The sequence below is a fragment of the Panthera leo genome, chromosome A3 (genome assembly GCF_018350215.1).
Source record: "Panthera leo isolate Ple1 chromosome A3, P.leo_Ple1_pat1.1, whole genome shotgun sequence".
NCBI lineage: Eukaryota > Metazoa > Chordata > Mammalia > Carnivora > Felidae > Panthera > Panthera leo.
Window position 1 is genome coordinate 96,018,046 of NC_056681.1, and position 144,179 is coordinate 96,162,224.

A 144,179-nucleotide genomic window follows, 5' to 3' on the forward strand; every position below is an offset into this window, starting at 1 on the left:
TAGAGTTGACCATAGTAGATAGAAAAGCAGAAGTAAGGTCTGAGATGCAAAATATTTGGAAGGCAGAGATGGCAGGCTGGCAGGCTTTTACCTGCTTCAAAATTTACGTAAGAACTTATTTATGAACTTCTTGAGGGTTTGAATACATTTATTTTTCCTGTCAAACATGGTGGATCTAAAGAGACTAAATTTGATTAACATTTTATGACCATCAAAACACTTAGAGGGTTAATTTCTCTTTAGGAGATTAGTATTTAAATCCTCTGAATTGTTCATTACTTCCAGTTTTAAAGAGGTTCACTGGAGCCTGTGGTGGTAAAACTGTGGTAACAGTACTTCCTTATCTTTGACAGTGGATGTTCCATTGGAAAAGGAACTGATCCATTTCTGCATTAAATTTTTATGGGAGTTTATCTCCTTGCATATAGTTTTTACATTTTTTTAAATGTTCTTTTGACATAGTCACAACTGTATCTTACTGCTGTCAGAATGAATTGCTTCTGCAGATGTCCTTCAGGAGCACTTCACACACATACACACACACACACACGGACACAAGCACACACGGCTGCCCATGTCAGCTTGTGAAATAGGCATGTCTGGGTGTTTGCTAGATTATATTCTCCACTAGAGAAGGGGGTATTTTTCTTCACACTGTTGGTATCTACCACAGTTAAAACCATATTGTATGCTAAATCAATGGCAATAGGGAACTCAGGGCTTACTATCACCTACCTATGTACAAAGCAATATTTACTAAGGAGTGAATTGTCGCAGATCAAAAAACTAATTGGTGGCTGACCTAGAAGTAGTCTTCTTTTTCTTAGACCGAGGCTATTAATAATAATAAAATAATTACTTTTTTTGGGAATGTCAACATTATTACCACCAAACAATAGCTACTTGTATTGAGCCTCTACAGTATGATCAATTCATTTGAGTTATTTCTGTATATGATACATATATTTTATACATATATGGGGAATATATATATCAAATTAGTATATGCACATATATAAATATAGAAGTAAAATTTATGTAAATATATGTGTAAGTGTATACTAATTTAGTTTTTACAATAACTTTGTCAGCTTGACATTAATATTATCCTCATTTTATAAGTGCAGAAACTGGTCACAGAGAACTAACTTGCTCAAGGTTTTAATCAGAGCTGGGCTTAGTTCATATCTTATCTCTTTTGATTATCACAACAGGCTTCAGAAAAGGATGTTAAACTCCCTTTTGTAAATGAGGAACCATGGATGAGTGCAATTAAGTAAATCACTTAATGTCACCAATTAGCATGAGGTCAGGACTTGTTTGTTCTGGCTCTAAAACCAGTGTACTTAACCACATCTCAACAGACCCAAAAAAGCTGCTGGGAAATGCATCAGCCATCCTTAATATTGACTTATTGTGGACACAGGTACTCGGATAACGTATATTCTGGAATAAAAATCAGGACAAATGACCTGAAATAATTCACATAAACCTGTGAAAAACTGAGGATCCTGTTGGCATATTCAGGACCTCTTTTGGTCATGTTTGCTAAGCATTTCTTCACTGGGCTGGTTTTGTAGAAATGGGGTGCAGAGTTCGCTAGAAGGCCAAATGTCACTTCTAATTAATAACTTAAAATAGATTTCACAGCTATTTCCTGCCGACAGACAGTTCCTCCCTTGTGAACTCCTACACTCCTGGCCTGGGAAAAAAGAGACTCATGATGAGTGTGAGCTTCTAACAGGTGAACCTTGTTGCAAGTAAACATTCCATCACTTATAACACAGCAGAAATGCTGATTGCAAATAGTAAAGATACATAATTTCTACAATGATTATGTCTATGGCCTCTGGTTTAATACAAAAGTTAGGTACATTTGTCTTGCAGCTAAATTAAAAAAAATAAATAAAATATGTCTATTCTCATCAAAACAAAGGCTTAAGTCAGCTAAATATGACCAAATATTATGTTGACTTAAAATAACTAGATAATTGAGAGCCAAAAAAGTATTTGAAAGGTACTTGAATGATCTAGTTAACAACTTCAATTTTCCATTTCTCTTTTCTCATGTAGACATGATTCCACTATATAAGTTTACTGACCATAATAAATGGAATCCTATTTAACTTTTTTCTCTTTTAATAAAAAGCATCAGACTAGGAATTTCAATTTTTATCTGCCACTTTAGTTTGCCTGCTTTTATAGCAAACAGAAGAGCATTAACTCCTAGGGATTTAGTAGTAAGATTAAAATAAGGAGAAATGAATACAAAGATCATTCAGACCAAAGCCCTGTCTGCAGGCAGCTCCACATATAAACCATCCCAGGAAATGAGTATTTCTGTATTATCTTTAATAACCTCTAGAGAAGGAGACTTTGTCACCTTTTTAAAATAGCTTTGCACAGCATTTGGCTAAAATGATACATTAAAAGCCCCAAGTTTTAATGCTGCAGAATTTGAAAACATGTCTGTAAAGCCAGAGCTGAAATTAATGTGAGGCATCTTGAGCCCTATTGTGTAGAACCCCCTCCTACCACTGAAGCCATCACTTGCTGATAGCTTGCCTAAAAGGGGTTCAGAGATAGCTTCAGAACTGCTATGCAACTGACAGGGATTTAACTTTGTTGGCAAATTTTCATTTCTTAAATTGGATGGTGGATACAGATATTCCTTGTATTATTCCTAAAGAATTTTTGCATGTTTTAAATATTGAAAATTTTATAAAGCCTTCTCCCCTTTCCCCCAATGATGATTCTGGCTCCCTGTGATGTTCTGGAGTTTTCCTAAAGTCTGACCACTCCTGTTCTCCATGAGGCATATTTCCAGCACTCTTCAAAGTTCAATTCAATATTCTTCAACAAAAAAATCAAGGTCTTTCAGAGCCTAATCTACTTAGGTGAGCTAACAGATACAAAGCTCTTGATAGAGCACTTGGCACATAGTAGGACATTAGGACATGTTGGTTTCTTTATTTCCTCCTTTCCCTTTTCATGCCCCACTCCCCCCCCCCCCAATACTCTTTGTTCCCAGATATATTTACTGTATCAATGCTTCATTGACAGTAGGTTATGGTGGATGCGTCTGTTTGGCTTTCTTCCCCCATCCTCTCCTACCCCCAACTGCAAATAATGAACTTTTTTTAATGTTTATTTATTTTTGAGAGAAAGAGAGAGAGAGAGAGAGAGAGAGAGAGAGAGAGAATGTGAGTAGGGGAAGAGCAGAGAGAGAGAGAGAGAGAGAGAGAGAGAATCCCAAGCAGGCTCCATGCTCAGCACAGAGCCCGACATGGGACTCAATCTCCTGAGTCTGGAGAATGACCTGAGCCGAATCAAGAATCAGATGCTTAACCCACTGAGCCACCCAGACATCCGGCAAACAGTGAACTTTTGAGAGTAGGGATGGTGCTTTCCATCTGTGTAATTCCAGCACCTGGCATAGTGCATGATTTACACTTGCCCGAATAGAAAAATGAAAACATGAATGAGGACCAGACCTGAAGCAAACTGTGAAAGTTCTTCATTAGGGGCAAGGACTTGATGTGGGTTGGGGGGGAGGGAGGAAGGAGTGATAGATAATTTTAACACATTAACTACTTGTTTAGGGGATAGAAGTTAGCTAGGTAGTTTATATAGGTCATATCATTAATCTCCCCACAAGTCTAGTGAAGTAGATAGTACTACTATTTCCATCTTTCAGATTGGATAATGGAGGTCAGAAAGGGTAATTACCTTGTACACAATCATACAATAATTTGTAGAACTGGAATGTTCACCCAGATCCAGCATCATGTTTTCCTCTATATTACATTATTTCTTGGTGTATCATGAGAACCTTTGATAGAATGTAGAGAAGCCTCTTTTGGCTCCTTACTCAAGACAACCTAAATAACTTTGGCAATAATTAGGAACAGTTGAGACAACATGTCACCCCAGCAACTACAATACCCATCTATTGAGCACAATACTATGAAATGGTGCATCTCCCTGCCTCTCAGTCCAGTAGTGAATCCCAAAGATGGAGAAGATGAGGCAATGTGAATCTGACTTATTTTCATTGCAGTATCCCCGAGAATAGGAGAAATGATAGATATGCTCAGAACATAGACATACTCAAGCATGCAGTCTTGAAAATATGCATTTATAGAATAAAACACCTTCCTTTTGTTCTCTTTCTTTATAGCATTCACATTCATGCCTGGCATCATTTTAATTTTTCAGATTGGCCTACTCAATGGCTATATTTAATCTAGTTTATCTACTTCTTTTTTAGGTCTAAATCAGGAACCTACTAATAATAGCCTGCAAGCTTAGAATGATTTTTTGCCTTTTAAATGGTTGGGGAAAAAAATCTAAAGAAAAATATTTTATGGCACAACCAAATTACATGAAATTAAAATTTCAGTGTCCATGATTAGTTTTATAGGAACACAGCCATGCCCATTTATTTGTGTATTGCATGTAGCTGTCTCTGTGCTTCAGTGGCAGAGATTAGGAGTTGCAACAGAGACCTTATGGTGGGTCAGAGGCAAAGGACAAAGGATTTTATTAGTCACAGCAAAAGCAGTAGCTAGAGATTAATGTAGGTTTGTACACGTTTGGGCAGCTTCACTACACCTTCTATGGGGGTCACACAAAGATCTTAAGCATGCATGCACCTGCCGTGAGCTGTGTTGCAGGAAAGCTTGAGGGATTCACCACGTTTATAGTACATGAAAGTAAGCCCGCTATTTGTCCAAGGGGAGACATTACCTCATCCTTCAAGTTTCCTCACTCTAAACACAACCCTGAGAAATGGTCCAGATAAAGAGTTGCCAAGGTTTGCATTCTTACTGTACCCAGTGTGAACATGCAAAGATGATCAGGGCTCCTGGAAGATTGCTTCTCCCCACAAGAGACTGCACAATTTCTGGGCATTTCAGATTTTCATGTGCAATGGCTCATCTTAAACACTCTTTTAATTGATAATGCTCATTAACCCATGTGTCACCCATGTCCTCATTATGGTGGTTTATTCTTAGTCTCATGTTCTGTGAGTGTGTCAAATCAGCAGACAATTCATATTTTTCTAATGTGTTCCTATGATTAAAAATTCTTCATCAATTAGAAAACAAAAATCCAACAGTGTATTATTATTTCTATTCAAAATAGAATACCTCTTAAAGAAATACTGCTCCAGTATGCTCTGAAGAATATGTTTGTTACAATTCATTTTTTGTCAGAATGATTTATATTGACTTTATCAATCTTATTTACAACTTCTGTTTCATACATATTCCATTATTTTTACCTGATTTTTTTCTCAGTTAAAAAAATTGATGGAAACATGACAAAAGAGAGTACTCATCTTAGTTTGGTGTGTCCTAGAAGCAGATCTGAAATAAGGATTTCAGTGTAAGTAGTTTAATTTGGGCACCAATTCCTGGAAGTATCAGTAAGAAGTGGAGAAAAGCCATAGGGAAGAAAAGAAAGAGAATGAAAGGCAATGCTATCAAGCAAGTAACCATTGTGGGTTACTGAGCTTAAACCAGTTTGAAAACCTGGGGACCCAGTATAAGTAGGTGCTTCAGATGTATCCAATCTGAGTGATTAAGTGTGTGGGAGCTGAAGGACTGATATGTCAGCATCCTCAGTCATTTTGAGATTAGTTACCCCAGACTAATATTGATATTCTTTGGCTACCAATAAAAGATCCCAGGGGAAAAAAAGCAAATAATGGCAGTTGGACATCAGCTTTAGGCACTACAATATGAAGACCCGGGGGTACATGGATGGGGTCCCACAGCATCTGCTACAATACCTTTAAAATGTTTCTAATTTATTGTTTTGTTAAAACATTTCATAATGTTTTTCATAATGCATTTTCATGATGCAGTAATATTCTGAAATTTCTCTTAACAATATCCTAAAGATTCCATCCTGCTCCCATTTTACTGTACAAGACAGTGAGTAGAATGGGGGTGTGAAATCAAAGTGGGAGGACAGGGGCCTTAGCCAAACCTAGTTAAAATCTCATACAAGTTTTACCCAAGTGTATGACCATGTGGATACATTGCTTGGAGCCCTTAAATCTACCCTTAAAGGACTGACAATCTTTAAAACACTCCTGTAATGAAGACTTTGAAGCACTTTTACATATGTAAACTGAGTTTCTCTAAATTGCCCCACCTGCTGAGAATACCCTTTGCCTTAACTCCATGCTGTGAATTCAGGATGTTCAGTTTCCTCTCTGGGTATAAGCCTCCCAGACTCAGCGAATGTGCACGCGTCTATGCTGGTGGAAACCCTACAAGGTTCTAGTCTCCTACAGACTCAAGTCCTCTCCATGCTGCTGAAGTCTCTCCATAAATATTTGCCACTAAGGTAGCACTACTGATACAAACTTCTAGTGTCTTATAAATTTTACTGAAGTCTTGGCAGCAACAGATGCATTTACTAATGGAGAAAGAATGAAAAAAAATTAACTCAAGCCACAGTACTGGGCTGAATTGCTACTAGAGTTCATTAGACAAAAAAATCTATCCTCACAGGGACTTCCTAAGGACTTGTTTTTCTGCTAAGGCCCTTGTAGCATATTATCCATCTAATTCTCTTTAGTCTCTGCTTTTATATCTTCTTTCACCTTTGGATATAAAGTGAGAAAAGAGAAAAAAATGATAAAAAAATAAATTTAAAAAAAAAGGAAAAAGAAAGTAGAAAAACAAAATCTCCTTTCTCTAGGTCCCACTGAAGAAAGGTAATTAATGGCTTACCCTCTCCCAAGTAAAGGCAACATGTTATGTTTTATGCAGCATTAATCAGGCCTCTCTCTTCTAGTCCAGGCTCTAGACCTTACCTCTGGGTAACCAAATAACCTGGATCCTCAAGTAAGAGAAGAATTACACCTCCCCACAAGTGAATTGTTTCTCTTGTTAGCAGAACTAGACAAAATTGGTATATTTTAAAATAGTCATTTTTCTTGTTTTGGATCCACCAAAAGTTTTGAAATCTTGGAGTAGAACTCTTCTGATCTCTCAGACTCACATGTGAATGTGACACAGAGACATGGCAGCCTGGTGAAAAAAAGGCAAGGATCATAATTTTACATTAGAGAATACAACTATGGGGATCAGAAAGTTTAGATGAGGTCAGCTACTTTACGAACCCTAGGGCCACTGGTACCATCTAATCAGCTGTGGGAAAGGGAGCACTATCTTGTGTGACAGAATATGAATAAGAAATCTAGCACTTCTGCAGTGGTGGACATGCTGAGTGTTTCTCTCAGATGGAAACTGGGGGTATATATGTGCAATATATCCATAATATGTCCAATGTATGGTTGGAAACCATATCAGAGAAAATGATATTACCCCAAGATTATTTCCAGTTTCTTAAGAAAACAAAAGGCAATTTTCTGAATGAGCCCTGGGCTACTTCATGTAAGGTGCCAAATGTTGATTTCTCAGGCCAGTGAAGAATAGGCTCAACTAAATAAATGCTTCATGTGGCAAGGGGAAGGAAGCAGACAAATCTGAATCTTGTAATTCCAAGTATCTTTAAAACAGCATTGAGGATGTCAACCATTAGTGCTTCCACTTTAATGGAAATAATAAGCTAAGGGCCATCACAGGAGCAGAAGGAAAAGTTTTAAAACATGTGAAGAAATCCATTCTCAGAAAAATAGCTTTAAGAATATATTTCCCATTTGTCTATAAAAATAGATCAAAGGAACAAAATTCTCTAGTGGTCTTTTGTCCTAGGGGGCATAAAAAAAAAGACCTATTTGTTACTCTGCTCCCTCATTAGGCATTGTGATGGGTCTCTGTTTTTGTTTTTCTTGAAATCGTATTAAAACTTTTGCTATCAAGTTTTCTGTATAGTTAATGCAAGTCTTCACAACTTAACTATAAGCAAACCAGGGGCATGGATCATTTCTAATGCTTCTAATAATTCATTTTTTGATCTAGGTATTTTGAGCAACTGAATACAAGGCAATATGAGAACTCAATGGTGAGACAGATTTTACAATATTCTAGACCCTAAAGATAAGGCAGTAAACAAATTGGACAATATCTCTGTTCAAATGATGTTTCCCTTCTAGTGTGATCAGAGAGAGACAGGCAATGGACAAAGAAATACTCAGAATAAAATTAGAGAATGATAAGTACTATGGGGAAGGTAAGAGAGGATAATAGTCTAAGAGAGTGCATGTGTGTGTAGGTGTTATTTTAGAAGAGTGGATCAGATAGGATCCTCTTAAAAGGGGAGATCAAAGTGCAGACTTGAACAATGGGGACAAGATAGTTACATGAAAATTTGGAAACAGAACATTCCAGGCTAAGTGTTCTGGCAAGAACAAAAATACTGCGTTTGGAAGGATCTTGACGATATCAAGGAACAGAAACAAGGCTGCTCTATCAATGGTAAGCCTGTTGGGGGTTGGTGGAGAAGGAGTAAGATGATAGAGGAAGTCATGTATGTGTAGTCTTCTGGGCTTGTAAGAGGTATAAGTCACCACTTAGGTCTGATGCCAGACTTCTTCTAAACCCTCTACCCTGCATCCTTAACTCTACCTGTCCATCATCTCAAACTCCTTTCTATTGAGAAATAAGGCAAGGAAACAAGGAGGGATACAATAAATGGGATGATCAAGTTGTTTGGTGTTGCTAACCCATATAAGGGCAATAGGAGCATTCTCCTGTTTGTATTATGTCCTTCCAGTTAAGAGCATACATAGATTAAGGAATCCTTTGGACTGGACTTGTGACTCAGGTCTTCCAATGCCGAATCCAATGATCTTTCTGCTGCACCTCTGGGAACAACATGGTATGTGTATTTAGATAAAATAGGAGAGCACAAAGGGACCTCTAAGGACCTTGGCATTGGTCCTAGAAGGATATCAATCTGAAATGGTAGTCTTTCTGAAAAATTTGGCTTGATAGGATCTAAAACCAGTTTAACTATATTCATGAGAGTGTATGAAGACAAAATCAGCCAGAGAACCAGTCTAAGTCCAAAAGAGATTAAGTAAAAAGTTAATAATCCATCATCCTCCTTTTCTGCCTCTCATGTGTTCACTTGGCACAAGCTGGTGTCCTCACATGGCCTTTGAAACAGAGAATGGAGGTATTCTTTTGAGTGTTTGGCTTCATTTGCATGTTTGAACTCTCAGCTAACACAATTTCAAGAGTGTGGGAAAATGAAGTTGCATTTCATTAAGAATAATGAAAAGGGCATTTGGAGTCAGAATCTCTATTGTGGTTTGAGGTAGTTGTGCAGCTTTTAATCATGGTAGCTGCCTTTCAGATCTGTGTATTCTCTGCAAAGTGAAAAAAAAAAAGAATCCATTCTTTCTAGGTATATTAGAATGTGAGATTTTTTTTGCCCTTTTCACAACTTTTTTTTAAAAAAAAAGTTTTTTTTTTATATTATTACTATAATAAAAAAGGAAGAAAAAAAGAAGAGCATTTCCTTTTCTTATCAGATTCACATTGTTACAATCCTCAAACCTTTTGCCAGTAGCCTTTCAAGGCACTTGCTTCTAATTCGATTTTTATTAATGTTTGGTAAAAATGAGAGTTGGAGGCTTATATCTTTTTATTACAAATATCCTTCAATTTAGGATATGCCCTGGGAACTTTGATGCTGCGGGTAGGAGATTGCTAAATAATCATCAAAATTGGATCCGACAAAACCATTTAGCAGTGTTCAGTCTACCAGGGCTCAGTGGTGCATTTTTTCCCCCTCAACAAGTTCTTTGTGTGTCTGGTCTGCTTTTCCTTGATGTGAGTAATTATGCTCCTGTAGCTAAGTTAGGGAGCTAATTTCAGCGAACAATTCATGACTGTATTTTTGCAGTACTGAAAGTTGCTTTTCGGAAGCAATTTGAAACACATGCTATGGGCGTCATGCAAACCACGTAAATGACTTAAAATTATATTTTGGACTCTAATTTCCATTGCTTTTAGAATCTGCTAAAGTCAGGAAGCATGAAGGAGAATCCATAGGCAAGTGAACTGTGGATTTACAGTTCCCCACAAAGTTTACCATATACTTGGGGTCTCTTACAATGTTTATTATTGCTACAACCACAGTGGCCCCCAAGATGTGTTCTTCTTTTTCCTGAAAACTATGCAAATATTTATACCAAGTCCATTTCTTGTTTTCTCTTAACAACTAGAGGAGGCTAAGATTTCACTAAAGGCTGAGGGAGATCACCAACAAGGAACAAAAGGAATAAAAAGGAAAATGCATGAAGCATAATGCTATCCAGCTCACCACATAAAGAACTCTGAATTTACCTGGAATTGTTAGGACCCCACTTTACCTGCTGTTTGCAGTAAAAGTATCCTCAAATGATAGCTTAGTCTTTCAATCCCTTTCTTTCAACCACACCCCTTTGAGGATCATTTTACATACACGCTCACTTTTTTTTTTTTTTTCACACTTCGGAAAATGCAGGTGTCAAAATGGATTTACCACTTTCTACTACCCACACTGTCTCCAACCCAAAACAATCCTTATTCTAGTACTCATCAAAATAGGAGGATACTTTCTAACCATAGGTGTGACCTATGTCTACTTACAGAGGAAAGGTAAGATATTATCTTCTTACATTTGGGGAAATGGGCTTTTCTTGGAAGACTGTTGGATGAGGTTGAGGTCCAGACTGTGGGGATAATTGATGCGAGCCTGTAAACTTTTTATGAAGATAGATGGATTATATATATGGAAAATTAAAAGTCAATTGTGTGGTCCCTGAGTGAATGTGTGTGTGTAGTTAATGTTGATGAGAGTGTGGTGGAATGAGGTAAATGGGAGTGTAGGGTATGTCTAACTTGAAGGGAAAAGGGAAAAGATAAGCCAAGGTCCAAGTAACAGTAACACAGGCAGAGAGGTCAGATTATGAAGGTTACTGTGAAAATATGATTTAGGCCAGTTGTTCCCAAGCTTGGGGACAGAGTTGTATCAGAATTCTCTGGAAGGCTTGTTCAAACACAGGTTGTTGCCCCCCATCTCAGAATCTCTGATTCAGGATTTCTGGAGTAGGGCCCAAGACTTTGCACATCTAACAAGATAATGCTGTTGCTGCTGGTCAGAGTACCATGCTTCAAGAACCACTGGTTTAAGCCACACTTCTATATATACTCTGTATGTAGTAGTGGCTCTCAGCAAAAATGTGATGAACTGTATTTGTGTCCATTTCTTCTAGCTGCCATATCTTATTCTTCCACCTAGATCTCTCCACTAACAGGAACCTACTTTTTCAGCTGTAGGTTTTGTTATTATCCATGATCCTCCTTATGGCTTAGAGAATAGTAATTTGCTGTTTACAGACAGTTTCACTAGAGTGCTCTGGGTTCTTAATATGTGTGGTATACTGCTTCCAGTCATACATTTTCTCAAATACTTTGGGAGAATACTTTTGATTATAAGCACATCAATAGATATATTCAAAATGAAAGATGTTCTTGAATGGAATTGGGCTGCTGGCCTCACATAACCCAGTAAATAAAAGGTAGAATGCTATAAGGTAGAAGCGAAGATATACTTGGAGGAGTTAGTTTGGGACAGCGCCCCCCGCCCCCACCCCCGCCACCTTCTTGGTCTTTCCCCATCCTCCCTGGTATCTGGCTTCATCTTCCACCTTCAAGTAATGTTGGTCTTGCTTGCATAGATTGACAGAGAGGGCTGTTTTGGCATTTAGTTCTGTTTGCACAAGGGTGGCCATTAAGAGCTTCCCTTATGGTCATTTTCTATTTATTTATACAAAGAGAACACACTTTATGTCTCCACAGTAATGCCCACCCATTTCCTTTCTACCTTATTCCTTCCTCTGAGGACCCTCTCTCTGAAGCATGATGGAGGCAGCCATGAAGTGCCTGCTCTGATCCCCTTCCAGAGAGAATCTGCTGTGAGCAGTATGGTTTGCTGAGAGCCCCTGGGGTTCAACCTCTAGATTTGCTTCAGCATTCATGCCTAGGCTGCCTCCAGCAATGTCTGAGTAAAGTTATTTCTGCCTCACAGGAAACTCTGACAGGCAACTGTCTAGGCCCATCTCTTGCCTGACTGAGACTTTCTCAAAACTGCTCTGTAGTCAAGCCTCTTCTTATTCAATCCTCTTGATTCCATCTCTCCCTTCACATGAGTTGAGATCTGGAACCACGTCTGAAGACTTTCCCTGCCTGTCCTTTCTGCTCTACCTTCATAGGCATTTCCCTAACAAATCCCTTGCATTCTATTTCTGTCTTGGTATCTTGGACCCAAACTGACACCATAAATGAACCCTGCCCTGCTGCCCAGAACCACACTCGAACTCCTTACCCAGGACAATGACCCTGTGCAGAACTTTCTTTCTCTTCCTACTCCACTCATTTCCTACAACGGCCAACCCCTAAATGGTGTTGCTCATTCATACCCACACAATGCAAGTTCTGACTCTAGACTAGGTCCCAACTCTTTCAGCGTGACAAAGCCAGCAATCCTGTCTATGCCAATGCAAGAAAGTCAAGAAAACTTCTCAGCAGATATGGGCAAAGAGAGCTCTGTGTCAGCAAATGCAGTCTGCAGTCCCAATCCTCAGACAGAGGTGGTGTGTACGCCCCTCTTCCCATACCTATGCTAATGGATGGCATGTGAAAACATGTGGAGACTTCTAGTTGTCAGGTTGATTGGGGAGTACAATGCTGCTTTGCATGCAGGGCCGTCAGACACCCAACATGTACAGCAATGTTCAGGGCAGTCCCATACATCAAAGACCTATCCTGTCCACAAAACCCAAAAATGTCCACCTTAAGAGCTCCTGTAGCTGGCCATTTAGCTTTACTAGATCTTGACTTTCTCATCTATAAAAATGGGAATATAAAAATACTTGCCCCTAACACAGAGCCTGATACATATCTCAATTAACACTACTTCCTTTCTTTTCCCTTCATTTCTCCTATTTCCCAGGTTGTTGTGAGGAGTACCTGTGAAACCACTGGGTAAATAAGAAGAGCTTCACCCATGTGTATCATAGATAAAATATGGATAGAGGCTATTTAGTATAATCTTATTTTAGTGAAAATTTCTTCAGATAAGCACAGAGTTCTGGCACTTTTCTTCCAACTAGAAACTTAACTTTTAAATACTCTTTTTAAAATAAGTCTTTTCATTTATGCACCATACTGTAGGTTCTTCCAGCCTTATCTGGACAAATTTTTGCATTTGCTGGATATCATAGTAGCTTCCTTTAGAGCCTAGCTTTGGAATTCAAAGGCATGCCAAGGCTGTTCTGATGGATGTATTGTAAACAAGAAAGGTTAATGTATTCATGTTCCTGTTTAATTGAAAATCCCCAAGGAACACATAATCTTTTGTAGGAGAAAGGGAGGGAAACAGAGGAAGCAGGAAGAGAAGCAGCAGGGTGAGGTGACTTAGTCCTTCTATTCTCCCCTGCACTCACCTTCTTCTATATGCTTAGCAATCTGCTCTTCATTATTTTCTTTCTCAGAATCACCTGGTGTGTCTTATGCCTCATATGGACACACACATACGTCGTGACCATCATCTTTTTTCAAACCTGATTAACTTCTACAGTATTAGGGTTATAGTGCCCTGAGTGGTGAAAATAAGGCTGTGTTTGAGCTAGGGTATCAAGAGAACACTCCTTGGAGTATACTGAATGCTCAGTAAATTTTGGAAGACCATAACTGAAATTCAGTGCACTTTTGGGGGATAATTTGTCTTTGCAAATTTCTTTATTCCCTTTGTTACTACCCTGTCAGTTATCAAGAAGTGTGTGTGTGTGTGTGTGTGTGTGTGTGAGAGAGAGAGAGAGAGAGAGACAGAGAGAGAGAGAGAGAGAGAGAGAGAGAGAAGAAATATGTTTACACAGTAAGGCAAGAATAAGTCTTTTTTAAGATATCACTATGTATGAATTACAGATTATAAATTTTTCCCACTACAGACAACAATATAATACTTTATGGTCAAAATTTATCTGCTCATTTGTTACAATCCCAGATAAAGTCTCATTTATAGGAGCTTTATACTGTCAATGAAAAAATTACTTGAGAGTAACTGAACTCACCCCATAGAATAAGAATAATAAACTATATATTTAAATTGGTTATAACTACATAACACCAACAAACGACTCACCTGAACAGTGTTCATCTTCATGGGCAATTGGTGAAACTATAACCAAGGACAGCTAAAGAAAATGCCTCTGCTTTGGCTTATTTGAATGTTCTTTTGTGTTCAAGGCCATTGATTTTACCTTTGCCCTGTGCTGTTCTTATTGCATGAACAAAGGATGGAATGGTCACTGGTACAACCACATTTTAAGTAGAGAATCTTCACCAATGGTTTGGGGTGCTGGATCTGGAGCCTGATGTCTCTGCTCAAATACTAGCTTTGCCATTAACAATCCTCACTTTGCCTAGGACCTTAGGCAAGTTGTTTTATCTATTTATGCCTCAGTCTCCTCATCTGCAAAAAGAGAAAAATAATAGGACCTACCCAGGAATGTTGTAAATATGAAAAGGAGTTACAAATTACAAAGTGGGAATAGTGTCTCCCAAGCTGTGCTCTCTGTTATGTACCCCCTCAGTTCTGATTCTCTCCCTCCCCTCCTTCCCTCCTTCTCTCTTGTTTGATCTATGATATAATAGTAGGAAGAATATTATATTATCCTCTTCTCAAAGATTCTAGAGATTGGGAAAATAAAGCATTTCTAAGTTTAGTCCAACCTTGAAATACACCTTTTCCCTACCCTCTTCAAAATATAAAAAACAAAAATATACAATAGACATTTCATATTCACCATCCTTTCTAACTAGAGCAACTGAAGGATTGCTGCCTGGTCACTTCATGACCAACTAAGTCAAGTTATATAAGTATACACAGAATATCAAACCTCCTATGGTAGCAGTCTATGAGCCAATTATGTTTCATATAAGGTTGTGTTAGGCAGTTTCTCATATGGTCCCCAGTGATACACCGCCCCCCCCCCCCCACCATTCTCACACGATTTAATCTCCTCACCTTGAGGGAGGGCTAGACTGAATGACTTACTTCAGAGGAATAGAATTTGACCACAGTGAAGGGATATCAACTCTGAGATTAGGCTATGACAGATTCAGGCTTCTAGAGCTCATCCTCACTTGCTCTCTGTTTGCTCAGATGGAAGCCAGCTGCCATGTTATGAGGGGTCTAATGGAGAGGCCCGTGATCTTCAGCCAACAACCAGTGAAGAGCTAAGGCTCACAGTCCTACAGCCTTCAGAGAACTGAATCCTACTAACAACCACTGAGTGAGCTTTGAAGCAAATCCTGTGCCAATTGAACCTTGAAATGTCTGTGAACCTGGGTAACAACGTGATTGCAGTGTTTTGGGACACTCTGAGCAGGACATACTTAAGCCATACCCAAATTCCTGACCTATAGAAATTATGAAATAATAAATGTATTTTTATAAGATGCTAAATTTTGCTTTTAAACGTTTTTAATATTTATTTATTATTAGAGAGAGAGAGAGAGAACAAGCCGGGGAGGGGCAGAGAGAGAGGGAGACACAGAATCCAAAGCAGGCTCCAAGCTCTGAGCTGTCAGCACAGAGCCTGATGTAAGGCTTGAACTCAGGAACTGTGAGATCATGATCCAAGTGGAAATCAAGAGACTGATGCTTAATCGACTGAGTCACCCAGATGCCCCTAAGATGCTAAGATTTGGGTTAATCTTTTACATAGCAATAGATATCTAATATACTTTCATTAGCTGACTTTTTGGGGCTGTGAGGAGGTAGAAGAGCTTTTAGTAACTTATTTTTAACTAAAGGCTCACTGAGATATATTTGTTTTTGTGGTTCTTATTTTAATCTTGCCATAAATATCTAAGTCTATTATTTTGTCTCAGTAATCTCAGCCTAGTAAGTGTAATTACATTTGTATTTATTATGGGACATCTTTCAGGTAACCATCTCAAAGGTAATTCTCACTTTACCATCATCATTGTGATTGTCATAATCATCAGCATCATCCCATCTGGAACATATGAGGTGTCAAGACCTATTTTAAGGATTTTACCTCATTAATGCTCACAATAACTCTATAAGGTAGACACATTATTAGAAACACCACTTTACAACATAGAAAACTGAGGCACAGAGAAAGAATGTAACTTGCCCCAGGTCACACTGCTAGTCAATGACAGAACCAGGATTCAAACTTAGGTCATTAGGCTCCAGAATATAAAATCCTAACCACTCTGTGATTCTGCCTTTCTCGAGGACTAAGGACTACTCAAGATCAGAGAGAGAGGTAAGGTGGGGAGGCTACACTGACATTAGCCTCAGAACATTAAACAAAGTAGAGCTTGTTTGTTTGTTTTTTGTTGTTGTTACCATTAATATCAATGGTTTTCTTGTGACTCATGTCCTGTCTTAAAGGTAAAGAGTAGCAAAACATTAAAATTATCTAAAATAAATGTATTAATATTACAATTCTTTTATTCAGAATGAATAGATTAATATTCTCTCTCTCCAGTGCCCAGAATTGTGTGTACTTTATGGAAAGAGATCAATAAAAACTGTGAAATGACAGAACACCTGAGGAAGAAAATAATGAAGATGATGATGATGATAGCTGCTTCTCAATAACTATGTCCTTTCCTTATGTTATATTGTTTAATCTTTCTACAATGGGGGGATAGATAGATGCCTCTTTTTATCCAAGTTTTTTATTGAGTCAGAATGGGCAATAGAGTACTTTCATTGAGGTCAGATCTTGGAGGATTTTGATTACCAGATATAAGAATTGAAATCATATTTTAAGGATGATAGAAAAATGGGAGTTACTGTTTTGGGAAATGCCATAGTAATCTATCACAATCTGAAGTTAAATTGGGGTAAAATTAGAAGACATTTAGTCCATCTATTCACCTACTCTGAGTCTCTTCTTAATTAAAACAAAATCAAAACTAAAACCAAACAAACCTGCTATTCACATACTTTCAACCTCCAAGGCTTTTACCATGGCTTTCTCCAGAGTAAAGCTGATCAATTCTTTTCCATTCATAGGAAGTTACCTTAGCTCAGTGATAGTCATCTCAATCTGTGTATTCATGTGTTTGCTGATCTGCTGCATGCATGGTTTACTTGTGTTCATGTTTAAAATTTTTGGAATATTTTATGAACATTATTAGCCCCATCCCATCTGACAACCTCAAAAGCAACAAGAAAGCAGAAACATGAAGAAGCATTTTAGATGGACACATGTTGGCTGAATCTGTACTGTGTACTGATAAACCAATGTATTTTCTTCAGCTCAATCTGAATCTAACGTACTTTATATGGAGGACTCCCTCCGGGGGCTTATGTGACAGAGTTGCCAAGATGACTTCAAAGCCTTTCAAGGCAAACTCTTCCCTCCTACCACTACTCTGGTGGAAGGAATGTATCACCAATAGTTAACAGATTTCTTATTATATGTTTTTTAGATTCAAACTTAATATTCTAAATATGGTCTAATCAGTACAGAGTATGGTGAAAGCACTACTTCTGATGTATACATTTGACTCTCATTTATACTAATTTTTAAGAGTTAGACATACTTGTATTCACACTAACTTACTATTAACACCTAGCTCTGTGATTTTTACATAGGAATGGTTGCTGATCTAAGTTATTCTAGTTCTCTTTTCTTAATTAATTTTCAATTGCATTCCACCGACTTCTAAAACATTGAGGACAATTATAACAAAACATGTGGAAGTATAAAATAAAGAAAAAAATTAAATTGTATTTTAAGTTAAATATAAAACTTAAAATGATACAAGACAAGACAAAAACATTCAGAGGGATAATTTAATAATGGTACCTGGGGAAGTGACTACACAAGTTATTCTGAGCTGCCCAGTAGTCAAGAGAGAGAGAAAAGGGGATTCTAGAAGTGTGACATCATCTCCTTTGATATTTGCTGTCTGAACTTAGAACTTTATATTTATTTCTGTTGAACATCAGTTTGCTGGTTCAGCTCAGAATTCAAAAATAATTGGATCTATGACAGTGTGTTCACTGTTCCTAGTCAGTTTTGTCAAAATATGAGAAATTTATTGCAATATTACTAAAAATTACTTCTTGACACTTTTAAAAAGAAGACAGATCCTGTCAGGTGACATAGAACAGGGGAGTTTAGTTTTGATATTGGACAATGGCAAGGCAGTCTGGAAGGCCAGGCCCTGAAAGGAAGAGGAGGTTGCTACATATCACTTGCTTGGACAGATAGCAGTTGAATAGAGATATCTAAAAAAGCAATGAGGAGTGATGGGTTATGAAGAAAAAAATTTAATATTCAGACAGCCATTGTTACATTCTGACTTTTCACTTGGTCTATACCACTGGTGGAGAAAACAAGAGATTGGTCGAATATGTTGATTTGGATGGTTCATGAATATTTCCCTCACTGTATCCACCTTAGGAGATGAATTACCTCATTCCATTAATGTTATGGAGAATTAGATCAAATACTATCTCATGTTTTATCTTTAAAGCTTCTGAGATATGTTCTTAACCCTGCTATGTCACCACTCACTCTCAATCACCAGACATTAGGAAGTTGATATAAATTTGATCTTATAATTCATTCATTACTCATGTGGCTGATGGTGACAGATGTCATTGGTTTAATGATCGTAGTTATCCATTGTCATAATTAAGGTGATCACTTAATGAGGCTGGATGTATCATTACTTAATACATCAAATTAGAAAAAGATGTCATGGCTGGGCACACAACATCACCCATCATTTTTGAAGATGAGTCAATACATTAAATGTTTCTCAATAAAGTGACAGTGTGGGCCTTCAGAACCTTTAATTTTCAGAGGGATCCTAAATGGCAGTATGAGCTAAGGCCCTCCCAAGCTCGAATGTTGGCTCTTATGGACAAATGAAAGCTCCCTTGTCATCCATCATGTCTTGGCATGGAGGCAGCTTCACAACTGTGGTGCTTTATGTATGTGACTACAGGATATGGAATCATTTCCAGGCCCAGCCCAACTGCTATCCATTTACTCTCTAGAATAAAGAGTATTTATTTCCACTGGCCTGTTGAAACTTTTCCCCTGTAACACTCTGAACATTTTTTTTTTTCAACTGATGGTGTTTTTAAATTTATAAAGCCCTTTTTTACATGTATTTTCTTTAATGTTTATTTATTTTTGAGACAGAGGGAGACAGAGCGCAAGTGGGGGAGAGGCAGAGAGAGAGGGAGACACAGAATCTGAAACAGGCTCCAGGCTCCGAGCTGTCCGCACAGAGCCCGATGAGGGGCCGAACCCACAAACCGTGAGATCATGACCTGAGCCGAAGTCGGATGCTCAACCGACTGAGCCAGCCGGGTGCGCCTATAAAACCCTTTTAACAATTCTACCTCATAAAAACATCAGAAGGTAGTTATTCCTATCTTCTTCTTTAGCTTTCTTGGGACATGTGTCAGGCATGTTCTGACTTGATTGTTGCTAACTGGATGCTTTCTGGTTGTTTTCTATGAGAATAATAGCTCTTGGATGCCACTATCCTTGTTATATGTATATTATATCCTTACTATACCTAGCACTAATTTTTCTCATTATCATTTAGTTTTTCAATTCTCAGGGTCAATCACAGGATGTTTCTACTCAACATGTGTTGATAAGAAGTTGAAATAAGATGGGCTATTTTGCTTGTTTATCAAAATACCCCAAGGATGATTGTAAAGCATGTATTGGTACCATCTTCATTATCCAAATAGATTCAATGCCCAAACTTGATAAAATTATGTTACTGTCTCAGAATTTTCACCGGAATTCAATGTCCCTTCTTTACATTCCATTTAACCAATCACTGACTTACTGAAGCACTTGTATATTAATTAATTAATCATTTAACAAGGATTTATTGAGTTTTTCTATATGCCAGATACTGTAGAGGAAGTATAGAGTTAAATAAAATTGGTTCATGTTTTAGAAAATTTGAGTTCCTCTGGGTTGATCACTGTCTGGCAGGGGAAGCAGCCATATGGACTGATAACCATAATATATTGTGATATGCACTGTGTAGAGATTAGTCAGTGACTGTAAATACATAGACCACCAAAAAAGATTAATTATTCATAGGAAGTTGAAGAAAGATTTCAAAGAAGCACTGTCATGTATTTTGAATGTTGGTGAATCAGTGAGAGTTTTCTAGAGAAAGGGGGTTGCCAAGAATTTACCATGCTCAGAAAAATAGGTGGAATGTGGGAAAAGTTTAGCTACATGGTGCATCTAGAAGAGAGGAAAGGCTCCCAAATGTGGCTTAGGAAGGAGGCTGTGACCAGACAAATGAGAGTTTACAAAGTTAATGGAGACATGTTGGATGTGGTCCTGTAGGCCCTTCACCTGCAAAGCACAGCACTTGGCTTAAAAAATCCTGGGGCGCCTGGGTGGCTCAGTCGGTTAAGCGGCTGACTTCGGCTCAGGTCACGATCTCGTGGTCCATGAGTTCGAGCCCCGCGTCAGGCTCTGTGCTGACAGCTCAGAGCCTGGAGCCTGCTTCAGATTCTGTGTCTCCCTCTCTCTCTGCCCCTCCCCTGTTCATGCTCTGTCTCTCTCTGTCTCATAAATAAATAAATGTTAAAAAAAAATTAAAAAAAAACAAAATCCTTTATTCCACACATGAGTTTACTAGTTATCTTGGGACAAAGTTCTATAGAGTTGCTGAGCTTAAAAGCTCAAAGAAATTAAAAAAAAAAAAAATAAGGAATGTACCAACTTTGCTGTATTTTTATGTGATAGGTATTTTTAACATCCATCTAGTTGTATTTTTTTAAAGAGAAGCCAAAATATACCCTTTGAAGGTAAAGAAGATGTAAAATTACAAGTAAAACTAACTTTTCAACATAGAAAACATAAAAGTGATTGGGAATATTCTCTGTTTTGTGATTTTTATCTCTGAAAATTACACACATACACACACACACACACACACACACACACACACACACACCCTAACTATAAATTTTTTTCAAACTTGCCCTCTCAAAGAACTTGGGAGTAGAATTTTCAACCTGTGTCAAAATAAAAAATGGGTCAGGGACTGGGGTGCAGAACCTGGGTGGCTCAGTTAGTTAAGCATCTGATTTTTGGTTTTGGCTCAGGTCATGATCTCATAATTCATGAGATTGAGCCCCACATTAAGCTCCATACTGACAGCATGAAGCCTGCTTGGGATCCTCTCTCGCTCTGTCTCTGTCCCTCCCCTTGCTTACATGCTCTTTCTCTCTCTCTTTCTCAAAAAATAAATAAATAAAACTTAAAAAAGAGTATATAAAAAATAAAAGATCAAAGCTTTTGGGGTACCTGGGTGGCTCAGTTGGTTGGGTGTCCAACTCTTGATTCTGGCTCAGGTCATAATCTATTGGTTTGTGAGACTGAGCCCCTCCTTGGTCTCTGCACTGACAGTGAAGAGCCTGCTTGGGACTCTCTCTCTCCCTCTCTCTTTCTCTGCTTCCTCTCCCTCTCTCATGTACATACGTGTGCATGTGTGTGCACTCTCTCAAAATACATAAATAAGCATTAAAAAATAAAAGATGGAAGCTTTTCATTTTTTTTCAAGAACAACTCAGTATAATAAAGTTTACATATTGAATTTCAAAAGCAATTACAAGCCTTTGTATAGTTGGTGGACAAGTTTGTAAAATGTGGTTCATAACATGAACCAATGAACAAATTTTTCTATTTGATTCTTCATTTTCATCATGAGGCATATTTTCAGGTACATAGCCATCAAGATCAAGTATCACAATACTTTGGGCTTAGAACCATATGTTCATTTTGAAGTAATTTAACAAGTTAGATGAATTTTTTCAAAACTTATTATTCAAAATAATAAACCATTTTTAATCATATAGTTTTACCTTCATATGTATTTATATAATTTATGCCTGGGTGCCTGTGTGGCTCAGTAGTTAAGCATCTCACACTTGATTTCGGCTCAGGTCATCATCTCACAGTTTCATGGGTTCAAGCCCCATGTCGGGCTCTGCATTGACCCTACAGAGCCTGCTTGGGACTCTCTCTCTCTCTCTCTCTTTCTCTGCCCCTCTTCGGCTCATGCTCTGTCTCTCTCAGAATAAATAAACTCAAAATTTGTATATAATTTATGCACTGTTTCTAACACATTTTTAGTATTAAGAATATTTAATATACTTATCTTTTAATTCTTTTAAAGTATCTATTTTGAAGTATATATAATATATAAAATACTAAAGTGAGATAATTTTATAGCACATAAATAATTCTAATATACAAATAATTTAAAATTTATAAATCGATAGGTATAAGAATATGTATATAAGTTTTAAGGTTATCATGTGTATGAATTTTGAGTGGGCATGGAAATAATATTTCATAAATAGGCCTATATAAATAAACATTTAGATTCTGCTGCTTTGGAGAACATGAGTCCTTTGTTTTCTACAAAGGACCTTGAACTGACTTGGATAAATCATAATCTTTGATCCATGACAACTTCTATCCATTGTTCCATGAGTAACCTCCTCCCTTTAAGTTTTTAAGATAGATAGTTATATATTAAAATATGTAATATTTACCCATGAACCCACTATCCCAAACAGAAAATCAAGGACCTAAACAGTTACCTGCATTGAATCACATCACTTCTACCAATATATCCTCTGGCTCTCCACAGTCACAGGGCTCACATCTTAAATCCTGTGTTCATCGTGCTTTTGTTTTTAAATGTGATTTTTTATTTATTTATTTTTATTTTTTTAAAGTTTATTTATTTTTGACAGAGAGAGAGAGAGAGAGAGAGAGAGAGAGAGAGAGAGAGAGAGAATGAGTGGGGGAGGGGCAGAGAGAGGGAGACACAGAATCTGAAGCAGGCTCCAGGCTCTGAGCTGTCAGCACAGAGCCCGATGCGGGGCTCAAACTCATGGGCTGCGAGATCATGACCTGGGCCGAAGTCGGACTCTCAACCGAATGAGCCACCCAGGCACCTCTAAATGTGATTTTTTAAATTATATTTTCACTTCAGTATTCAGAAGCTTACTTATCTGTTTATAACTTTAGAAGAAAAGTATCACACTTATGGGTTATTTTGGGATTTACTTTTCTCCCTTAACACTGTACTACTAAGTCTACATCATTGCATGCTGCTGTAGTTTATTGGTTTTGACTGCTAGAAAATATTATATTGTTTGACATGCCATATTTTTTCATCCACTCACACTAACAGGCATTTATGCAACTTCAGGTTTTTGCTATTGTGATCAGAGGCTCTAAAAACATTTGTGTACCTGCTTTCTGAATAAGTAAGCATTTCTCTAGAATATACAAGGCTGGATCACAGGATATATGAAAAATTCATTTTATGAGGTGTTTACCAAAATGTTTTCCATGGTAGTTTTCCCACAAGTGATTTCATACAGGATTTCTGTGTTTGGGGCAAAATACTCTGGTAGTGATGTTGGGGGTGATATGAAGTGAGGAGAGACAATTTGGGAGCTTCTGATGGGACCAAGCCTCATATCATTTCAGTTGTCTTATATGCTTCTTAGAAACTTGTGCTATTTTTATTAATTATAAAATATATTTCAAAAACCATATTGAGTTTCAAAAACATTTCAAGAAAAGTCCCTTTGTCATCACATCCAATAAGACCACAGACCCCCCCCCAAAAAAAAAAAAAAACAGTTTCTGGAGACACCACTCTACTGAAGTGAGGCAAAACAAAGGATGGCACAGCCTTATGATCTCTGGTCCCGTCTCCACACTTCCTCCTCAAGGCATATACAGCCACACCTATATGGGCATAGATGCCTTAATATTTAACATTTCTCCAATGATCCACTTCCATATGGATATCGCATGGCAACATGTAGAAGAATTTCCAAATGTTCTCTGTTCCCAAACTTTCCTTGCAATAATCCTGTAGAAAATGAGCTGTGACTTTTCCACCACCACTGCTTGGTTCTCTTTTGTACAGGCTTTAAATTCTGGAGATATCCTTGAGCTCAAATCCAATCTGTCTGCAAATCTGTTGGTTCTTCCTTCAAAATAGGTCTCACATCATGTCACTCCATAGCTCTCCATTGTGATCACACTGATCCAAATCAACTCCTGTCTTCTATACTCCTGCTTCTATTTTGTGTTCTAAAGACTCTTCTCAAACAGGCCATTAATCCTCCAAAAGCATGAGTCTGATCATACCACTTCTCACTTCCCTCAATGGGGTTTTATCTCATTCAGCATAAAATTTTAACCCCTTACTATAACTTATAGAGACCCTACCTGGTATAGCCTTTAGCTCTGATTGCATTTCATGTCACTTATCCCTGGCTTCCTTCTCTCCTGCCAGGTTAGTGTCCTTGCTTTTTCTCAAATAGGTCAACAATAATTCTGCCTTAGCACAGGTGAGTTGTCCTTTTATTTTGAATATTCTTTCTCCATATATTGACAGTGTTCTTCTTTCACATATGAACATAAATCCCTCAAGTTAAGAATGTTTCTGTTCAAATGTTACCTCCTTTCTGAGGTACTTTACCTTACCATCCTTTCAGAAATAAATCTCTTCATTCTCTAGCACATCACTTCATTTTTATTCCCATCAAAGAACCTACTATTCCCAGATAGGTATCATAAATACATTTATCTGTCAACTGCCATTTGCCCTACTAGAATGTAAAATCCCTGGGGGGGGGGGGGTGAATTTTTCTGCCCCATTTATCACTGTACCCCCAGCATACATTACAATGTCAAACAAAAGGTGTGGCATTCATCAGAAGTATCTTGAGTGAATAGAGTCTGGCTCATCTAGAAACTTCCACAACTTCCAAATAAACGTACCCTGTGTTCTCTTTCTTAAATATTTTAATAAATGATTCAACAACATTAAATTTTTGCTAAATACTTAATTTTTTAATATCTGTTTTTAATGTTAGGCTTCTACATGTAAGTTCTATGCATAATTTCATTTTTAGAGAGTATTCTGCTGAGAAGAAAAATTTTAAAACCACTCATATATAATCTTCTTAACACAAGTAGGATTGCACTATATTCCTATTTTATGGATGATATTAGACTTCAGAAGGTTTAAGTAATTTGTTCAAAGTCACATGGATCTTAAGTGCTATGATATGGCTCAGATGGGAGCCATTCCTGCTTCACTGTAAAGCTTGTGATCTTACCAATTATCCTGGTATCTTTAGGTCCTCAATGTATCGAAATGACTGCATTGAATATAAGATGTGATGACTCAGGACCAAAAAATAAATTAAGTATGTTAATAAACAGAGATGATATAATCACTATTTTCTGTGAATTCCTTGAAGAGCTGTGGTTAAGTTGTCTGTTGCGGTGGAGGGTCATGCGATGTGCATTGGTGAATGTCCTGTGATAGGCTGTTGTACATCAACCAGCATCATGTAGGATAGACTAGGAATGAGTGTAGAATGGTCAGTGGGTATGTGGAATCCTTTTCTGAAATGGCAGCACTATGGATACATTGTGCTGCATTCCAAATCAAGAACATTTCTCTATAAGTGCCTGGGAGAATGGGATATCCATGTCCATCTTCTGGAGACATTCTACCCGCACCCAGTGATGTTGGCTACTCATCACTCAAACCTACTGGCAGAAAAGATGGGGGAAGGGAAGAATGATACATGACAAGAAGAGCTCTGTCATATTAAACTAGGTGTTGCCATATGTTACCTTAAACAATAAATGTGGGGAGACTTGTAGTCAGTGAAAAACAGCAGCAAAAACAAATACCCATAAAACAAAATTCAAATCCCTTAATGTAAAAGTCATGTATAAAATTAAACTGTAGGCAACAGATAAAAGCCAACAATACTACTGTGTATTATTACAAACTACTTAACTGCAGGAAAATAAAATCAGGGAAAATAAATTTGAGAAAGTGCAATTAAGACTAACTTTGAACAAATGGAATTTTATTTCTTTGTTCTAATTAAAAACAAACAAATAAAAAATAAACAGCTGCTGAGATTACTTGGCTTCGATTAAAAACAATATTTGGGGCTCTTCTCACTCGTGTACACCTGACATATTTACCTTACAAGGGAACCTGACCAAATGTGGAGAGTTGGCTTCCTTCTGGAGAGGCTCAGCAAAGTGCACTAATAATTAAGACACCAACTGCAAATTAGTAAACCTCTTGAAACTCAGCCAAGACTTGAATAAGAGATAAAATGCAATTAAAAAATAAAACTATGAAACTTTATTGTGAAATATAAATGTTTTAACTCCCATTAAGAGTCTTAAGAATAAAAAGAAGTCTCCAAAGAAGCTGTTCTGAAATTCTTTTGAGATTCCTAAAGTATTATTTCTGTTTTTCATATATATATATATATATATATATATATATATATATATATATAATTGATATATTGATATATATATTGATATATATATATTTGTGTATATATATATATACATATAAATTCATATATATATATATATATATATATATATATATATATATAAATTTTCCTTCTGTGTGATAGGATATGAGAGCTTTACACAACTTAAATTATAGTAGTGAGTGTCCCAATATAATCTTGCAGGAATAGGTTGATAGTAAGGACTTGGTCCTCCCTGAATTGTGCCAGACTGGGAACTTAAGATTAGACCCACTTGCAGGTGAATGACTATGTTGGCAGAAACATCCAGCAACAGGCAGTTAAAGGAAATGAAGTAAAGCAGATTAAGTACAATATCTGAAGATATTGTAGCAATATGTTCTTAGCAATAGCTTTTGGTCTAATAGGCATACCAGTAAGACGGCACAAGTGGGCACTTAATATAAGTGGTCACTGTCAAGTATATATGGTGGTGGTAGTCTAATCCTTGACAGAATCATCCTAGAGATTCAATATAGCAGTCATCATATGGCATTAGAGAAATGGTTTAACCTATGAAGAGAAGAGATTTGGGCCAGGATAAGCCCTAGTATTAACTGGGAATCAGAAATAGAACGGGGAATAACCCTATTAAATATTTAGCAGTAGGTATGCTATAATGTTTCAATAATTAACTCTGGGAGGTTTTAGTCATGAAGAGATAAACATCAATAGAAAAAATAAAGTCCAGACAGGGGTCTCTCTATATATGGAAATTTAGCATCTAATATAGGAGGTATCACAAAGCAGTGCTACAATGAGAATACTCATGAAATGGGGTTGGGACTATCAAGCCATTAGGGAGGGTCACAGTTTCAGTGACTAGAAGAGCCTCGACTTCCAGTAAAGCCCAGAGTGTAGCCAGCTACAACTGCTAATGGCATACAGCATGGGGTTGAGGTGGAAAGACTCTTGTATCTGAAGCCTATGGTAAATGCATGGCCACCATGGGTCATCTAGAGATTCCAGGACATATGAAAATTGGTATGCCTTCTAAAGTGAAGGAGCTTATAGGAGACAACAGTGGGAATGCATACTGTATTGCAATTTGGACAGATTCTAGAGCCTTCTGTTGGAGGAGCCCCCTTCGAGGTAGTACAATTTGCAAATAACATACTAAACAGATTTGTAAAGTCCATTTAAAAATTTTTGAATTTTACTTACAACCCCCAAAAAGTTGAAAAGACGTTGATCTTGTTTTAACAATATGGAAGCTGAAAGAGTTGATAGCTGTACCTTAACATTACCAGGAATTGAGTGGCCCTGGTTTACCAAGTAATTTTCCAAAATTAAACTGATGTGGCAGAACCTTTCACTCTGTTATGGGGCAATAGCTTACCCACCCCTCCCCCCTTTTTTGTAAGATCCTTATTTGTATGTTCTGAATGAGTGTGTCAAATGGATATCCTCAGAGGAGGCTATCATTAGTGTGATGTCATACTTGTGCTCCTAAAGAAAGCTGCATGTGGTTCAGATCTTATCTGGAAAGACTGTATCTGATGGCAGAGCTGATGAGGTACCTCATAGGAAGGGGCACTGTATCACATTGAAAGGTAAATTGCTTGAGATGCTGTTGAAATTGGCATTGAACAGAACATTTTGGCCAAATCTACAGCCGCAAAATATTTACCCATTGCTGTTTGGATGAACTGAATCATTATAATAATATCGATGGGACCACAGCATTAAGGTTGCAATAATCCACCATTCGTTCTTTTCAAGTTTAAGAACAGACCAAATTGGCAGTTAAATGGAAAAATAGTGGAGATAAACATCCCTTCACCAAATCATTATTGTATAAATGGGTTTCAATCTAGAAAATCTGCTTTGATTTATATTGATCTATGTTAACTATTTTACTTGAGAAAGGGGGGTTGGTCTTCCAGTTATGTGGTCAAGCTAATGCCTAAATTCCAAAGCCTTCATTTAATTTTAAAATTTTTAATGTTTATTTATTTTTGAGACAGAAGCAGAGCATGAGTGGGGGAGGGGCAGAGAGAGAGGGAGACACAGAATCCGAAACAGGCTCCAGGCTCTGAGCTGTCAACACAGAGCCCGACGCGGGGTTTGAACTCACAAACTGTGAGATCATGACCTGAGCCGAAGTAGGTCGCTCAAACGACTGAGCCACCCAGGTGCCCCTTCATTTAATTTTAAATTAAAATATATATTATTACTCATTGGGTCAGAGCCACCGTGCTTACTCTGAGGTATTTTAGGGTACTGGGTTCTATGACCATGGGAAATTTAGGCAAGGCAATCGTTCTGATGGTTAATGTAAAGCATAACTATTTGTCCTTTATTTTATATTCAGTAACTCCCCTAAGATGTCTTGTTTAAATTTAGTGGGATACCCAGGTGTAACTCTAATTTGAGCTCCACTATTGATTAAGGCCATGAATGTTTGCCAATTGATGCATTTTTTAGGAAATGTTAAAGTTAATTCAAATTCTACAATGTGGAGGCATAAAAACCAATGATACTTTTTTATCTTTTTGGTGTATAAAATTTTTTGGGATTTCTAAATAGGTCAATTATGAACATTTGTTTCAGCTTTTTTTCTTAATCTGTATCCAGGTTTCCTTCCTTCCTTCTTTTTTGTGGTTACTAGATATATTTGGGGGGATCCTTTCTACCCTGATCATATTTATTGGATTATTCCTCCAGAGAGTCTCAAATCAGTTTCATCAGAGTTAAAGCCTCCCCCCAACACAACTGATGATTAACCCCTTGGCTCTGCCCGAGGCATATCATACATATTTCCCCAGAGTTCTGGGGATGGGGATTTTTTGTGTGTGTTAGAAGCATAGGCAACAGCAGCAACAACAGCAAACAATAGAGTCCTAGTGAATCATCTGCTTTGAGGAGTATAGACCTCAGCATGTTACATAGTAACAACTTTTTCTCTAAGCAAGTGGGTCTACATATGGTGCAGGTTATGAGACTTGCCTCTGAGTCCTGTATCTAACAGAGGCCAATGCTGGGTTGAGACATGCAACCAAGGGTCATCGGGTGAAAGTCATTCTAGTGAACCTAGCGTCTGTCACGGCTTATGCTGGAATCAAAATACACAGTCATTCAGCTGAGACACACAATTCAGGGGCACTTTAAGGAGGGCTTCATTCCCATAGTACTGTGTAACAGAGGCTTTGTAGAACTCAGTAAATGCAGCACAAAGCCACCCAGCTCAAAGCACACATTTACCAGCAGGCAGCAATACAGCTCAAAGAGCATGCTAGCTAGCAAGCAGCAGCTCAAAATTATTGCTCACCTGCAGGCAGCAGAGCTGATTAGTAAACCAAAGCAAAAGAAAGATCCCTGCATGTGGTGGTCATTGGCTAGACATCCTGCCCACAGCACCAAAGTTCTAAACATTCCACAAAAAGAAGATAGAGCCCCACCCCAAATTTGGTTTGTATGCCAGGACCAATGACACTACACACCAAGAGGTTATGAAAAGACTTTTTACTTACAGAAGGGACTCCTCGAGAGTGTAGGAAGGCATAAACAGGTTCTAGCTGACTTGAGCAAGGCAGAAGGAAAGGATTGGGCTTTTATAGTGGCTAGCACATGTGCATTGGCTGGGATTTAATCAGGTTTGAATTTTTCACAGGCACCAAAGGAGGGAAAATGAGCAAACTTTCTCCATATCCTATCCAGATATGGAAATGGGAAGAAGAGGATAAGGCTTAAAAGCCATAATCATACATCGAAAAGGGGGGGCGGGGGAAGGGAAGACCCTTAATTATACACCCTTTAATAAATTTTGAATTTACCTTGTGAAATATTATACATCCAAAACTAAATAAAACCTCACCCCATCCTCTTTCCAACTGCAAAGCAATAAAGAATCACTATAGATGCTTGAAGCCATTATTTTCTATTTATAATTCCCTTTATATCTCAATTATTTCCCTATGAATTATTTCCCTAGGAGTCTCTTCTCTTTTTAAAAATAGAATTCGGAGGAACATAAACAGAATCATTCATAGCAGGAGGAAATCTTAGAGATTGTTTCTTTCAATACGTTCTCTGAAACAGGTGTTGGAACTAAATCCAGAGATTTAGCTCAAATGCCCCAAACGGGAATTTGAATTAATCTTGTCATAAATAATTATTTTGTTTGTCAGTTCATTTGTTTTGGGAATATCTGGAATTAGTCTTTGACATATGCATCCCCATAAAGGCATAACCTTCTTTTAACCCCTCCTTGCTTTGCTAACATGGGCTTCTTTCTCTAATACTCTTTTCTTCTGGGAGAGAAGTACTTCTGTGAATTTCAGTTCATTTGGATAGAGCTTTGATTCCTTATCTAAATCTTGATAGCAAAATAAGAGCTTAACTTCTGTCTCTATCAAGTCGTGCGTGGCTGGGACCTGCTCCAAAGATACCACAGACACTACCTCACACCACACTTCAATGATCACTGTTGTTGGGAGATGTTTATTGTCTATAACCTGTGTTGGCTTAGACAACAAGACTCATTTTGCCACACCTCTTTGATGCTAGTTCTGTACCCCAGATTAAGTACTGCTTTTCTCATTGGTTTCATCTAGATTGTCAACATTCCTCAGAGTCAAAGCCTATCTGAATTATAACAAATCTTAGTAAGTGATTTTCTCCAATTTATCCTTCTTTGGCAAGAGAGGTAATTTAGATATAGAGAAGTACCTGAGAAAAAGGGAACACAAACTAGAGAATATATGACCTCTTATCTTCTCTGTCTCTAATGATATAACTGAATAATGCTCAACCCTAATTATTCTATATTTTTAGAAAAAGCTAGTTCAATGTAGTATAATTTTTGAGTACCTATGATACACACAAACTTCCATGTAAAGATGGTCTTTTAGCTCTCTTTCCCCATCGCTTTCTACAGTGCACGTAGCTGCACCACAGTGAATGGTGTGAAACAGCCAAAAAATTAGTATAGTGGGTTAAAAGGTGGTCCTGACCAGTAACAACTTGTTTATCCCCTAGTTTTATATGCTCAATGGTTCTCAGATCTAGTGTGTATAGGAACCAGTTGGGAAGCTTGAAAGAAAACAGGTTTCTATGCCTCTAAGAGATTCTCATTCAGTAGGTGGCAATGGGGACTCTGCATTTGCATTTCTAACAAGCTCAAGGTTAATCCTGTTGCTGTGGTTCCAAGGACTGCTTTTTGAATATCCCTTTGTTATATACTAGTATTTCTTCATTGTGTTCTTGGATCACTCACATCCAAATCACCTGTAATCCTCCACACCAGACTCAAATGCTCCCAAATCAGACTATTTGGGAGAGGAGGCCAGAAATTTAATTATAACATATGAGATGATTTCTACCTATCTGTACTCTATGATAATTCTAAAACAGTGGTTCTTAAACTTTACTGTACATTATATTCACCTAGGAATCTTTAACTATTTCTGATGATTTGCTCTCACTTACAGATTCTCTGATTTAATTGGTATGAGGTACAATCAGGGCATCAGGAGTTACAAAATCTCCCCAGGTGATACTAATGTAAGCACAATTGGGAACCACTGTTCTAAACAATATTTAAATCAATGTCTGAGAAAATTAGAACTTTGCTAAAGGGACTTGTTAGTTATAATAGCAAGTTAAGAAATATAGCAAGTTAAGAAATTCTTCTCAGGATTCAGGTTTGGAATGAGTTAAGTCTATTCCATGCCTAAAATTGCCTTGTTTATTCAGTTAAAAAAAAAAAAAAGTTCTCTTCATGGAGTCCAAAAGCCTTGTTCTTAAAAGAAATACATATTTAATGCTGGCATTTAATGAAGTCAGCCTTTTGTACAGAACTTTATTACACTTCGTTTTAATTGGAATTTTAGTTGATCTTGTGCCTTTCTGACACAAATCTAAAAGTCACCAGGGACGATTACAACATTGTCATGATAGCCCCAGGATTTTATATTAATTCCCTTAACTTACTGATAGGGACATTCAAATATTCCACTGATTCAGAGCATTGCCAAAAGGGTAAAATGCTGGGTGATATATTTTTTAAAGTGTGTGCGTGTGTGTGTGTGTGTGTGTGTGTGTGTGTGTGTGCGTGCGTGTGTGTGTGGTGAGAGAGTAATAGATTTTGGGAGGAATTTTCTGTCTCCAAACATTAAGAAACATTTAAACTAGTTACCAAAGTATATGCCAAATCTTTTTGTGTGGAATTCCTTTTAAATTATTATTTCATTTAATTATCTTTTAAAGAGAGATTTTCATGTTTTCTGTTTGGAAGTAGAATGGAACAAATAACTTTTGGATCCAGGTGATTCTAAAAATTCCATATTTCTGTAAATGCTACCTTCTCCCTTTTGGGTATACCAAAGTTCTTTTTACCTCTTTCTACATTCACCCAAGCAGTTGCATTGCTTTTAGAAATGCTGCTTATTTCTATGTTTCAGTAATTCCTTATACTTCAGAGTTCAGAAACTTTTGCTCATATAGATGTAGGATAATATTGATAGATAAGGAAACATACAGATACATTTTTATTTGTTTCTTTGTCTTTAGTTGCTTAATGATTTAAAGTGATATAATGGAATCCTAATGATTGTCACAAACTATATCTAGCATCTTAGAGAAAAACTAATTTCTGAACTAAAATCAGGAAAATCAAGAGACATAATGTGTAGCATTAAAATAGCTAAGGAAATATAGATTCTCATTATAAATTGCCTTTTGGTGGTAGGCTCATGCAAAATCTTCCACTTTTCTCATAAGATAGTTTTGAACACACAGGAAAAGGAACCAGCTCTTAAAATTGGAAAGAAAAAGACTGAAAGAGAAATGTAACAATGCGCTCTTCAAAATTTTTTTTACTAACTATAATGAGAATATATTTGCAGTAAGAGAAATCTACCTTGTTAAAAAACAAGGACTGGTCTTATATATGGCACAAACATAAGAGAAGGGCCTAGGAAATAGCTAATGATTGGTCTTATGTGGAATCTATGAGTCATTATATGTAGCAGAAGGGAGAAATATGAGAGTGGAAAAGTTTGAAGATGAAATACATAATATTTGAATGAAAACCCACTAAAAGGAGTAAATACAAGATTTAAAGTAAAAGGGAAAAAAAGTCATTATTTAGCTTGAGCAAATCTCCTAGAACTCAGAAAAAAAGGTTTAAAAAAGAGATTAATATGAAGAGCAAAAACTGATGTGTGAAAAATGACATCACCTAAAATAGGCAAATTAGATAACTCTAGGAGGCTTGTCCTCTCACAGAAACTTGGATTAATCAAGGAAAAATGATTATAGTCAACTCAGAACTCAGGAAAACAGTCACACAAAGGTTTAATGTAACCCACTGAATGCTGAATAAAGAAAAAACTGAAAATGGTAGGGAAACTTTGTGGCTTTTTTATTTGCCTGACCCTACCCCTTCCCTGGTTCAATGGGTTGTTTTGATGACTATTCCCACAATCCCTGTGTGGACCTCTGGTCCCTCCTTCCAGAGAGAGGAGAACAGACCTTATTTATAAAAAAAGAAATTGTGTTTGTGTGTTCTAACTGCCTGAAGGGGGCTACCTCAAGAGAGCTGAGACAAGTGCATGCTTCTTTGTTTTTCCTCAAACTACAGACATGACTCCTGGCAGAAAAGCAGAAGACACTCTTCCAAAATATTGTAAGTCAAACACCCAACCCACAACCACCTGGGGGAAAAGGATTATAATTGAGGCAAACAGTAGAGTGTCTAATACCTGGGAGAAAGTGTTGGGGTGGGGTCTTTGGTAAATTAGGACATTCAAAGGGTTCATGTACACGGGAGGATTTAGAAAGTCACATGCATGCCTGTGGCAGGATGTGTGCTTTAAAAAAGTCCTGAGAAGACCCCAAACCTTCACTCCTAGTGATCCTGATCCTTAGACTCAGTGAAAACAAGAAGGGAAGATTAAGAAAGAGTTACAAAATGCCTGGCCAAGTTGAAGAGTGCTCTAGTCCAGTGCCGATGTGTGAAGAATTGGGAAGCTCTTTCTCTTTCTCTCTCTCTAAACACTAGCTGAGCATAAGCTAAAGAAAAAGAGACTACAGAGACTATACATAGCAAAATATAGAGATTTAACAAAACAAGTTTAGAAAAATTATGAAACAACAAAGAGCTACAACCCACAGCAAGCAACAAAAACAAACCCTGAGTGGGGGAGGGGGGGAGCAAGAATCTGATTTTCAGAGTCACTACATTATAATACGCAAAATGTCCAATTTTCAACAATAATAAAATACAAAGCATATATAAAAATAAGAAAGCATGGACTAGTTACAGTAGAAATCAACAAAACTTGTTCCTGAGGAAGTCTAGACACTGCAATTTTTAGATACCTTAAATCTACTATCTTAAATATGCTCAAAGAACTAAAGAAAACCACACGAATGGTGTATGAACAAATAAAGAATATCAATAAAATGTCCATTTATAAAAAGGACCCAAAAAGAAATGATGGAGCTTAAAAGGATAACTGAAATGAAAAATTCATTTTAATAGCAGACTTGAGCAGACTAAAGGAGAATCAGTAAATTTGAATATAGAACTTATATTAAATTGGGGATATCTGAGGAGCAAAAAGAGAAAAGAATGGAGAAAATGAGACCGGTGGGACATCATAAACCTACCAAAATATGGGTTACAGGTATCCTGAATGAGTGGAGAGAGGAAGAGGGCAAAAAGAATATTTAAAGAAATAAAACTTCCTGATATTGACAAACAAAAAACAAAAAACAAAACATGAATCTTCACATTCAGGAAACTCAATGTATTCCAAGAAGGATAAACTCAGAGATCCACATGCAAACACATTATAATTAAATTGTTGAAGGCTAAAGACAAAGTAAATTTTGAAAGCAGCAAAAGAGAAGTGATAATTATGTAGAAATGATCCTCAATTAAATTAACAGCAATATTCTAGAAATCAAGGAGGCCAGAAAGGAGAAGGATAGTATTTTTTAAATGCTAAGTGAAAACACTGTCAACCAAAAAGTCCATGTCTGGCAAAACTCTGCTTATTTTAAAAGTGAGGGAGTGGCATCTGGGTAGCTCAGTTGGTTAAGTGACCTATTTTGGCTCAGACTCAGGTCATGACCTCCTGGCTTGTAAGTTCCACACCTCTGCTGAGGGCTTGGAGCCTGCTTCAGATTCTGTGTCTCCCTCTCTCTCTGCCCCTCCCCTGTTCATGCTCTGTCTCTCTCTCTCAAAAATAAATAATAAAAACATTTAAAAATTAAAAAAAAAGTAGGGGAGAAATTAAGACATTCTCAGATACACAAAAGTTGAAGGAGCTGGTCACTAGCAGACATACGTTATGAAACATGCTGAAGGGAATTTGCAAGCTGAGATGAAATGTCACAAGATAGCAACCTGAAGGCGTGCAAAACAAACCACTTATAAAATGAACTACATAGGTCAATTAAAAAACAGTGTTATTGTATTTTTTATTTCTAACTCCTTTTTATCCTATGTGATAAAAGACAAATACATAAAACAATTATATATCTATACTAATGGGCATATAATGTATAAATATGTAATTTGTGACAATAACAACATCAAGGGAGAAATAATAGAGCTGTATAAAAGCAGGGTGTTTGCATGTTATTAAAACTTAGTTAATATAAATTCAAACCAGATTTTTATAAATTTAAGATGTTATCTTTGATCATCATGATAATGACTATGAACATACCTAAAAATGTACATTAAAGAATTAGAAGCGAATCAAAATAGCACACTACAAACAATCAGTTAAACACAGAAGATTACAGTAGTGGAAGAAATGAGGAACAAAAAATCTATGAGACAGAAAATATATAGCAAAGGGCAGGAGTATGTCCTTCCTTAATCAAAAAAATACTTTAAAAGTAAATGGAATAAACTCTTCAAACAAAGGGCAAAAATAGAATGGATTTAAAAACATAATTCGGCTATACACTTTCTACAAGAAACTCATGTTAGATCAAAAGACAAAATGGGTTGAGAGTAAAAAAAGTGGAAAATGATATTTCATGCAAATAGTAACCAAAAAGGAACTGGAGTGGTTATGCTAATATTGCTCAAAACAGGTTTTAAGTCAAAAGCTATATTACTAGAGACAAAAGAGGATTCCTGTTTTCTGGTTCATCATGTAAGGTGCTTAGAAGTTACCACTCTGCCTTTAAACAAAAATAAAAAGCTGAACAAATTGAAAAATCAACAACTCTTCTAAGATCCATCAGAGAAGTGAGCTCCCAGGACAAACCTCTGCCTCCCAAGTTGGAGAGATAGGTGAATACAGAGTTTCAAAAGTTACTGGAACAGAAACCCTGAGCAGAAACCTCTGGAAGAACCAGTACTGGGGTAGTAAAACCTGAACTGTAACTGATTAATTGTTAGAGGCTCAGAGTGGACAAAACTAAGTTATTAAAATGCAAGGAGGACCCAGTCATAAAGAGACTCTTACACTTTTGTGAGTTTTATGTCCAGAAGCTCACTCAACCAGGTTTTCACAAAGAATATTAGAAAAAAATCCCCTTGGGCTTCCAGCAGGAGTGGGGGAGAAGGAGCCATTTTGAAATGTGCCTGAATATTCTAATCTTACAAAAGATTGCCTCAGAGAGCCTAAACTATTTTTTACCAGAGCCTAAACTATTTGGCCTTTAACAGAGCCTAGCTGACCCAGAAAAAGGGAAATGCTCAACTCCAATGACTCTAGCCATTCTGCCCTACCTACAGCGGGGGGAAAAAACTGAGAGGCACTTCTGAAGTTTATAGTATAGATGCATAGTTTCTCTAAATGACTAAGACCTAATCAGAGGACTACAGAACAATACCTCACCTTATGATCACATTACTAACATTACTAAATGCCTGTTTACTGCAGTTAATTTTACCTGGTGCCTGATGTCTGGCTATCAAGAAAAAATTTGTAAACCACACTCAGAAGTAAAAAGCACAGTTTGGAGACAGAACAAGCATCAGAACCAGTCTCAACCGTGGTAGGGATGTTAGAATTAGACTGGGGACTTGAAACAACCATCATTAATAAGTTAAGGACTCTAATAAAGGAGACAAAGTACACATGAAACATTATCCAGGATAGATCATATATCAACAAAAAAGTATCTATGGTTAAAAAGATTGAAATCATACAAAGTATCTTCTCTGAGCACAAAGGAATGAAGCTGGAAATCAATAACAGAAATAAAACTGTAAAATTCACCAATATGTGGAAATTAACATGTTTTAAAACTATCAACAGGTCAAAGAAAAAATCCTAAGTGAAATTGGAAATACTTTGAAACAAACAAACAAACAAAAACTCTCACAACATATCAAAACAATGGGATGCAGTGAAAGCAGTATGCATAGGGAAATTAATGCCTACATTAAAAAAGAAAAAAGTTCTTAAATCAATAACTAACTTAGCATTTAAAGAACTAGAAAAAAAGGAAACTAAACCAAAGCTAGCAAAAGGAAGGAAATAAAAATTAGACCAGACATTTATGAAATAGAAAAACAAGGATAATTAATGAAATCAGTTTGGTTCTTTTAAAATATCAAGAGAATTGAAAAACCTTTAGCTGATAGCTAAAGATTAAAAGCAAAATGCAGAAGACACAAATAACTACAATCAGAAATAGAAGTGGAGACATTGCTATTGATCTCATGGAAATAGAAATAGACATTACTATTGATCTTATAGGATTATAAGAGAATGTTATGAATGATTGCATAACAATAAATTAGATAATCTAGATGAAATAGATAAATTCTTAGGAGCACACAAATTACCTAAAATAGCCAAATTAAAAAAAAGAAAAGAAAATCTCAACAGACCTATTTCAAGTAAAGGGATTAAATCAGTAATCACAACAGAGAAAAGTCCAGGACCAGATGGCTTCACTGATGAATTCCACCCAACTTTTAAAGAAGGATTAATCCTTCTAAACCTTTTCCAAACAATCAAAGGGGAAACACTTTCTGATACATTCTGTTAGACCAGAAGTACCCTGATACCTAAGACTCCTCCACAAGAAAAAAAACCAAAAACCAAAAACCAAAAAACATTGTTAAAGACCAAAATCCTTTAAAAATATAGATGTGTCCTAGGAATGAAGGGGTCGTTCAACATAAACCAATCAGTGTAGTACCTCACCTAGATCATAGAATAAAGAAAAAAATCCACATAACCATCTCTCTTAACTCAAAAAGCATTTGACAAAATCTAACACCCTCTCATGATTAAACACTCAGAAAATTGTTAATAAATGGCAACTTCAACATTAAAAAAGGCTTTTATTAAAAACCCATAACTACCATCATTGTCAATGGTGAAATACTAAAACTTTCCTCCTAAGATCGGGAACAAGGCAAGGATGCACTTTTTTTTTTCTTTTCTCTTTCTTTTCTTTCTTTCTTTCTTTCTTTTTCTTTTTTTTTTTTTTACCACTGCTATTCAATATTTTATCAGAAATACTAGCAAGAGCAATTAGGTAAGAAAAATAAATAAAAAGCACACAGACTGGAAAGAATTAGCAAAACTTTCTCTATTTGAAGATGATATAATTCTATATACAAAAAATCCATAAGAATCCACAAGAAAGCTACTAGAGCTAATGAACAAATTCAGCAAATATTCAGTATACAACATCAACACACAAAAATCAGTTGTGTTTGTATACATCAGCAATATACAATCCTAAAGGGAAATTAAGAAAATTATTCCACTGAAAATAACATACAAAGAGAAAAAAATACTTAAGTGTAACTTAACTGAGAAGGTAAAAACATGTATATTAAAACTTAAAAATATTGCTAAAAAAATTAAAGAAGACCTAAATAAATGAAAAGATAGCCCATGCTCATGGATTGGAAGACTTTATATTGTCAAAATATCAATACTACTCCAAAGAAATCTACAGAATCAATGAAACTCCTATCAATATTCCAATGGCCCTTTTTATAGAAATGGAAAAATCAATCTTCAAATTCATATGGAATTGCCAAAACTATATTGAAACACACACACACACACACACACACACACACACACTTTACTTTCTAATTTCAAAATATACTAAAAAGATACATTAAAAAAGAGGGTGTCACTAGTATAAGGATAAACATATATAGACTAATGGAATGGAAATAAGAATCTATAAATAAAATGATACATCTATGGTCAATTGATATTCAACAAGGGTGCCAAGACAATTCAACAAGGAAAGCATAATCTCCTTAACAAATTGTGCTGGGATGACTACATATCCATCTACCAAAAAAAAAAAAAAAAAAAAAAAAAAAAGTTTTATCCCTACTTCACAAAATATAAAAATATGAAATCTAAATGGATCACTGACATAAATTTAAAGACTAAAACCACAATTGTCTAAAAGAAAACATAGGAGTATATCTTCATCACTTTGGATTTGGCAATGAATTTTTAAATGCAACATCAAAAATATTGGTAATGAGAAAAAATAGAGAAATTGGACTTCACCAAAATTGAAATATTTGTATATCAGGGATACCATTAAGAAAGTAAAAAAGAGTATGTATGGAATGGGAAAACAAATATTTACAAATCATGTACCTGATAATTGTGTACCATTAAGCATATATAAGGAACACTTGGAATTCAACAAAAAATACAAACAAGGTTATTTAAAAATGAGGAAAGGAATTCAATAGATATTTCTCTAAAGAAGATATACAAATGGCCAATATGTACATGAAAAGATGCTCAACATCATTATTCCCTAGGGAAAAGCAAATCAAAACCACAATGAGACACCATTTCACACTCACTGGGACTGCTACATTAATAATGATTTTTTTTTAAGTGGGAATTAAAATATTACCAAGAATGTGGCAAAACTGGAACACGTGTACATTGCTGGCAGGAATATAAAATCATGTAGCCATGGAGGAAAATATTTTGTCAGCTCCTCAAAAATTAAATATAGAATAATCATATGACCCAGCAATTCTACTGCTAGGTATTTACTCAAAAGATTTAGACAGGCACTCAAACAAATACCTCTATCTGAATGTTCATAGCAGCATTATTCACAATCAAAAGATGAAAACACTCAAAATTTCAAGTGATGAATGGAAGAGAAATTATCTTATATACATACAAATAAAAGTTAGCCTTAAAACAGAAATGAAATATTGATACATGTTACAACTTGGATGAACTTCAAGAAAATTATGCTAAGCGAAAGAAATCCGGCACAAAAGATCACATATTATATGATTCCATTTATATGAAATATTCAAACAGGTAAATCCATAAGGAAAACAGATTGGTGGTTGCTAGGGACTAGGGAAATGGAGTGGGAAATAGCTGCTTAATGTGTATGAGGTTTTCTTTGGGATGATTAAAATATTTTGGAACTAGATAGAGATGATGATTTCACAATATTGTGAATATACTAAATGCCATTGAATTGTTCACTTGAAAATTGTTAATTTTATGTTATGTGTATTTTACCTCAATAAAAAAATTAAAGAGTGATGTGGCAGATAAATCTAGTGGAAATAACATACTAATACAATAAAAATTTCAGAATGGAAGGAAAATGAAAAGAGGATACAATTATCAAATTAATAATATAAAATAATATTCCCTGTGCTAAATGCTCACTATGCACCAGCCAATATTAACTTACATGTATCTTGGTTAAATTCTATAATAGAAAGGATAAGGGTTAAATCATAAAAGCACTAAATGCCAGAAGCCATGCAGTAATGTAAAGAGGTTTTAAAAAGGGGTGGTAGATAAAGATAATGACTCAAGAATTTCAGGTTCATTTGAATTATCATTGCTATAGGAGGACAAACTCATTCATTCAACTACCTTCCCCTTCCACTTCCCTCGCCTCCCTTTCCCCTCCACTCTCCTCCCTTTCCTTTCCCCTCCTCTCAGCTTCCCACCCCTTATCCTCTCCTCCCTTCCCCTTACCTTCCTTTTATGCTGTAATACTTGCTTCCCCAAAAAACAACCCTTCCTCTCACTCCTCATTCCCTTCCTTGTTGTTCTCAAGTACAATGACCACTCCTATCTAAGGGCCTTTTGGGTTTTTCGGTTTTTGTTTTCTTTTTTGTCTGGAAAGTTCTCCCGTGTATTTGTATATGCTCATCCTCTGTTTCATTCATGTCTGTCAATTGACCCTTATCAAGGAAATTTGACCTTTCTACCTAAAATAGCACTCTCTTCCTTTTCCCCTTCTTCATCCTGTTAGAATTTTCTTTATAGCACTTATTGACATCCAACACATTATAAACTTGTTTTTAATTGTCTCTCTTCCCTGGATATATTTTTCTTGTGAGTAAGGACTTTGTTTGGTTAACTGCTGTATTCTTGTAACTAACACATAATGAATGTTAAATATATATTTCATTTAATTAACGAATACATTGGACATAGGTGTAAACCAACAAGTATTTCTTGAGTGACTAAATGGAGATATTCAGCTACCCATAGTAAAACATATTCAAGAAAAAGGAACAGTCCAAAGAAAGAAAGAAAATTATAATTTAGCCTTGGAGCTGATTCATTTAGCCTGGCTAGAGAAAAACTTCATCTTCATACATCTTGTGAAATAAGACTTTAAATAAGTTGTTGGGGCCAAATTATATGTTGAATGTCATACTAGAAATGCAGTGTATCATGTTGGCAGGAGGAAGTAAGGAGAAAATGAACTGAAAACATGGTAGAAATATGAAGGGCTTGGATTCCCCCCCAAACCTATGTTCATCACCAAAGTTTAACTCTAGAATTCACAAACCTAGTCAGTAACAAAAACTGGGGATATAATGGATAAGATCCTACACCCCGGGTTAGAAATGAGGCTGAAATTGATGATAGATTCCTACAGACACAGTTATAACTGGAACAAAAGCACTCTTGAGTTCACAAATTGTGGGACGTGGGTGAGTAGTTACATCAGAGAACTGAGCTGTTATGAACTAGGAAAAGTCAGGGCACAGAAAACAGGGCAGTAAGCAATAGAGAGGCAACTGTGTGTCAGCAAGACCAAGGTAACCTGAGATGAAACTCTATTTACTGTCTCAGAAAGCCAGATACCATTAGTGCAATCACTTCATAGCAATGAAAGAAAACATAGGTTAAAGAAGAAATAGGGAAACAAAAACCTAAAGAAATAATACTAGTTAGATTGAAAAGCACCTGATCCGGCAGATACTTGAAATGCCATTAGCTATGGCCTTTTAGAATCAGCTAGAGAGTATTTGATGTTAGAGTCTAGCTTAAATTCTGCTCAACACATTGTTAGCATGGATGTGAGAGTCACTTCTATTTAGTTTGTTATTATCTCAGGTCACAAAATTAAATCGACTGTAATCCTTAATTCATGACACACTCTGATCATGGGCTTTTATTTATGTTTTTTTTTTATTTGTTCAGTTAATCGGTTATTGGAACTCATTACTCAAAACAAAAGTTTAGAACTTTATAGTAATCTTTATTTATGTAACTATATGATACTCCTTCAGCAATTTATCCCCCCAATCCTTCTCCACTTACCCAAGAGAACAATCACTCTCAAACCCATGTTTATCTTTCCCTTACATTTCTTTGTATAAGTTTCTCACTGCATATATAGGTATCTCTAAATTTATTCACTTTTTTTAAACCTTATAAAAAGGATATTAGGGTATATGTAATATTTTCAAATTTATCTTTTTTGTATGATATTGTTAATATTTATCCATATTGTCATGTGCATCTATGGCTTATTTGTTCTTAATTCTGTATAATATTCCATTGTGTGAATATAGTGCAGTTCATGTATCCACTCTTCCATTAAGAGGTGTTCAGATTGTTTTTCTCACTTTTTAAATGTTTGCTCTTAGGAACAGTGCTGTTATAAACATTCTTGTACATGCCACTTATTAAACCTGCCATTTATTTATTCATAATATTCGTATTTGTGGGGTGTCTACTAAAATGCAGGCATCATTCAAGATGCTAGAGGCAAAAATGGAGAGGGAAAAAAAGTTTTTGGCCTGTCATGGGACCTATAATGGAGAGAGGATTCTCTCTGATCATAAATGTTAAGTGAACAAATAAGTTTATTTAACTTCACTCATATGTGAACCTGAAGAAACAAAACAGATGAACATAGGGAGAAAAAGAGAGAGAGGCAAACCAGGAAACAGACTCTTAACTCTAGAGAACAAACTGATGGTTACCAGAGGGGAAGTGGATGGGGAAATGGGTGAAATGTGTGATGGGGATTAAGTAGGGCCCTTGTGATGAGCGCTGGGTATTGTATGGAAGGGTTGAATATAGTGATATTGTACACCTGAAACTAATATTATGTTGTATGTTAACTAACTGGAATTTAAATAACTTTTGTTTTAAAAAATAACTGAAAATGAATTCTCATTGACAATTATTTCCTGTTTTCAAAATTTTAGACATAAAAATTTTTGTGGGTGGGTTCTCCTTAACTAATCTCCCAATACATTTGCATAAACATCCAGACTATGACCTTGTAAAGCTTATTGGTGTCTAAAGTTTATACTTTTAAAATGTATTCCTTTCAAGGCTGAAAAAGATAATGTAGACATTTTTTCTCTTTCAAGCCATGTGGTAGATTTAAAAATTTTTATTACAGGCTGTCAGCAAATCAATGGACAGTTAAGCACACTGATCACAACTGATAGACTGGAAGGAGTGATGCTGTCCCTGTGGGATTTCTTTTAAGTAATAGGAATAACTTGCTAAGAATACATACATCCTCAAGGACAGACTAGGTAGCTGATCTGGGACTTCTATTTTTTTTCCAACATACAAGTATTTCATTGTAAACTTACTATTCCAAATGCTACCATGCAAAATCTTGACTGGTCTTTGTTCTTTTCCTTTCCTGTCTGGAGAGAAAGAGTATGAGGGTATCTGGGGAAGCTGCAGTCAGCCTTTTAAGGTCATTAGGTGACCCAGAGCTGGTCCAAGGAATAACTATGACCGTTGGTGAACACTTATCTAACTTCAGCAGGGAGAACCAATCAGTTATCCTTTTCTGCTCCCATAATATTTGCCACATTTCTCTTACTGAATTACAGCATACAGATTTATACAAAAATATCATAGAATTGTACATCTTGTGTTTCCATGTGTTAGTTGTCCTGACTGTACTTAGACCTTCCCAATGACAGAATCCATGACTTGATCATCTTTTTATCTAGCTTACTGCTTAGTACTCTTCAAATGCCTATTTTATGTCTGACACTGGGCTAGATTTTGGTGGATTAAGCCTGTGGACTTGACTTTGATGTAGTTAGATTGCCATTTCTTATATTTTTATCATAAATCCCTTCTTCTTATAGATGGGCTCTCATTACCTTAACTGTTAAGAACTTGATGACAGTGCTTTCTAGACCAAAGTTAAAGGAAAACTACCCTTTGGAGGCATAAATGCCCTTCTTTGTCTGTATAAGATTGTTCAAACCTTAACAGAAATGGCCTTTTTAAAAAATGAGAACTGTAAATCTTCAATGACTAAAACATCTCAAACTACTCATGGTTGGAAAAATCTCTCTAAATGAAAAAAGAAAAAAAAATCCACCTCTGTTTATGGAACACTTCTATGCTTACAAAGCATTCATTAAGTCAAGAGCATAGGGAAATTCCCATTCCTGAGAAGAAAAACTCAGTTTCACAATTGGCAACATACCAACTCTTGGCTAGAAAACAGGTCTTCTCACTTGAAATTCAAGACAGCTTTTAGGATAGAATTTTACCCTGGTGAATTTTGACTAATTTGCTAATTATTAGTAGTAAATTATAATTAATATTAATTAGTATATTAGTCAAACTATTCTCTTCCCCAAGAAAATGCGTTCCTTTGTCCTTAAGCCTAAGTTCTGCATACTGAGGCAACAGAGAGAGAACTGTGCTGTCATGTGTTCAACATACTTGTTATCTATGTGGAAGACAGTTTAGACTTAAGAACCATATAAATTACTGAGCAGACAAAACATTCTGAGATCCAAGAACAGATCAAGTGACTTCACATTATTTTGTGAATTTTAGTAACAATTTATATAATAAAGTACTACCAAAATGGTATTTGATGGCAAGGGCTATATTGTAAAACAACTGAAGGTAGAATGAGCTGGACAAAGTCAAGGCACAGTTAGTCCAGGAGAGCTAAGAACCAGTTTACTTGTTATTTGCAACAGGAAGTGTGCTTGCAGCCCAGTTCTCCTGGAGTTTTTTCAACATCACTATCAGATACAATTAAAGGTAGCTGGGGAAACCATTAAAGTGAAATCTAGTAATTCAAAAAGTGACATGCTAGGACCACTTAGTATAGCTGACCAAAGGACTTTGTGCATATTTAGCTATATCGTACACGTACACACACACTCACAGAACAACACATAGAGATAGATCTCACATGTGGTATCCAAGTGTGTCAAAATGAATTTATGTGAGCTTCAAGGATTGATTCTTCTTCCTACTATCCTGATATGGCTGGTTCTAAAAGTTCTATTGTTAGGTCACTTTGATGCTTCCAGGTTCTGATCACATCTAATGACAGAATGTATTGTTACTTAAGATTGGAAAAGTCTTCATCCAAATTGGGAAGAATGGTAAATGGAGATTTTAAACAAAATGTTACAAAACCAAATAAGCAGACAACTGTGGAATAATAATTGTACTAAGACTCCTTATAGATGAACACCTTTCAGAAAAGCATTGGAATTTAATTGATACAGCCTTGCCCTTATCCATTTAACATGAAAATAAAATATGGCGTGTTATAATGCAGTTCTTTAACTTTTATATATTGTAATTGTGTTGTTATGTATTACATATTTTTTAATATGCAAAAACTTTTTTTTAATCAACTAGCTATATTTATGGAAACCCAATGTGTACAACAGGTAAAAATGGTGCTCCTTTGACTAAAGCTGGGGGCAGGCAAGAAACAAGACCCACCTACTTGGTCCCTTATCCAATCATGATAGTGTTGCATAACCCTTTACAAGCATATTTTCAAGGAGCTTATTTGCAGCCATGTTTGTAATTAGCAAAATTTTAGGGGGGAAAAAGTCCTTAGTTACTAAATTGTTAAAGAAGAATTATATATCACATAGAATGCTATATCGTCATCACAATAAGTTAGTATAAATCTAACATGGAAAGATATTCATTATACATCATTCAACCACAAAATCCAAGTCCAGCCCTAAACATTTACACATGGTATGAATATACTGATTACATTAAAATTTTTTTACACACATGTACAACATAAATTCATGTATGTCCAAAGAAATGAATATCATGATGTATGTGTGTGTGTTCTGGACAATGGGAGAATTAATTTTAATGCTGCCCATTCTTCTTTGAGAGAAAAGTAGAAGGAAGGATCCCTGCATAAAACTTTGATTATGTTTCATAAAATATGTCATATTAAATTAGCAAATTATTAAAGCTTCTTGGGCAGAGGTTTGATTTGGGTGGGGGTGGGGGTCCTCTGTTTGGTAAAGCACTGAATGAATGACATTATTTTCTCACCATATGCAAAAGCAGCTCTGGGCAGAGGCAGTGATCATTTCCCACTGGAGGAAATGGCAGATGGATTTTTTATAGTAATTATATTTATTAATCAATTCTAAGTGATTTCTTCCATAGTAGTCCTCCTTTGTTAAGCTAAATCTTTGAAAGTCTTATCATGCAACTGCTTTATGTCAGTGGCACTTAGAATAAAGAAATCAGGATAAAGCCTATAAAGGACAAAGCACTCCAGAAAAAGAACAATAGCCATTAAGGCTGCTACACTGCATAATTCCAAAGGTGCAATTTATTGCAACCTGCCATTTGCAGAGAAATAATACAATTCTAAGATTGAAAATTCATTGGAAGAAGGAAACTGGAGCAAAAGATAACTAGAAGAAATGAAGACCTCATAATTTTCAGATGTGTAAGGGGGGGAATCCTTGTATGTTTGAGCATATATTACCTTATATTGAGCATATATTACCTTAATAATTAAATATAAGGAGAAACAACTTACATTATAAATATAAGGGTTATGTTGTACTTAAAATTCAATGTAATTTTGCACTTTTGTGTCATGGTTGGTATGTAACCATTTAATGTTCCCAAATGAGGTAAACTAGTGGCCGTTGCTCTGTTGCTCAGCCCAGAGAAATGTATGATCTAGTTTCTCCCTCTTACTCCTTCACCTCAACACCTTCCTTAACGGTGGGGCTCTTCAGCAAAATTGCAACTCTACCCTAACACCTCAGCTAGTTCTCTATCCCCTCATATCTGAGTACTGCTGGGAGAAAGCATCAACCAAGCCCATCTGTGTGGCTACGAATTCATGCGACTTGAACTTTGACCATTCAAAGTCTCCTATCCAGCCTTCCACATCTCTCAGAGGGCCGTGATGCCTACCGGATGGGCAATAGGAGTTTACTAGAAATGATCTAACCACTTTTCTGTACTTCCACCTATTCTGTTTCTTTTTTCCTTTTGTCTTCAACTCAAGAAAAATACTTCCACACATGTGCCCACAACCCCATTTTATTCACTTCCAATTTTTTTAAGATTAGAAATTAAACATTTCAGGTATTTGAACTCCCCTGTACACTCCTCCCAATCCTATTTCCCCTTGCTATTCCCAAAGTTAACAATTATCTATTTGAACTCATAGAGTCCACATTAACTCGTGTTAAAATGAATGTCATCTTCTCGTGGCCACACAACAACTTCCCTGTGGTTTGCTCTAGTTTCTTTTGTATCTCTTGTTCCCCTGCCCCATCCCCAGGATTATTTCCTACATCATATAACTCTCATCTTTAAACAATACAAAACACATATTCCCTCTAGCTGCTTCCATAATTTATTTCTCTTTACCACAACACTCCTTGAGAAAACAAAACAAAGCAAAAAACTCACTATATTCTTGCCTTTCTTGATCTATTTTTTCCCACCATTCCACATGAATTAATCTTATCCAAGATACCAATCATGCGCACAATACCAAATCAAACGTTCGTTGTTTATACCTCATTCACTTGACTGACCAGCATTAGATTCTGTTGATCATTCTCTTTATGAAACACTTGGCCTGGATTTCTGAACATTGTAAATTCCTTCCTAGCTTGATGTATGTAGATTCTGCTAGATTTTCAATGTAGATGATTTTATTGCTTGAAAATATTGACAGTTTTATTTCTTCCCTCCTAAAGCTCATACCTCATATTTCCCCTTGAATTATTATAATCTAAAGGAAATTTGAACCATACAGTGATTTAAAAAAAAGCACCCCAAGTTTTGTTTCTGATATATGGCAAATGTACTGTTCTTCACTGAATAGATTTGGGGTTTTGTTACTTGGCATTTATTAAGTTAAAAGGATTTTTTATGTAACTCATGGTTTTTGAGAGTTTGAAAAAAAATGCTGGACTTCAGACAATACATTTTTTGCATCTGTTGAGACTACCACATATATATATATATATATTTTTTTTTTTTTTTCTAAAAACAACTTGTATAAAATTGAGATTATATGTATTGCTTGAGCATTTGCTAGATCCTACCCGTGAAATCACCTGGGCCTATTGGAAGGTCGATAATGTATTATGACATTATTTTCTTTACTGTTTATTGGTTTTGCTTGAGCCAAATCTCTGTTCTCTTTAGAGCAAAATTCCTTGATATAATTGTCCCATCCTGACTCAACGCAGAGACAAAGAAATTTTATTCGTCAGAATACTTCTGTTTTGTTTTGTTATTGTCCCTCTTATTCAGACTTTCACTGACACAGAGCTTTTGGAGAGTTCCAACTTGATGCAAGATTCTCGATTCCACCACACCTTCTTCTATCGGTTCAATGACTTCTCTCCTGTCCCTGTGGCAACCATTGTAATCTGCACTGCTGTTAGTAGTACTGTAGTTCTGGCTCTGTTGTGCTTACCACTCGAGATTTCAGAGTTGCAGCTTTGTTTTAGGCCTCCATGAATTCTTCTTGACTTCTTTTGCAAGCTCAGCTGTACGTGTAAAATAATGTTGTTGTATTTGCATTTCCAACTGTTTTATAGCAGGAGTGATTTCATTCCAAAATATCTGATTGCAAAATATAGAAGTCCCATTTACTGTGACTTCTCTAAAAATAATTTCTTTTAATAATAGCAAGATGTTGCAAAGCAATGACCTCCTTCTAACATCCTATTTATTTTCATTTGGAATTTTTCTTGAAATTAGGAAATATATATTTTAAAGAAAAATAACGCGAACACCTGTGTACCTAGACCAATGAACGTATGTCACTTGTTCACCCAGAAGCCTTCTATGCCTGTCGACCATCATAGCCTGATCCAAACCGCTCCTTCCATCAGGTGACCACTCTTTTAACTCTTGAGTGACTAATTCCCTGCCATTTCTTTATAGTTGTACCACCTGTGGATGTATCCCTAAATAATGCATTGTTTACTTTTGCCTAGCTTTTAACTTAATGTTTTGTCTAACTGTGCTTGTTCTTGATTTTTTTTAAATTATCAAGATGTTTAATTTCTTTCTTAAAAATGTTTATTTATTTTGAGAGAAAGAGCACACGTTCATTCAGGGGGAAGGGCAGAGAGAGAGGGATAGAATATCAAGCAGGCTCCCCACACTGTCAGCACAGAGCCCAATGTGGGTCTCGATCCCAGGAACTGAGATCATGACCTCAGCCGAAATCAAGAGTGGGAAGCTTAACTGACTGAGCCACCCAGGTCCCCCTAAGATGTTTAATTTCATGTTGACCTGTGCAGTTATGATTTTTATGTGAGGTGTCATATATCATTTTTATCAATTCATTAAGATGTTATGATTATTTATACAGTTTTACATTATTAAAAATGTTAATATAAGCTTTCTAAACATATCTTCTTGCACAAGATTTGTTCTAGATACTGACACACCTGTGAGCTGACATGCTGGATCACAGGACTTGTGCATATTCAGCTTTGCTAGAAAGCCCAAAATGTTTCTAAAAGGATTTTATCAATCTACACTCCTGTCAGCAGGGTATGAGAGTTATTAATTTGCTAAGTATCTCAGTCAACATTCAATTTTATCAGTCATTGAATTTTTTTTTGTTTTTTGTTTTGTATCTTAACTTGCATTGCCCTGACTACTAGTGAGTTTTACCATCTTTTCATGTTTATCCCTTATTCATGTTTTCTCTTCTATAGTTAAATGCTCACATTTTCTTTTCCATGAATCATGCTTTTTGTTGTTGGTGAAGATAGAAATTCTATATATATCAGATACTAAGTCTTTATTAGCTATAGATGTTGCAATTTTTTTTTCTTTTTGTCAGAGTGTGGTGTGTCTTCACTTTCTTTATGGCATCTTTTAGTGAACAAAAGTACTTTTTTAAAATTGAGGTGTAATCAACATATAACATTATATTAATTTTTGTATAATAATTTCATCATTATACAAAATAATGATTTGATATTTGTAATGCTGAGAAATGATCATCACAATAAATTCAGTTACCATCCATCTTAGGATGGATTTACTCTGTTAGCGACTTTCAAACATGCAATAGAGTATTATTAACTATAGTCACCATGCTGTATGTTATATCTCCATGACTTATTTGTTTTATCACTGGAAGTTTATACCTCTTGACTCTCTTCATACATTTCACCCATCCCACAACTCCCTCTCCTCTGGCAACCACCAATCTCTTCTCTGTTATCTATGAGCTAGCTTTTCTGTTTGTTTTGTTTTGTTTGAATCAATAAATAAGTGTTCTTAATTTTAATATAATTGAATTTATTATTCATTATAGTTTTCATTCTTTTGGAGTCTGGTCATGTCATCCTTAATCAGAGATTAAAAGTACTCTCAAATACCATTAGTGAGGTACTGATTATTACGTTCAATTAGTTTTTCAATACTTTTGTTGGTGACATTACTTTTGTTAATATAACTTTTGATATATTTGGTTATCCCTTTTTTCTTACAAATACTACTCCTTTTGCTTAAGTGAGTACCTTTTGGCTTTCCCTCTTCTGTAGATCTTTGTCTATTAAGGGGGTCATATGTTATCACATGTCATACAAATGTTGTTTTGTCCATTGTCTGTTCTTATTCATTGTTCCTCTCATAGCCTATAGTACTTCTGAGTAACTTCCCTCACTCTCATGATTTCACTTACCACCTCCCAACCAAATCACCTCCTATGGGTTCTTGGGCTCATATATCCAACCTCAACCAGATATTTCCACTTGGATATCATCACTATTTTTCTTCCCTACCTATGTTAGAACAAATTAGTTAGAGATCAAAACATTAGCTTTATTATAGAATAGCTGATTAATGAATGTGGCTTCATACCCAGAGTGAAGGGGCAGGCTGACACTCTCCTCTCAATTAGGCAGACAACTCTGCTGAGTCAGAGGCACAGTGGGGTGAATGGTTCTCCTCCACAGTGTCAAAACTTCTCCCTCTAAGCTAAACCACTCACCAGAGGAGCATATCATAAGACACTTTCTTAGAAGGCATGCATATCCAAAAGATAACCTCAGAACAGATGTTTTCCCTCAGAATCATCAATAGATAACTCCCACTTACATTCAGTGGAAAGTTGTGAGTAAAGGATGAAGAAAGAGGCAAGGGGAATTTATTTAGAGAAAGTCCTAGATCGAAGAAAAATATTTATCTCCTAACAAAACCTTTCAAATTTTTCAATGGGTACCTGTCACCTACAGAATTTTATTTAATTTTCCAGACATCACCTTCTTCTTCTACCCACATCCTCTGGCCTCCACCATCTCTAACATCAACTCTTGCTATATATTCTTTTGCATTTCAGTCTAGCAGCACTTACCTACCCACAGTTTCTAGCATTCTTTGTGCTATCTTGACTTTGTTCTCGGTATCCTAACTGTCCATGCTGGAGTATCCCCAAATTGATCATACAGATATCAGTTATTGATCTAACTCCCATATGTATTTTTTAAGTCTGAGCTTGAGTACCTGAAAGCTTTTGGTTTCCTCCACTCCAGCTGCCTTAAATGACCCTTGTGCAATACTATGTTCCATTTTCTAAGATTAAATTTCCTTGGTTGTGTTCTAATGACTTACTTACGTGTATGTCTCTCCCATGAGGCTGTAAATTCTTCGGAGTAGTTATCCCCAGATACCAAGAACACTGCAGACATTCAGAATGTTTGATAAAAGGAACTCACCTTCCCTTAAACTTTTGACCTGTTTCTCTAATCTGAGTTGCTTTCCACTTGGATTTGACAATAGGTTTGACTTTGTAGCTTTGATCCCTTTCATTTTTTCTTTTTTAGATATGAGTCTATACTTAATATTTCCTGGTCTAGGTCAACTCCCACCTGATTACCTGTAGGGCTGCATCCCAAATACACCTACACCTGGGCCTGCACTGGACCCATGAGATATGAAACCTCCCTTATGTCTCCTCCCTCCTCATCTGCTCCAGAGCTTTCAGAGTAGAACTCTACATAGGATTTTAAAAATGAAAACTGTCCCTGATGCCTATGTTAAGGAGTGGGAGGCACAGTTCTTTCAGCAAACATTTATAAAATGTTACATTCAGTATTCTTTTCTATTTTTTACAGTGTGATCAGGTGATCATGCCAGCCTAGCAACAGAAAACTGAACACAGGAGCAGTGTTCAGAATCATAATCAAATAAAAATTTTCAAATTAATCTGGCACATACTTATATTACACATAACCATTATTGTGCATATGCTAGTATGCACTAGCATATTACTATATGCTAGTAATAGTAAATAGTCCTCACAAATAACTCAGCAAATATTACTTCCTCATAGTGAAACTAAGTATTATTATTTGTTCATTCTCCAATACCTAGAAGCAGCAATAAATGTTGACAATCCCCTGATCTTATGTATGTGCACTTTAATCTTTGTCTTTTGCACATAACTATACTTATTTTTAGTGAAATCTAGGATCTAATTATTTTTCCTCTATATCCTAGAATTCTATGGCTTTTAAGGCTAATGATGTCCTTCTTACCTGATAATTCTGTAGTGGAAGAGACCTCTCCTCACTTTATACCCTTTGGAACAAGATCCTATAAATAGCTAATTTATCAAATGGCCACCTGGAAATCACCAAATGAGAATGCGAAAGTATCTTTTCAGCCAAAAGTGGTGCATAGAGTGACTATGTCAAATAAGGTTCATTGATTTTAAGCAACAAACACTAACTTCACTTAAGACATAGTGTCTGTGAACTTACATGGGCCCTTGGAATTACATTGAGTGTTATAGCTGAAGTTATTTTAGATGAGTAAATTAAGTAAAGCCTTTACAAGCTGTTGGTTTTCTTCCTCAGTCATTTATGATATGTTAACTTCAGCTAGGGATCTCTATGGATCAACCTATTTCCAAAAATATGTTTACATGATCATATCTGTACTTAAACAGTTACATTCCATCATCAGCTAGGTCTATAATGCTGATAAGGTCCATTTTGCTTCTAAGTTTAATTGCTTCCATTTCCATTCCACAGTCTTAAACTTCCCTCAGTTCTGCTGAGAAGAGGTATTCAATTTTAACTATAAACCTTCCTACCTATTTTGGTCAATAGAAAATAGCTATAAGTTGTGTTCTAAACATTTTGGTGTTTACCATATAAATTTATTCCTGATGATAAGAAAAATAAGAGTCTTGTGAAACACTATCAGATAACACAGTGAAGTAAAGTATAGGAAGGCAGGAGACACAATATTCCTATTTCACAAACATTTACAAATCTTTGCCTACATTATGCCAAATTTTCTCTGACCTCATAAGTCATTTTTGTAGGTTAGCTATAAACTGAAGTTTCATTGGCCAATCTAGCAAACTGTTAAAAAAATAATAAAGCAGCCAATGCATCAACACCTTATTTAATATGGAATGTGCTATAAGTGTAGATATCTCAACAAATTGACCCTGATTAAAAATAATGACCTTACTTCCTTAATTAAGCATCCACTAAATCAATCCATTATTTTTAATAATATAAATTAATAAACTACTGTATTTCTTCTTGGATATAAGTTTGATTCTGCTTTTCACTCTGTACACAATTTTGAATGCAAATTCCTGTTTCCAAGTGAACAGTAATGAAAAGAGGGTCATGACCTCCTCAAGCAAGGCAGCTCTTTTGGACAACATTTCAGAAGTCCTCTGGGCCCTCCAAGAAATTCTGATTACAATTATTAGGTTATAACTTAAAAAAAATCAGGATCTTGACTTTCATGTAAGAGATTTGACAATGTTGTGCATTCAACTAGAGTTGTAATTCATTAACCCACAGAATGACTCTGTGACCTTGGTTTTTGGGAGTGCCAGCCTGCAGTTATAAGGAATAAGAAATTATTTCAGTGTATCTCATACTTTCCCAGTTTCAGTTCCTGACCTGAGGCAAGGATTTTAAGGTTAAAGTTTGTTTTTTCTTGCCCAGTTATTTAATGCCATTTAGAAACAACCATTCTATCTTTTTTTTTTTTAACTCCTCATTTACTTTACATAGGTGGAATGGTAACACCTATCTTACTTCCTCAAAGTTTCAACGGTGACTTTATCTTAGGTTCATACAAATAAGAATCATTCAACATGCACCGTCAGTTTCCTAGCCTCACTATGTACATAGGATTTTCACTGTATTTCACCTATTTTTAAATTCCAAACTATGGAAAATAGGATCTTTGAGGATCGATTGACTATATCATTTGTTTAGTTACAGTTGTTAAGTTAGCCAGAATTCTTAGGTTAAAAAGCAATAGAAATGGGCTCTTACTAAATTAGAGAAAGTGGGGATATTATTTGACATATATTGGGGTATTGCCAATAAATGAAAGGAAAGTTGACTATGAGAACATTAGTGAGGATTTGGACCAGGACATTTCTGGGTTCAATTTTAGGAGCTCAGGGACACCTGGGTGGCTCAGTAGGTTGGGTGTCTGACTTCAGCTCAGGTCATGATCTCGAGGTTCGTGGGTTGAAGCCCCGTGTCAGGCTCTGTGCTGACAGCTCAGAGCCTGGAGCTTGGTTTGGATTCTGTATCTCCCTCTCTCTCTGTCCCTCCTCCGCTTGTGCTCTGCCTCTCTCTCTCAAAAGTAAATAAATATTAAAAAAATAATAATAATAAATTTTAGGAGTTCCTATATTGTTGTAAAGTAAGTCAGCTCCACTGGCTATCTATTACAATGCCCAAAGTAGACCCTTTGATCATTTATTAATAGGTGAAATTGTATATGAAAGAAGGAGAGAAAAAAATAATGTGAATAAAGTTTAAATTTCAGCATCTGGAAATTATGACTCAGAACAGAGTGGATAAAGTATATGGACATACGTTTTTGGACTTCCTCAATTTTAATTAACAAAATATTATATAAGCAGAAATGTCCATTAAGTACTTTAGAAAATTGGACATTAGAGTATATCTGGAATAGGATAAATATTTGGAAATTATTTTATAAATAATATATTTGAAACCCTATAGTAAATGAGGTCTTTTCAAGAAAATCTATGTAGGAAAAAGGCCAAGAAAGAAACCAAGTAGATACCAAAGTTTAGTGAAATATAAGGATGACTAAGATAAATTAAGTAGTTAGATCTAGAAACAGTAGTCATAGAAGGAAAAAGAGAACAGTAATAGAATTATAAAATATCAGGGAGATATTTTGAGAAACAATATTTTATCCTATAACCAATATCATACACACCAGTAAAAATTAAAATTATTATTATTAAAGTAAAAATGAAGAAAATGGTATTTGCTATCATTTTTTATTACTAAACATTTTATTATTTTATTACTGCTCTAAAAGTATGGCCTGTGGCCAAAACAAACAAACAAAAATGGCCACAAGTTGAACTCATCCCTGTATGCATGTCTCTTTGCCACATGACATTTTAGTGCCTTTCATTAAGAGATGGAGTGTAATCTACTTCACCATCACTTGAATTGGATATGAGCTTTTCTTTAGCAAATGGCTAAAAGTGTTCTTTAGCAAATGGCATAAGCTCGAAAGTGTTAGTGCAGTGAGGACTGTCCTCTTATCCTCTCTTGAGAACACTACAATCCACCATCATGGAAATGGTGGGCTATTTCCATGGGCTAGCCTGCTAAATAAAAAGAGACACATGGCCAAGTTACCCCACCATTGCCATAGCTAACATGGAGCCAACAGCCAGACATTTGAGTGATTTTATTCTCTATTGGTTCACTCTTGACTTTTGCAGTATTAACTCCCTTACATTTCTATATTTATAAATTGTGGTTGATTACAATGGAGAAAGATTTTATAGTGACAGAAAGAGCACTTAGGTAGAGAAGGGAGAGACAGGGGCATAAGGTGACATGCTGTCAGCCTCTTGAAGACACTACATAATTGTTGGTAAATTCAGTAGTTTAGAAGGCTACAAGTATATGAAGAAGGGAATCAACCTCTGCTAGAATATGTGCATTTTCTCTAACAAGTGTCTGATAAACTTTAAGTAGTCAGTTTGGTTTTCTACACCTTTATAGTTTTCTAAAAATTATGGAGAGATAGGATTTGCATCTTCCTTTTATATATGTAAAGATATTCACCCAGTAGGATATTATTAATGGTGACCATAATATAAGCAGTGAGAAGAAAAGAGTGACAAGCACTCGGTAGAAGGTGGTAGAAAACAGCCACCTCATATTTATTACTCTGTGCTCCTAATATATATCCTCCTAATATATCACCTCCTAAGGGTCTGAAATAATACAGAAAGGATCAGTAAAGTTCTGCCTCAAAAGATCATACATAATTTATTGACCATATGATGCTAATAACATCATGAGAACAGACCAGTGGCTCAAGCCTGGCTCAAAGGAACATCTTTTAACTGAAGTGAGGATAACTTTTCACCTTGGATAACCTTTAACAATAACTTCCCAGTTCAGTCTTTTCTCTCTCCCTAACAATACACATTTCATGATAAAATGGCAACAAAGTGTGGAAATATGAGTCTTTTAATTTGTTCTTCAGTGCCACTTCAGAGGAAAAAAAAATGTTTTCAGAGGTATCATCAAAAATGTTTAATTTTTTTTTATACATTCTTCACACATTGTGCTCTGTGGTATCAGGCAATGCATATGAAGACTTTACAGGTGGATTAAATTTCTATCATCACCAAGGTACCAAAACTTAACGTGAGTTAGAGCCCATGTTCAGAGCAAATAGGTAATATAAACCTGGAAAGGCAGAAAGCCTTCATATTAATCATGAGAAATATGGCCTAAAAATGTTGGAAGGCAAGAAAATATGCAGGCATTTACCAAACTGTTCCAGTTGGATCTGACAATACTATGAGCCTGTATTCATAACAGCTAATGTCCACCCTCCTTACTGTGGTCCTCTATGAGCTGGTCCAGCTTTCTCTCTAACCTTATGTTGTGTGATCTTCCTTTCACCACTGCTCATCATGCTCCCCTCTAATGTTCTCTACACAGCCTGGACCAAAGTATTATATTATCCTATTTTACTTTCATGTTCTTTCTCTATGTAAAATTGCATTAATTACTCCGTAACTTAATGCCTTTACTCCCATGGTATAAAACTGGGGAAAACTTGTCTGTTTCATTCAGTATCCCCAGTGCTCAAAATTTTGTCTGACTGTGGGTGAAGTAACTCTCTAATATCCTATATATAATAAGGGAATTCAGATCCTAACCATCACACTCGTTCTGGTGGAGCATTATGGTAAGAAGCAATAGAGCTATAATGATGCCAAATATTTCAAGTCAAAGACAGGAGGTGAAATGGTCTTCATGCAGATTCACCTTCTTAAACAGCAAACCCAGCAGTGTTTCCCCAAATTTCTTTTATATGTTCTTCTACACATAGGATAGCTACTCTTTTGATTACCATCAAGTGAAAGGGGAAAATTCCAGGTGGAAAAGAAAGTATGTGACATGAGCAATAATCATTCCTGAAGCAACTAAATCTGGATGGATTTTGATAGGAAAGAGATCATTTTGGCTAAATTTGATCTAAATACTTGTCTGTGCAAGTGTTCTGAAACTGTCCTCTTCCCCTGCTGAAAAAGCATCTAGAAATGTATCACCTCACTAATGACAGTTTCTTTCCTAGTGATATTATTTTCTCATGCTTATGTGACAAGTAAATGAATTGACAGGATTAACTTGAGATGCCACAAATGAGTAGGTGTGAGCAGTACCTGTGTGTGGATGTGTTAAGGGGGAGTGGGTAAGAAGGGGTAGTGTCCAAGTAGCACTAGGCCAACACCTTAGACTGCTCGGAGGTGTTTTTCTCAAACAGAGGTGTGAATCAGTACGTAGGCCACACAGCTTCTTGACATTTGTGCCTGCAAAATTGTGAGTGTAGGTGCTTACAAAAATTAAAAAAAAAAAATACCAAACAACAACAACAACAACAAAACAGCAGCTGCTTTCCTAAGAAAAATATACTTGGGGCTAAATTTAGCCTTGGAGATAAAGACCTAAGCAGAAAACATCCACTTCATCTCTTCACAGTGCAGAAAGAACTGACTTGGATCAAGGCTTTGTAGGGGTGGGGAGTGTAGGTGTTTTGAGATGGGTAATCTTGACCTTAAGTAACATTATTCAGAACTTTTAGACCGCATCTGCAATGTTTCACTACTTAGAAAGAAATCCTGACTCTCACATATGATTGCTGGGTGTATAAATGGATACAATCATTTGGAGTACCATTTGGCAATAGCTATCAAACTGAAAATGCATTATCTCTTTGCCCAAGGATTCATCTGCTGGGAATTTAGTCTGTGGATTACATTAACATAAATACATGTATGGGCATGGCCATTGCAGCATTGTTTGTATTCACAAAGAACTGAAAACAATTTAAATGACAATCAGGATTTTTAAAAGTAATTCATGATACTTTTGCACAATGTGAAGATTATGCAGCAATTGAGAATAAAGAAGTACGGATGTGCATGTGCTGATGTGAGAAGATATGGGAGGCATTTGAAGTGAGAAAAGAAACTTGTAATGATCTGAGGATAGTATGATCCCAAATTTGCTACACAAGCATGAACAGAACTTTTAACTTTTAACTGTTAAACCAGCTAAAATGTATGTCATTTGTTCAGAGAATTAGCAATAGGTCAGAATAAACAGATCCCTGTTGTCACTTACATTCTTGACAGATAGAGTTGCCCATTAAGAGAGAAGGTGAAATCTTATTTGTGTTAGTTAATTATGCAACCTTCACATGCCCTATTATCATGAACTCTAAGATTTACCTTTGGAATGCCTGTGATCCTCTCCACTGAAAACATGTGTTCATGTACTTCACCATTATCTTACTTTAAGTCTGGACGTGCATGATTCAACAGATGAAGCTTGCCTCTGACCACTGTGAGCACATGCCAATCTCTCTTCCACAACAGTGATAAGCCTGACTTCCCCAAGTTGAGTTATTATAATCTATCTTTTCTCTTAAGTTCACTGCAAGCCCCCCAACTATAAGGTGGATCTCAGAGGGCTGCACTGATATAGGTTCCAGAATTTGCCACCTCATAGACCTAGAAAACCCATCTGGTTCCACAGCTACTAAGGTAGTAGGACAGCTTCAAAGTATAGAAATTTATTATACCTCACTTCCTTAGACAATCAGTCAATTCACTGTACATCTACTCACTGTTTGTGATTATAAGGTGATTATCTGTTTATGTTAATATGGTGAAATAGCTGGTACATCTCTTGGCAAGTAAGAATAAAAAATACAAATTGAAATTCTGGCATGCATTTCTTCTGGTGAGGCATCCTACTATATATGTAAAGGAAAGGTTTATAAATATCAGTAGATATGTAAATATATGTGCTTGCTTTGCAAAGAAAGTTACAAGGAGGATATACAAGAAACACTTTACAGTGGTACTTCTGGGAGATGGGAACAGTGAATTTGGAATACTACTTTTCATTTTTAGATTCTGTAGTGGTTTACTTTTTAATGTCGTTATATTGTTTATGTCATCATAATTAAAAATGCAGTGTTCTGTTTGCTTTCTCATTTTAACTAAAAATAGGAGGACAAGAAAGAAATAATAGTACTTCCCTTAGAGAAATTTCCAGGCATTTACTCTTAATTCCTGGCAGGGTTGACTCTGAGCTTCCTGCCTGCAAATCAACTTGCTCAGAGCTCTAAGGAAGTTCCCTTAGATTTGATTTTATGTCAAAACCAATCATAGTAAACCTCGTATTTAAAAGGTACTTTTAGTTTATGAAAATATGTCTAAATATCTCTCTCTCTCTCTCTCTCTCTCTCTCTCTCTCACACACACACACACACACACACACACACACCTAAACAATAACACACACAGCTTTCATTTTTCCCCTATTTATCAGACAAGGCAATGGATCTAGAGGATTTAACACTGTATTATAGGTGGGCTTTAAACATCTATTGCTCATTATAATGAAGTAAGACATGAATATATCAGGTAATGAGAATAATAAGTTAACAAATACACTATTGATATCACCTGGGGCCATATACAATCCGGGAGGATTTGCTGAGTCTCACAACATTTGGAGAGCTATCTCTATGAGGAATCACATTCAGAGTCTAACACACTTTTTTTAATATGCTAAATTGAATTAAATCTCTATCTTTGAGTGGCAATAGTAAGTCATTCCAGCAATGTCTATTGCACAAATTGGGCAGACATAGTAAAACAAAAAATAATTTGACTATAAAGTATATGCGTGCATGAGTGACCTCTGCTCTTTTATAAATCAGCCACAATGATTCCAAAGTCCATGTAAGGAATTAAATGTTTCCAGTTTTAGGCTTCAGGTGTGATATGCCTCCAGGAGTATTACAAGTCAATCTGAAATGCTTCTATTTAAGGATAACTAGCTGAGTATCTTTTTCTTTACTCTAACACATACCGATGTGGGATTCTGGTGAAGGAGAGCCCTCTCTTTTGATGCATAAATCAGGAAACTGCAAGAAATTTGCATTGCCAGAAACTTTTCAACCTAAGTCAGAACTTTCATATCATTAAATTGATCCACTGATACTTGTTTTGATTAAAGCACCAGCTAACTCATAACAGCATCTGTACTCAGTGATATAACTCAAACAAGCATAATGAATGCCTATCTTTTAATTTTTTATGAAAAGACTTCATAATATATAATTAAGATGTTTTTTACATGTTCTACTGATGAACCATCTGCAGGTATGACATTTAGCATCTGTATTTAAAAGTAGCCACCTGTTACAGTCTGGTAATCCTGACTATGAATCATTTCAGATAAATGGAATGTGGTACCATTTGGATTCAGGGTTCTTCATGCATCCATCATCTTCTTGACATTTATTATTTTATTTCAGGCCATCTTTCAGGGTTTTTTAAGTTGCATCCATTGAAAAGTCTAACTGCATTTGTTTTTAAGCAAGGGAATTCTTGGTAAAGGTAAAGCAAGAGAAAAGAGTTTTTAGAGGTCTCAAATTTATTCTTTCTTTCTTTTTCCTCCTTTATCAAAGTCAATTCACACCTGCATCCAAGTACTCATATGTCTTCAACTCTTGTTTTTGTCCATCAATTGTCAGGTTCTTCCTTCACTCTGAGGTGTAAATAACTATGACCCTCAAGGTGATTTACATCAAATCAGTAAAAGGATCAAAGGTCTATAGTAAAAGGAAAAATCACTAATGTTAGAGGATTTTGAGAATGAATTGAGATCATATTTGTGGAGATATCTGGGGTCTTTTAGAGGATATAAATATCATTCTAGGTATAAGCTACATGTCATAGTCAGCTATTCTGCCTCTATCTATGCATAATGTCACTTCTAAATTGACAGGGCCAGAGGCGAGTTTTTGTAGAATCTAGCCATTCCACACGTACTGTGAGAATAAAAAAAAAATAGAGGATAATAATAATAATAATAACAAATAATAATAATAAAAATTTGCCTACTAATGTTTATTTGCTATCTACAAAGAAACTAGTACAACACATGATACATGGTAGCCTCTAAAACATTTTAAGTTCAGATTAAAACATAAAATAAATTAACATATAAGTTGCATATTAAACAGAAGAGATAAAGCAACACCTGTTTATATGCTAGATTCCTCTATAATGGCCTTTGCTGATTAGTACAGCAATAGCAACTCTATCATCTGAAATTCAGTAGGGCGCTCTGACCACATTTCCCATTATGGAGCATATTAACACTTCTGTTGTTATTTAAATATTTTATGTGCTGGTTTCTTGCAACTAGATAGGAAGTCCTTGGAATTTAGGGACCTTGTGAGACATGTGTGTTCACACACATGCATTGATGAATCTTCCTTTAGAGTTAAGTTTCTATGGTCATTATATAAGGAAACAATAGCATCAAGATAAAATCAACCCTGAAAGAATGCCTTTGATTAAGTACCTGTTAAAGTAGCTGGTTTATGATTAGGGGCCATGATTTAAATGAAAATTGTAAAATGATATTCAGCAGGGTGAGATGCTTACACTGTAAAAGGCTGATTCAGTACAGAGAACAAGTTGGAAAGAGCAGATTCATGTCTTCATCTCCCCTACCTACACTGTGTAAGGCAAATTTTCATTGAATACAAAGATGTGTGCAACCTCTACTGTTTAAATGTCTCTCTCCGATTGTTATGTACAATTCAGGGTACACAAAAATGAAATCCCATAGGGTACACATGCTACCTCTGGATAGAAAAGAGTTTACACCAAGCGGACATACATTCACCAGGCTGTAGAACGTAACAGAGCTCCTAATGTGACTTCCAACTGTGGAGCTTCCTGCCCTCATGTTCCTAGTTTAGTATGAATAATTTGACTTAATTCTTCGTTTGAGAACAACCCCCTCGAATGCACTCAATTGAAAATAGTTCTGATTGTTCATGACATCAGTTCAACTTTATGAGAAGGTGTGGATGAGACCCACAGCTGTTCTGCCTGGTGCTCTGTGCTGAAAATACAGGGGTTGAGGCCACACCCTGCTGCTTTATAGTCAGAGCTAGCAGGCATGAGAAGCTCTGCAGTCAGGTTAAACTCAAACCATCAAAACAGCTTGGAAAAGAAGAGGTGCCTGGGTGGCTCAGTCAGTTAAGCATCTGACTCTTGGTTTTGGTTCAGGTCATGATCTCACAGTTCATGGGTTCCAAGCTCCACATTGGATAAGCCTGCCTGGGGTTCTCTCTCTGCCCACCCCTGGCTCACATTGCCTCTGTCTCTCTCAAAATAAATAAATAAACTTAAAAAAGAAACAAAAAGAAACTTGGAAAACAGTTTTATACAACAGGACAGGGACTTTTTTTTTCACCAGGAGGGGAATGTTTTCCAGTAGTTCTATCTTAATCTTGACATAAAATATCATACTTGGTTAAAGACTTTGTATTAGTTTTTTATTGTTGTTGTAACAAATTGCCATGAACTTATTGTCTTGAATAATACAAAGTTATTATTTTAAAGTTCTGGATGTCAGAAGTCTGACATGGTTCTAAGTGGGCTAAAATCAAGGTGCTGGCCAGGTTGTATTCCTTTTTAGAGGATCTTGGCGAGATTTCGTTTCCCTGCCTTTTCCATCTTCTAGAGGTTGCCTACATTCCTTGACTCCTGGTCCCTACATTTATTTTCAAAGCCAGCAACCTTGCATTTCTCTGACCTTTATCCTAACCACCTCTCTCTAACTGTAGCAGGGAAAGGTCCTCTTCTGTTTTTAAGCACTCATGTGATTAGATTCAGCCCACCTGCATAATGAAGATCACATCTGCAAAATCCCTGTTGACATGAAAACTAGCATATCCGTAGGTTCTGGGATACACGTGTAGTTATCTCTGAGGCACCATTATTCCACCTACCATAGGCCCTGTTTAAATAATATGTTGATTTCAATGTGTTGCCTCTGCAACTTTACTGTCCCAGATTCTCCAGTCCTTACTGAGCCTCTTCCTCAAGTTTTACTCAAGGTCCCTGAAGCTATCTCATAACTGGTCCAGAACACTTCTACTATTGCCATAGATCTACTAGTCACCCCAATTCTGCTAAACAGAAAGAGTAATCATCAAAGTATCCATGCAAACCTATTGCTTATAAGCCCATAACACCAGATTCTCTGAAACAGAGAGTCATGTCTGAATCCCGGTAGGGATACAGTTCTGTCACTGAATCCTTGTAACAGAAGGTAGAGATCATTGACTATTAAGTTGGCTGCTAGGAAAGTGTCTATACTTACCTCTTGTAGGAGAACATAAAGAAAGAAATAAATTCATCTTGAGGGCAGAGAAAACATGGTAGGGGTTTGATAAAATGCTAACATGTTGAGGCTTTAGGGATACAACATTTCCTCAGCAAGGACTACATATGAATCCCATGAATTTTCCACTGGAGCCAGTCATATGTGCAGTAGAGGTAGTGACCTGATCTGTTGTATATTTGAAAGGTATTTGAAAGATCTATCAGACTTAAACCAAACTACTAGACCAAGGGACCAGGAATATATATTTTGAAAAAGCCCCTAGACTTTTATACACTTGTGGATAATATACACTTTTATACACTTGTGGATATACACTTGTGGATAATACTAAATGGATTTGATGCTAAATTTCATTCAGAAAGCCAGGCCCTGAGGAATTAGAACTCATGGTTGGATGAAGATAAAAAACATCACCCTTGGTCCATAATACAGGCTTTGTCAAAGAGGCAAGTTCCATGTGAGCACTAAAGAAGTGAAATCTGTGAGGTAAGGAGTTCTGTGCCCACAGAGAATATAATACTGAAAACAAATTTATCCTATGTTTCCGTGGAACAGATACTAGCCTGGAAACAGAAAACCTGCGTTCCAATCTCTTGTGTCATTGGCCAAGTTACATTATCTACCTTGACCTCATTAGTAAAACAAGGTTCTAAGCCATATGATTTCTATGATAGTTAATTTTGTGTATGAATGTGACCTGAGTCACAGGGTGCCCAGGTATTTGGCTAAACAATATGTCTGTGTGTGTCTATAATGGTGTTTCTAGATGAGATTAACATTCAAATCAGCAGACTAAGTAAAATAGATTGCCCCCCCCCCCAATATAAGTGGGCTTCATCCAATCCACTGAAAGCCTGAATACATAAAAGGCTGAATAAGAAAAATTCTTTCTCTCTGCCTGTCTTTGAACTGAAACGTTAGTGTTCTACTGCCTTTGGACTTGGATTAGAAGTTATACCACGGGTTCTCCTAGTTCTCAGGCCTATCGACTCAGGATAGAACTATACTATCAGCTCTCCAAGGTTTTCAGCTTGCCAATTGCAGATCTTGGCCTCCATAATTGTGTGAGGATATATGTGTGTGTGTGTGTGTGTGTGTGTGTGTGTGTGTGTGTGTGTATGCATATGTGTAAGGGAATATATACCTATTCTATTGGTTTTGTTTTTCTAGAGAATCCAGACTAATACAATAATTAAAATCCCTTCAATCCCAAATATTATTTTCTGCTTCTAAAGACTAGTATGATAGAATCTTAAATTTGGTGTCCCTCCTATGAGCTCTAAGACAGACACTATATTTTGCATATAAGCACACTTTCCACATCTTATTATAACTGCTTATCCAAAGCCTGTCTCCCACTAGACATTAGGGACATTAAGATCAGGAACCATGTTAATCATATTTCTTGTTGTATCTTTAGTATCTAGCACAAGCCAAGAAAACAGTAAACACAGATGGAGAATTTATTAAAAGAATAAATGTAACTGAAAGCTTAAAAAACAACAATACATTTCTCCTTCTAACTAAACAGAATGTCAACCCTAAGAAAAACTTATGCTCTCTCTTGTCACCTTATTTGCACCTGGCATTTCACCCTTCAAAGAAGCAGCCAAAGACATAATTGTAGATTTTGGGCTTTCTGGGGACTACATTCATGTCAAAGCATTTTATAGGTGAAGAAATTGGGAGGAAGTGGATATTTACTAAAAGCCACTTTTGCAAAATGTATTATTTCTACTTGGCAGGACATTTTTCTTCTTTCTTTCTATTATTACCAATGGTCCATGGGGTCATTCTAACTCCGAGCCATACATAGGGACACACAGTAAACAGCAATTTTATAAGTGTATCTTCCAGGGCACTCACTTTCCAAATCTTTGATTTACTTTTGAAATTCTAGAGGAAAGTAAGACACACAAATTTTGCTGTGCTGCAAACTGATGCAGGGTAGGTTATGATATCTATATTATAAAATAGTGAGAAAAGGAATAGAGATGGTCTCCAAAGAAGAAGATGTATTTAATTTTTTAAAATGTCTTTCTGAAAATATATCATTACTATCATCTTTGACATGATGCTCTTGGAGATGAAGGTATAAGGAGTAGGGTCCGGTAAAGAATGACAACTTTTTTCTGCCAAAACCAAGGAAATCCCATGCAAACTAGAACCAGTTGGTCACCGTCAGGTAATTAATTCATTTCAAGAGTCTCTTGCCCAGAATTATATATGGAGCTTGTATCGAGGAAAGGATCAAAAGTGGAAGAGTCACTATGAACATAACTTTCAAACAAGGGTGAGACACATAACACAAGCTGAAGTTTATGACCCAAGCAAAAGCAGTCTGAGCATCAGAGAACCAAGAGGAGAGAGCAGTGGGAGTGCTCAGAGATGCTGGGTTTATTTTGTTTCTTAATTACACAAAGGATATGTGAATAGATTTTTATTGTGTTGAAAGGTACAAAACATGGTATTAAACTGCCATTTCACCCCTTCTCCTTTGTTTACAGATAACTAGTGTTTATAGTTTGAGGCATACCATTCCTGATAGTTCTTTATGCACTACATACATGTTATGTATGAATACAAATAATTTTTCACATAAATATCCTTTGTATACTACACATTTTGTTTTGTGACTTGATGTTTTCACATAAAAACTCACTTTGGTATTTTATGAAACATTTCAGATATGTGGTCATTTATTTAGCTATTAACCTATTGATGGTCACATAGTTTGTTAACATTTTTCAAATAATCAGCAATGACTCAAAAAGCATCTTTACACATATATATTTATGTACAGAATGAATCATTACTGTAGGATATTAAGTATAATAATGATAAGTAACACGTATTTAGTGCTCATTATGTGTCAAGCTCTATGTTAAGTATTTTGTGTCTCATTTAATCTTTACAATAAAAGTAAGGTAGTATGATTATCTCCAATTATAGATAAAAACACTGCAATTGAGGCATGATAAGTGACAAAGCCAATCTGGTAAAAAGAGATGAGGATGTAAGCCCAGGTAGTAGTTTCCAGAGCTGGACCAGAAGTGCAAATGTTGGATACCGTTTGTATCTATAAATCATTCAGTAACTGAAATCCTGTATGCTCTACGTTTGATTTCTGATTATTTTTCCTCCTAACGAAACAAGATGTTGGTCATTCTTCATTTATAAGCTTCTTTATAGTTTGTGTCACCTCATTTGCACCTGGCATTTTCCCTCTGGACAAAGCATCCAGAGAACAAAGAATTCAATTTTTCTTTTGGCTTTATAATGCCAAATTTCCCTTAAAAGAGCCATAACAAACTATTTTCTAAACCACAATGAGTGAAGATAACCATTTCCCATATGTTTGATAATATTCTGTCTCTTTAAAAATTTGTTGATCTAATAATGAGGGAAAACTCATTTATTATTAGTTACTATTAGTTACTATTTTAGTTACTACTTTAATTTGCATTTTTTGATCACCATTATAAATTTACATCATTTACATTTTTCTATTGTAAAACTTCTGTTTTTATCCTTTGTTCAGTTTCTGTGGTTTTTTCAAACTTTTTTTTAATTTCTATAAATTCTTCACATATTCTGTATATTGGTCCTTTGAAATATCTTTCAAATATTTTATAGAATTGATTTAATTTATTTAGTGTTGTTGGGGCACTTGAGTGGCTCAGTCAGTTAAGTGTCTGACACTTGACTTTGGCTCAGGTCATGATCTCCTGGTTTGTGAGATTGAGCCTATGTCTGGCTCTGTGCTGACAGCGTGGAGCCTGCTTGGGATTCTCTCTCTCTCCCTCTCTCTCTGCCTTTCCCCCACTGACTCATGCACTCACTCTCCCTCTGTGTGTGTCAAAAATAAATAAATAAACTTAAAATAATTTATGTAGTGTTGGCATAGAAATAAATTTATTGCTATTAGCCTCAATTATTAACAGCCTTTCTACATTGGGTGACTCTACAGGAAGTAAACAAATCAAAGCCCCTAATGGTAATGGTAGCATATTCAAAGATTCCTGCCCTGAATGTCTTTTTGCACAGTAATTTAAAGGATATAGCTAAGAACTCACTGAATAGGATGCCACAAAATGTGTGTACTTGACACTGAGCGATGGCATTGTTAGGAATTCTCAACAGATCTATGTGCCCAACACAACTATTAAATGAAGCAGTCATTATTTTGCCTACTGAGAACTTCTGCCATTATCATCAGGCAGTGTTCAGTTTTACATAGTTCGAAACCAAAACTCTTCCTTCAGTTAGAAGTAAACAACAGTCAATAAACAGGATGTTTTTCCTACCTTTAAACACCTTTGCTCATTCCTTAATGTAGTTGAATGCTATGGCAGGTTAACAGAATTAAAATAGATGAGCTTCCTTTCTTTAGAAAATTTAGGAATCATCAACTAAAGTAGAACATATGCAAGGTGTATGTCTTTATATCGCTTTGGGGATATCAAGTTCATATCTCCAAATTCTCAGTGCCAGTACAACATGTGATTTCTAGAATAATGTGAAAATACAATGGTTACAGAAAACTAAAATCTCCACTACTTGGGAGATGCCCTCACTATCGTTTTAAACATGATATTTAATGGATCTTATTATATAAAACTTTCATATATCTGGAAATATATAAATGATAACTTCTTGAAATGAGAGCTTACAGATTCACTTGGTTTGGAGAGTATAAAGTAGTACTCTCTGAAACAATAGAATAATGGCTAAAACATTAAAAGAAATGATAGGGAACATTACAAAATTAATTTGTGCTTGTGAACAAGGACCCATAATAAAGAGAAAAACACCTGCTTCTTCCCATAAGGATGTAACTTCTATGAGACTTAGTTCTCCACTAACAAAAAAAAATAACTGGTTACTGACCGGGAGGAATGGAAGTATACTGTTATAAAGTTTTATGTATGTAACGTGGTATATTATTTAAAGGTAGACTTTCATAAGTTAAAGATGCATAATGTAAACCATAGGGTAACCACTAAATTAAAATAAATAGCAAATAAGCTAATAGTAATGCTTAAAATGATAGAGAGCAAACTGAGGGTTGCTGGAGGGAGGTGGGGGGAGGGATGACTAAATAGGTGATGGGCATTAAGGAGGACACTTGTTATGATGAGTACTGGGTATTATATGTAAGTGATAAATCACTAAATTCTCCTCAAACCAATGTTATACTCTATATTAACTAGCATTTAAATAAAAAATTGAAAAAGAAAAAAGTGTAATCTTGAAAAAGTGTACAATTACTCCAAAAGAAGTCAGGATAAGGTAGATAAAAGAACAAAGCCAGATGACATAAATAAAAAACAAAAAGCATTTTGGTGATTTAAAAACAATTAATATACTTTGACCTTTAAAAACCAACAACATTGATAACTTCCTTAAATATAAAATAGTCCAAATACAAGGAAGAAATTCTCACTGTGAATAAAAAACTAAAATAGAACTTTAGCCTGTCTACAAAAACTTGTAAATATGAAGATAAAAATAAGTTCAAGGTAAAAGAATGGAAAAAGAAAGAGATATAGAGGTTAAATTAATATCTGGCAAAATAGATTTCATAAAAAGAAATATTACCAGGGATACAAAGACAATTACACAATGATAAGAGTCGTAACAATTCTGAATGTGCAAGCATGCAATAATGGAGCTTCAAAGTACATAAAACAAAAACCAACAGAATTAAAAACAGAGATAGACAAGTCTCCAATTATAGCTGTGGTTTAATCTCTATTCCCTTAGTAAGTGATTAAAAAAAAAAAAAGAAAGAAAATCAGTAAGGATATACAAAAGTGGAACAAATCTATCAAATTACCTGACCTAATTGACATTTATAGAACACTTCACCCACCCAAAAGAATATACATTTTTTTCAGTAAATTTATAAAGATTGAAATCATAGAGAGTATGTCTCTGATAATACAGAAATCATACATAGTTTGTCTCTGAACAGACTTTGCTAGAACTCAACCGACAATAGGATATTTAGAATATCCCCAAATATTTGGAAATTAGATAACATGCTTTTTAATAATCTGTTGGCCAAAAAACTATCTAAAGAGAATTAGAAAATATTTCGGATTGATTAAAAATATGTGAGACGCTATAGCAGTGCTTACAGGGAAATACGTGGCTTTAAAGGTTAATATTAGAAAAGGAAAGATTTAAAATCAGTTATCTAAGCTTCCACCATAAAAGGTAGAGAAAGAAAGGCAAATTTAACTTCAAGTACAAGAAATAAAATGATAAAAACAAGAATGGAATTCAATGAAATAGAAAACAAACAACAATAAAATTCAATGAAACCAAAAGCTTGTACAATTGATGAATTTTGGCTAGATTGATAAAAATGCATAAAATTAACAAGCTAATCATATCAGGAATCAAAGAGGGAATATCACATCAGACCCCATTCTTAACTTTGGCTTTTGCTATTTTGGACCAGAAAATTATTTGTTGTGGCAATGCTGTTGTGCACATTTTAAGACGTTTAGCAGCATCTCTGGCCTCTACTTACTAGATGCCAGTAGCAACCCAAGTCCTGGCCATCAAAAACATTTCCAAACATTGCCAAATGTCTCCTGGAGGAGGGGGGCATAGTCACTCCCAGTTGAAAATCACTGCTATAAATATTAAATAGATAAAAGGGAAGTGTTTTCAGCAACACTTTAATAATAACTTTAGATAAAATGAAAAAAATCCCTGAAAAACCAGAAACTATCAAAAGTGAATTTTCGAGAAGAAAAAGGAAACCAATATAGCCTTATATGAATTAAAATCCTCAATCCTTGCAATTTAAAAATCCTCTCTATACATGGTATAAAAGTATGACATTTTAGTAAGCCAATATTCCCACAAATAATATTTTAAAATTCCAGAAGCAACTTCAGAGTCTGGCAACTGAAGAAAAAATAGCAGTTTTAAGGGGCAGTCAAAACTTGGAACAAGTGACAAGCGTGGAGTAAGTTTTCCCTTTTCTGCAACTTGATCACAAGGACAGAGATAATCCCAAAGGCTTCAGTGTCAGACAGCTAGAAATCTCATAGAAAGACCAGTTCTGCATGAAAGAACCAGAGGAAGTACACTGGGTACAGAAGTGTGTATGCATAGAAAACACCAGAAATAAGAAAGCAAGAGAATGGTTACTCCTATTTCTATATTTAAACCCAGCCCAAATTTCTAGTTCATCTACGAATCATAGTTACATAAGGCAAAACAAAACTCATTGGAAATAAGACTTAAGAAATTGAGATTTTAGCTGTCATACACCAGAGGCATGAGATTTTTAAATTTGTGTTTAGTCAAATTAATTGCCTACTAAAGCAACCATCCACACTTTTCAGAACAATATAACAGAACCCAGAGTGTACATAAATAATCACATCATGTCAAGGATAAAAGTGCCCAAATACATAAACATAAACATAAATTGACCATATGGCCCAGAAATTCTATTTCTAGATGGAGTATTCAAGAGAAAAGACAATGTGTTTCCACATAATGCCTTATACCCAGAGGTACATGGTGCCTTCATTCATAAAAGTCATTACCTCAGAACATCTTAAATGCCCACCAGCAGGTGAAGAGAGAAATTTGTGGAATACCTAAGTATATGAATTACCACTTAGTAATAAAAAAGAATGAACTACTAATAAAGCCAAATATGAATGTATCTCAAAGACATGCTGAGTGAACAAAGCTAGACACAAGAGTACACACTATATAGTTCTATTTTCATTTAACTCTAAAGAAGGTAAAACTAATCTATATGACAAAAAACAAAACAGTAGTTGCCCAAAGTATGGGTGCGTAGAGGGAGTCATTTGACCTGAAAGAGGCATTAGACAATTTTTTGTAAGTCAGAAATGTTCTGTAACTTGATTATGGTGGTGCATAGTTGTGCACATTTGTCAAAACTCAAATGGATACACATTATAATATGTCAACAATCTCAATTAAATTGTAAAATAAGGTGAGAGATTTGTAGCAAAGGGGTCAAATACGTATGAGAAAATCTGCTTACCACAACTTCCTCTTAGATATTCAAAATGAATGTTAACTAATTAAAATCCTGATGGGCATGCAAAACAAAAAACCAAAAACCAAAACAACAAGAACAACAATTTTAAAAACCCTGTCTTTAATCAATGCATCTTTAATTCATCTCTCTTTTATAGATTGCTACTTTCTAAATTTCCCTAATAATCTCATATTTGAGTTGAATGTATTGAATTTTAGCTTTGCTTCTCACACACCTGGAATCTGTGGAATTCACCTTTCTTTCTCTTTCTGCCTAACCTAGAGAGACAAATGAGAAACTCTTTGTGACTAGCTATTGTGGGAATATCAGCAGTGAACATGTGGTCCTCGACATGAACATATGTCAGCAAGAATTCTAATTAATTAGTTTAAAGAATAGATCAGAAAATTGAATTTACACAGCTGCCAATCCTATTGCGATACAATGCCATTAATAGATTTTTGGATATTTTGCATACTTCTCAAGGATGTTGCATTTTGTGCTTACATGAATATATTTTGTCTTTTTTGTTCAATTACACCTGCAGATGTATTTAAAGTATGTGCTAGCACTAACTGAGTACCTGTGAATGAAGAGTGAAAGTGATGTGTAAGTTTAGCAAATAAGGCTGCAGAAACAACAAAGAATTAGATTTCTGATGCCTTTTTCAAGCTCCATGCTGTGGGTAAGTTGTATTGTTTTAAAATAGTGGTACTTAGGGGCACCTGGGTGTCTCATCAGTTAAGCATCTGACTTCAGCCCAGGTCATGATCTCACGGTTTGTGAGTTTGAGCCCCGTGTCAGGCTCTATGCTTAAAGCTCAGAGCCTGGAGCCTGCTTCTGATTCTGTGTCTCTCTCTGTCCCTCCCCCAGTCATGCTCTGTCTCACTCTCAAAAATGAATAAATGTTAAAAAAAATTAAAATGATACTTTATGTATTTTTATGTTTTATTAATGCACATTCATTGAGTAACATAATTTGGAAAATAAAAATAGTATTTAAGAATAAAGAAATTGCTCACAAAGTTATAACCTGGATGGAATCACTATTAATGTTATTTTACTTTCTAGACTTTAAAAACATTGATATGGGTTAAAGAGTTTTGTACTCCATCTTTTGTCTTGGCTCCATATTTTGAGCTTTTGCCCATATTGTTATAAAGCCAGTAGATATGTGATTTTTAATGGCTGCATAATTATAGAAAAATAATAATATAATTTAATTATAATTATAATGTAAAAATTATATTACTACATTGAATGATTATACCATAATTAATAGAACAATTTCCCTATAGCTGAGCAGGTACATCTTTCTGATTAGTTTTGCTATTTTGAGAGATAATACAACCTAAAATACCATTCCACTTGGTGCCAAGCGATAAAATTATGGCAGTGATATCTATTCAAGGCACTGTACTCACAAAAGCTTTATACCAGTCACTTAACCCTCAAACAAGATAGTATACAGATAGATTAATATTATTACTATCAACTATCAATTCATACTATCAACCATCAATAATATTACTGTTAATATTATTACTATCAACATTTAGGAGAATGATAAAGTCATTTTTATTCATTTTTATGGTTGGTAAACATATTTTTCTGAGGCTCGGAAACATGAAGTTAATTGCGCAAGATAACTTATCTAGCAAGAAGTTGATTCAAGATTTTAATGCACATTGTCCAACTCCAGGGCTTAAACTCTTTATAACCCAAACATATTACTTTGGGAATACATGGACTGTAGGTGCCTATACTGACATTGTTAGCTTGGTAGGGGAAATAAGCTCCATAAACTGAGCAGTTAGGGAACATTTTAAGTTGAGGGCCAACAGAAATGGACTTGGGGTTTAATGCTATAGGAGCTTAAGGGAAATAGAGAGCTTAGGGGGCTGGAGTGATTCTTCTTTCTTACATCCTGGTACTCTTGCATCTTCCATTTTTCTGGTGAGTTATTTTTCCACTCTTCTTTCACCTATCATTTACCCTTTTTTTAATTCCTCTACCTGAAAGACTTTTCTTATACAAATCTCACATTAGGCTTGGATAAAATAATATCTTCTCATTCATGAAATCTGTACTAACAATTCCAGCCCATCAAGTATATTCCCCCAGCACCATTTATTCCTACCTCTCAGTTGGACCTAGTTGATACTGCTTTAAAATGCTTCTATCTCTGCATTATTTATGCCCCTCTTTGCTGGTCTTGATTTAAGCCCTTTGAAGTAGTTCTCTCTATCTTGCACATCATAAGCATCAATAATTCTTGAATAAAATTGATGAGGACACATTTGTATCCCAGAGCACACCTTGCCAAGTGCTAAAGATGCAGCTGTCATTCACTTACTAGTTCTTGATTGATTAATCTCATGTATATTTTTACCCCGTGTCTCTGCTTTAATCAGATATATATTTCTTTTTGCCATTTCCAAACTCTGTAACTATTTTTGGTTTTGTAATTCCAAATAATTATTTGTGAGTTCTAACTTCTATTTCCTGAATACCCTTCCTGATGCTCTCTGTCAAAATCTTCTCTTTTAATTAACCCTATACCAAATCAGCTTCCCACTGAAGCTCAAATGGATTAAGCTTATAAAACTCCAGCCATTATATTTGAGATAAAACCCTTCATTTTATATACGTGCCTACGACGATGCATTTATTTATACATTTATTTGCACAATTTCTATTCCAAAATATTTGATATAATATTACACCAATTTCTGACCCCAAATAACCCAAATTCCTTCTCTGATACTTTTTTGCTTATGGCTTCTTATCTACCCACGTCTTCTATTATTTACCTATTTTCTTGGTCAATTCAACTATAATAGCATTTCTTTTCTTTGAAAGCTAGCATTTTGCTTCCTCCTCACCTAAAAAATCTTTTATATAGCTATTATCTATTTCAACTAAGTTTCTAGAGAACAGTGACCTTATTTATCCTCTTTATGTTACTCAAAAGCACTTCACTGAAAGGTATTTGATTCATATTTGTTAAATAAATCAGAAAATAGGTCATACCATTTTGGCTACTCTCTGCATCTTCTCCATAATATTAGAAGTTCTGTACTGATATGGATTTCATAGCTTCTTTTTCTATGCATACACTGTGTCTCAATCTTTTAAAAATTAAGTATGTATATTAATATAGAATGTACATGGTAAAATTTAAGTCAACAAATGTTGATTTCTTTATATGGTATGAGGTATGAGTAAGATTAACTAATATAATATTATTTATTTAAAAGACTGACATTTCCCCAATCCTTTATACTGCTGTACTGATATTGCTGAAAGGACTTTCATTGCTTTCCAAGATGGAGCAGCATGGATAAGATTTATCCTATTGCATATAACAATAACAACAACAACAACAACAACAACAACAACTTTTTGTACGAAAAATAATTTTCAAGACACTAGAAACCAGGTCATTAAAAAGAATGATTCCTGAGGTATGGGGACAAATAGGCAAGCTCTTCAATTGCCACAGACTACTATCTTGAGAGAGTTTACAGACTATGGAACTTCTTTCAGTGGACTTCTTGAATTTAGGAGTTTAACTGAGACTCTGGGTAGCACAAAGCTCATTTAAGACTGATCACTGCACACATATAAGGAAATAACAGTGGAAAATATTAGGAAAATATAAGGAAAGAACCATGCCAAATGATTAGAGAGAACATTAATCAGCAGGCAGATGGATAGGAATATTTCCTATTCCTACAAACCAGGCTGGAAAACATTACAATCAATGGATCACTGAATGGAATACTCAGAAGATACTTGCCTCAGTAATGGGGAATGACTAATGGTATATTAAATACTGTTCTGTTCTCACTTACAAATCTAAAAAAGAAATCTGAGAAGATCAAATGGATTCCAAATAACTTAATTGTATCCTAAATCAAAACTTAAACGTATCTATAGAAATACAAATTTATCCACACCTACAAGGTAAAATTCAAGTCTAGCATCCAATAAAAAAAAGTTACAAGGTACACAAAGAGGTAGAAAAATATGACCTAACATAGTAGAAAAATAAATCAATTGAAACCACATCAGAACTAAAAAAATATTATAATTAGCAGAAAAGGAAATTAGAACAATAGTTATAACTATATTCTGTATGTTCAAAAATTAAATAGAGACATGGAAAATATAAAAAAATATAGTCAATTTGACTCTATGGATATGAAAATTATAACATTAAAGGTGAAAATACACTGGTTGCAATTAATGGCACATTAGATATTGCAGACAAAAGATTGGTATACTTGAACTCCTAGTGATTAAAAACTACCTAAATGAAACTCAAAATGCAAAAGTTTTTTAAAATAAAAATAACATCATTTAGCTGTAGAAAAATTCAAGCAGACTAATGTGTGTGTAATTCAAAGTCCTGAAAGATAAGGGTGTTACAAAATTATCCAAAGAAATAAAGACTAAAAGCATTCCAAATTATATTTAAAAAGCAACACAGCTCCAGGAATCTCAATGAAACTTAAGCACAAGAAATAGGAAGAAAACTACATCATAATCAAATTTCTCACAATGCATGATAAAGAAAAATATCTTAAAAACATCAAGAGAAACAGACATAACGTGTACAAGAATAATGATGAAGTTTAGAGCACATATCTCCTCAGAAGCAATGCAGATGGAAAGGAAGTGGAGCACTATCTTTGAAGTATTGAATTTAAAAAAGAGTCAACCTAGAATTCTACATCCAGCAATAATGTTGAAAGAATTTATCACCAAAAGGCCTGAACTCAAGAAATGTTAAGGAACGTCTTCAGGCAGAAGGAAAATGATATCATAAATAAAATAAATATGGACCCACACAAAGAAATGATGACCATGACAAATGCCAACTACATGAGTAAACAGTGAGATATTTTTCTTATATTTAAAGTCTCTTTTAAAATAGTAATAATTTGCTGTGTAGTTTATAAGATATATATAAACAAAATATATGAAAACAATAGCACAAAGACCAGAAAGAAAGAAATAAAAGTATAATATTGTAGGAAACTATACGTATAAGTTAAAGATACATAATCTGAACCTTAGAGCAACTGCTAAAATGATATACCTATTAAACCATAAAGAAAAATAGAAATACAGAAAGCATTCAATCAAAAGAAGGAAAGAAAATAGAGAAAAGGAAGGGAAAGACAGATGGGATAAATGGAAAACAAATAGCACGATGACAAACTTAAACCTATGCATATCGATAATCATATTAAATATAAATTATCTAAACACCCTCAATAAAGGGCAGAGATTGTCAGATTAAGTAAAAATAGAAAGATCTACCAGAAATCTCCAACATCTGGAGTTACACTTTTAAATAATCCATTGATGAAAGTAGAAGTCTAGAGCAACATTAAAAATTATACTGAACCAAATATAGATGGCAATAGGATATATAAAAATTTGCAGAATATAGTTAAGGCAGTACTGAGAGGCAAGTCTTTAACACCAAATGTCTACACTAGAAAAAAAGAAGTTTTAATTTAGTTATCTAAGCTCTAACTGTAAGAAACTAGGAATAAAGGGGTAATATAAACCCAAATCAGGCAAAAAATATAAAAAGAAATATAAGCAGGAGCACCTGGATGCCTCAGTCAGTTAAGTGTCCAACTCTTGATTTCAGCTCAGGTCATGATCTCACAGTTCATGGGATTGAGGCCAACATTGGGCTCCATGCTGACAGTGCAGGGCCTGCTTGGGATTCTTTCTCTCCCTCTCTTTCTGCCTCTCTTTCCCTCTTTTTCTTTCTCTCTCTCTCTCTCAACACAAATAACTATTTTTACAAAATGAAATATAAGCAGAATTTAATGAAATTGACAGCTCAATAATGGAGAAAGTCAATGAAAGAAAAAGCTGTTTATTTGGAAACCTTAATAAAATTGACATGAGTAACAAACATGAGTAACAAAACATGAGTAACATGAGTAACATGCCTCTAACATGAGTAACATGCCTCTAACATGAGTAACAAAACAAAACAAAAAAAAAGAACAAGAAGATACAAATAACCAGTATCAAAAATGAAGTACCAGATATCACTATTAACCTTGTAGACCTCAAAAAGATAATAAGGGAACACTATGAACAACTCTCGACAGATAAATTAGACAACATAGATGAAATGAACCAATTCCTGTAAATGCATAAACCAGCTCAGTCAATATGTAATATACAATTTAAATGCCCCTATAACTATTAAAACTTTTAATTCACTAGTAAAACAAAAGAAAAAAAACTCCTGAAAAAGAACTCCAGGCCGAGATGATTTCAAAGAATTCTACTAAATGTTTAAAGAAGAATTAACACCAATTCTAAATAATCTCTTGCAGAAATTAGCAGAAGAGGAACATTTATCACACTTCTCAAATCATTTTATGAGACCAGTAATACATCAGTCACAAAACCAGACTGTACAACAAACAAACAAAAGCGATTATAGAACAAGATCACTTGTGAATATAGTTAAAAAATCTTCAACAGGGACACCTGGGTGACTCAGTCAGTTAAACACCCAACTCTTGATCTCAGCTCAGGTCATGATCTCACAGTTTGTGGGATCAAGCCCTACCTCAGGCTCTGCGCTGACAGCACAGAGCCTGCTTGGGATTCTCTCTCTTGTTCTCTCTCTCTCTCTCTCTCTCTCTCTCTCTCTTTCTGCCCTTACCCCACATTCTCTCTCTCTCTAGCTCTCTCTCAAAAATAAACAAACAAACTTAAAAAAAATCTTCAACAAAATATTAACAAATAGAAGACAGAAATATATAGGGGACCCTAGGTCACTCAGTTAGTTAAGCATCCAACTCTTGATTTTGGCTCAGGTCATGATCTTGAGATCAAGTCATGAGATCAAGTCCCATGTCAGACTCCATGTTGGGTCTAACTGAAAGCTTAAGATTCTCTCTCCCTCTCCCTGTCCTCCCCTCCCCAACTCATGCACGCATGTGCACTCTTTCTAAAAAAGAAGGAGAAGGAGAAGAAGAAGAAGAAGATGACGACGACAAATACATAAAAAAATTATACACCATAAACAAGTGGAGTTCATTATAGGGATTAAAGATTAGATCATTAGTCAAAAATCAATCAATTGCAAAGCATCACATTAACACAATAAAGACAAAAAATCACATGGTCCTGTTAATTAATACAGAAGAAAGCATTTGGCTAAATTCAAGTCATGATAAAATTGTCAGAAACTAGAAATAGAACTTCCCCAACATGATATGTAGCATCTATAAAATATCTACATCTATGGCCATTGTTAATTGTGAAAAACTAAGTTCTATAACCCTAAGATCAAGAAGAAGGTCAGGATATCTTTTCTCATCATTTTTAGTCTGGAAAAGTGGAAAATACTGGAAATCCTAGCCACCATAATAAGGTATTTTGTAGTTTTCAGCATACATCTTGTTAGATTTCTTAGATTTTATTTTATTTATTTATTATTTATTTATTTTAATATTAGGGGGTCGGGGGGGAGGGAGAGAGAATCTTAAGCAGGTTCTGTGCTCACCTACATTGCAGGGCTGTATCTCATGACTGTGAGATAATGACCTGAGCCAAAATCGAGTCAGACGCTTAACCAATTGAGCCACTCAGGCACCCTGGATTTTATTTTTAGAATGTTTGCAAATCATACTTTATTTTTAATTTTGGTTTCCAGCGTTCATTGATAGTACGTAGAAACACGAGTGATTTTTTTATGATGATTTGGTATACTACAAACTTGCTGAACTTATTTTTTCTAGGAGTTTTTGTAGTTTCCTTGGGATTTTTCTATATATGCCACCATGCCACTGAAATAACGGTTTGATTTTTTTCTCTCTAATTATGCTTTAATATCTTTTTCTTGCTTTATTATGGTAGCTAGGACTTCCAATACTATATAGACTAAAAGCAGTGAGAATAGATATCCTGATGATCTAGTCATTCCATTCCTATTTATCCAAGTGAATGAAAGCTTATACCTTATGAATATTTGTCCATAAATATTCATAGCAGCTTTATTTATAATAGCCAAACTCTGGACACAACCAAATGCCTCTCATCAGTTTAATACATAAACAAGTATGGTACGTAAATACATGTACAAATCTATAAACAAATGTGGAACATTAAACCGATCAACAAAAGAGATGGACTTACACTTAGTGGTATCGATAAGTCTCAAAATAATGATACTGAATAAAAGCAGTCAAATGAAAAAGAGTATATACTACATAATTCCATTGACATAAAACTCTAGAAAATGAGATTCACCTATAGCAGTGGAATGATCGAGTTCTAGGTATACTTTTAACTTTTTAAGAGTATTCCACACCCTGGTCTGCTTATTTTGTATTGTTTCTTTTACATTTGGTTATTTCTTTTCTTTTGTTAGGCCTGGTTGTCGTTGATTAAATTTTGGACTTTTTTTTAATTGTAAACAAAATGTATATGAGTTTATTCTTCACTGAGAATTAAATGTGTCTTCTAGGACAGATCACCTCTACTTTCCAAGAGTTAAAATTATACAGAGAGGTGCTCATTCTTGCCAGGTTGTTTATGTTGTTTCACCCTAAGTCCTTGAAGACAGCACGTCTGGGTCTAACTGAAAGCTTAAGGTGTTTACTAGGATCTCTCCTTAAGTACAATTTAGCTTCTCTAGTCCTGGGATTACTGAAAGTTAATTCAGCACTTTAGCTTCTCAACCACCACTTTTGCTTACCTAATAACCAGTTACCCAGAACAAAAAGAGCCCATATTCCAAGATAAGTTACTTGACTTCTCTATTTGGGATCTTTATCTTAGTAACTCTCCAGTGACTTTAAATATTTTATTTTTCTTATTAAGCTTTTTTGATTGTTCTTGGAATGTGAGTTTTTCTTGGTCCACTTGCCTAAAGTGGAACTTGATGGATTTTTTTTTAGCTCTTTTGGATTTAGAATATGTAGATTAATAAGGAAAAATATACAGTTATCAATATTTGCATTCTTCTCCCTCCACTCTCATTTCCTTCCATGTATTTTCACAACTAGAATTTCCTTTTATCCTTTTATTTTATTTTGTTTCTTTTCCTCTTCCCACTCCTCTTTTCTCTACTTTATCTGTTTGCACATTCCTTCCCTATCCAGAATCCTCACAGTTTTTTTTTTCCTTTCCTCTCTTAATAAAACCTGTACTTAGGTGAGGATATGATAAGCTCATTCTCATTGAGCTCCAACTATCAATTACAGCCTTTTCTCTTGATATAGAACAGTCCATGAAATGGAGCTACTTTTAAACTATCTTGTACATGAATTTATTATGAGACAGGGGTTATGGGCATGCCTCTACTTCTTTCTGAAACTTCTTTTGTTATAGTAGCAAAACTTAAAGTGATTTTCTGGGATTCTTTCATAAGTAAGTTTAGTTCCTTGTAGGCAGAATGAAACACAGTGAAGCAAAATGTAACAACAAATATGCATTTATGTATGGTAATATCTCCATACATATTAAAAATATTTTTCCACGAGGTGCCTAATGTGCAATTCTTCCTTACTTTTCCTTGGCTTGTTGTTTAAAATGACCAGCCAAAATTACTGGAAAAACACTAGTAGGAAAAAAAAAAAGAAGAAGAAGTAGAAGGTATGTCATTTGTTTGTGGTGCTAGGCAGCTAATGTACTCTAATTCTGTGTCCTTGACCTTCTTCTGGGGGGTGGGAAATAATAAATTCTGGCAAAAGAAGTTCAATATAACCTATTTCTGGAGACAAACACTGGGTGATATGCCTGCTACTTTTTCTTTTTTAATATACAAAGAGTGAATAAATTGGGAGAGTAACAGATTGATGTGTAAATTCTAGGAAAGCCATAGGAAGAAGGATGGATTGCATTTGATCTTTAAAAAATTAATAGGAACTGATAGAAATGGGAGGAAGTAGTATAAAATAAATTCAATGAATAGGTATTACAGTGAGAAAAGATTTAGAAGTTTAGGAATTGAGTACACAAAGGGACTAGTTAGAATCTGGTATAACTGAAGAAGAATAACACAAAGGGTGTGACAGGCAAGAAACACTGGCTGGCCTTATCTAAAGTAAATGTTGGCTGACAAAAGACTGCTTTTTTTCTGTATGTGTACAATAGGAGCCACAGAAAATTTCTGACCAATAAACTGGATATTGAATAGACACTTAACACACCAGGCAGTTCAGACCCTACAGGCATGGTCACCAAGTGAGAAGCCTTCAATCTCTCCTCTGTATTCCAAACCACACAAAATTTGACATTTTCTTTAAGGGAATGATTTTTATTGCATGGGTCCACTTGCCAGTTTTAAAACATGGCTCCATGAAACCCTGAAAATACATATCAATTTTAATTTTTATGTATGGTTTTCTAATATAGATGGCCTATAGCTTTCATAAAACTCTCTGTGAGGACTATTGTCCAAAAAAGCTTAGGGATAAGCAATCCCAGAGCTGGCTTATTGAAAAATACTACATAGCAGACCTTGAAATAATTTATGAAGGAAGAACTAATGGCACCAGACATAAGGCACAGACACTTTTTAAAATAGTTTGTGTGTCTTAGTTGGGCCTATTATAAAACACGTGTTGAGATGAAGCTGAGAGTGGAGAGGTTTATTGGAGATTAATGCCTGTGAAAGATAACAAAAGGGAGGAAGAAGGGTTGGGCAGGAGTAATACAGTACTGACAAAGTCTTGGCCAACTCAACTGGGGGCCTCCAGAGAAGAGATTGCCCATTAGAAGAATCTCAATGTATAGAGAAATATCCAAGATATACTAGCCTACTATCTAACTCCTTGTCTGGGAGCTGCCCCAGAAATATATGGCCATCACCCAAAAGCTGAGGTGGATCCTAAATGCACTCACAGCTCCGAGCTGTTGGCTAACTACACTTCTTGCAGTTGAATAATAAATTGTTTCTTGAAAGGAGAGCCAGGGATGGCAACCCTTCCAGGGATGCCACAGTTGACCCAGTGTATATATACCATCATGTCTGCTATTAAGGAACTTAAGATAATATTCGTCTTCCACATTCAACTGTATTTACAGCATAGAGCCATAGGAGTAAAGTAACTTTTCAGTATGTGAAAAGGACTTTTTGATCATTTGAATGTAAAAAAATGATTTCATGTGGACTCAGTTCTGAGAAATAATATGAATGATGTAATTCAGACCAAAGCTTCAATTTATGAGCAGCTACAGTGTTCTTTATGTTCTTTGTTTTACTGTAGTACATGAATAGTCAGTTATAAACTTTGGCTGCTTATTTATAGTCAAGGAAAGGATTAAATGTTCACATGATGAGCAAAAAATATTATTCATAGAGGAAAGATTTTGTGTGACCCCTGAGTCCTATTACTGACTTAAGTGAGTTAATATTTAAGTTGATAGAAAACATATGAAGGTAAGCTTAAAAAGACATAAGTATAAAAGAATATTGTAAAGTCTGGTGGAATTCAGGTGACAGATATGTTGGTGGGTTGAAATTTTCACAAAAGATGCTTTTTATTAAAGCTGGTGACTTAATTCTCTTAGACTTAGATCTAAGTCTCCAGTGACTTAGACCACACTGGATCTCCCAATTGTGGATAAGTTTAGGTCAGTCTGAAGACTTCTTACCCCTATTCTTTGAGAATAAAAATAGTAAGTAAATAAATTTTAACCCTATTGAAATTGCTGGTAGGCTGTTTTTTGGTGTCTCACCACTGAATATATATCTAATAAAATGATAGAATAAGAATAAAATATCTAATCACTCATGTGCTGTCCTTTCATTCTCTCATAGAGTCAGTCACATGTATTGGGTGCTTCATGAAAGTGATATTAACAATTCAGACGAGTTTAACTTCTCTCCATACTTTCAGGAGGATACTAGTTAAGCACCAACACTATGCCTGACCTTCTTCTGTTTCTGTTTAGGGTGAATCTGCCAAACCTGAGAGATGTGGATACAGAGCAGAGCAGAGTGCATATGACATTTTATAGAAAAAGATACATTCCAGGGAATTTGGTTTCAGATAGATGATTAAATATCCTAGATTGTCTGGTCAGTCCCAGTGAATGCCCTTTGATTCAGAATAACAATTAATGGCTCATCTTTTCATTCTCAAAAGTGTCTTGGTCTAAATAATATGTTGTCACTTTGGTAGGCAATCACATATCTCCTTTGTCTGTAGTTGTAGAACTATTTGCTTTTTAACAGGGAACTATACTCCATGATGTATTTAAAATAATCATACTAGATCTCAGAGTTCAGAAACTATATCTTGTTCATTTTGTTGCTGTTGATATTCACAAGGCTTCATACCTGGCTGGTGCTTAATAAAGTGAACTAAAGAATACAGTAACAAAATTGAAAATAAACTTGAAGGAAAAAAATGTATTCCTGATGAAGCATTAAGAATAGCAGTAATAATGGGTCTAAAGGTAATTGGAGTCTACTGAAACATGACATTAGTTATCTGATATGTTTTAATACTAGGGTATGTTCATAGTGCATTGCCTGGTATTTTCTCTTGGTTCTAAGATGCCATCTCAATTCCAAATAAACCCTCCTTAAAATAAGCTGTTTTTCTCCCCCAAATCGTTAGATAAGCATCTGGTCTCACCCTAGTTACTATAATATACATTAATCATCACAATTAATGCTGTTAATATGTTTGTTCATTTACTGTGTAAACTCTTTTTTATAGTGTTTGACTTATTGTTTACTGAAGTATCAAGAAATATTATAATGTTTACTGCTAGGATTTATTATTTGTAGTTTCAGACTTTGGGGTTCAACATACTTTTTTTTTTTTTTTTTTTTTTTTTTTTTTCTTAATTTTTTTTAACGTTTATTTATTTTTGAGACAGAGACAGAGCATGAACAGGGGAGGGTCAGAGAGAGAAGGAGACACAGAATCTGAAACAGGCTCCAGGCTCTGAGCTGTCAGCACAGAGCCCGACGCGGGGCTCGAACTCACGGACCGTGAGATCATGACCTGAGCTGAAGTCGGACGCTTAACCAACAAGCCACCCAGGCGCCCCACACATACTTTTAATTACATGTAGGAAATAGAGTACCTTTCCTTGCCAGTTATCCCAGCACAGTATTTAAGTGAATTTTAACCACTAAAAAGAACAAAAGGAATTGGCCTTACAAAAAAGCAATTAATAAGAAGATGTTCTTGAAAATATCTACAACAATCACTAACTCACTTGTACAAAATAAAGAAAAAAATAATATTCTAATGCCTATGTTTAAGTAGATATGAAGGAAAAACAGGTTGAAAATACAATCAATCATCATTGACTTGTTCCAAATTAATTTGTTTCACATTTCAGAATCCCTCTGTAGATAATCCAGGCTATTACAAGGAAAATGGCTATATCCACTTATATGGATGTGAGCTATAGTGTCTCCTTTCTTCTAAGAAAGACCAAGGAAGTTTTTGAAGACCTCTCTGGATCAATGTGGTTACTGTGGATTGCTTTGCCCGCCTCTTTGTAGTGGTGTCATGACCTCTAGAAGATTTTGGATATGGAGTAGAGATGTATCCATTAGTTAAACACAGTTCCTCAGATATGTTTTCACTATTTTGATAAATGAGTTAATGTGTCAGTTTGGGTCTCCCAAAAGGTAAGACGTCAAGACAGATTTAAAAGTTCAGAAGATTTACTGGGGGAAACATTTCTGACAGTAATGAAAGAAGGAGCAGGAGCAGTCAAGCAGAGCCTTTGGATGATAATGCAGTCTGACCTTGGAAAAGAAGGGAAGGAAAGAGGGAGGATGATGGATGGAGACAAAGTCTTATCCAGGCTTATTGAGAGCCCCCAAAGCAAAGCTTTTCATCAGGGGAGACCTGCTCCAGGCAGCGATTGCCCATCTCTAGCCTTATCCTTGTGTGCAGTCATTGGTTGGGAGCAGTAAAGGGTACGGTAGCTTCATCAAAAATGCTCGGTTGGATCCTGAAATTGTGGCAGCTGCAGTCTGTCAGCAACAATTCTCCTCACAGCAGATTCTCTCTTGATGGAACATCTTAATGATCTACAGCCATTGCTGTCACAGGGAAGTTTCAAACCTCAAAATTATTTCAACTCTAGTTCTTGGTTAAAATTCTAAGGAAATCCTGATCTAGGTATCCTTAACTCTTGCCCTATCCATATACTCTCAGAAACAAGAGGAGAAGAACAGAAAGAAAACCTGTCTCCAGATTTAAAACTATTCTCAAGCTATCAAAATTTGAAAAATATTCCTTGTGTATTGTGAATGATCCTTAAGGACCATAAGCTCTTCACTGTGAACCTGTAAAACCTAAGCCTCCATCCTTATTCCTCAAATTCCCTCTTCATTAATCCCAACTGTCGATCCAAATGCTGTGACCCTAGCTTTGCTGCCTCTATATCCTTATGATTATTGTCATACAGCATTGGAGAATTCGAACAGTGAATAATTCATGGGACAAAACTGAACTTTGACTTACCTTCCTCAATCTACTCTATAAAATCTTTAGTCTTTTTACTCCTCAAATGATCATATGAAAGTTATTTTCACATTACAACATTTGAATACATTTGGCTTTGGCCATTGGTTTTCAGTTATTTTTCTCTCCTTCCACAATCCATTATTATGCTCTCTATGTCTGTGTCTTAGTTCATTTCTTTTTGTGTCCAATCTCAAAATACTCCCTATTGCCCTAGTTGCAATGCTGGTGGATAAAATGTTCCTTCTTGAAAACTTCCTGGGATCTTACTATTTAAAAACTTAGTCTCCACAACATAAAGATTATATTCCTACATTGTGAAGTTCCCTTAATTTGTATAGATCATAATTTGGGATTTGGCTATAGTTTGAGAAGACCCAGCATATATTGAAAAGACTTTTTGTTGTTATAATGTTATTATAATGCCACCTTATTATTCTCTTAGCATTACCAGCCCATAATACTTTGTTTCCTGCTATGTATGATTTATGTTTTTTTTCTTATTTTTGGCATAGTTTTTTAATTGAAGTATAATTAACAAGCAAAAGAATGAAAGTAGACTATTTTTTTAACACAACACACAACAATAAACTCTAAATGGATTAAAAACATAAATGTGAGGCATGAAATCATAAATCTATTAAAAGAAAACATAGGCAGTAGTCTTTTGGACATCACTCCTAGCAACATATTTATGGATAGGTCTCACACAAGGGAAACAAAAGCAAAAAGTAAACTACTGGGACTATATATAACAAAAGAAAAAAGCTTTTGCACAGAAAAAAAAAGTTCATCAAAAAACAAAGAAACAACCTACTGAATGGGAGATTTTTGCAAATGATATATCTGATAAGCAATTAATACCCAAAATATATAAAGAACTTATACTACTCAACACCAAAAAAGAAAGAAAGAAAGAAAGAGAGAGAGAGAGAGGGAAAGAGAGAAAAGAAAGAAAGAAAAGAGAAAAGAAGGAAAGAAAGAGAACAATCTGATTAAAAAATAGGCAGAGGACCTAAATAGACATTTTTCCAAAAAGGCATAGAAATGGCCAACAGACACAGGAAGATATGATCAACATCACTGATCATTAGGGAAATTCAAATTTAAACCACAATGACATGTTACCTCATAACAATTAGAATGGCTAGAATCAAAAAGACAAGAAATAACAACTTTTGGCAAGGATGTGGAGAAAAGGATACCTTTGTGCACTGTTGGTGAGAATATAAATGCAAAAATGCAACCACTGTGGAAAACACTATGGTGGTTCCTCAAAAAATTAAAAACAGAAATGCCATATGATCCAGTAATACCACTATTGGGTATTTATCCCTCAAAAGGAAAACATTAATGAAAAAAGATGTATGCATTTCTATGTTTATCACAGCAATATTTACAATAACCAGGATATGGAAGCAACCTGAGGAGTCTTTTGTGACAACTCACTCCTCATGCTCACTTAAAGCCAACAGAACTGAGAAATCACGTGCTGATTTCATAGCTGGGTGATTAAATGGAGAAAGTGTTTTTGCTGTTTTTCTTTTTTCTAGAGATGCCTAGATAGTTTTGTTTTTTAATAATTTTTCAATTTAGTTTGGTATGAGAAAAATCAAGTACAAAATATATAATGGCATAGTTGAGATGATAGAATAATTTAAAGAATCTTATCTAATAAATGTGTATGTTCCTGTTGTCTAATATTCTGTTGAGGGATAGTCTAAAACCCACAGAATTCTAATATACTTGTTTGGATATATAAGCATGTGTGTAGGAAAATTAGATTTGGTATTTTAGATTATTTTAACCACTGACTCAGACAGCAGCTTGGAGGTAGAACCCCTGGGTTTTTGCCGTAGCTTCATTAATAGCATCTTGAGCTTGCATATTTTATTACAGAACAGAGCTTGGACCAGTTTCAGAACTCTATTTACCAAGTGGAACACAAAGTCCCAGGGGCAGGGCTCCAGAAATTGGGAAGGGCCTGGCAAGATTAATTCATGGATGCAGGTGTTGCTGGGGGTATTAGACAGGTTGTTGGATGACGAATTTAGAAAGCAGACCAAAATGAAATAGAAATCCAGTTATAGGAGCTAGAAGCAGATGGAGAGAGACTCAGGTTCCACAATTGGCTCAGGAAATGCCAATGAAGGAGTCTTGAATTTTAACAAGAGCATTGTTTTGGGGATGTTGTAAATGGGGCAAAGGAGACTATACCGAAAAACAAAAAAAGAAAAGGAAACTAAAAAAGAAACCCACTGGGACTTCAAAGTTCTAAGTTACATAATAACTCGACTATATTGACAACTTACCTGTCAGGAGCTATGCTAAGAACTTTACATAAGGGATGTAAGGACTATCTGGCTGTGACATCTGTCACCCCACTGACAGCCAGGTTGATATGGCTGAATCGTCTATCTAGGCAAATGTTCCCTTCTCTCTCACTATTGATAAAGGAAATTTTCAACTTTTACTGGTTGTGGGCCCTGTTCCTAGGCTCCTAGGGAAGCTATACTTTAACATTTTTACCAAGGTCAAAATGACTCTGCGAAACCCCAAAGCATGGACTCTATTTCTGCCCCAAGCACACATTGTACACCTGCTTCATTAAAGAAAATGACCAAAAGGGTACATTCTGAACACAAAAGATAGGAAAAAGTAAGAAACTTCTCTGACTTCCATAAGATTCAAGTCATATATCCCTGCATACACTAGAACTTAAGGTCTGCAACTTTCTGAAATGTCCTTTGTTTAATAATTTGTAACTTTCAATGTAAAAAAAAAATGTACATAACCCCACACCTCCAAACCTTCCCTTATGGAGCATTCTCTTCTTTGTGAAGACTACATATCTCAGGCAGGGAAGCTGTCCTAACTTGGGCTTGAATTAAACTCTCTTCCTTTTTACAGGAGTTCTAAAAGGTTTGTTCATTTCATGTTGACACCACTCCACGTGCTTCCCTTCTGAAGCTGAGCACTGGGTCAAACAGGAGGAGACCTTCTCCATAGAGGAAGACCATTCTTCCCTCAGGGTATAAGAGTAGCTGCACTTCTCTGCCACAACCTCCAAACTCTCAAAGTTCATTTGTAGAAGAATAAAGGGTAATCAGGTTTGTAAAATAATCTTTTTTAATTTAAAAAGAACTTTACATACATTAGTGGGTTTTATGAAGACAATGCTCTGGCATGTGGTGGCAAAATGTTCTCTAATGCTGGAATATCTGGGTTTAAATCCTGGTTCACATTTCCTAGCTTTAGGTCTTGACCTAGTTAATTAACTGCTTATTGGGTCATTGCAAAGGTAAAATAAGTTAATATGTATAAAGTATCTAGAATCATGTATATTGAGTTCTCAATAAGCAACAGTGATTATTTCACAGATGTGGCATCTGAGACAGAGTTTTACTTGACCAAATTGAGAAGTCTGAAATTTCCCTTACTGCCTATTTTGTCATTTTAACCGGCTCCATGTCCTCTTCTTTCACTTCTCTATACAAGTCACTGGACTAATCATAGCTAAAGACTGTAGGTTACCATTTCAAGAACGGTATGTTAACTCTATTCAGGGTTGAGAGTTTGGGTGTGTAAACTTGAAAGAAGGGCTCAATGAGGGAAGAATGCGATGGCACAGATGTGTTGCAGAAGTGTTGATAGTGTCTGACAGATTCCACTCGCGTGATCACTGCCAAACAAGCCCGGTCCCCCAACTCTCTGCTTTAGTGTTGTTTTGTGAGTTGTGTATTAAAGGTGTGTTGGTGACCATTAATAACTCTAGTTGTGATGATTCACCTTTTCAGTGATTAGTCATTAATTCCTCTAAGTGGTTAGACAAAGCACTCAGCAGTTCAGTTAGCAAACTTTGAAACTTTAAATGCTTTCAGTAGCCAAGCAAATGACATAACTAGAAGCGGCCAGATTAAAGAAACCGTAAGAGGTCTGCAGGTTGTGATGGTCAACAGAGCATACAACTGATGTATGTGAATGAGCCACTGTTTGGCTCCAACTATAGAGAGTGGGATTCAGATATTCAAAGTAATCCAGAAATCCTTATTTTTATGTGAACTTTATTTTCCTAAATGTTTGATAAAAGTAAGGAAATATGCTTTTTAAATACATCATAAGGTATCAGAAGGATTTGGCTTCTAATTTAAAGTCTGGGGATCTGGTGGAGAGTCTTATAACAGATCTAAATTACTAAATATTCTTCTTCAGTTCTGATTGATTTCTTTAAAAATACAACTTTAATTTGACTTGATAATTGATGATCTAGTTGACTTCTTCAACAAATATGTAGTAAGTGCCTATGATGTGTCAGTCCCTCTTCCAGGTACCATTAATACAACAGAAAACAAAACAAAGCCCTTGCTCTCATGGCACCTACATTCTATTAGAAGACACAAGAAAACAAGCAAATAATACAATGTATTTTTTTGAGAAAAATAAAACAGAATAAAGAGATAGGAAATGCCAGAAATGGCATGATGTTATATTACATGCAGTAGACAGAGAAGGCTTCAGGGATATAATGAAGTTTGAACAGAAAATAAAGGAGCCATCAATGCAGATTCTAGGGAAAGAGAATCCCAAGCAAAGAAAGCAGCAAGAACAAAGGCTGAATTCTTATTCAAGGAATAGCAGAAGACCAGTTGACTGGATTTATAGTATCCATTTATATAGAATATTAGGAATGACTTGTATTGTAATAATGTCCTTTGGCTCATAAAGGAAATTAGGAAAGATTTTGAATGATTAAAAGACATTAATCAAACAGTCAAAATTCTACACTGTGATTGTCATCAATCTTTTTACCAAATTTAGGTGAAATTTACATTAAATTTTTGAAAACAAACAGTATATTGCTGGAGAGATGGTTTATGGGTCATTTTCCTGCATTAAATACTCCTTGACTATAAAAAATGATTGCATTAGATAGCCCACAAGTTATATTTCAATAATACTATGTTTTCATGCTTCAAACCATTAACACAACCCAAATAACATTGATGAGGATGATTCTCTAAGTAGGAACACTCAGTTGAGGTATTCACTGTAAACAAGGTCTTCAACAGTGCAGAGGCAGTCATCTCAAAGGTAATCTTTCCCCCAGTGACTTTGCACCATAACATAGGAGGCAAAGGTCCTGGCCAAGCAAGTCTAGCCTATGCAGTAATTGTTTTTCTCATATGCATCTAAGCATTGATCTCATTTTCCTTAGCATTATTCTCAGTCAAGTTGAGTTCATCTTCCTGCCCCTAGGAAGAGAGCCCATTCATTTTGTTTGTTATCTATGGCTTTTTACATAATTGAGAAGCACCAATTGTTTATTCATGGGTACCTAAGTATCCAAATTCTAAGACCTTCAGAGTAGGATATAACCATTCAACTTTGAAACTTATTGGAGCTTGAAATGATAAAACCATAGGATCTTAAGCCAACTTCAAGGCATACAGTTTAAACCTATATTTGATGCTTGTAAAGGAAAGGTTTACATATTTTTAAAATTTTTTTTTGTTCATTTGTTTTTGAGAGACAGAGACAGAGACAGAGAGAGAGAGAAAGCAGGGAAGGGGCAGAGAGAGACACAGAATCTAAAGTAGGCTCCAGGCTCTCAGCTGTCAGCACAGAGCCCAACATGGAGCTCCAACTCAGGAACAGTGAGAACATGACCTAAGCCAAATTCAGACACTTAATTGACTGAACCACCCGCGTACCCCAAGGAAAGGTTTGTTTGTTTGTTTGTTTGTTTGTTTGTTTGTTTGTTTTTAATGTTTATTCATTTTTGAGAGACACAGCATGAGTCAGGGAAGGGCAGAGAGGGAGGGAGACATAATCCGAAGCAGGTTCAGAGCCTGATGCGGTGCTTGAACCCACAGTCTGGGATATCATGACCTGAACTGAAGTCAGATGCTTAATCGACTGAGCCACCCAGGCACCCTGGAAAAATTTATTTATTAAACTATGGATTCACTAAAAATGTGTGATTTTTTTTAGCTTAAAAAAAAAGCTGTGGTTATATTTACATAAAAGCTCAGGAAGTTGTACAGGCAGGACAGGCAATTTTGGCCATCGGAAATGATGCTTTCCTCTAGAGATAAAAACCCCAATGGAAATAATTGCTTCTTTATAACTTCTTCAGAAATGTATTTTGTTGGGAAAGATTTAACCCAGGGGACAGGGGAAGGAGAAGAATCAAGATATATAAGGCTGGATAGGGGTAATAATTTAATGAATTAGAAGTGGCATTTTCTTTTTTTTTCTCTTAATGTTTATTTATTTTTGAGAAAGTGCAAGTGGGGGAGGGACAGAGAGAGAGGGAAAGACAGAATCCTAGATAGCTTCCAGGTTCTGAGCTGTCAGCACAGATGTAGGGCTCAAACCCACCATAAGATTATGACCTAAAGTCCAGCACTTAACTGACTGAGCCACTCAGGCGCCCCAGAAGTGGAACTTTCTAAATAACCCTTCCAGTGTTTTCACTAGTAAGTTTTTAACAAGATTTTTTTTTTTCCTTTTTGTTATTATTTGGTCCAGCTTCCTTATTATATAATCCAGGGGTAGTAACCTGGGGAAGCAGAGGCCATATACAACGGAGATTGAAAGTGAGATGAGAGTTGTTTGGTTAGCAATAAGGTTGCCTTGATATTTGGACAAAATAATGTAGGAAAAACTGATGTGATGACTTAAAAATCTTTTCATTCAGTCAATCTCTAGACATAAGCAGAAGAAACTGAGGAAAAATTGCTTTTAGAAGGTGTGCAGTACTTTTGTCATGTGAAGGTAACTCAAGCCATTAAAATTATTAATACATTCTTTCATTGATTCAGCAATTAATTCAACATTTCATAATTTCATTCATTCATTTATTATCCAAAACTCAGTGTCTCTGGAATACATATTACTGAAATGTTGAGTGAAGCTGGCAGAACTATGTTAGTGAAAAAAGCAGATTTAACTTTGGCTACAATGCAGGTAGAGTGTGTAAAGTATATACATATATAATGTAGAGGTGTTAAAGGAAATATGAACTGGGCCCACTGGTAAGCTTAAGCCCTGAGCAGGAGAATGGGTTTAAAGAATGAAGAGGGATGCCGTGTAGAAAATTCTGCAACTACTAAAGTGTTAAAACTGTTGCCCATAGAGGTGGAGTCACATGGCCATGATTATACAGCTGATTACGGCAGAGTTGGAAGAATTATATCCAGGGTTAGATTAGTAATTATCAACCAGGAGAGATTTAACCCCCAGGGGAAATTTGGCAACATCTGGAAACATAGTTTGGTTGGTTGTCACAACTTTGGGGAGTGCAGCTAGCTCCTGGTGCTAGCTCCTGGGATGTTGCTAAACACCTTATATTGAACAGGATAGTCCCCTATAGTGAAGAATTATTTGGTTCTGTCAATAGTCCCAAGGTTGAGAAACTCTGACATGGAGAAAGAACATAAAATGAGGATGAGAATGCCTGGGTGCCTCAGTCGGTTAAGCATCTGACTCTTGATTTCGGCTCAGGTCATGATCTCACTGCGAGTTTGAGGTTCACACAGGGCTTTGTGCTGACAGCGTGGAGCCTGCTTGGGATTCTCTCTCTCCCTCTCTCTCAGACTCTCCCCTGCTTGTTCTCTCTCTCTCTTTCTCTCTCTCTCTCTCTCTCTCTCTCTCTCTCTGTCTCAAAAAAAATTTTTAAAAAGAAGGATGAATACAGAATGACAGTAAACAGAAGGAGGAGACAGAATAGAGAGATGTGGGGCATGATGGCATGTTCTTTACTCACTTGTTTTGGAGGACTTAAACGAGATACACCAATTATGCATGTTTCACTTTGGGGCAGCATTTCCATGGAAAATGATCTTGTGAAAAAAATGGCTTAATTCTATTACCCTAGTTTCAAACATGAAACCTAAAGCAAATTTTTTTTTCTTAAAATTGAGTGTCTCCTTCCACTGAGAACACAGAATTGCCAGGAATGAATAATATCAAAGTAAACCTTCTCCCTTCCTAGGTCTAATCGCTAGCCCAGAGATGAAGCATAACTGTCTCACTCCAGTAAAAATCAGCTGAGGCCCATGACAGGAGACAAGCATGATGGAGAAGGGAGGGTGGGCATCATTTGAGAAGATTGAGTTCTCCAGCGACCACCAGATCTATCTTGTCTGGACAAAAGGGGGACTCTAGTTGTGCCAGCAGTTTCCAGCATCAGCATGAACTGAATTTACCTTGTTATACGAGGAACCCCCGGAGGAGGAGCCACAGAGCCTGCTGTTTTTTTGAAATAATTGGAAATTCTCATCAAGAATCGGTAGGCTTTCATAAGCATGACTGCCAGCACACAAGTAATCCAATGATCCTTTCTAATTATAGTACTATAAGCCACACACTCTTATAATTCAAAGATAGGATTTTCATAGAAGATGCAAAATTCCACCCTTTTTCAAAGCCACACCATCCTGCTTAGGTACAAAAGTCTGTCTATGAAGTGTCATTTCTTGGAAAGTTAAGATCTTACGTAAAGGAATTCTTTGTCGAGAATATCTGCCATCACACAGATTTTGTTATTCTTCACATTACGGGTCAAATTATCACCAAACCTGAGAGTCTGAAGGCACTTGGAAGTTTTTAAAAAACACCAAGATAGCCTTAGTGAATATAAATTTTGAAACTAAAAAAATGGACATCTTCACGTTCAGGTATTTAAACAAAAATGAGAAATCAAGCCTACAGGACAGAATGTATTCCTTTCTGAACATTGAGGAAGAGGGAAGAGAAAGTCTGCTTTTTCCTGGCTCTTTCCTCTCTTTCCTTTGGCATCTAGGGTTCTTCCCCACTGCGATGTGGCAGACTTGGATAGAGAGAACTTTTACTGCTCTAAATTGTATTTACTTCTCTGAATTCCTGAGCCCTGATACTAGGTTCTCTGTGGGAGCTCGATAAATATTCATTGATGGGGATGGTAATGAATACTAGATTTTTTTGGCTCCCTGCTTTCTGACTTTAATCCAGCCATTTCCTTCTCTCTTCCCTGGGGGAACTGGCAATCTGTTTAAAGCATGTTTGCACTTTGGAATCAGGAGGGGAAGCCAGCATAATTATTAGCTCCCAGTGATTCCCAGACTGTCAGTTAATTCTCAGGTCTTGCCATTTACTCTACTATACACGCAGAGCTAAGTTTACATATAAGTGAATTAGGTATCATCTTGAAAGATTTATTTCAGACATGAAAAGATGTCCAAAAAGGTTCCTTTCTCTCTCAAAATCCTGTACTCCCAAACACACCAGTGTACAGTTGCCTGAAATTTTATTATGATCCATCCATTCTCTGGGCTATATGCCTCTCTCTCTTTAAAAAGCTAACTAAAAAGTGAATTCAAGAAGCCAATATGAAAAGGCTGCATACTGTGTGATTGCAACTATACAACATTCTAGAGAAGGCAAAACTGGAGACAGTTAAAAGATCAGTGGTTGCCAGGGGTTGTGTGTATGTGAGTAGGGATGACTAGGCAGGGCACAGAAATTTTTTTAGGATAATGAAAATACCCTATCATGATACCTTCATGATAGTTACATGTCATTATATATTTGACCAAACCCACAAAATGTACAACACCAAGAGTGAACCCAAATGATTGTATGTCAATACAGGCTCATCAATTTTAACAAATGTACCATCTGGTGGGGGATGGTGATAATGGAGGAGGCTATTCACATGTGGAGTCAGGGAGTATATGGGACATCTCTCTGCCTTTCCTTCAGTTTTGCTGTGAACCTAAAACTGCTTTAAAATGCAAAGGCTTTGGGGGGGTGGTTACTGTGTGGCTCAGTCGGTTAAGCGTCCGACTTCAGCTCAGGTCATGATCTCACGATTCACTGAGTTCAAGCCCCATGTGGGACGCTGTGCTGACAGCTCAGAGCCTGGAGCTTGCCTCGGATTCTGTGCCTCCCTCTCTCTATGCCCCTCCCCCACTTGTACTCGGTCTCTCAAAAATGAATAAACGTTAATTTTTTTTTTTTTTTTTTTTTTAATGCAAAGGCTTGGGGTTCCTGGGTGGCTCAGTAGGCTGAGCATATGACTCTCGATTTTAGCTCTGGTCATGGTGCCGGGGTCATGAGATCAAGACCCGTGTGGAGCTCCACGCTGACTACGGAACCTGCTTGAGATTCTCTCTCCCTCTCTGCTGCTCTCCCCCACTTGCACTCTCTCTAAAATTAAAAAAAAAAAAAATCAAAAATTATATTTAAAAAGTAAAGTCTTAATAATAAATAAAAAGGCTAATTCATGCGGCTTTGGGTGTGGTTGGGAAAGGATTAGGTTCTAGTGTTAGCTCTGCCAGTAAGTGGGCAACTTCACAAAAGTCATTTTATCACATTGGGACTCAGTTTGTTTACCTATAGGATGATGGGATTGAAAAAGAGTATGTGTAAATTTCCTTTCATCTCAGTCTAATTCTCAAAAAAAAAAAAAAAAAAAAGGACTCCCAAGTACATAAAACATAAGTATGTGTTAAATATATTATTTAACTCATCATTTCAATGAGGAAATAGGTGAGATGTTACAACCAGTTTATAGGAGAATACAAAGAAGAGAAATATTTATAAACCTAGAATCATGAACATACGAACAGAGGTCCAACTAGCTATTTCCACCTTAGGGAAGTCAGTTGAACCTCTGGTACAAAAAATTTACATGTTTGTAGGCATGTTTTTCATTGCTATTAGTTATCTACAATTTAGAGAGTTGTAAAATGGCCCCCCATAAAACCAGAACCAGAAAACTCTAAAGGGTATGTTCTAGACAATGCATAGATTTTCATCCAAGTACAAATTGTTTTCTCTACATCACAAATCAAGTGCCAAGGACCATGTATGGTCACAGTGGGTACTCAAGATTTTTTAACCATTAATAATTCTCCAAAAATGATGATTTCTCCATGGTCTCAGTATTCAGCTCTATTGCTCAATATTTGAGATACCTGGAGAGCAATTTGCTCTTTGTGTTCTGGCCTGATGTCAACTGATTGATGCCCAAGAGTTAATATGTGAACTTTCTGTCAGATTGCATTTCTCTGATCCTGTGAGGAATAGTATATTTGCCTATTTTTTCCCCCTCTCCTCATTTGAAGAGGCTTGTCAAGCTATTGCAAGATAACAGGGGTACTATTTATGGGAGTCCTTATCTTTGTCTGGCATCAGTGATAAATCAAAACTTGGATCCATTCCTGCTTGTGACTATCTTTTTATGAGGGATATGCCTAGGTACTGCCAGTTAAATTGACATGTCCCTGTCCTTTACTAACACTTACCTTCTGCCATTTGACAATTCATTTTGGCCTATTTTCTTTTCTATGTTACCATCTACTCTAATGACTGTTCTTTCCTCTTCCTTCCTTTCTTCTCTCCTGCTTGATTTTCAGAGTCCAACAGTCAACACTTGGAAACAGATCAAACGCTAAATCTGAGCTATTCTTTCCATTATTTGTTAATAAAAATTGTAAAGCAAACAGATAAGATTTTATGATAAAAATATTGTAGGACTTTGGCAAAATCAGGGGTACATGTGGGGATTGTTAGTGCTCTCTTGGAAAGCATCCCTATAATTGAATGCTATCATTGCTTCCAATGATAATTTTCAAGACATCAAGGATGAAATTGGCCTTTAGGTTGAAAGTGTTAGCATTACCTTTTAAACTCAGATGAATGAATAGTTTTAATAGTACTTGCTTTAATGAATACAAGGCCCTTATCAATGTTTGATTTCTAGGTTTAATTCATTTTTAAGATCTTATTTTTCTCTAGAAGTGAGGGATTTTTTTCTTCAAAGTTCATTTCTAATTTAGTTTTCAGACCAGAGTTGGCTGGTATACTCATTTTTCATCATATGAGAGAACATTGGCAACACAGTTATGCTTCAAGCAGAATTTTACTGGAGTGGAACCCAAAATCATTTAACCTGAATGGATAACACATTGGCAAATCCTCATCTCTTGGGTGTGTTTGTGTGTTAAGTCACAATATAACTTCAATAATTGGGGTTTCTTTCTGCAGTCAAGAGTCTATCAAATTATAGAAAAGTGTCAAACAAGGCTAATTTGAGTAAATTCGGACTAACGCAGATTTTGAATTCTTTTGAAGCTTGAATAATGAAATATTTTAAAATAAAACAGGTTTTATTACATTTGTATTGTGATAAAATTAGAATGCTAATATATTCATTGCCATCAATAGTTTTTCAAAAGATGCCAGCTTATTAATGAGGTTTTTTTCAAGGTATCAAAAGTACTTTAAAGCAGCCTATACTCATAAGAAATTTGTACATTATCTTCAAAATCATTTTGACATGACTAATTAGTTAAGTAAATTCTGCCTTTTCCATATTGCCCCAAATCTCAGGGTAGGTCTTTACATATTGTGAATGTTTAACAATAACAACAACACATAATTTATTGGCTAATTAATCAGTGTCAGGTACTTTTGAAAGTTTTCTAAATGTATACATTGATTTAATTGTCATAACAATTATATGAAGTAGATACTTTTCCATCCCTGTTCTGCAGGTAAAGAAACTAAGGCACAGGGAAGTTAAATAATTTGACCACAGTCCAATGGCAAGCATATATTGGAGCCATATTTGAACCAAAGCAGGCTGCCCATATGCCCACTTCTCCTGAGCACTGTTCTACTCTGCCTTTGAATAAATGGTCTGATATATTTATTATTTGATAAATTCAAAGGTAAACTTCAAGAGGAGGGATTTGGTATTTGTGAGTTGTCTACTGTGTTCAAGGAACCCTGCTGGATGATCTGTGTAATTCATATATGTGATAGGGTTTTATTCTCCTCACTTTTTAGATGAAGAAAATGATTCTGAAAAATCTTAATTAACAATTCAGATGGCCACTCAGATCTGTTCATTCTAAAGCCCTGGTTCTTTCTATTTAATTACATTGCCTCTGAATGTTTTCTGAAATTTGGTCATAGGTCAGAAGAAAAAGAATAATTAAGCTTTCTTTTACTTGAAACTACAAGGATGAAGTAGAGTACTTATTAAAAAAAGAAAGCTCTTTTATCTAACAATCGTGGTTGTAAATAGCCTGGTTTTGATGTATCCGTGGAAGGTGAAAAGAGAAAATAAAATAAAAAGCAAAATGGGTTTGCTGTCTGTTATTGAATTAAATATTATTTGGATAATACTAAACAGTGTTTAAGAAAATTAAGTTTAAGTCTAAGTTATAAAATTTACTCTGTTTAAGCAGTGCTTCACTTTTTTAAGCTTTTTAAACCAGTAAATAAGAGGGTTGACCTATCAAGAATTTTCATTGTGTTGTCACAATGTGTCACATTGTATTGTCAGATTATATTTTAAGCAGATGATATATATGTGAACACAAATGAAAATGTTTTGTGTGAAGTAGAAAAGGTGGGTTTGACATTTGCCCAATAAGAACTTAATTTTGCCTGCTCTATGGCCTTCACATGACTACAAAAAACAATATAAAATCAGTAAGTAGATTGTACAAGGTCTGTTCCACCTCTGGTATTCTACAACCAGCGACAGAGAACTACAACACTTGTTTTCATCATGAAACTCACAAGACGGCAGTCCTGAATGCAGTGTGGTCCAATGGGTATAGCCAGGTTTGCTCTATGAACTAACTTTATTTTTACACCTTTCACCTCAATTCAATATTAGAATGCAAGAAGTAAAATTTCCATTATATAATAAATTTGAACCCACTTTAATTTGGAAAATGTTATTCCACTCATGAACTTATGTATTTAATAATAATTAGTAAATAGATCACTTGAGACATACCTCAAAATAATTGCAACACACTTTCATTAAGACACCATTGACAAGAATTGATCTATGCCTTAGATAATGCTAATGGCTTGATGTTTGAGGAGCGGGAGGATTAAGCACATGTAGTGATGCTCCCTGCAAATAAAAATAATTCTCAAACAAGTTTTACAAATGCTGAGGAAAGAAGTCTGTTAAAGCCTAAGATAGGATAAGTGTATCATACAACTACTTTGTGACATCTCTAAAAACAATGTGAATGCAGGTGATAGCATTAATTAGGATTTGTTTGGTAACAATCTCAAAATATTAGTGGTTTTAAACAACCAAGATTGATTTCTTGCTTACATAAAGTATGTTGAGAGTCCACGCATTTTTCCAGGTTACCTGTCCTTCATCTGAAGAACCAAGATTGCGCTTTTATAAAAATATTTACTTTCTGGATCATGGAAACAGGTAAGGAAAGCAACCGGAAATATTGGTGAACAGCACTAATATCTACCACAGTGGTAAATGAGTAAAGGTCTGAGCATGTCCCAACTTCATGCTGCTTTTTTTGCCCAGCAAATTTCTAATTTGACCCATTTTATCCCTATATTTGTTACCTGTTTTCTCACTTTTCATTTAAATACCAAATATTTTAAAAGACATTTTAATTTGCCACAATGCTTAGAATCTAGCTATTAATGACTCGTTCCATTCTTACTGGCCTTGACTGTTGGAAGAAAACTGATATGCTTTATGATTCTGAGCATAAGCATCAGCAATTCATTCAATAGTCTTTTCCTGTTAGTCAAGGAAGAAAACCAGAGGCTAAAGCAGAAGCCTTTAAGCCTGCCTGTTTACTTAGTTCCTGCATCTAGTGACTCACCATTGTGCTGTATTCTTCTATTGTATGGTCTCTCTTTGCTTCATCCACCCATCTCTAGCATCAAATATTACAACAAATAATATTGTATGGCAGGTAGTCATTGAAGGTTTGGGGTAGCAGGGGTTGGGAAATTGTATACTAGTGCATGATGAAGAAAAACTCTAAATTTAATACTAGATCTCTCTCTTCATTACAGTACCTCAGACATCTTCATGTATTTACTCTCCAGGCCCAGTCTCTCACCATATTATTAGATTTCCTCTATCCCTTTCCCACAGGTGTTAGTCAAAAACCTAAACATTTTCATTAACCTGTTAAGAAGAGTTCTCTATCTCCGGACAAGGCCATTATTTACATATCTTGAAACTAACTGAGGTGTTTTACTAAATTAAAAAAAAAATCTCTTAAAGTGCAGAATATTTAGCCACATAAAGAACCACTCAGAAAAGACAAGTAAATAAGAGATATATTTTTCTTTAATACATGCTGGACTGTGGACAGAGTAACCTATAGGAACCATGAATGTCAGATGGGGTCCTTCCTGTTACATTTGTGAGATATGCTGCATACAATGGGCTTTACAAGATCTCACAATTGTCCTAGTATTTTCATCTGATACTGGCCACAAACCTTGTTCTTTTCTTACTGGGTAAATTTCAAAAGCCGAAAAGTTGCATGTGAATCAAGAAAGCTCCATGGAGTTCAGACAAACTTTGAACTCCAACTGGCAGGGAACAGAATTGAAAACTTTACAAAAACACCTTTATTCTCAGGGTCAGCTCAGCAGGGACCAGGTAGTATAGAACAGGTGAGAATGAAAGCTAATCAAGAAAGGAAACCCTTTCAAACAACAACATCAGTCACAAAAGCTGTGTTTCACAATCAGGGTACTAGTAGGGTCGGTTCTTATTGTAACCAAAGCGTCCCTTATGGTTTTCTCCTTGATGCTCAAATCCAGTTCAGAGGAAATGTTCCACTACCGACTTCTTTCTTATGTCTCATAAATAAATCAGCAAGATAAAAATAGCTGCTTCTCTCAAAGCTAAAGCAAAATGAAAGTCAAGGTTTCAGCAATCTTCCTTCACCCTTTTGCTTGTCTGGTTTGGTTTTTGTTGTTGTTGTTGTTGTTGTTGTTGTTGTTGTTGTTGTTTTGTAATAATTTCTAGAATACTCTGAGGGCAAGAATTTTTCAAGGATAAGTACAGGTTGATTTTGAAAGAAAATATTTATAATATTGATTGTTACTTAAAATTTAGGATTGACTAGTTTTATTGGAAAAGTAATCCATGTTATCCTCCTTCAAAAAAATCCACTTGTTTATAGAAATATTTGAGGGTGTAATTGTATTATACCTCTTGCAAGAATCGAAACAGTACTTCCTTTAGAAGTCCTAAAACACATGGGGCTATGAAAATAAACCAAAGGTGGGTTTTCTACTTGTGTCTATGGATAAAATTATCCCGGAAGTTTAGGGAAGCATGTTGTGAGAGAGATTTGTAAATTGAAGTCCCCAAGTAGAGAAGGTTCTGGGAAGTAAGTTTCATCATTTATCGTTGTATGTAAAAAAAAAAAAAAAAAAAAAAATATATATATATATATATATATATATATATATATACACACACACACACACACATATATATATATATATATATATATATATATAATTTCAGGAATTTAGCTAGCACTTAGAGTCAGCTTATTTTTCTAATGGCTACAAACACCTCCTTGATCCCTCTTTCTCTGTTCTTCAGAAAGACATGGGAGAGCTTTAGATACCATGAGTAGTATAAGTTTCCTTCTTGGAGACTGTTCTTAGAGCTTTGATATATGGAGCCTCATTTAATACAGAAAGAGTAATGTGGTCACTCTGGATAAACTAAAACATAATGTTTCATATTCATTAACTTCATATAACATTTCAGAAACTAAGGGCTGTATTATCTTTATCCTCATATTTAGTTACTTAGTCATTTCCAAATTTTGGCAAAAGTGTATCTTTTATCTCAGAGTTACAAATCCCATTGCACAATTTACTTTAAAATGTCACCGTAACTTTCAACTTTGTCTTGGGATATGGAAAGTTGAAAAGACCATCACTCCCACCCACACTTACAATAACAACAAAAAACAGTAATCTACAAAATTACAACCTTCTTGAATGTATCAGGGCTGAACTCACAAGAAAATCAACTAGCCCAAAATATAAGATACTCTTCCAAGGAGAGAGTAAAGGAGTTGCTTGCTTATCTATGGAAGACACAAATCATCATATAACTCATTGTGAATTTTTAATAAATATAAATCAATATCTGAATGCTGATTGTAGACTAGTATGAAAGTATAGAAATTTTGGAAACTGCAAACCCAAGAGTTCCAGTTCATTGGCTCTTCTCCACTGGCATCACTAAGTTATCATGAGAAATACTGGGAGCAGGGCAAGAGACTAGAAAGAGTATCTCTTATTATAAAGACCTGGGTAAGGGGAACAGCAGCTGCCATGGGAACAAAACTTGAAACCTTGCCCGGATACTTCTTCTCTACTCCCCAAGGAAGAAAATTCAACATCAGCTGGGGAAAGAACAATAAACTCTGTCATATTCTCAGTACAGATAAATACCTGTCAAAACTGGCAAAAGGAGGGGTGCCTGGGTGACTCAGTAGGTTAAGCATTAAACATCCGACTTCGGCTCAGGTCATGATCTCTTGGTTGTGAGTTCAAGCCTGCAAAGGGCTCTGTGCTGACAGGTCAGCCTGGAGCCTGTTTCAGATTCTGTGTCTCCCTCTGTCTTGGCCCCTCCTCCGACCCACCCCATCCCTCCACTCTCACTCTGTCTCTCTCTCAAAAATAATAAACATTAAAATAATAATAATAATAATAATAATAATAATAACAACTGTTTAAGGGAAACAAAAGAAATCCCTCTTTCCTTGGGGAAGGGACAGGAAAACATCCAGATCATCAAGGATCCCTTTCCACTGGGGACAGGGCCAGATATCTGAGAAAGACTACCCCTGAGACTCAGGGATGTACCATCTGCATAAGACTAAGGCTGAACCAGAAAAACAGAGAAGACTTTCTTCTTCATGTGACCCCTCTCCTCCACCTCCCCTGGCTCTGCCACAGAGCTAGCAAGTGTAAAAGAACAAGTAAGAGCAGTCCAAAATACTGCAGGGGAAGGAGCAAAAGCAAGAAGCAAAATGCTCTTTGTGATACAGGAACAGAGAGGAAATTTAAATGCAGAATTCAGCAAATATTATAAACAATTCTCTAGCTCCACTCTAAACAGAAGGCAATGCTAGAAAAATTTAAAGACTAGTGATGTACTGAGTAAAACCTTAGTAGCAAAAACTCTAATCTCAGCTCAATTCACTCAATCCTCCATGCAAAGGACTAGAAAAAGAAGAGGAAAGCCCATTTCCAAGAATAAATAAGATTTAACTCAATCTCTACTACCTTACAAAAGGTATATCTCTTTCGACCAAAAATGATGAAACCTACAAATGAATAGGGAAAAATAAAAATATTGTCAAGGGACAAAACTGTCAACAGAATAAGATTCAAATATTACAGTGATATTAGGACAGGAGATATAAATAATTATGATTAAAATATTTAATGATCTACTGGAAAAGGTCTATTATATGAATGAACAGGTGATGAATTTTAGCAGAAACTATAATAAAGGATCAAATATAAATGGTAGACATAAAAATACAGTAACATGAAAACTAGTTTCAATAGCTCATCAATAGACTGACAGCTGAGAAAAGAATCAGTGAATATGATTCTAGATCAATAGCTACAATGTAAATTGGAGTACAAAGAGAAAAGCAAATGAAAACAATTGAAGTTTCCAAGATAGACGAGGCAGTTTCATTTGGTCTAACACATATGTAATTGTAATCCCAGAAGGAAGAGCAAGACAGAGAAAAGAAGAAAGATGTTTGAGCAGATAAGAGCAGATAATTTTGGAAAATTAATGAAAGATACCAAACAACAGATCCAAGGAACTTCTGTAAGACTAAACAACATAAATCTCCCCTCCCATCCACATCCCTCCCCCCCCCCACATGATATATCCTAATAAAACTCTTGAAAACTAAAAATAAAGAAAAAATCTGGAAGATAATGAGGAATAAAAGACACATTATATATAGAGGAACAAAGATAAGTATTACAACACGCTTTTTGTTAGAAGTTATTATGCAAATCAGAAGAAAATGGAATGATGTCTTTAAAGTGCTAAAAAGAAAAAAAAAATCCTAACAGCAAATATATCTTCAAAATATAAAGGAGGAATAATGATTTTTTTCCAGATAAAGACTAACAAAAAATTCATTGCCAGCATCCCTTCTAAGAAATGTCAAGAGGAATTTCTCCAGGCAGAAAGACTATGACACCAAAAAGCAAATTTCACCTACACAAAGAAATGGAAGAGTGCTCTGAGTGACATACTTGAAGGTAAATACAATATTATTTTGGTATTTTAATTACTTCAAAAAATGCCTGCCTAAACAAAAAGATTATCAATGGTCAGTATATTTATAGCATATGTAAAAGGTAAAATATATTAAAATAATGATGGCAAAAAAGGATAGAGGAAACTGGGAGTCCATTTTTAATAAAGTTTTAATTCTATACATGAAGTAGTATAATATTATTTGAAGGTAGACTGTTATTATTAAAGATGTATACTGCAACTCCATGGTAAACTACAAAATTATTTTAAAAGAGCTATAAATAATAATCCAGTATTGGAAATACAATATAATTATATACAACATTCAATCTGGAACTTATGCTTTCAGGAAAATGGAGTAGGTATGTTCCCCTATTTTCCTAGATACAACTAAATACTCTCAATATTACACATGAAACCCAAAAAGGAGACTCTAGAAAGTGTGGAGAAGAAGGCAGAAGTCCTACTGAACTTGGAACTTCAGGAATGACATGGTGGTGAGTTCTCTGAAATTTCCTTTTATGGGGGCATCTAGGTGGCTCAGTTGGTTAAGTAAGCATCCAACTTTGGCTCAGGTCATGATGTCACAGTTTGTGAGTTTGAGCCCCACATCCAGCTCTGTGCTGATAGCTCAGAGCCTGGAGCCTGCTTCAGATTCTGTGTCTCCCTCTCTCTCTGCCTTCCACTGTTTGTACTCCGTCTCTGTCTCTGTCTCTCTCTCTCTATCTCTCTCAAAAAAATAATATTAAAAAAAATAATTTCCTTTTATGTCACATATTCCAGTCTTGGAGGCAAAGAAGCTAGGACACTGAAACACTAAGGGGCACAGACCCAAGAGGAAAAACAATAATGACAATAAACACAACAACAAAAACCTGAATTCCCTAGTCAAAGACCAGGAAGTGGTAGCCAGGCAAGGAAGAAAACCCTTTGACAGTATTCTCTACTCCAGCCAAGCACCACAGGAAAAAAACTGTGGTTCCACCTGTACTCATGACAACAAAGATCAAGTGGGAATCCTAGACATCTTTTCTTGGAAGACTGTAATGATATATGCCCTAACTGTGCTGGGTGGTGTCAGAAGGATGAACAGGAAGCCAGGACCTTCATTTCTACTGGACACTAACATTGGACACTTATTCCAGTGGCAATAGAAACCATGTGCAAAGCCAAGATTTCTAGCCACAGCAGTAACAAGAACCATAGTCCTCCCCAAAAAAGTGGTATCAGAAGAGGTCTAGTGGACAGTCAGCATTTTCCTCATTTCCCAGCAATTATGAGATCAATGCAACTACAGTGTCAGTGGAGACCACATAGGGAGCCAGAATTCTCACCCCTACTCAACAGTAATGAGGAGCCCCCTTCCCTCAGGTATACACAGTATCCAAGTAGAGAATCTAGGCTTCTATCTCCTACTATCAGTAACTATGTAGCAATCCCCTTCTTCTGCCAGAGTGGTGTCAGAAAAAGTCAGCTAGAATATATGGTATAATTAAGATCCTTTGACATAATACAAAAATGATCAGGATACAATTGAAAAAGCACTCATGCTAAGGACCAGAAAGATCTCAAATTGACTAGACAAATTAATAAACATCAAGATGTTAGATTTTAGAATCATCTGACAAAAAAAGATAACTAATCAGTATGATATAAGTGAAAAACTACAAACAGGCTTGAAACAAAATTTAAAAGAATAAAAAGTTCCATCCAAGAAATTTAAAAATCAACAAAGAAATAGAAGATAAAAAGAAGAACTATATGGAAATTATAAAACAGGAAAATACAGTAACTCAAATAAAAATCTTAGTAGATGAACACAGCAGCAGAGAGGAGAGACAGAGGAAAAAAATCAGCTAACAGGAGATAGAGTAATAGAAATTAGCAAATGTAGATAGTGAGAGAAAGTAGCCAGATAAAACTGATAGCCTAAGGGAACTGGGGGACTATAACAAAAACTCTAGCATGAATGTATTGTTGAAATCAAAGAAAAAAAGGAGAAAGATGTTGGGCTGTAAATATACTCAAAGAGACCATCACTGAAACTCCAAATTTGGTAAGATATATAAGTCTACAGATTTTAAAAAATGAGTAAACCCCAAACAGTATATATACAAAGAAATCCACACTACGAGCCACCTGAAAGCTAGAGACAAAAGTTCTTTAAAGCAATAAGAGAGAAATGACAATTTGCCTGTAAAGGAAAAACATTTGTAGGACAGTAGATTTCTCATTAGAAACCATGGAAACCAAAAGGAAATTGCAGAATATTTTTCAGGTGCTAAATGTAAATATTGTCAACCTGGAAACCTATACACCCAGAAAAAATATCCTTCAAGAATGAAGAGGTAATTAAGAACTTCTCAGTTGAAGGTGTGCCTGGGTGGCTCAGTTGGCTAAGCATCTGACTTCGGCTCAGGTCATGATCTCACGGTCTTTGGGTTCAAGCTCCACATTGGTCTCTGTGCTGACAGCTCAGAGCCTTGAAACTGCTTCAGATTCTGTGTCTCCCTCTTTCTCTGTCCCTCCCTTGCTTGCGCTCTGTCTCTCTCTCTCTCTCAAAAAATTCTGATATGAAGAAAAATGAAGATTTGTCACCATCAGACTCACTCTAAATGAATGGCTAAAGGATGTTCTCTAAACAGAAAGTAAATAACAAGGAAGGACCTTTAGCATATCTAGAATGAAGAAAGAACACAGTAAGCAAAAATATGGGTTAAATGTAGTAGGCTTACCTTCTCTTGTGTGTTATAAATTGTGTTTGATGTTTGAAGCAAAAAATTATAACACCATCTGATTTTGCTTAAATATATGTAAACAAAATATTGAAGAAGCTATATTGTAAATGCAGGAGGGTATGGAGACATGAAGAAGGCAGGGTTTCTGTACTTCACTCAAACTGTAAGATTATGACACCAGTGGTCTGGAATATGTTATGTATATATAATATAAAACCTATATCAACCCCTATAAAAGTTGGAAAAAGATACATCCAAAAACACTATATGGAAATAAAAATGAAATTCAAAAAAAATGTTTAAGTTATTGAAAGGAAGGCATAAAAAAAAAAACACTGAAACAAAAATGGAGAATAGAAAATAAAAATGTCAGGCTTGTGTCCTAAACTATCAATAATTAAACATAATTACTCTACTTAATAGCACATTCAAGTGATGACAATACATACACCAAGATAGACAATGTTCTGGGCCATTAAAAAAAAAAACTGAATAATTAAAAAGAAAAAGAAGTCATATAGAGTGTGTTCCTAGCAACAATGAATTAAACTAGAAACCAATAAAGATAACAGAAAAATGTGCATATATTTCCAAACTAAAAACAAACAAACAAACAAATAACACCTCCCCCTCTTCTAAGTAATCATGATGCCAGGTGGAAGTCTAAATAGATATTCTAAAGTACATGGAACTGAATGAAAATAAAAACACAACATATCACAACGTATGGTATGCAGGTCAGCAGTGCTGAGAAGAAAGTTCATACTGCTAAATGCATATCTTTGAAAAGAGAAAACGTTCAAATCCATACTGTAAACTTCCATCTCAAGAACTTAGAAGAGAAAGGGTAAACAAACCAGAAGAAAGTAAATAAGAAAAATCAGGAGAAATTAATAAAAATAGATAAAATACAGAAAGTCAATGAAACATAGATTGGTTCTCTGAAAATATCAATGAAAATTGACAAACATTTAGCGTGATTGAGGAAAAAAAAGAAAAAGCCATAAATAATATAAAACTAGTATTAGAGACCTCACTATAGACTACAGACATAAAAAGGATAATAAAGAAATTCAATTAATTATTCTATAAACATAAATTTAACAATGTAGATGAACTAGATCAATTCCTCTAAAGGTGCAAACTAGCACAACTCAGCCAATATGATACAGGTAATTTAAATAGTCATATAACATTTAAGGACAGAAAATAGGTAAGGATATAGAACAACACAGCCAACAAACTTAATCTAATTGACATTTTACAGATAATTCCACCTAACAACAGTGATTTTTTTTTTCCAGGTGCATATTTAGGTGAGACATTCATCAAGAGAGACTATATTCATGGCAAACAAGTGAAAAAATATTTTGAGAGTAAAACCACTTTGATATGTCAAAAATAACATATGGTGGAGTTGTATTAACATGATTAAACACTGTTAAAAGAGCAGGAACACTAATACAATGAAAAATTTTCATATTCAATTTTTTTTTCTTTTGCAGGCTATGTAGGTGTTATCTTTGTTTTGACTAAATAGACATTAATATACAGTATTTCATATATTTTTATAAGAAGAATGAATCCTATTTTTAAGTAGAAGTCAAAATCTTCAATTTTATAAAATAAAGCTAATTCTAGGGACAGAGATGAAAATATTACCAAGCTGAATTTGAGATTGTTAAAATAGTACTATTCGTGAAAAATCCCATTGTAAATTAAACAAAAGCAAAACTAAAAGAAATAAGCAACAGCAGCAACCACTCCCCATAATCATCTCCCCGTTTATATGGGAGACATTTTATCGTTAATAATCTTAAGTGCACTGAAAGATGCGGTTAGAATTGGGCTGAGCAATTTGGGGTTGGTAGTATGCCATTAGAGCAGCCAGAGCACTTAAACTGCCATGAACTCTCATCACTTAGCAGGAGGCTAAGAAAAGGAAAGCTCATCATAAGTGGTGGAGGCAGGAGGTTAAACGAAAGCATTCAGTGGATAGGTTGGCCATCAAAATGAACACATTCAGAGAATAAATGAGTAAGTCAGTGGATCAATGTAAAGAACTTTACCCAGCACTTAGAAGGAAAGGATAAAGCAATGAAATGAGGGAGGCAGAAGTTAAAGTGTCAACATCAGTGTAATAAGAGCACCAGGAACACTAATAATTACACAGTGGGGAGGAAATATCTGAACCTGAGCATTTCCTGAAATTGAAGAAAAATAATTAATCCTTTAATTTGTAACAGTTTATTTAATGCCAAATAAGATTAAATGTTGTGTATCATGAATTGCCATATATACAAACTACTGAAATCATCAAAGACAAAAAGAAGCAGATCTGCTTTACTGAGGAACAAGATTCATGAACATCGGAGAACGATCTCAGCAGAAGGGGGGATACGGTGTTAGAAAATCACATTTGTAAATACTTCACGTGCATAGCCCTCCTTTGTTTGATTTCATTTAAAAACATTTTTTTTAAGTTTATTTATTTAAAGAGACAGCAAGTGAATGGGGTAGGGACAGAGAGAGAGGAGAGAGCGAGAAAATCTCAAGCAGGTTCTGGAGCCCAACGTGGGGCTTGAACTCACAAACTGTGAGACCATGACCTGAGCCGAAATCAAGAGTCAGTCACTTAACCGACTAAGACACTCAGGCATCCCTGTTTGTCTTCACTTTTAATTAAGGCCCCCAATTTTAGATTTGAGGAAACCACCAGCACTGTAGTCAGTTAATAAACAACAATTTTTATTTGATACTAATCCTAATATCAGCTCTGTGTAGTGTCAGGTCACATGGCAGAGTGAAATCCATTTGATGTTATAACTGCCAAGGTACTTAGACTGGGAAGAGTGATTAACAAAGGATGGATATGGTGGGGGCCAGTAAAGAGAGGGGAAGATACCAGGTTCAGAATAAATATATACAATATATAATATGTATTTCATATATGCACACACACAAAATATAGATAATTATACAACAGAGTAGTAATTTTAGGTGACAGAAATTCTATGTACAATAGAATCACACCAACTCTTTTTACTTCTGTTTCAGGCAGGATGAAATAATAGGAAACTGTATGACACTCATGTTCTAAACATTTGAAAAAAATCGCTTTAAAATAATTTCTTGAAATGTATCAATGACCTGATGGTCTAATAATAAATATTTCAAGGTCAAAGATGGCTTAAGGAAGTAGGAATTCCGACAGGTAAATTGGGCATTAAAGCAATTTTTCCTTTGAGAACATTTGCTGAAACTGAAGACCACAGAGTTTTGATTTTAGCAGCCCCTCAGTGTGTAGAGAAGAGGAAGGAAGTCTAGGACTTATCCAAGTGGAGAGTCCAAGAGAAACAAGCCTACCCTTGACACAACATTGACCCTGAAATACAGCACCTCTCATGTAAAGATGAATTAGAAATAAACCTGATATTCCTTTGTTACTAACAGTGTATAATTCAAGTCAAAACAGGCCCTACAGTGAAAAATCTATGTTAGAAATAATTCATGATCACTAAACTGTGTGTGATCACCTGTATGTGAAGTCCCAGTTTGCATGTTCCTAGTGTTCTAAGGGGATTTTGAGTTAAAAAGTGGCTTTTCAGTGTTCTCATGTTCTTGATTAAAGGAAACATTTCTCTTTTGGAGGAACTTATCTTCAATCAGGCAGTAAAGCTTCCTGATAGACTAATTTTAAAAACTACAATATTTCCATTCAAAAATCTCTCTCTCTCTCTCTCTCTCTCTCTCTCTCTCGATCACACACACACGAACCACTAAAAAAACACTAGCAGAAAATATAAAATCAAATCCCTAAATCTTCAGATACTGTGATTTATCAAGTGAAGAACATAACAATTTGTTAAATATACTTAAATAAAAAAGAAGGAATTGCAAACTTAACATCTGAAACTTAAAAACAAGTTAATTATACTCACAAAATAATCAAACATAACCGCTAAAACTGAAAACTAACACGAAATTTCTTAAAAGAACACATTGAACAGGATTAGAGAGACTAAAGAATTACTTGTAAGATAGATTTGGGGGAAAAATGTCTAGAAAGTAGGAAAGTGAAACAGATGAAAAGTGTTAAACAAAAAGAGTAGAGAAAAAATTAGGCAAAGAAATATTTGAAGTAATAATGATTTAGAACTGTCTTGGTCAGTTTGGGCTGCCATAACAAAATACCATAGACTAGATAGTGTAAACCACTAAAATTTATTTTTCACAGTTTTAAAGCTGGGAAGTCCAAGTTTCAAGGTGCCAGCAAATTTGATTTCTGGTGAAAACTCCTTCCTGGCTTGCAGGCAGCTATTTTCTTTCTGTGTCCTCACATGACAAAGAGATTAAAAAAAACAACCTGAGGTCTTTTCTTAGAGGGGCACTAATCCCAATATTAGGGCCCAAACCTCATGACCTGATGTAGTCTGTTACCTCTCAAAGGCATCTCCAAATACTATTGCACTGGAGATTAGGACTTCAACATATTAATTTGGTTAGACACAATTCAGTCCATAACAAACATTTTCAAGAATTTATAAAAGACATGAACATCACGGATTCAAGATGCCAAAAATCCCAATCATGATAAATAAAAATGAATCTCCATCAAGATACATCAGAATGAGTCTAACACTGCAAAGGAAAAATATTTCAACCAGGGAGAAAAGACAGATATTCTAAAAAGGAGTAAACATTGGACTGACAGCTGCCTTCTAACAAAAATAATAGAAACCAGATGACCAAAAATGACACTGTCAATATATTAATATTCTTGTTCAATCTAGGATTGTATAGCTTACAAAACATTCTTTTGGCAACAGGGGAAAAATAAAGATTTGTTCAAACAAAAAGATAATTTTCTACCAACCAACACTTACTCATGAAAAGTTTAAGGTTATAGTTCAGACAGAAGGAAAGTATCCAAGGTAGAATATCTGAGAAACGTAAACTAATGATGAACAATGAAAATGGTGAATATATGGGTAAATGTGAACAAGTAATTTTGAATTACTTGTAGTTGGAACACCTGGGTGGCCTAGTTGGTTAAGCATCTGACTCTTGATTTCAGCTAACAGTTCATGAGTTCAAGCCCTGCATCTGGCTCTGCGCTGACAGTGCTGAGCCTTCTTGAGATTCTCTCTCTCCCTCTCTCTCTGCCCCTCCCCCACTTACACTCACTCACTCTCAAAGTAAATAAATAAATTTTAAAAATATATCAATGCAGGTCTAAAAGAACAAAAACAATACCATGGACTTTTACCAATTATAGTTGAAGTGCTTTATAATCTTTGTTAATATTTTAAGGTAAGAAAAGTAAGAAGACTGTTGCGATTATACCCTAAATGTGCACATCAAAATATCTAAAATAATAAAATAGAAATAAAGTGTATAACCTCCAAACTACTGGATAGTTAACTAAGAAAAATTACTCAAATTAAGGTAGGAAAGAAGAGACATTTTTAAAAGGGGTACAAGTAGCACAAAATAAGGTAACAGAGGGAACTGTAAATGGGGTAATACAGCTACAATAAAAGTAAATGGACCAAATGTTACATTTTGAAAGACTGTCAGAATAGAAATTTTTAATTCAGATACTTGTTATAAGAAAAAGATATGACTTAACTATGCATAAAATTTAGAAATTGGAAGAATATATGCTAGGGAAGTTATAATCAAATTAAAGCTGGTATAACTATACTATACATAATCAAAATCCTCATCAAATCAAATCAAGTCCCCAAGATAGTCTCAAAACATATAAAACAAAAATTGACAGAACTAAAAAAAAAAATCTATCATCAAATTGAGATTTAACAAATTTCTATGATTAACTGATAGATACAATAGATGAAAAATCAGCAAACATAGAAGAGATTAATGATGCATTTAAAAATAATGTTTAATCAGTTCTAGAACAGTGAAATGAGGAATAGGTGAACTTGCTCTCTGTATAAATAATAAAAATAAAAGCAAAACAACTAAAATCAACCAGTGCAGACATTTGGCAATTAAATGAAGTCACGAATCAACGGAAAATTCTCTATCCCAGGGAATCTACAGACACTTTAATATCAGCAGTCTGGGGCATTTTCATGTATGGCTTTTCCCATATCTCCTCCCATCCCAGTGCTACTGTTACCAGGATCTGGCAGCATTGTGGACAACAGTAATATATGACCACTTGGAGATCTGTTAAAAGCACCATCTCTAGGGTATAGTCAGTATTTGTGTGAACTTGCAGTTACCCGGTAAACTTCTATTGTCAAACATATGGTGGCTATTTCATTTGATTTAAGCTCAACTCACAAAGGAGTTGCAGCCTACCTCCAAGGCATTTCCAAAACAACAGCTAACTGCTGGCAATGTCTCATCACCTAAGGTTGTGATTTCAGCTGGGGAAACAAGAACTTGTCTGGGAATTAAAAAGGAAATCCTGGAAAACATATGTGGTCCTTTTGCCTGACTTCTTTCACTTCGAATAATGTTTTTATGGTTCTTTAAACCATTTTGGTACTTTTTTGGCATGTTTGTCAAATTACTGAAGCATTTGCTTCTTTGGCCTTTACCCCTGAATGTGGTTGGGGAAGGGAGAAAAAGAGAAGGAGAAGATGGTGAGAATGCTGATACATAAACTTTGCTGTGAATCTATCTTTTAAGTGAAAGATGAGAATAGAGAGCCAGTAAAAGGGAAAGGAGAGACTCAGTGGGACAAGAATAATCCCAAAGTTAATTATAACAGTAAACAGTAGCTACTATATTATGTTACTGAATATCAGGCACTCTACCAAGCAAAGGCATATACTAACACATTTTATTCACTTCATGCTCACAGCAACCTGGTAAGGCAACTTTATTAATTTCATAGATGAGGAAATACATGTTTAGCGATATTAGAGTTTCACAGAAATAGGTTGAACATCACTCTGAAGCCTATATTCTTAATTCTGTCTCACCAATAAATAAAAATGTTACAACACGACAGAGTTGCAGCAGAATTGCTAATGAGGGGGAAGGGAAGAAAGTGCCATCAAGTACCCCAATAAACCTATGGCCTCCTTTTCAGGACAGTTAAGTAAATTGTGAGGGTTGGAACATATGACAGTCATTGTATAACCTTGGTGTAACCTCATGTATTAGTTTTCTATCCCTGTGTTCTACCCACATTAGTTCAGGTGAGGTATAATGAGACCAGATACAGCTGAAGAAAGAGATACTGGCAAGAGTTTTATGTTTACTCACAGTTGCCTGAGAAGAAGACCGCCATGACACTCTGGGGGAAGCGCTGGGGTCAGTCAGGAGGCAAAGAGAAGGAAACCACTGGCAGGCGCATTTGTTGTGGTTTCCATGGAAAGAAATGGGTGAGGTGAGCAGGTTCTAGAGCACAGGGGCTGTCCCTGAGAGTCTGGTAACTGAACCTGGGAGTATTAGGGTGGGTGTGTGGTGGCCCAGAGGGTAAGAGCCAGATAGGGGAATTGATTGGGATCTGGATTCAGCTGCTTAAGAAAGAGAACTGACCTGCCTCTACTGAGGGCATCAAAACTGGGTCAAAATAGCATTAAGAAACAAAACAAAAGAAACAAACAAAAAATATTGGGGCACCTGGGTGGCTCAGTTGGTTAAGCATCCAACTTTGGCTCAGGTCGTGATCTCCCGGTTTGTGGGTTCGAGCCCCACGTGGGGCTTTGTGCTGACAGCTCAGAGCCTGGAGCCTGCTTCAGATTCTGTCTCCCCCTCTTTCTGCCCCTCCCATGCTCATGCTTTGTCTCTGTCTCTGTCTCTCAATAATAAATAAACGTTAAAAAAATTAAAAGAAAAAAACACAAACAACAAAAACCTATATGCATACTGTTGTGATGAAATTATAAAGCTAGTATCTAAAAATGAGTCAAATTTGTATCTTGCATTTCTTCAAATCAGAAGCCGAGTGGGTCCAGCTGATTTGTCTGCTTAGAAATCAGAGTGTCAGCTCAAGGGAAAATCCTGCTTCCACGTTCATACAACTTGTTGATACAATTCAGTTCCGTGTTATTATAGGACTGCAAGCCCTATTCCCTTGCTGGCTGTTGGCCCAGGGGGACTTTCTCAGCTTCTAGAGGATGTCTGCCTTCTTTGGCTAGTGGATCCCTTCCTCCATCTTGAAAGGCAACAATGGCACAAATACTTCTTATGCTTGAAATCTCTTTGACCTCTTTCTGCTTCATCTCTCCTTGTGGCCAGAGAAAATTCTCCACTGCTAATGACTCATATACTTAGACTGGGCACACCTGGATAATCCAGGATCCTCTCCCATCTCAACTTGAAGCATATCTGCAAAATCCCTTTACCATATAAAGTAATGTATTCGGAGATACCATGGATCAGGGTGTATTCATCTTTGACAGGTCATTATTCTGCGTAATATACTTAGATAAGGTAAATTATCAACATCCAGGTCCATAGCTAGAATAAAATCTCAGGCTGCCACACCTTCACTGATTCACCACAGATCCAGCACCACAAGTGCTTGGCAACCTGCAGGACTCCAGAAAATATCAGAGGACACCTGGGAGCAGTTGAGGCAGAAAAATTGACCAATGGAAGGATTTTAATTATAAGTTCTTTTACGTCTTTTAAGAGAATAAATAAGTATGTAAAGGCATAAATAAGAGGTCATTTGTGGTTTCTGAATTCTACTTCTGCCTTATTTCAAAGAACCCATCTTTCAATTTGCTTTGGTTTTTTCAATTTATTTCTTTAATTTTTTTTTAATGTTTATTCATTTTTGAGATACAGAGAGACCAAGGGCAAGCAGGGGAGGGGCAGAGAGAGAGGGAGCAGACTCCAGGCTCTGAGCTGTTAGCACAGGGCCCGATATGAAGTCCAAACTCATGCACTGCAAGATCTAAAGTTGGACTCTTAACTGACCGAGCCACCCAGGCACCCTCTGTTTTTCTTTTCTTTTTCTTTTTTTTTTTGCTTCAATTTTAATAAAATTGAATTTGAAAGTAATATTACAAATTCAAATGCAACAGTTTGAATGAAGATGGGCATCTCATGTACAAAATACTTGGAGAAGTTAAAGCTAAACTGGCAAATTGAGTGCAGCATTAGCTAACTGGACTTTGTTATTTTTCCTTGATGAAATCCTGACTTGCTACTGCTGCTTGCCTCTATATATTTGTGTCATTTTTTTTTTATTAGACTATAAGGGAAGTTCATGGTTGAAGAGGCCAGATAGGTCCTGATCATATTGGAACATGAAATCATCAAAGCTCAGAGATGAGCTTTTTTAGGGGATGTGATGTAGTAGAAAAATCCCTGGAAGGGAGATTGGAGATCTAATTTGAAACTCAATTCTGCCACCAACCATTGACCTTACAAATCATCAGTTCTCTGGGCCTCAGTTCATATATTCTGCTACTTCTAGTACTACCACTGAAAATATTTTTTGAGTACTCAAAAATGTTACAGCACTTTGACGTTAACATACATAATCCTTTATGTGGAATAACTCATTTAATACTCACAATTCCATGAAGGCAGGAAATGTTATTCCTGGGTTAAAAAAAAAAGTGAGTAAACTAAGAACCAAAGAAGTTAGATGGTATTATCAAGATCACACAACTGGGGGGCACCTGGGTGGCTCAGTTGGTTAAGCTTCTGACTCTTAATTTTGGCTCAGGTCAGGATCTCATGGTCATGAGATCAAGCCCCAGGTCAGGCTCTCAGCATGAAGCCTGTTTAAGATTCTCTCCCTCTCCCCCTGTCCCTACCCCATTCACAGGTACACACACACTCTCTCTCTATTAAAAAAAAAAAAAAAAAAAAAAAAAAAAAAGAGATGAAATGACACAACTGGAGTCAAATCCTGCTCTGTTTAATTCCGAAGAAGTGAATATTGTCTCTATGATTACTTTTTTATGTTTTCATTAAGTTATTTTGACTGTATGCATCTGGAAAATGATACCAGAATGCAAAACAATTAATGGCTTATTATGTCATGTAGTTTCCTTGTCTACATAGAACATGACAACAATTATTTCCTGATTCAGATCAAACTTCTTTCCAACCAGATTGAAGTGGATCTTGCTTGAGGTAGTTCTCTTCATGTAAGAATGAGCATCTGGCTCTCACAGGATCCTTTGCTCACTTTCTTTTTGTGCTACATTCTCCAAAGATTTTATGTGGGTGGGTCCATATAGCTTTTTCCCCATTGCCATAGCCTATTTGTAATTTTTCAAATGCCTTAGTTCCCTTTAGTATCTCACCTTCAGGTTCCCTAAGTGAAACTTTGTTTTCCAAGAAAGCTGCACATAGTGTCTTACCACATTTATTTATCCAAAGATCATAAATTTAGGGGATGGAAATCCTGAGCTCTAAATCATAAATACTTTTTAACCTGAATTTTTTTCTCATTTGAAATGAGGTCTTTGTACCATGATAAACATTCTCCCCAAACAAGGTACACACCTAGTTTATCGCACCAAGCAGCGCTGAGTGATTTCCACTCCAGATACATTCTTCATGTCAAGCAATACTCACAGAACAATAGCAATTTGGTCTTCCCTAATCGGACTCTCAGACAACCAAAGTGAGAGCATGCTTAACACAACTTGAATGATCATTCTTTTATTGGCAGATATTGTGATGCTTGAAAGTTATTGCCAAGAGATTTGGAATTTTTATTGAGAATTCCAGGAAGCCAGAGAGTTCTGGGTAATATGTTAATCACTGAAAAGAAATCTTCTCCTTTGGGGCCAAAATCTGACTTCTGATCCCATAAAAATGTCAGTAAGTCATAAGGGTTCCATTTTATTATTTATATGATCTCTTTCCTTCATAAACCATAAGAAAATGAAGGGAATTCAAGAACTGCTGAAGGATGAGTGTGTTTCTTCTTGTTGTTTGTATACTTTTTGGCAAATCACACAATATTCCTCATTTTCTGGGGAGAAAGTCAGTTTCCTCAAAAAGTCCCTTGACCTTCTATATACACTACTTGGGACTTTTGGGAGTATATTCTATATCTTGTGAAGCAAAATCATAAATTTAGGGGATTTACATACACAACACAAACATAAGATGTGTTGTCATGTGCATTGTAAACAGTGTTGGATCTTCTGTAAAGTAATGTTTTCTCAGAAATAAATATAAAGTACTATGAATTTTAGAATATTTATTAGATAATAATTTTCTCTTTCTGTCTTCTTGATAGATTTAAAGACTGGGATCCTGATCTTGGCACTCAGGGTATTGCACAATCTTGAAGAAAGGTAACTTTATCCTATTTGCCATTATGGTACAGACACATGCCTGTGGTCCTTCCCATGGCTCTGATTAGCCACAGCAATGGAATCAGATTTGGGGATCAGCTTTGATAGGAAGTTTTGTAGGCCACTGAGGCCTAATTTGTAAGATTCCATCTCCTTATTAATCAGTGTTCCTGACTTTCTGCCTTTATATTTGCCTGTCTAGCCACTCCCAGAAATTTGTCTATTGATATTGCATTGGCTCTCTGTGTATGAAAACATCAAGGAAAGCAATTATTCTACTCATAAGGGGAATTATTATCTTAACTGTGCTCTTTTTTAAAATAGATCACCTAAGGGGCACCTGGATGGCTCAGTCAGTTGAGCATCCGACTTCAGCTCAGGTCATGATCTCACAACTAATGAGTTTGAGTCCTGTGTTGGGCTCTGTGCTGATGGCTTGGAGCCTGGAGCCTGCTTTGGATTCTGTGTCTCCCTCTCTCTCTGTCCCTTCCCCACTCACTCATGTGCTATCTCTCTTTCTCTCTCTCAAAAAAAAATAAACATTAAAAAATTAAAATAGATCACCTGAGGTTTTATTACACATACACACTAAAATATTTGGGTTCTCTGTATGTGAGAAGTATATAGAATGAAGTTACTCCTAGACTACATTAGGATACATAACACCATATGTGCTTAAGAAGGAGCATCAAAAAGGCCTCAAGCTATCAGAACAGTTATTTTAATCGGGCAGAGTCATTGAAAGTCCCATAACCAAGAATGGGGTTACTTTAGAGTATATTTTCATGAGCTTACAAAAAACTCAGAATGTAAATTCCAGAGGAATGCCCTTGGGGCCTTAAAGTACTGTTTTGCTCAAGATTTTCATTAGGTCTTTTGGAGAGGGGAGAGTATTACAAATGCAGATTTACATTTTAAATAACACTAGGAATGCTAGCCTTATGAACATGTATCTGTCCCTCTTCCTCTTAAACCCTCCTCCAACTACCTTAGCTAGTTATGGAGACTGAAACATGACTAAAACTTAATTTTATTGTAATTGAGTACATGTATGTTATCATTAATTCTCAACTTTTTGTGATCACCCACCTGAAGGAAATTGCAATTCTTTCCTATTAACAGACATGGCTAGCTGTGGTAGTCTATCTTGACTTTGTCCCAATGGAATCAGCTCCCACAGGATGGGTTGATGAGCAATGGCGTTAGAGTGAAGCAAAAGATCCAAGAAGTTTCCTGTGTATTTATGAGGATTCTCCACTCTCTTTCCAAACCCTTTGAAAAATCACTATATTGTTTCAAATGAATTCATCAAATATTTGTCATGCTGTAAACAACTGGATGCTAAGAAGATGATGTCTTTTTTACCTAGAATATCACAGCTGACATGGAGAACTGAGAGTTTCAAATTGGTGCATATGTCTCTTTTTCAACTAAAGATCTTTCTCTTTGTCTTCTTCTTCCTTCCTTCCTTCCCTTTTCTTTTCTTTTCCTTTGTACCATATTAATAACAACTATTTTCCTATTCAATGCTATGAGTATTTCCCATGTATTAATTCATTTCATCCTCATTTAATCAGCAAAAGGACCTTGCACATACTGTCCCCATGTATACATAAGAAAAGTGATGTTGATCCTTTAGAGATTATAGAATTTACCTAAGATCATATATCTGGTAAATGGTAGAATTGGGATTTGAACACTGGTAGTTTCCTTTCCTTTCCTTTCTTTTATTTTCCTCTCCTCGCCTCTCCTCTCCTCTCCTTTCCTTTCCTTCTTTCCTTGTATTGGCTTCTTTTCCTTGGTTTTACAATAGCACTATGCCATTAGATAGCAAATTATTATTTACTCTTTTTCCCTCCCATTAGTTTGTGTTCCCCTGCAAATTTATATAATTTTAGTCTCTCAATCTCCAGTATTAATTAAAGATGAATCATATAATATGTGATTAATCAATGTTTCAAGAAGGAAAAGACAAGAAAGTTTGATGATGGAGACAACACAGGGAAAATCTCTACAAGGGCACTGTTGGCTGAGTTCAGGCTCCTGAAGAAAACCACAGAAGGGATATTGGGCAAGGTGGAAACGAGAATCTTCAGGGAGTCAGATGTTAATGTAGTAAAAGGAAACTTTTTCCATCTTGACAATTTTCCTCAGAGCTTGTCTGCAAGTAGGAAGGGTTTCACGGGTGCACAACTATGTAGTCACACAAGTCCATGTGTTTAGGAGGGCCCTGAACTCAGTTTAATGTTTTGCTGTTTGTGTGAAATTCTTAATAATTTTTAAAGAAGAGGTCTCTCATTTTAATTTTACACCAGGCCCTGCAAAGTGTACAATTATTACCTCTTTTAGCTCCATACGGCCCCTCAGAGACTCATGTAATCATAAGGGTAATGATCACATAGTCATCATTACATAACCTCAAGGGTTAATACCTTAATCATGCCTTCCATTAGAGTGTGTGCAAAGCCATATGTCTCTAGTCCACCGGCACTACCCATCAGTGCTACCACCAGCTTCCCCCATACATTTATGCAATATCTGAAGCTAAAATGGGGGAGGGGTTGTGGAGAGTGGTTTGAATTTTTACTCCCTATGGAAAGGGTCTAAGAAAAACATTTATTTCTTTTGCATTTGACATAAAATGCATTCTGGTAGGCTTTTTGCAAAGAGTGAAAGGAGTTAAACTTGGTTAAAGAAAAGTTACATATTCTAGATGGGCTTTTAGATGTCCTGCTCTGTAGTGGGCAGAATTGTTGCTTTTGATCATACTGCACTGAGAAACAATCAATTAAGCAGGTGCAAACTACCAGTGTTCAAATCCCAATTCTATCACTTACCAGATATATGATCTTAGGTAAATTCTATAAGCTTTAAAGAATTAACATCACTTTTCTTATGTGTACACGGGGACAACCTGTCATTTTGTTGATTAAATGAGGATGAAATGAATTAATGCATGGGAAGTACTCATTGCAGTGCATTGTATAGAAAATAGTTGTTATTAATATGGTACAAGAGGTGGTTGAATTCTTCAAAGCTCATGGGGAAGTGTTTAGAATGTATTTGTAATAGGTAAGGAGGAGAAAGAGGAAGGCAAGATAGATATCTTAGCATGTAGAGGTCTGGTCTTAAGTACATTCCTAACTTTATATATATCCTTAAGTACGTCTCTGATGCTCCTGCAATATGTCAAGGGCTTTAGTGCTACACGTGAAAAGTTCTGGGAGACATGTGACTGGAGCAATGCTAGGCTAAAACAATTTTTTTCTAAATTTCTATTCCTTTTGATATTTCCCCTTGACTCAGAGCTGGGAATAAGGTGAGATTTTAAAGGCTCAGAGGGAACAAATGGAAGCTTAGCAGCCATCTGTTGTTCCCAAGGGCATCTGGGAAGCTTTTCTCTGAAGGATGCATCATCTGAGCTCTCTCTATAGCTCTCTCCTTTACCCACACACTGGCTCAATACACAGAAGCAATACACACAGAATCAGACTTCAGCAAAACTGTGAGTTTTGTGGACTTTGTCTTCTTAATTCTCCACCTCCCAGTTTTATTCCCCATTTGCTTTTCAGAAGCTATTCTTTTCCTTATTTTTCATCCATTAATTATTTTATTCAACAAGTGTATGAAATATATATTTGAAATGAGTACTCTGCTAGTTTCTGAGGATACATTAAGCAGGTCAGATAAAGTCTCTACCCTTCTATCTGGGGGAAGTATACAGTAATAAACAATTTATAAAAATATACTAGATCACTGATGATTGTGAAAAATCTATGAAGGACATTAACAAGGTTATAAGAAAGTAAACAGCAAGGGGAAATCAGTTTATATATGAACATTGGAGATACTCCTCTGAGGAGGTAGAATTTGAACCAATCTACAGGATGAAATGAGCCCACTGTGCAAAGAATTGGAAAAAGAGCAAGCCAGAAAGAAGGAACAGCAAGTTCAATGATCCACAACCAGGAAAGGGTATTGGTGTTTTAAAGAAGAGAAGTGAATTCTCTTGATATAGAAAGACACGGGGAAAACAGAGAGCAGGGGGAATGAGATCATGATGAACATTATGGATTAGAGTAAAAGTGTTAGAATTAAATTCAAGAGAAAATGTAAGCCATTGAGGACCTTTGATGAGAGGAGTGAAATACACTGACTTACGTTCTAAAAAAATCATCCATTGTTGTAAAAGTGGCAAAAAATGGAAGCCAAGAGATCAACAGCCATCCTTGAAACAGATGATAAGAATTTGAAAGGGTGGTGACAAGGAGATGAAGATAAACAGGTGGATTCAGAAATATTTGGGAAGTGGAATTCACCCAGCTGGTGATAGATTGTATGTGGGCAGGAGAGAGAGGGACAAAACCAAGGATAAGATCGATACGGTTAGCTTGAGCTAGTGAAAGGATAATGGTGTTATCAATATCCTGTCAAAATCTGTTCTCAGAAAACTATCAGATTAAAATTGCTTTCCATTAATGACATTTTTTGAACTTCCTGCCTCTAGACATTTTGTAAGTGCTGGATGTGTTTTGTGAATATGACCAAGAGAGTACAGTTCATTCAAAGCATTCTGTTTCCCAGAGAGCTCTGTGTTTTAACAGGCAGTGGGGACCTAAGCTATAAGAGTAATATTCTACAAGCAGGAACTTTGACTTACTTGCTCTATATTCACATAAGGTGGGCTCCCACCTATCCTGCTCCCACTTTTAGTAAAGTTCCATTCACCACTCCTTTTCTTGTCTCTGTTGATTAGTAGTGCACACCAACTGACCCCAAACTCCAGAGCACGTTTGAAATAGATGTCAGAGAATGAAAGATGAAAACCAGTTGGAGGGGAGGTGGAGGGTAGCTGTGGTATTGAACTTCCTCTTCTACAAAGGAAGGATTTGGCTTGTTTTTATTGGACAGCATTTTTCCACAGGATAGTCAGCATACATAATGAAATTTCAAGATTCCAGCTATGATCAAAACTCAATTCTGTAGAAAATGTAGAGATTTAAGTTGATTAAATTGATTTTTGATCCTATTTTTCTGATTTACTATAGCTGTCATTTTCTTTTAGAGTATACCTTGTTAGATTCCTTACCTCTTATTTCTACTTAAATTGTGTTATTCTCTCATGTGCCATCTACAGCCACTTCACTTTTTAGTCTAGATTTTTCTCCCAGGAGAATTCCATCCACTTATTGTATTTTAATGATGAGTTATATGCTGACTAATCACAAACCCCTATTTCAAAAGCTCACCCCTATTTCAAAAGCTCACAAACCCCTATTTCAAGCACACACCTAACCACTGGACATTTTATCTAAAAGTATCTCATGAAATACATTTAGAGTAAGCTTTTTATAATTTTTTCTTGCCCAATCTTTTGAATTAATCATAATTTTTGAAACATTAAATCAACTTTATTTCTCTTAGATTACTTATACTCATTGTCATTTTATTTTTTGTAAAAAAATTTTTTAACGTTTATTTATTTTTGAGACAGAGAGAGACAGAGCATGAATGGGGGAGGGTCAGAGAGAGGGAGACACAGAATCTGAAACAGGCTCCAGGCTCTGAGCTGTCAGCACAGAGCCCGACGCGGGGCTCGAACTCACGGACCGCGAAATCATGACCTGAGCCGAAGTCAGCCGCTTAACCGACTGAGCCACCCAGGCGCCCCCTCATTGTCATTTTAAAAAGTAGATATTCTTTTAAATGATTCTAAATCATATTTTAATTCATGATACCACTCCATTAATAATAAGATGCAATTATTTCAATAAATTGTACTGTTGTTCAAGATATTTACTGTTCCTCTCTTCAGGATATTAACCTAACTAAAAGATTATTATTCTCATCCTCTTAATGTCAGACTTGGCCATCAAATTTGATATATGCCATTTTTAAGCCAAAGTTTTGACAGTTATTCTGTAGATGGCCATCTTCTGTCTTCCCCCTGACATGAGGACGGTGTACTACAACTAGAGTGCACACATGTGGAATGAAGAGAGTAGGTAGCTAAGTCCTAAATGAACTATGATGGTCAAAAATGAGCAAAAGCAAAACTTGGATTTTGTAAGATACTGAGATTTTGTTGTACTTGTTGCACATGGCATTTAAGAGTTCATTCTTGGGGCGCCTGGGTGGCTCAGTCGGTTAAGCGTCCGACTTCGGCTCAGGTCATGATCTCACAGTCCGTGAGTTCTAGCCCCGCCTCGGGCTCTGTGCTGACAGCTCAGAGCCTGGAACCTGCTTCCGATTCTGTGTCTCCCTCTCTCTCTGACCCTCCCCCGTTCGTGCTCTGTCTCTCTCTGTTTCAAAAATAAATAAACTTAAAAAAAAAATTTAAAAAAAAAAGAGTTCATTCTTAAAGTTAAGAAGAAAGAATTTAGAAAGTTGTGGGAACTTGGTCAAAGTATGACTGTACCCTGATTTGTATGAAATAAAAAATGAAAATAATCACAGTACCCACACAAAAGGTAACTGCGACAACTGAATGAAATTAATTATATAAAGTACTTATCAGAATTCCTGACACACAGTAAATGCTAAGTACATTTTAGCTAAGGAAAGAAATCCTGCATAGCTGTAAGGTGTGAGGTCAATAATACATTCCTCATTCTCAGAATCATCAAGGCCTGAGACTTAGATCCACTATCCACTCTTTGTCATAACTCTAAAAATCAGATGTCATTCTTTTATTTAAAACTTGAGCCATCAGAATTAGAATCTGAATCCTAGTTGGAGTAAGTGTCTCACAGTGGCTTCAAAGATAACTGTACCTCTCTTGGGTCCTCAGATGTTACCAGGGAGAATGATGGCACTGGAGGGATTCAGGATCACAACTTTCCACTTGCATTAATGATACATTTTACCAAAAATAAAGTTTTTTTTTTAATTCACACGTTTGAAACTTGCCTCAGTGAGGGCTCAGCCTTTCTAAGTCCTTATAAATATGAACAGATTTTGAATAACATTGCTATTCGCTTAAGAATAATGTTTAGGTTAGGAAGTAACATTATTGGTTTCATACTTTGGAATTTGGAACATTATTGTACTAAGTAATTGATGGAATTTCAGAAGGTAGAAAAGAGAATTCCTCTTCACTTATTGCTACTGACCTCTGTTTTGAATTTTCTGGTCCAATGCTAATTCTTCATTTGATTCATAGTATATTCTGGAGATGTTTCAGAGAGAGGCAGCAGGGGCCATTAATATCTTGTCTTGCCACAGTGAGGACGACTCAGCAACACCACAGTTTCTCATGAAGAATGGGTTTTAAATATGTATAGAGTGAGCTACTATTTGATGGATCACAGCAATGGTTCTTTCAATGAGAAAACAAGCCTATCCCAGAGTTAGACATTCCCCTACAGATGACACTCCAGAACTCTGCTGCCAATACACTTCTACTTAAAATAAAAATTGACTGATGACCAGAACACTCTAGTGTGAAAAATGGAGTTATGCCCTCTGCTAAATTGTGATGCTGGTGGAGTTGGCTTAAGAAAATATTCTTTTCGTTCTGCTCAATCCTGCCTGATGCAAGAAGCCAAATTTGTACTACATGGTAAATGACTAAGGCTAGTGAAATTTATTCCTCCATATAATCACACACACACACACACACACACACACACACACACGTTAAACTTGACTAAGGATAGATAGGAGTATCTTAACAAAAAAGAATATATCAATCTCCATCTCTGGTGTAGTTGGGAATGTTTATTTTCCTCATTTCAGCAGCAATCGGGGACACTGTTTCTTGCCTTTCTTCACAGATTAAAGCTTTCTAACATAGAGAAAATAGGAGAGAAGGATGTGGGTGGAGTTCTGCCACCTCCCAAGGGGCTGAGGTTCTACTTCCCTAGGTCTTAGGGAAAATTTTTTGGGCCCTGTGATGGATTGAATTGTATCCCTTCAAAAGACATGTTGAAGCCTTAACCCCCAGTACCTCAGACTGAACTTATTTGGAAACAGGGTCATTGCAGATGTAAGCAGTTAAGATAATGTCACTCTGGAGTACAATGGGTACTTGATCCAATAGCATAGGTGCCCATAAAGAAGGAGAGAGACAAGCGAGAAGATGGCTGCGTGAAGACAGAAACAGTGGCTGGAGTTCTTATGTTGCCACAAGCCACAAAATGCTGGGACTAACAGAAGCTGAAGCAGTAAGGATCATCCCTTAGAGGCTTCAGAGAGAGCATGGCTCAGCAGGCACTTTGATTTTAGAATTTCAGCCTCCAGAACTTTGAGAGAAAATTTTCTATTGTTTTAAGCCACCTAATTTGTGGTACTTTGTTATGGCCACCCTGGGACACTAAGAAAAGCCCCAGTGTACAGACTGAGGCTCCATCAGTCTGCCAACCACTCCTAGCTTAATTCTGCCAGCTTAATTCTTACTCTTCTTTCTCATGCTTGCTTGTATCTGTATAAGCCGATGTTCATGTCACATCCTTCCCTGTAATTGCTTGTCTCTTCCTTAGATTTTGGACTGGTTGCTTGCATTGTGACCAAAGTGCTCTTACAGGTTCAAGAAAACTAATGACTCTGCCGTTTGTTTGGTGTGCTGTTATTTTCAGTGTAGAAGCTTTACTCTTCCAGATCTCTAAATCCTGAAGCAGAAGCCAGAAGCAATGCATTTGATCTGTTTTATTTTGTTTTCATTTTTGTTCAGTTCAAAATATTTCAATATATTTTCTAATTTCCTTTGCAGTTTTCCGATGGCTATTTAGAAATATACTTTAAAATTTCCATATATTTGGGGATTTAGAAAATATATATATTTATTTTATTGGTAACCAGTTTAATTCTGAAATATTTTACATGATTTAATTTATGTAAATGTATTGAGATTTGCTTTACAATTCAGAATATGTTCTATATTAGCAAGGGTTCTATGTATACCTGAAACAAATGGTTATTCTGCTGTTACTTATTGAAATGTTCTTAGAACTGTGATTTTATAGTTTTTATCAAGTGTGGTGTTTTTTTCTGTTGTCGTTCTTAGCTAGTAGTTCTTCAAATATGTGTTTCTAAAATTTTTAGTATAGTAGTTGCTATTTGGCCACAGTCACTGAGGTTCTCTTTATTTAATTTTTACCTTACCTTGCAAATTTTCTTTTTTTTTCTATGTTTCAGCTATGTTGTCAGGATCATTGATCATTTCTGAAGTATCTAATTGCTATTAATATAAAATCTAGTAAATTTTTAAAATTAAAGTCCCATTTGGTTCTTTTAATTCCTTGATGACTAACCTAATTATGTTAATCTTTTTCTTTAAATTCTTAAGTATATTTTAAAAAGCTGTTTAAAGTTCTTATTAAAGTCTGCTTAAAGTCTTTATTAAAGTCATTCCATCATCTCTGTCATTTCTGGTTTGTTTCTTCCACCTGATCTTTCTCCTGGGAATAGATCGCATTTCTTGCTCCCTGGAATCTTGCTCCCTGGAATTTTTTTTTTTTTAATTGCCTTCTGGATATTGTGAATCCTATGTTGTTTGAATGCTGGATTTTGATGCCTTCATTTAAGAGTGTTTTGGAAAGCAAGGCTATTAAGTTTCTTGCCAATCAGCTTGATCCCTTTAAGACTTTTAAGTGTTGTTAGGGAAAATCTAGAGTAGGCTTTAGCATAGGACAATGTTTCTCATCCTCAACACCACTAATATTTAGCTCCAGATAATTCTTTGTTTCAGTGGCCTGTCCAGGGAATTGTAGGACATTTAGTACCATCTCAGGTCCCTACTCACCAGATAAGAGTAGTACCCCTGGCCCCATGGTTGAAACACCAAAAATATCTCTAGACATTTCTAAATGTCCACTTGTAGACAATATTGCCCTTTGTTGAAACCCATTGATTTAGGGGAACTTCAGCCCTACTACCATGATTTGATGATTCTAGGTTCTTACTGAATGTCCTGGTTGTTCAAATAGAGTCTTTATTATGTCAATTGAGACCTCAATGTCTTCCATCCTTATATGAGCTATGGGAATATTCGGCATCTAGATCCTGGTTACTCTCTACCTTCATGAAGTGTTAACATTTCTCTAGACAATGATACTTTAAGAACAGGAGGAATTGTGTGAAAATTACATTGAATAGTTTTTCTATTTCGTTGCAGAAAAGAAAATAGAATATTTCAATGAAGTCATTATTTTCTGAAGAATACTAAAACACTGGAACAACATGGAAGAAACCACAGTTTTTAGTTGCATTCATTGGTTCAGTTAACAAGTATTTACTAAAAAAATATACACACACATACACAGCACACAGATATATTTTGAATTCATTATATGTTTTAGGAAAATAATGATAAATAAGACATATTCCTCAAGGTATTTGTATCTCTTATAGTAGGCAGGAAAAAAATCAATTATTACAACACAGTGGTAATGGTGCTATAACAAAATTCACTTTTTTTTCAATGGGATGTTATAGAAGGAGCACAGAAAAGCAATATTTAACTAGTGCTGGCACTATTAATAAACATTTAGAAGATAAAAAGACCATTAGACAGAGTCTTAAAATGGACAAATATGGAAAATAATCAATTCATAAAGAATAATAGGAGCAAAATAAAAAAGGGTGAGAGAAAATGATTAGTCTAGGGAAATGCAAGTAGACTTGTACAGCTAAAAATTAAGGAATTATAAGAGGGAGGTGGTGAGGCTGAAAATGCAGTAGGGATCAAGTGTGTAGGTCCTTCTAGATCATTTTTAAGTTTTCTTCTGAAGGTAATGAGCAACCCCTGAATACCAGTACCTTGGATTAGGGAGAACAACGTGATTAGATTTGAATTTTAGTAACAAATGTTTCAGACCAATTGCCTAGGATAGATAAGAAGGAAGCCTTTGTGGTATATTCATGTTCTTACCCAAAAGACCCACGACTTTTTATTTTCATCAGCTCTAAATGATCTCTAGGCCTGCTGTACAGCTGTCATTCTGGGCCTCACTATTGCTTTTATGGATGGGGCTTATTATTTTGTGAATCACACAATCTGCTCTTGCTCAAGATTGAATCCATTAGCTTCTGGTATTTAGGGAGGCTAAGGAAAAATCTAAACTGGTCTGATTTTTGTTTCTTTTCAAAAGATAACCATTTTTCCGCTTTTAACTCTGAATTCTTGTCAGATAGAATTTTTATAGTATAGCAATTCATTTTATTATCTTTTCTCATTATTCTGTTATTCTATTAAATTGCTTGATCTGAATTTAAACCTTTCTTTGGCCAATAAGTGATTTCTTCCCATTTAAGTTTAGGTATTACTTCCATTTCTTTTACTTTCTTCTCACTTTCCAAGCTCCACTCTTTGCTTTCTGAGTACATTATATTCTCCTCAGCATTATTTTTTTTATTGTGGTAAAAAAAAATACATAACATGAAATCGATCAATTGTTTAAGAGTACAGTACAATATTGCTAACTATGTGTACTTTATTTTACAGCAGTCCTATGCAAATTTTTTATGACTGAAATTATAAACCCATTAAACAGCAGCTCCCCATTTCCTTCTCCCCTAACCTTTGATAACCACCATTCTGTATTCTGCTTCTATGAGTTTGTACTTTAGATACTTCATATAAATTAAATTATACAGTATTTGTCCTTCTGTGATAGGTTTATTTCAATTAGCATAATATCATTAAGATTAATTCATAGCGTAGCATATAATGTTATTTCCTTTTTTTTTCAGGCTGCATAACATGTCATTGTATATATATACCACATTTCCGTTACCCATTCACTGTTGTTGAACACTGGGTTGTGTTCACCTCGTGGCTGTTGTGAATAATGCTATAATGAACATACTTGTTTTTGTGTTCTTCTAGATAAATGCCCAGAAGTGGGATTGCTGATTACTTTGTTTTTATTTTTTATTTTTTGAGAAACATCTATACTGTTTGCGAGTGGCAGCACCAATTTATATTCCCATCAACAGTGCACAAAGGTTCTCATTTCTCCACATCCTTGCCAACACATTTATTTTCTGTTTTTTGACAATAGCCATCTTAACAATGTGAGGTGATGTATTTTTGTGGTTTATATTTGCATTTCCGTGGTGCCTTAGTCCACTTGGGATGGTATAACAAAATGCCATAGACTGACTGGGCTTATAAACAACATCTTCTATAGGTATTTTTTGTGGTTACTATGGGCTACCTAAAGCATAATTATAACAATCTACTTTAAGCTGATAACTTCAATTAAGTATAAAAACTCTATTATTTTACTTACCTTCCCACACACTTTGTTTTTGATGTCACAAACTGTATCTTTTTATATTGTTTATCCATTAATATATTTTATAGTTATAGTTAAAAAAAAACTTGTTTTAAAATTAATTACCACTGTTACAGTATTACAGCATTCTGTATTTGTCTATATGTTTTCCTTTACCAGTGAGCAACATACTTTTATGTTTCCATGTCAATATCTAGAATTCTTTTGCTCCAAATTGAAGGAGTCTCTGTATCATTTCTTGTAAGGCAGTTCTGTTGGTGATGAACTCTCCTAGCTTTTATTTAAGACTTTGTTTCTCTTTCATTTTTTGAGGGACAATTTTGCTGGTTATATTATTGTTGGTTGGCAGTTTTTTTTTTCATTTCTCACTTTGCTTTTTATCATCCCATGCCCTCTGGCCTGCAAGGTTTCTTCTGAGAAATCCACTGATGGTCTTTTGGTAGCCATCTTGTATGTCATTTTTTCTCTTGCTGCTTTCAAATATCTTTGTTTTGAATTTTGACAATTTAAATATATTGTATCTCAGTTTGAACTTCCTTCATTCCATCATAGTTATTCCGCTAGTCTTCTTGAATCTGAATGTACATTTTCTTCCTCCAGATTTGGGAAGTTTTTGATAATTATTTTTTCAAATAAGTTTTCTGCCCCATCCTGTCTCTGTTCTTCCTGGATTTGGATAATATAAGTAATGTGGGAATGTTTAATGTTCTATATGTCCCTTAGTCTCTCTTAACTCTTTTCTTTTTACTGCTCTGACAGGATAATTTCAAAGGATCTGTAGTCAAGTTTGCTGATTCTTTCTTCTGCTTGATCAACTTTATTGTTGAACCCTTCTAGTGAATTTTTCAGTTCAGTTATCGCATTGTCCAACTTCAAAATTTCTGTTTCATTATTGTTTTTATCATTTCCATTTATGTTGCTATTCTCATTTTGTTCATTGTTTTCTTTGTTAATGTTCTCTATTTGTTCAATGGTTTTACTGAACGTTTCATCATCTTTATGACGCTTATTTTGAATTATCTTCAGGGAATTCATATTCCTCCATTTCTTTAGGGTTAGTTTCTGAAGAATTATTTTGTTCCTTTGTGCCATGGTTTTCTTTTCTTTCATGTACCTGGTAACTTTGTGTTAGGATCTGCCCACTCGAAAAAAAACAAACAAACAAACAAAACAAAACAAAACCCCAGCTATCTCTACCAGTCTTTACAGACTGGCATCAAATAGGGAAAGAACTTCCCCAATAAGCCCAGCTAGAGACTCTGGGAGCTTTTCAGACATTTCCAGTGTATGAATCTCCACTGGACTTGGGCTTATAAATTCACAATTAGAAAGGTTTGAGTTTCTTTTTTCAGGATCTTATGATCTCTTGCTCCCTCTGGTGTCTATAGGCAGTACTGCAGGTTCTCTGGACTTCCACAAACCTCACAACCCTTTTGTTCTAAGCAGCCCTTTTAGCATATGCTGGGTTCTGTCTGTGCCCTGACTCAGATGAGACAGAAACCAGACCTTCAGGCAGGCCACTTAAAAACCCTGAATATTGGACACATTCATTCAATCTTTCTTCCCAAGGAGAATGCAGGTGGTTTTCCTCCCACGTGTTCCATACTGAGCTGGAAGGAAGGATGATAGCATGTGTGTACCAGTCCAAACCATGCTTTTGTCCTCAGCAAGCCTCCATCCTAGAGCCTTTTCCTGTGAACATGAGATTCAGGGTAGACAGAAACCAGTCCCTAGAGCAGTCCCTCAAAACATCTGAACATTGAACATTGGTTTTTGATCAAGATTGTCTTAACGTTTAGCACTTTACTAAACTCTACTTTTAGTACTTTAGAGTTTCAAGTACTTTATAGATTTTACTTTTGATTCCACCTTTGACTCATTATTTAGAATCGTGTTATTTTGTTTCCAAGTATTTGGAGATTCTCGGTATTTTTATTTTCTGTTATTGATTTCTACTTTAATTCTATTGTGATAAAAGAACATATCTTGTATGGCTTGAATCCTTTTAAATTTATTTATTGAAAACATTTTACAATACAGAATACGGTCTGTTTTGTGAATGTTCCACGTGCACTTGGAAAAGATGTATATTCTGCTGCTGTTCTTGTTTGGACTACTCTATAAACATGAATTAGGCAACATTGGTTGATAGTGTTGTTCAGGTCTTCTATATTTCTATATACTTCTTTATATTTGATATTTTCTCCTTACTTGTACTATTCATTATGAGATGGAAGTACTGAAATCTCTAACTATATTTGAGGATTTCTCTACAATAAGATTTCTCCTTTAAGTTCCATCAGTTCTGCTTTAGACACTTAAAAACTAATGTTATGTGTTAGGTGCATACACAGAATTGTTATATTATCTTTATGAATTGACCCCTTTACCACTATGAAATGATCTTTTTCATCCCTGGTTAGAAAGTTATGCCATGAAGTCTCCTTCATCTGATATTAATATTTTTACTCCAGCTTTCTTTGATCAGTGTTAGTGTTCTATTTTTTTCTAACCTTTTACCTTTATTTGTGTTTTTGTACTTAAATGACTTTTTTAAGGCAGTGTATACAGTTCTTGGGTTTTTTAATTCATTCTGATGATCTCACAGAGAATTCTATTGTCATTCAGTAATGGCCACTACCTGCATCTGAGGAAATACCCAAGAGTAAAGAACCACCCAAAAGGATTAGCAGGAACAATACCCAGAAATCAGACAACAGCAAGAGTAGCAGCTATAATCACTACCCAGACTCAAACCACCACATTGGAGGGAGCATCATGTTGAAATAAACCTCACCAGCAGGAAAAAAATTAAACCTAGATCAATATAGTTCTTGTCTCATCTAGCAAACCTAAAAGCAAGACCTGAAAAGATCAAAAGGGTTTCTACAAAGTTTACTGTATAAAAAAACAAAGTTCAACAATTTTTATGGAATATAAGAATATCCAGCATCCAACAAGGTAAAAATCATGTCTGACATAAAAATCAGAAATTACCAGAAAGATTCAGAAAAAGACAACTCATAATAATAAGAAAAAAAATAAACAAATTAAAACTAACCTATAAGTGGTAACAGCAGAACCAATAAACAAGAACATTAAAAGTTATTACTATATTCCATATATTCAGGAAGCTATAAGAGCTATGCAGATATATGAAATTCCCTCTTTGTGGAGCTTTTTCCTCCTATTTTGCCCTGTGTACTCTAGCCTCCTTAGCTTCTCCAGACTCCAAACTTCTGTCTCCTCAACTGATGAAGACTGTGTTTCCCATCCTGAACTCAACTGGAAATTGCTCCAGACAAGAAGCTAAAATCAATGCAGGATTCAATTCATTTTCCCTATCTCTTAGGGATCACAGTTCTCCATTGCTTGATGTCCAGTGTCTTGGGTTTCATTGTTTCATATATCTCGTTTAGATTTTTAGTTATTTGTCTTCTTTTTTAAAATATCTTTTACCTCATAAGTCTATTTGAATTATGTGGAATTGTGATTCCTAAAGTATTCTTTTATGTATATAGTAAATCATCTTGAAACCATTCTTTTTCTTTGCACTTTGAATTAATGTTTTTGTCTTTCCATTAATAAGTATTTTCATGAGCCATTTTTTTCCTGATGCACTGTCCCTTAAAAAGAAAAAATGATGTCTAACATGATTGGTACCTGTACATATATGTGGTCAGTTTATTTCCTTTTGGTTTTCTCCTGGTGTAAATGATTGCTGTTAGAATCCTAATCCTGGACGAAAAATGATGTACAAAGTCGGAAGTACAGGCCACCTCAGTCAGGTTTTGCTCTGCACCATGTTTTGCTCTGTTAGGTGAGGTCCCTTCACCAAAGCAAACTGTACGTATTTGTCTTTGTACTTAAACCACCTATGTGCCAACAGTTTCCTATAAATAAACACAGCGCTATTGTCCACTGCTTCAAGGAAAAGCCTATGCTTCCCTGGTGGGTTTAGATGCTATTAAGGCACAGCACCCAAATATATAGTTTGATTAGGTTCTTTATATATCTCCATGAGTTTTTTTTTATCCCACTTATTTTAGGAGGCACTATGTCTTTCATTGAACGATATTGTGTGATGATATGGGAGAGTATAGTCTCTTCATTTTTATATCTAGAAGAGATTTGCACGCACCTATCACAGTCTTCACAGCTGATACAGACATTTCTAAGTTATTGGGACTTAAATCTGAATTTCAATTGAAGATTGACTGAGTACACATCCCCCCATTTCCTAGTAACTGTTTAACAAGAATTTAAATGGTTAATTATATTAACACTTCATTAGGAAACAGGCACAGATTTTTTTTTTTTTTTTTATTCTTTAAGCCAAGATGGTAAAGCAAAAGGCATCTGGAAAATAAAAGAGAGTAGCATAATTAAACATCTAGCTTCAATAACAAAATAGTAAAATTATTATTGGAAAAAACAATATTTTGAGCAATATGATAAGAAAATAAAGAATATTAACCTCCAGGCAAATCAGAACTAAGAAATTCTATTTTCATCTGCACACAACAAGAACGGTTCTAAGCAGAGGTGGGAAAATTGAGGAGACATGTGAACTAAGAGCATGTTTGCTTGGCCAAGAGATGGTAGGTAAAGCATACTGAGCAAAACATTACTTTTTTGGCCAATGTCTGTTTCAAGGGCATTACACACAATGAACACTTTGCCCATTAATCTAAACTATCTCAGTTCATCAACTTCATAAAATACAGAGTGATAATAATTTTTTCTCCAAACGGGAATTTCTTGAGAGTGAAAGGTAGCACTATTAAAAGTTACACCAGATATATGTAAAAACCAGATCTTTTCTAAGAAAATCAGTGTATGATCACTATACTAAAACTCTACTTTCACTTGGATTTCTCCTACTCAAGAAACAACTTATCAGGTATATTGCAAACTCTTATTCCTGGTATTCAGAGCTCTCCATAATATGTCTCCACATCAACTATTACTCTATTGCTGTCAGGCTCTCCTGGAAGAGAATTAACATGAGATTTGCAGTGTGACTATCCTAGTAATGCATCATGGAAGTCTTCTCTTCAGCCAATGTCTCAGTGACTATGAATGTTAGGTCATTATCTTCTGTGAAAGGATAATGATAGATGACTTTCTGAATACCCATCAGCATGTAATTTAAGACACTTTTTTTTTTTCCTACTAAGTCAGAGGAGTAGAAAGGTGGGATCTTCTTTTCCTAGGTTGAGACAGCTGATATAATGTAGGTATGATCTTGAGCAATGACTGAGAGAGGAATGTGTTACTTATAGGAAATAAGTTTCAGGTCACTTCATTAGCAAAAGCTCAGCAAAATTTTAGGGGAACTCCCATTGGTTTAGGGGCTCAGGCTGATTGAAAATATGTGAGTTACAGGTAGTGAGATCCAAATCTAAACACAATCAGTTAGTATAGAGTGTTTGTGTAATGGAGTAGGTGACAGCAGATTACATGGGAAAGCTTTAGCTAGGATACTACAGGTGCCTTGGGAGCACTCCCTGTGGCAGAACAGGTTTACAATCAGTGGACTAATTCTAGTGATGAGCACACCTGAGGCTATTGACAACCACACTGCTCTGGCTTTGACATTCAAACTAGAATAGATTTGAAACATGTACATTGCTGGGGATAAGGGTGAATGTATAGATCTGAGCAATTAGTGAAGAGGAAACAGAACAGAAGCTAACAGCAGCACAATTTTGAACAGATGGTAGATAGTCAAAACCTAGTTACTCATGCACTAATAGAAATAATTTAGAAAGCTATTTGGACTTTTATTTGAGTACTTGCAAATTCTATTGACAATAGACATTTTAAACCTAGCTGCTGATTCACTGACCTGTTATTATTAGCGCTGGTAGCACTTACCTATGATGAAAGACACATAGATTTAGTCAGACTCTTCTTGTCAGAAATCTTAATGTTGGAATCTCCTAACTCACAACTGGACTGTGAACATTGATTACTCTCACATCCTGCACAGATACGGGAAATCAGCTTGAATTTTTATTGACTGTGTGAAATGGAGAGTTACGCTAATTAACACGACACAAACTTGTACTTTGTGGTTTCCCATTCTTGTGTGTTATAGATCACCTAAACTGATATATCTGCAGTTTTCCAGTATTGCAATTGTGTTTTAGTACAATTACTTACAGACCCATTAATGTAAGAGGAAATGTGTCTACAATTATGAGGATGAGTCTGCTATTCTCGATGTATAGCCTTACACATTTCCTAGTATAATTCTCACATTGACTGTGGTTTACACTTTTGTTCTATTCTTCTTTGTCCTCTACACTGAATATTTTCTAGACATTGCTTTAAAATCGAAGGATCCTGGGGTGCCTGGGTGGCTCAGTTGGTTAAGCGTCCACCTTTGGCTCAGGTCATGATCTCATGGTTTTAGAGTTCAAGCCCTGCGTCGGGCTCTGTGCTGACAGCTCAGAGCCTGGAGCCTGCTTCAGAGTCTCTCTCCCTGTTTCTCTGCTTCTCTCCCACTCACACTCTGTCTCTTTCTCTCTCTCTCTCTCTCAAAAATAAACATAAAAATAAATAAAATAAATAAAATAAAATTGGAGGATCGTGTCCATCATGGCCTTAGGCTACCCAAATTTCTACTTACACATCAATTAGAAAGTTGTCATTATTTTTACAATCCAGGAAACTGAGGTGGAGTTGGTGGAGTACACTCACTGCACTAATGAAAACAGAATACTTAGCTATTTTCTTCAAAGTATTAACAGTAACGCATTGGGCACCTAACAATGAAATTAGTTGGGACTTGGAGATGGTTAATTTTTTTTTTTCCTTCTCTGGCCATTTGAAGTTGAATTTGTCTTTGAAATGCTTTTTGTCTCACACTAATATTTTGCCTTATTATAATCCAACATTATCAGATAAGTTTCCAAATGCTTCTCTTTTGGAGGCTTTATACGTGCTTGGTTGTTCCAGAATTACCTTACGAACACTGCTTTTATAGGCTAATCCTTACCTTTTTAATATTTCATTGTCTCCTTGTGGAATGTCAAACATCTTCTGGTAAAATTTATTAAGTGTCCTCTATACAGTAGCTAGTTTGCTAGCCAAAATAATTGGCAAGGCAACTATTGAATCTCCATTTTATCTCCATTATATAGATGAGGAAATAGAGACCCAGAAAAAATTAATGACCTGTTCATGTTAAAATGGCTATTATAAGATGAAGTCAGAACACAAACTTAGGGCACAATGGAGCCTCTAATTCACTCATGAATGATGAAATTTGAGTATATGAAAATGTGCCATATTTGCAAATTAATACCAAATAAGTTGAAAACAGCAAATAAAGAACAGTGGAGTGGTTAGGAGCATGCAGTTGGAGTAAGAAATATCTAAACATGAGTTCTTTCTTTGACACTCACCAGTTCAGTCACTAAGCTACCTTAAACATCACACATCTTTAAAATGAACTTAAATTTCCTTCTGACCTCATAAAATAATTATGAGAATTAAAGAAAACTGCACATTAAGTGTATAAGAAACCAACATCGGTAAACAATGTGTTTTAACTGTTATTAAAGCTTAGATCTAATGTAAATAGATCTGTTGTTATAACTTGTTATTGGTTGTGGGTAGACTAAGATTTGAGTTTTTTTCTTTTCTCTACTGAAATCTCCCTAACTTGGAGGGCTAGCTATGTTGCTCAGCAAATTTTCCAGCATTCTATATTGATAATAATTTTTTTGATACTTGCTGTGAATTCTGTGTTATCTTTTCATATATTACTGTCTTGCCTCCTCTGTTAACTTCTACTTTTGGGGCTATGTTTTATTTCCTCCCATTGATTTTAGTATAAGAGAGGAAAGTTGGCTTCCTGCTACTATATCATCTTATGGTACATCTTATGAGAACCACCTTATAGACAATGAATAAACAACCAGACCTTAGGAACCAAGCGGTAAATGACACATATCCCTGATTATCTTTCTCTGCAGATGGTAAAAATGCTAATTTGGCTCAGTTTAAATCTATATTGACTAAGAATGACTAAGAAAACCTGGAAGTGACTGAATTTTCCTGCAATTAATAGGTTATTTTTTTTTTTTTTGCCAGTACGCAAAATGAGAACTTGAGAGAGATAATGTACTTCTGTAAGAGAAAGTTGCGTTTCCCATACCCAGAATTTTTGGCAACATGTTCTCAACAGATCTAACGCATGTGTATTCAGTGCTAACTGGTAGTTCCTAAATATTTGTGGCTCTGTCTTCTGGAATCAGGGCAACATTGTACTTCCTTGTCATTTAGTAGCTGAGTGGAACTAAAAGTCACACTTGGAAGTGATATGGGTATCTTCTGAGATACCCATGGTATCTTGGTTCCTTGTATAAGCGTCACCCGAATTCGTTTTCAAAACTGAGTAATGATTTCTCCATTAGCCTGAATCTCTGAGTGTCCCAATCCAGTATAATCTGGTCAACTCTGACTAATCTAAAAACATAGAGCAGTTAAAATTAAATTTTACTTCAGAGCAAAGCATTTATGTTTACAGTGAAGTGCATTCTGCCTACACTTCCTGACAAAGGGCACAAAGACACTGAAAATGAGTTCTAAGATATGCATGACTGACACATTCTTCCCTGAGGAAAAGTGAAAGCAGAAGTTCTCTGCCTGAATTAAGAGCAGGAAGGTGCACTACTGAGATTTGAAATTAATCTTTTTCCTTCAACAATTACAAGTGTTATCCCTGGTAAAATACATACATACATACATACATACATACATACATAGACCACACCTAGTACTTGAAGATTACCTTGTTTGGCTATTCATGTTATTCTGTCATTTTATTTTTACCACAAACTTAGAAAGTATGTGTTATTATTGTCATTTTACAAATCACTTTCTTCCCCTTTAATGATGCTAAAAAATTTGCTGTCAATCAAATGCCTAGCAAAATGTTAAGCAACAATTCAACCTAAAACCGACTAAACTCAATAGATGAACACTTTACATCATTCTGTGTGGTCTCTCAAAGAATTGAGAAACCTTTGGAAACAAGGTCTCCAAAATGAGATCAGATCATTCCTTAAAATATGAATCACCATTGGAAAAAAATATTTCAAAGATTATTTATAGTCACCTCTAAACAATATCCACATCTGAAGGCAAATTAACATAATGGAAAAGGGGTGTGGTTAAAAATCTAATAGAGTGGTTTATCTCTGACTTCTATAAGTCCCAGGTCTTATGATATTTTCTTAATTTATTGCCTCAGATTTTTCATTTACTGAACCTTGTTCATTAAATTTTCCACTGCACTATGATAATGATAGAGATAATATAAAGTTCTCTGTTTTAACTTAGGAGTTATCTCTGATCAATCTGTTTCTGTTTAGACAAAACATTGATATTGCTGTTATTTTTGTTTCCAGATGCTAACTAAACTTATTCTATTGCTGGCATGTGATTTCTACTTTGCATAAGGGTGTATTTCATCTTTTTTGGGGAAAAATATACATTCTTTAACAGACCTCTTCTATGTCTTTTCTGAAAATCTAGTGCTCAAAAATGTCTTGACTTTCCTGGATTTATAAATAAACTATGTTATAAAAATTGAGCAATCATGTTTTGTTACTTCAAATTATTCACATCTGTTACTCAAGTTCTCCGTGTTTATCCTAATTTATAAAATCCAAAACTCCTACGTTCTCCAAAGAATGATTCAAGGAAAATAAATTAACTTTGGAAAATAATTAATAGGAAGTCATTAAAAGGTTTTAAAGACTTAAATGACTGAAACTCAAATCTCAATACTCATCTCTTAAAAATGAATATTTCCACTTGGATGTTCCACAGGCCTCTCAGATTTACTGTCTTCAAACAGAACTTCATAATCTTTCCATCCTAACTAAGGGCTACTCCTGTGTTCTCTATGTCAGAGAGTGACATCACCATATCCTAATCTATTCCCTCTGTTTAACTTCCTTCATATCCAATCCATCACTAAGCTCTGTTTTTATTTTTTTATTATATTTGTTAAATTTCTCCTTTTATTTCTATAGTTATGTTCAGGGATGGATCTTAAGTCTTGCCATGAATACTGGAGCTGCCTTCTAACTGGTCCTCCTGTCTCCTTTAGTATCCATAATGTCAAACAAGATGCATTCACAGGCTGGATAACAGTGGACAGGATACTGAAACTTGGGCTTGTTATTCATTTTTAGTGTTTCTCTAAACTTAAATGTGATAACCTTTCAGGTGTTTTATTGAGCAAGGGTCTTTCTTCTCCCTTGGAAGAACAGAAGTAACCTGTTTCAAAAGTCCTGTCAATATCATTAGAAGTCCACTTTTGCCAATCCAATAAACTACTCTTATATAAGTATAAGAGTGATAATAAGTTCAATTCCTCAACACAATTATAAATGTCTCTTTGGCTTGTTCCCGGAAGATTTCAATATGGACCCCCAGAAGCTAAACTTACATTAACTTGATACTGTGTTTACATTATATGCATGTAAAGGATACATTATTCTATTCATGACCTCAAATTATCTTCAACTTAATACACTCACCAGACAATAATATGCAATGAGTATGAATTGACAGTATTGACTAGAAAAACAATCATGACTTCAATGGCATTTCAAATATTCCATTATGTCATTTCTTTTTATGCAGCAGAAAGCCTGGCAATATTTTTATCTAATGACCTATTATCATTTCTCTGAGTGACTATCTTACACTTCCATGAAGATTTAGCTAGTTGTTTTTAAACTCTAACCTATTTCTTCAGTCGATTTTGCTTCCTTTCTTTCCTTGTATAGTTAGATGGGTGCCCTCATCTCCTCACCCTACCCACCTCCCCTTTTTTCCCACTTTTCCCATGCTTTCTATCTTAAGAGTCTAAACTGGTATCTGTTTGTGAGCATATATTTTATTAGAAGTAGATCTCATTCCAGTTTGGGGAACTTCTCTCTCCTTTCTAATGCATGAGCAACATGTTATTCATCACATACAAAATTCTAAGGGCCACCTTGCTCTTTCTCTGACTCTACAATTTTCAGTGTTAGAGAACATTTCAGACACAGGAAAATTATTTCTGTCATGATCCTGAAATTTGTAAGCCTGTGATTTTTTTCTTTACACACCAAGGAAAGGACACTACATATACACTGTAAGATTTCAATATTTACTCAAAATATGACAATGGGTCAATTATTTAATTATTCTATAATTCACTTTCCTTATCTGAAAAACAGGACTAATATTGTCTACTTATACATTTTGTGTGTGTGTGTGTGTGTAATGTGATCATTTTTTCCTTCTTGGAGGCAAGAGAGGAGTATGAGAAGGGAGAGACAAGGGAGGGGAAGAAGTACTTAAATGTACATTCCAAGAGAGAGCTGTGTTTCTCATTTCCAAAATATATTATTAGGCTATCATACTGATAATTTACCCATACCGGGTAATTTTTTTTATTTCAACATCACTTCTCTTTCTATGCATGTTTCCATATACTATTTATAAATATTTTCAAAATATATATTTCTGTATATTAACTTCTGGGTCAAGTAG

General features: G+C 35.6%; 1 long non-coding RNA gene across 1 annotated transcript; it reads right to left on the reverse strand.

Annotated features, from left to right (window-relative positions):
- Positions 1 to 5,887: 5,887 nt before the first annotated feature.
- On the reverse strand, positions 5,888 to 116,534 carry LOC122216256. Its single transcript, XR_006200798.1, has 3 exons — positions 116,360 to 116,534; positions 14,119 to 14,448; positions 5,888 to 7,049 (listed from the first exon to the last, which is right to left on the reverse strand). It is a non-coding gene; the product is annotated as an uncharacterized LOC122216256 (long non-coding RNA).
- Between the last annotated feature and the right edge of the window lie 27,645 nt (positions 116,535 to 144,179).